We start from the raw sequence: 144,179 nt of genomic DNA on the forward strand, positions 1-144,179 counted from the left end.
GTAACATGTGAACTTCTCAGATGGACAAAAGCACCCTAAAGGACAAACACCCCTGCCTTCACACTCTGTAACTGTTTTCTGTAAGTAAATCACAGTGAGCCAATTGAGCTGAGCAGGTATTAATAATTCCTTAGAAATGCCATGGAGAATAGATAGAAGGATTTTGGACCTCTGATGGTTCTCTAGAACAAAATAACGACACTTTTCCAACCTTTATGTAAGTGCAAAATGAACTCTAAGTGAAATATTTAACTTTGAGTCTGTGTTTTGGGTTCATGACTACAGTGTCTAGTTCTGTGGACAAAGGTATTCCTTCTCCAGATTTTTGTTCATGGGAGTATTATCAGAAGGGGCTTCATTTCAAAACAGAGCAGGCATATCCTGAATATACTAGAGAAAGGCACTAATGATATTCTAAGATGTTAAATGACTTCTTGTGGTACAAATTTCACTATAAACCATTGTAAGAAATGCTATAGACACTATAAATTGAGCTGTTTTTTTTTTTTTTTGGTCTGAAAAAAATAAATTTAATCAAAATATTAAACCAGTATTAAATAATGATCAAATAATGCTTCACATAAGATTATTATAATTATTGCAAATATACTTTGATATCTTTCGATGTATTTGAGAAGAAACAAATGATCAGTTTAATTATAGTGGAACTAGTTTTAAAAACAAAATCTGGTCCTTATAGACTTCTTCGAAAATTATTCCACCTCTTAAAAACCTAGTTTTCTCATGTATAAAAGTGTGTAAAGCCCTTAGCAATGTCTACCTGAGGAGATATCTAACTGCAATACAAAATTATTCATACCACGGAAATTCCTATATTTTTTTGGAGACACTAGAAAATGTTTTAGGAAACACACACACACACACACACACACACACACACACACACACACATTTTTACTGGATGTGGACTATTGGGAATGCTTCTCAGAGGCAGATATTAGAGGCATTATGAACTGGAACCTTGCTAGACATCACAGTGTCAGCAGATGTACAGTGGCCACACCAAATTCAGTAGAATAAAAGGCAAGCTTTCCCCTGCAGCTACCATAGGTTGGCACCCAGTCTTCTAATAACAGCTTTTTGATTCTGCTAAAAATAGTCAGCAGCATAATCAAAAATTATGAAAGTAATTGATTTGTGGAATAAGGCCAATTTGAGAACTTTAACATGCCTTCGTTATCTGCACTCCATGCCTTCTAGGTTCTCCAAGAACTTGGGTGGTCATTAAAGAGTATTAAAAGTAAGAAATAGAATACATAGCTGGGAATGTTAGTCATCGTGGGAAAAAAAGGGAGAAAGTAGCTCACAAATAGTGGCTTCTATCAGTGCAAATTACCTTCATCTCCATGATGTTCAATGACTATCATAGCTTAGTCTCAACAAATAAGTTCTAAATAAGAAACTCAGTTTACAATGAAAACATTTGACAGTTCTTAGTATTGTGTTCCAACTGACATGTGTGATGCTCCCTGTAATCCCACTGAGGGGTTGCAGAAAATGAACAGATAGTTAAACAAAATCAGGAAAGGTGCAGATTCCAGAAGAGCTTGTAAAGTTGAGTCAAACAGACACAAGCCAGGGCATGGACTGTTCAGGCTCAGAGACTAGGATGATTAAGGAACTGTGCCTTTCTGAGGATCCCCACGGAGTGATGAGGGAAAAGATGGAAATTTAAAAATCAACAAAAGTAAAGCTCAGGAAAAGTACGTTTAGCCCTGTGAGGCAACAGGAAGGGATTAAAGGGATAAAACCTGAATTTAGGAACATGGTATAGTAGCTGTAAATTAATACTCATAGTCAACCTGAAAAACACCTTTCCCAGGAAACATAATTATTTTCCAATATTCTTTTAAAGTAACCTATGAGTCTCTGTAATTTTATATTTACCCATCACCCTCCCATTAACTAAACAATATTCAGCCTTTGTTAAATTACCACATAGATTTGAAAATTAGCTATTAAATTAATAATAATCCAGTTAACTAATCTTACCAAATTCTTTAGAAACAAGAAGTGCATGAAAAGTCTTGTGATCAAACATCTTTCTTCAAAATTTTGCTTTGAGAAGATGCCAAATTTATATATATATTTAAGAAGCATATGTTTAGGGTTTTATGTTCAAAAATATAAAAATAATATACAGAGAAAAGTCATAGTTCATTTTATCCTCACTAACATCATATATAATAGTACATTCCTCAGATGTGTGCCATATACATCTCAAGTGTCAGATCTCAAGTACTGCTCATTATTCAGTTGGAATTTCAGAACTGTAGATTCCCATGCTCATACTCTTCTTGTACATCCTACTACTCTACAGTATCTATTACAAATTTACGAATTTGCAGTACTCACCAATGAACTTTCATTTCACCACACTTACTATTCATCTACAGTTTTGCAGCTTAGCAAAAACTGGGAAGTACTAAAGTTTAGATTTTATTTTCACAAGTTTAACAAATCGGTATTCTGAGCACAAGGCTATATAACCTGTTACCAAGCTCTGAATCATGAAGTAATCCTACCAGTTAGGGACTTTGGTTCCTCTATTGTAAGATAGAAAGCTGAGGCTTCTCTCAGTTAAATTAGCTAGTCAGAATCAGATGCAGGGCAGGGGTGGATATAAAACCTATGGGGAGATTCATTGCCTGGCCCTTGAAACTTGTTTCCCTAAATTCATTGTTTATGTGATGTGCCTAAGGCAGTATATATAAACTTGCCTGATATTATTAACAGCATATAATTATGACTACACACTTAAAAGAAGCATGCTGCCTTTGCACACACAGAATCTATTTATTCAGACAAATAGTTCATTAGTGTCACAAGCTGACAATTCACCATTCCTTCACAGTTCCAAGACAGTCTATCAGATAGACTGCCTTCATTTACACTTGCATCCCATTCTTGGAATAATATCCACCCTTCTATTTTAATTGATAGGACCTTGTATCATATCATTGACCTATGTAGTTAGCTCAAATATCTCAAGAGAGAAGTATAATTAACAAAATAGAGTGTATCTTAGTCCTGAAGTATAGTTTATATTGCCTTCATTTTTAAAGATGTATTTGTTTTATTTTATGTGTAGGGATGTTTTGCATGCATGTATGTCTGTCTACTTACTATATGTATGCAAAGGCAAAAAAAAAGAGAGCATCAGATCTCCTAGAATTGGAGTTATAGACAGCTCTAAGCCATTATGTTGGTGCTAGGAATCAAACCCAAGTCTCCTAGAAGAGCAGCCATTGCTCTTTACTGTTGAACCATCTTCCCAGGCCATAGTTTATATTATAAATAATATTTTCCTAACTGTACACACATTTTATGAAATTAGTATTTAGGATCCCTCCTAGGATATACTAACAGACTATTTTCAACCTAGAATACAGTGATAAAGCCAGGATGGCACATTTTTTTACATGGAAGTTTTGTACAGCTGACCTACTGTATGATAATAAAGTTTACCTATACACTTAATAGTAACACATTAATAAATATGCTCAGGTTAGTGTCAATCTTAAGTGTAGAACTTACTGCTAACTGCAACTGTATGCTTTAACATGATTCTCATTCTAAGAATGTCAGCCTGATGGTGCTATCTGCACTGCTCTTTCTTCGGCATTATTCCTGACATTTTAGAGTCGTCACCAACAGTCTCCCAGTACAACAGGCACTAAGGAAACTCTCCCAAGAACAATCCATCCACATTGCTGCCAGTTGAATGAATGTCATGAACATTTTCCCTCTCTCAGAGACTCTTGCTTGCTTCTCTATAAGAATTGTTGTTGCTTTGTAGTAAGTATGGGACTTCAGGTCTGTATGAAATAATATTTTCCACTCAGTAATAGAAGGATACAAGGGACCTGTAGAATATCTGCTCCATAGATAATGAAAGTAGGACCATTTGTACTCAAGGATCTCATGATTCAACTATTAGACTGGACAGTCATGTTTGTGCATCATTTTTTTACATACACAACACACATTATCTCTCCTTTTTCTTTCCTACCATATTTTACTCTATGTAAATATATTCACATCTCCTACAATCTAGTGAGATTTAATCTTCAATTTCCAAACATCTGAAGAAAATCAAGTAAATGTGAGCATCTCAAATTCAAATCTATTCAGAAGCTGATAAGAACATTTTCTTTTGAAAATACAACATTTATAGGTAAGAAAATCAGCCAGTAGCTTGTTCGAAAAAAAAAAAAATGACATGATTTGAGTCATTGGAGCTCCACAAATGGTTAGCTTAGATGAGTAGATTATTTTAAGCAAAACAAGTATTCCAGGCTACTGACATTGATAGTGTCACAAAATTCAGTCTTTAAAGAGATGTTAAAGTCCACCATATTAATGAATGCAGATGCCCACTTTTATTCCCATTCAAGAACTGGATCAAGGTATCAATATAAATAATCAAGCAGATTACCTATACCAGCTGTTCCCAATATTTTTTTTTCTATAGACTCTGGTCAAATTGATATGCTCTCATAACATCTTTGCTAAAATTCAGACACATTCCATGATCCAAGACGACAAAGGATCCAAGTGTTTTTGAGAGTGCTATACAAACAGAGTAGGACCCAAATAACATGAGAATATACATCAGGGATATTTTAAATAACAAAAGTTTTAAAGCTTCACTCACAAGTCTGGTTAGAGAAGGCCTGCCCAATATTTAACACAATATAAAATGGGTCTTTCCAAAGCAGTCAGGAAGTACGCAGCCTAGAGGTCCCTGAGAACAGAAACAGCATTTTCCTTTACTTGATGTTTATTTGCCTCTGCAAGTCAGAACTGACTGCATCCTGACAGACATAGATAGGTGGAGGGTAACTCGATAGGACTATTCACATGGGGAAAGTCTGGTGTTTGAGCAAACTATAAAAGTGAAGCAGAGGATTATGGAAGAACATTACCCACAGTCTATGTAAGTCAGAGACTCTCAATTTTTCTTCATATTGGGTACTGCGAGAGGAGTTAAATCCACCCGTCTGTAAAATTACTGTTCTGATTATTAAACATTTCTAAAGCCTTCTCCCCATCCTGGTCACTGAATGTTGTATGTATAAAGACATTGTATGTACCCTCCAGGAGCATAATGAAGCTTACCACCTACTTCTAGAAAGAGCTTGGGGATTGAAACACTATTTGAAAGTGCCCAAAGCTTCTCAGAAGAAATGTGCTGTATAATTGCAAATATCGTCGACACTGATGTGTATGTTTCATTAAACACTAGGGCTGGTTATCAAGAGCGCTAGTGGACTCATCTTCCCCGGAGAACTTAAGACAGAATGACTAGACAGCATCTATCTGCCTAAAAAGGCTCAGGTGGAATGAAAATGGGAGATATCTGAAGGAAAAATAAAAGAGAGTGAAGCTCAGAATACTACACAGATGAAGACTGCAAGTATATTAACCAGAAGACACTAACAAAATCACCAGTCAAACTGGAAAACAGAAAAAATGTCTGCCTTGAGTTGGGATTCAGGAAGAGGCACAGTTCAGTCTAAACACTGAGTATCTACTAAAATACTAAGTATTTACTTTCTGTATCTCTGAAACAACAGGATATTTTTAAATAATTTATTATCATGTGTGTTGACACAAAGTGTGTTCATGGACACATTTGCATCACAGAGCAATGTGCTGTCACAGGACAACTTTGTGGAACTAGTTTTCTCCCCTTACCTTTACATGGAATTGAGTATTACAGATACTTTCTGAGCCATCTCATTGGATCCTGCCATGAATTTTTTTTAAGACAAAACTTGCTGTGTTCAAAAAAGACATGAAGCTAAGTAACCATCAATAAGAACAAACAGATTAATCAAATAGAAAAGTCACTAATAAGTGTAACTGTAATATTCGTTAAAATATAATTCTGAATGGATATCATTAAAAAATAATTGGATCCTATAAGTGCTTATTCAGCTTTTTTTTTTACCTTAAAAACATCCAACTGGAAAATATTTCTATTGTCTATTGCAGCCTACCCAGTTTAAGTAAACTCAGTAAAAACACATATGACTTATCAAAATAGGTAACTGTAAAATTGATATTACAAATAATGATTGAGAATTTCCAATATTTAGATGTTTCTAAAGACACAGAAGTAGTGGGAAACAGCATTTTGCAAATGCTAGCTATAACCACAAAATCCTTGATATGAGCTGATTCCGGGGTCATTTGTTTCTTTTTCATAAAATCTTAATAAAAGATAAGCAATAGCATGACCTTCAGAGGAGGATAACAAGACTACCTGTTGGCAGAATTAATTATTGACTTGAAGGCTGTGAAATCACCTTCAACAGAGTTATTTTCACAGTCTCCAGAAACTCTTCTTCTTCCCTGGCATTATCACTGTGGAAATTGACAGGAGTGTTTAAAACATTATCTATTATTTGTGCATCACAAGCCCAGTGGACTGGGGCAATTGCCCTGTCAGGTTCAGACCTCTACAGTCTGACTTTATAAAGAGGCAGGCTGAGCTGGCATGAATTCTGTTCTAGGAAGCAAGAAAGCTAGATTCTCAAGCTTTGCTCTGCTGTCTTGATAGAGTGTTTAAGGCAGTAGGACTGGATAAGGCATTCATACACTCTCTTCTTTCCATAAATATTTTTTCTTCTGTGGTACCATATATACTTGTACAACATTAAAAAGAAAACAAAATTATTTGCTATGATTCTTTTGTCTCAGAAGTTCCCATAGCACTTTGGAATCATCATTGTTGAAGCCTATATCATAACTCAAGATACAGATATATCTATCAAGCGCAGTTGATTTGTATATAATTCAGACTATAGATCCTTTTTTCCACTCTCTCTCTATTACAAAGGAACTGGCTTATATATCTACAGAAAACTTGGAGGGCTAACATGAGACTTGGATTCTAGTACAAAAGCAAAAAGCTAAGCATATCACACCCACATCTTACCTTAACAACTTATCTTGTAATTGTTATCTTTCATCATGATGTGTGCTCTGTAATTTACTTACCACTGTGTTTAAGTTTATCTTCTGTCAGCTCATAAGCACATTTGCATTTGTGAATGCTAGCTCACTAAAAAATGAGTGAAATGAAATTTCTCTGTGAAAATATCTTAACACAACCCTCTGTAATGGCCACAGGTAGGTACCCAGTGACTGGGTATTCCATGCTTGCTTTTAGAAAAAAACAAAAACAAAAACACCCTCAATTTTTTGTGACCACCCCTCTTTTCTTGTTTTTGTTAAATATATTTATTTTATTTTATTTTCATATGGATATTTGTGATTTAATTTTACATATCAGCCATGGGTTGCCCTGTCCTCCCCCCTCCTGCCCCCCTCCTGTCTTCCCCCCCAGCCCTCCCTCCAACTCCCATCTCCTCCAGGGCAAAGACTCCCCTGGGGATTCATTTAAACCTGGTGGGTTCAGTACAGGCAGGTCCAGTCCCCTACTTCCAGGCTGAGCAAAGAGTCCCTGTGTAAGCCCAAGGTTCCAAACAGCCAGCTCATGCACTAAGGACAGGTCCAGGTCCCACTGCCTGGATGCCTCCCAAACAATTCAAGCTATTCAATTACTTATCCAGAGGGCCTGATCCAGTTGGGGGCTCCACAGCTTTTGGTTCATAATTCATGTATTTCCATTAGTTTGGCTATTTGTCCCTGTGCTTTTTCCAACAATTCACACTCTTACAATCCCTCCTCTTTCTCGACAACTGGACTCCTGGAGTGCCAACTGGGGCCTGGCCAAGGATCTCTGCATCCACTTCCATCAGTTATTGGATGAGAGTTCCAGCTCAACTGATAGGGTGTTTGGCCATCTGATCACCAGACTAGGTCAGATCAGGCTTTCTCTGGACCATTGCCAGCAGTCTACAGTGGATGTATCATTGTGGATTTAAGGGGACCTCTCCAGCACTCTGCCTATTCCTGTTCTCATGTGGTCATCATTTATCATGGTCTGTTATTCCTTGTACTCCCTTTCTGTTCTTGATCCAGCTGGGATCTCCTGCTCCCCTAAGCTCTCTTTCCCTCGAACCTTGCCCTTCATTACCCCCACTCTCATCCAGGTTGTTCATGTAGATCTCATCCATTTCTCTGTCATTGGATGATCCTTGTGTCTTTCTTAGGGTCCTGTTTTCTAGGTAGCCTCCCTGGAGTTGTGAGTAACAGTCTAGTCATCTTTGTTTTACATCTAGTATCCTCCTATGAATGAGTACATACCATGTTTGTCCTTCTGAGTCTGAGTTACCTCACTCAGGATGATATTTTGTAGATAAGATTTATCTGTGTAACAATTCTGGCTGTCCTGGAACTCACTTTGTAGACCAGGCTGGTTTTCAATTCATAGATCCTCCTGCCTCTGCCTCCCAAGTACTAGGATTAAAGGCATGTTCTACCACAACCTTACAGTATCCATTTTTATGGTGATATAACTTTCTAAGTTTCTGGATGTGATTAAATTATAAAATTCAAACATGTGAGATTATGCCCAGGGATCTCCCACCTCTGTAATATAAATGGCATTCATATAGTTCTGTGGTAAATCAAGAACTTTGTAAGTTATCTTTAATTCCTTGCTTTATCTTTTACCCAGCCAGTGAATAGAACATATCACCCCCAACTGCTTCTTACTTACTCCACCTAAATCAGCCTTAACCAAATAATCAGCATCAATTAGTTTGACACAGCTTCTTAACTATTGTCTCTCCTTGCTATCTGCTTCTATGTATCCTTAATTAATATGAAAGGTCTTGGGTTGGGGATTTAGCTCAGTGGTAGAGCACTTACCTAGCAAGCGCAAGGCCCTGGGTTCGATCCTCAGCTCCAAAAAAGTAAGGTCTTATTAATTCCTTTCTAATTGTTGTGATATCATATCCTGACAAAGCCCCTTAAGGCAGAGTACACTTACTTGACTTGCAGCTTCAGCGGGATACAGCCCATCATAGCAGAGAAGACAGGACAGCTAGGAGAGAGGCTGCTGAGGCGGAATTGGGAAGCTGGCTGGTCACATTCTACCCACACTCATGAAGCAGAGAACAGGGAGCAGGACTGGGCTCTAAACACCCAAGGCTTGCTCCCACTTGCCCACTCTCTGTATTTAGACTCTACCTCCTCAGTTTCCACAACTTTTCCCAACCAGTGCTACCAGCTGAGGACATGTCCAAAAAGTGAGCCACGGAAGGTATTTCACAACAATTATCACACTGAATTCACACGCACAACTGTCTGGGGATTTTCCTTCAAATTTACAGTAGTCCCCACATAGTCTGTAAGGTTCTTCCATATCTGGCTTCTGCTTCATAGTGAATTTATCCACTGCCAGGTATCACTTACCCAGCAAGGCACAACCACACTGAAATTTTTAGCTATCCATTAAATGCTACAATTTTATTTCCTAATCAAACTCTTCTTATCTATATTTTCCTTTCCAGGCCTTCAATTGTTTTATTTATTCTTCAGATATTTCATAGATACTCTTTTAGATATTTTAAATTCAAATCATGTGTCAAGTTAATCATTGTTTTCTTTAAGTCTTTACTAAATAATTGAAGTAGGCTACATGTTCTATCCCCATTCAGTGTGTCCTTATTTTTTGGTATTTCTGACTATCCCAAAGTGATTTTTTTTTTTTTTTTTTTTTTGGTTTTTCGAGACAAGATTTTCTCTGTGTAGCTTTCTGCCTTTCCTGGGACTCACTTGGTAGCCCAGGCTGGCCTCGAACTCACAGAGATCCGCCTGCCTCTGCCTCCCGAGTGCTGGGATTAAAGGCATGCGCCACCACCGCCCGGCCCAAAGTGATTTTTAATGTTTTATTTGTTCATTATTTGAAGCCCACTCTCTAGTAAGTTGCTTGAAGGTTACTTTGGTTACTTTGACTTGTCTGTCTGTGTCTTTTACCTGTAATGATGTGTATATTGTGCTGATTATCTCCAGTCCAGAGGTATTTTGATTCTTTGTTTCTTCAGGATATCTTTCTCTTTTTTTTTTCCAGTCTATCATTATTGCTAAGGAATCATTTGATCCCTTTTAGAGAACCTACACCCCACCTAGCAGGAAGTATTCCAGTATGGGTTAATCTAACCAGAATTTTATCAATATAGTGGTGCACTATGGATATTATACACTTAGACACGTTCAAAGACTAGAGTATCTAAGTCCTACATTGCTCTCTAAATCTTTAAAAGTGTGCAACCTAAGTTCAGCATTTCTTTTAAGCTGAGTATTCTGTGTCTAGCCCCACTGTTTGTCCCAGGAAAACCTACTAACTACACCATTATCCTTCTATAATAAGATACATGGCTGTGTAAGTGACATAGTTCAGATATGCAGGGGTTTTCCAATAAACATAGTCTTGTAGATGCGTGTAATTTCACATAGCGATTTCCACATCTTAATTTGTATGATTTTATGTGGGTTTCTAGATCAAGAGAATATTAAATTAAGTTCCTCTAGGTCACTTCAAGGATTTTGACAGCCCCTCAAAATCCCACTGCAGGACTTGCAATACAGGAGGAATCAAATAAATAATCTTTGATGAAGGAATAGCTTAATAAATTATTAATATTTTATATTCACTAGTATTTTATGAATTAAAATACTATATGCTGTAAGCTAACATATACAGAATTCAATAATTTAATATATTTAGAAATTATTAATTCCAAATTTTACAAAAAATATTACTTGTTCTTTATCAGACTGATGGGGGAAACAATCCATGAAGAGGTGAGAATGAACCCTCAGTTGAGATTGACTTCATCAATCTGGATCAGTACTTCTAGAGAATCTGATGCCAAGCACTTCATTGTCTGCATATTTAAAACAGTGCAATTTTGAAAAAAAAAATGTTTCCTGGAAATAAATCTCCAGTGCACAGGAATAATTACGTTGAAACTCAACTCAGGGTACATGTCATTCTTCCAAGAACATGGGTTCTAGAGATAGGCTACCTATATTAATTTAAGGAAAGATCTGGCCTGGTCTTGGTCATACAAAAAGCATAGAAGTCATTTGGGGTAAAAGCCACCTCTGTCCTTGGTGTGGGAGCCTCAGGGAGCTTCTAACTATATAGATAATGTAAGAGTCATTTAGACTGTTAGGCACCTCTGGTTCTAGTTGTGGGAGCTTGAGGAGCCCCAGACTATAAGAGCCATTTGGATTACTAGCCACCTCCAGTCCTGATTGTAGGAGCTTTTTATAGCCTGGCCCAAAAAATAACACAAATCACCAGGATATTAATCACTTCTAGTTCCTAGCTTTCTAGAAAAGCAGGTTTCTCATCTTTTCCATTGGAAAGACAATCATACTTGCTTAACATTTCTGCTCTCTCTGGAGATCTGTGGGCTTAAGCACCTTTGTGCTGTGCTCCTAACAGCTTGTTGTCCTATAAGTTAATTCTAAAGTCATCTATGTCTCTTTCCCTCTTTAATATTCTTGGACTGCTATTACTTTTCTTCTTAGGAGCATAATAAAATATAAGCCTTATTTGAGGGATTCATGACTATATGGATCAAGCATCCCATTGGACAAATTCAAGACTAGAATTGCCTAATTTGCCTTGTACTAAAATTAAAGTGTAGCTCTCAAGCAGAAAGAAGCTATTGATTAGGTTTCTGTTAAACATGACATAGCTAATAACAGTATCAATACCTTTGGAGTGCCTAGAAAATGGATCTCAACTTGCCATTCCACAAATTGTCCTCCAGGCTATGGTGTTTTTATGCACATACAGAATTACCTTAGATGTTAATATGAAATATTAAATATTCTTTGAAAACTATTTTTACTTTCTACTGTTTTGATGCTTTACAATTTTAACTTTGCTTTATTCCATTTCTATATTTTTCCAATTTTGTTTTATTATTCTTGAATGCTTTCAGTGACTTCCGACATCTACTGCAACTGTGTGTCTATAACCTTTTCCATATAAATAGATACTTGATAGTTTAGATAGATAATAGATATATACATACATACATGCTTAGAAAAATAAATAGACAGAGTTACATTGAACTTGAATCTTTGGCTTCTGTTTCATATTTTTTATTTTAAAGATTTACTTTGTAGTAATTACTAGCAAGAAAGTATTTTCCTTTCCCCTAGTGCATTGGTACATTTAATTAAAAAACATAGTACTATCAAGCAAACATAGTGTCCTAATTCCAGCTTCAGAGCCTTCTTCTTGTTAAGCCTAAGTTACTGACAGATAAATATCCTAACATAGAAAAAGAGGAAAATTGTAATAGAAATATTTTCTAGGTCCTTCTTCTGAACTATGAATAACACAGAGAATGTGGCGTTAACAATTCTTTTTATTCCCCGAAGTTATTTCATTAATTATGTTATACTGATACCTAGGAGAGACATTCATTAATGATATACAATGAATAGTGAATTCTAACTCACTTATAACTATCTGAAACATCTTTTCTTTGTCTTTATTAATACATTGTTTTAAGTTCAAATTAGAACAAACTTCAGAAAAACAGGGAGACACTTATTTCTACCCAAATAACCACTTTGCTCAATGTATTCATTAAGGTGAAATTTCTAGTAATTTTTATAAAAGTTATGAGCATTACTAAAAATTGCTTAAATAACAAATCAAAAACTCACAAGAAATAATCATCTATTATAACTTTATAATAACTTATTTAGTTGGGCAAAAGAAAATATTGGCTAAAAATATTGCTTTACTCTGGTTCACTTAGTTAATGCTACTTTAAAGGACCGAAATGCAAACAGTGAATCACCCACTTCTAGGCTCTGGATTTAGCAAGATGGCACAGTGAAGGGAAGTGGATATGTGGATGAATGAAAACTCAAGAACCCTAGATTGAGGTGGTCACTTCTCTCTTTGGCAAATGTAAAATATCCAAAGTTAACCAATATATTCTATATGAACTAAAAGACACACATCTTCCTATTCATTGGTCCATGTGTTCAAGAATTACAACCTTTAAGGTACAAGAGAAGCAATAGTGAAAATTATATTGACACATTGGTTAAAATAACATCTCAACTTAAAAAGAAGGAAGTCCTGTGTGTATGATACTTTAAAGTCTTTCATAAAAAACTAAAGAAAAGAAGAAAACAACCAATAGAAGAATAATAGATGACATACAAAAAACAATAACAGTGTTCTGATCAAAGTAAGACAGCATACAGGAGTGCTGTCTAATTGAAACAGATTAGATTGGTGAGTTCTAACTCAATACAATTTATGTCCTTGTATTGAGGCTTAGAACATAAACACATACACTTCTAGGTCCATCTTAGGACTCACATTATGATGCACACTGGTCAGTCGCAGAGTAGAACTTGGAAGAAAGCAAACCCCACCACACATTGATTTGAACTTTTGTAATGTTAAATCTAAAACTATAAGAAAATAAAATTAAAATGTGTAAGTGACCCAACCTGTGATATGTTACCACAGCATCCCTATGGAATCAGTACGATCATAGAAATATTTTTAAAAAATGAACAAGAAAATAATGTTACTTGGGTTACTAGCCTGCTGGTATTAGGAAAGTAGCAAGAGTAGCTTAGAAACATCTTCTTGATGCATCATTAGTCACAGCAACTAGCTACCAAGAGGATATAATGATAAACAAATAAGCACTATTAATTAAATGTTAGATATCATTTAACACAGTAAATATAGTTGAAGGTGCATTGTCAACATGGATCACTTCAGTAATGAGTCAAGTAAATCATATGGTAAAATATTAAACCAGAAAGATTACTCAACAAATTCAAGAGAAACACACACCATGTTAACAGGCTTTTTTTCAGCAAGGAAAAAAGCTGCCTGAAGTAATCCAACAGTGTAATAGACAAAAACTGGAAGATTTTGTAAAACACCCTATGATAGCAAGCAAGGCACACATTGATAATAATTTATTGACAGGATCACTTCATCCTCTAACCATTTAATCTTCTAATTCTTTCAAATTTTTGTTAAAATTTACACATGCTTGTTTATTTCCACTCTTTAAATTTAAATTTGAGAAAGTGCTTTCATTGAATAAAATTCATTTTGAAAATAAGTTAAAATAGAGTTTTATTATTCTCAATGTAAAATGCGCAATAATTCAATCAGTATAACATCAGGAAAATAAATCTTAGGCTAGAATTGGTAGTTTCCAGTGTTTCAGTGGATGGTCTCACCCCTATGCACATATGGGTATCACTAAGTATATTCAGTGAGTTACTAAAAACAAACGTTTTAGGAGGGAGGTGTGTTAAGGAGTCTGAAAGTGTTAGAGGGGGTGATAGAGATGATTGGGTATGATCATTATTTTATTGTTTGTATACATGAAATAAAAGGATAAATATGAATACATTTTGTTAAAAAAAGAAAATACTGGGACTGGGTGGTAACTTGGTAGTGGAATATGGATTTAACATGTACAAACTAATTCTTCATTCCTATAAACAAAAACAAAAACAAACAAAGAAATAGTACTCTGTATAGTCTGTTTTCCCCAGAGAGTAAGAAAAAGTGAAAAACTGCCCCCCCCCAAAAAAAGACAGGAAAGAGAAGAGAATTGGACACCAAAGACTACATCAGCAGAGCCAGTAGTTTTAATTGGATTAGCTTATTCTTTTCCTACTATTCTCCGCAGTTTGCTTTTCATTGTTCATGACACTGGGTTACATAAGTATATTTTATTGTTTATAAGTTTCATACACACTATATATATGTATATGTACATATATATATTTGAATTGATTAAATCTATCTGCTCTTGCCCTACCCCAATACTTGCCATAGCCCCCCCACTTCCCCCTCCCATCTTTGTGTGCTAGTTCTTAAAAGCCTGTCGTGCCCTCTTAGTGCTCCCTGCCAGTGTCTGAGTGCATCTAGAGCTATCTGCTAGCTCATGATTAGTGTATCTTCAGCTCTCATCAGAAAGGATTGTTTTTGCAGAAGATGGAAAATAACATAAGGACCCACAACTGGTCAACATGCAGAAAATTAGAGATGTGGAGCACTCAGCTCTAAAAGGGACATTGATATCACACCTCCTACACACAAGGCTCAAGGGTAATCTCAAAAAAGGGGGCAGAAAGATCGTAAACATTGGAGGTAGTTAGTGGATGCTTATAGTGAACAGTCCCTTCAGGACGGGAAAGTGTCATTGCACACATGAACTCACAAAGGACATGACTGCATATACAAAACCTGCACAAGGTCAAGCCAGCCAAAACCCCAGAATGGATGACCAAGGGGTCCTACCCCTAGCTGAAGAGCTATTGGCACTTGATCTTCTAGTTGAGGGAGAGTCACTTTTCTTTGAAGATAGGGCCCCAGAGAGGCTACTCAGTACCAATACTATTATAAAAAGTGAATATTGAGACATGGTAAGATTAACCCAGGAAAAAATCCAAAAACAATGAGGAGTTAAGAGGAGCAAGAAACACATTTTCTCAACATTATTCTGCAAGAGAAGCCCTCAGTTTGCATTTTTGTCATGTATGAATTTTGATTTTATGCATGGTTCACATACAAACATGTGTCATTAATATGCAATGTAAGGGATATTGAAAATAGTACTTACTAAGCCCCCCAAAATAATGTGTCTGAATAGACATTATTCTCATTAAGTAAAACTAGTTAGATATCTGAGTTTAAAATTGTCTTTATTTGGAAAAAATAACATAATGTAAACTATTTTAGATAGCTGAAGAAGACAACTTTACCAAGGAACATTAGGTGACTGTCCAGGCTGCCAGCTGTCTCTGTCTACCCTGCAAGACTCCCGAAAGTTGCTTGCATCCTTCTCCCGGTTCTCAGGTAATATTATATCCTTCTGAGGTCTTTGATGTGGTTGAAGACTAGATAATTTTCTCTGTTATGATAAAAGATAAGTTAGATATAAAACCTTAGATTCACAAATATAAGATAGATAGGATATCTTCTTTAATATTGTAACTGTAATTCTTGCTTGATAATTGCTTTGTTATATGTAATTTTACTATGTAAAAGTTAAAACCTTCCTTTAAAAAAAAAAAAAAGAAAAGGGGAAGTGCTGTGGATATCGCTTATCGCTCTGTATAAATAAAATGCTGTTTGGCCAGTGGCCAGGCAGGAAGTATAGGCGGGACAAGAGAGAAGAGAATTCTGGGAGGTAGAAGGCTGGGGCGGAAAGAGACACTGCCAGCCGCTGCCAGGAAAAGCAACATGTAAAGACATCGGTAAGCCACAAGCCACGTGGCAAAGTATAGACTAACAGAAATGGGTTAATTTAAGATAGAAGAAGTAGATAACAAGAAGCCTGCCATGGCCATACAGTTTGTAAGCAATATAAGTTTCTGTGTGTTTACTTGGTTGGTTCTGAGCATCTATGGGCCTGGCAGGTGAGAGAGATTTGTCCTGACTGTGGACTAGGCAGGAAAACTTTAACTACAAATGCTTATTGCTATCCTGCTATTTCTGAGACATTTGGTGGTCATTATTTGATGCTATTTCATGATATTGGTTTACTTAAAAGGATCACAAAAGTAAAGAGGAATAATTAGGATAACCCCTTGAAAGACTAGGATATTTCCTGTTGGCTTAGATGAATAAATAAATTTCTATTCATTTTAAGATTTATTAAAATCATTTTAAGTATGCATGCATCTGTGTGTGTGTGTGTGTGTGTGTGTGTGTGTGTGTACACGCATGTGTGCATGTGAGCATGTGCAAATAAATTCAGTTGCTAAAGAAAGAAGAGGTTACTAATGTCTTTAAGATGGAATTGCAGGAAGATGTGGGCTGTCTAGAATGGATGCTGAGAAGTGATCCTGGGGTCTCTGGAAGAACAGCAAGTGTTCTTAACCACAGAGTAACCTTTCCAGCTTACAGCTTCTATTCTTAAGAAATACTGGTCTCCCACACCCTTAGGTTCTCATTCCCCCATCCACTATTCTCTATTGTGCCCTCTCACCCCCAGTTTACTCATGAGATCTCATCTATTTCTCCTTCCTAGGGCAAGCCATGCTTCCCTCTTAGGGTCCTCCTTTTTAGCTAGCTTCTCTGGAGCTATGGGTTGTAGTGTGGTTATCCTTTGCTTTACAGCTAGTATCCACTTATGAGTGAGTACATACCATGTTTGACATCATGGTGATAGGGAGAAATCAGGTGCTAGGGAAATTCCAAGGAATCCACAAAGACGACCCCAGCTTAGACTACTAGCAATAGTGGAGAGGGTGCCTGAGCTAGCTTACTGTGGTAACAGTTGAGTGAATACCCTAACTGTCATCATAAAGCTTTCATCCAGTAACTGAGGGAAGGAGATGCAGAGATCCACAGCCAAGCACTAGGCTGAGCTCTAGGAGTCCAGTCAAAGAGAGGGATTAGGTATTCTATGAGCAAGGGGCATCAAGATCATGATGGGGAAACCTATAGAGACAACCAAACCATGAACCTTAGACCAAGAGCTGTGGAGCCTGAATGGAACTGGACCGGGACCTCTGCATAAGCGAGATGGTTATGTAGCTTGGTCTGCTCAAGGGGCCCCTGGCAGTGGCATCAGAATCTATCCCTAGCCCTGGGACATGAGATAGCTTTTTGGAGCCAATTGCATATGGTGGGACACCTTGCACAGCCTTGATGCAGGGGCATGGGCTTGGATCTGCCTCAATTGAATGTACCAGGCTTTGCTGACTCCCCATGGGAGGCCTTACCATTTTGGAGGAGGGAATAGGGGGTGGGTTAGGAGGAGGCAGGGGGAGGGGGAGCAGGAGGAGGGAAGAGAAGGGGATCTGTGGTTTGTATGTAAAATCAATAAAACAATTTCTAATAAAGAAAAAGAAAAATCCTGGAATAGTATTTAAAGAGTGACTTAATTAAAGTATTTCATGAAAGAATAAGGAACAATATAGGCAATGAAATGAAAAGTTGTAATGCATGATATAATTGACTTGACATTCTGTCATTCTGGCTAGTTATGTAAAGGAAGACAAATTTTTTGAAACATAGATTTATGTTTAGATTACATGTGTCTATCTCCTGGAATTTGCTGAAAGGATTAGATTCACACTAAAATTTCCTCCATTAGCACTATAAGCCATTAGGATATAAGTGCATAATCTGTGGCCCCACCAAGGATTTCTTGATTCAGAATCTGACCAAATATCCCAAAGACGGATATGCACAGTGAAACTAGAGAAAGACAGGAAAACATGAAATTTAGGGTTTTGATCAAAATTACTAAATATCTTTTATTTTAATAAAATACTTTGTCAACCACTTTTAAATCTGTTTCCTCCATTAATGCTTATACTACATTCTTCCTTGCTGCTTGAAATGTTCATGGTTTCATGAAAATTTTATTTTCCACAGGTCTCTCTAAACTTGAAAAGTCCTACTGTCCGTATCATGGTCCCTCTTGAATAATACTATTAGCAGTAGTAATAATGATGTCATTTAACTTTGGTTGAGCACATACTATGTGTCAAGGGCTCTTTTAAAAGCTTTATGCTTATCATCTCATTTAACAGCCAGGACATTGAGAATGATGCCATTAGCATCCTCATTTTGCAGACAAGGCACCAAGGCCCAGAGATGTTAAATAACAACCATTCCATTATAAAGCTTGTCCCTAATCCCTTGCTGGGACCCCATCCATTCTTTCTCTAACTACTCTCAGAGCTTTTGCTGGGCTTTGTCTAAAAAATCTCCGCCAGCACTCCTCCCAAAGGGCAGTTTCTCTAAGGAAGCTTCTGCCACAAATTAATCTCATTTAGGACTTTAGGATTTTGTACTCACTGCACACATTCCCATGAAATTATAATAGCATGTGGGTTCAAAAATACTTTTAATATTCATTTATTTTTAATATTTGGTTCTCTTTGGTTCCAGACTTCAAATAGTGGAGCTGTAGAGATCAATTTAAAAAAAAATGTGCACAGCGCGTTTACTCTGTTGTATTGTTTCAACCAATGAGTTAGAGTTTTCTGTACCTTACAATGAGATATCCTCAGTCTGTGTTAACTTGTTGTTTTCTTTCCACTATTACTAAATTATAATTAGTTTTCACCTAATCATTTGATCAAATTCCATCAGCAAAGTATACCATGTCTACCCTGGACAGAGGAAGTTGACCAGGAGATGTGACCCAGTATTGTCAGGAAGAGCTCAAAATCCTAGAGTGGTGATACATTACAGCGACTACAGTGTGCAATGTTAGTGAGAAGGAATGCTGAGCTATAGTGCACACCATTATCAGAAGAGGAGGTAATGGTATAGGGAAGACTTGCTAGGAAAGACATAGAAACACACACACACACAAACACAAACACATACACACAAAAAAACACAAACACACAAACACACACACACACATATACACACAAACACAAACACACACACAAAAACACACACATAAACACACACACACAAACACACTTCAATGTGTTAATTACTCAGTTTCTTGGCTAATAGATATTTAAGAAAATTTTTAATGTTTTTATCTTTTTTCTCTTCTTTTATCTCCTTTTCCTTTTTGGTGTTTTTAGCTTTCAAAATGACAGTTCTACAATTTCATGTTAATGAATTTGGTTTGTTCACTGAGAATGTTTTCAATTTATATCAATTCCAGTAAAAAAATCTAAAGTCACCCTGTAAAACAGAATTTTAGGTTAGCTTGAAGACATTAAATAAATCTTGCTTCCATCAGCATGTCATGGGAGATATATAAAGATATGACACAAATTTGTTTGGGTCTGACTATAAATGACAGATCAGCCATCAAGAAGCCACCTCAAACATCAAAGGAGAATCAACTCTCACTTCCTGTCCAAGCTCACTTTCTATTGCTGTGGTAGATACCATGGCCAAAACCTATTGGAAGAATAAGGTGTTTATAGTTATAGGTGTATCATCATCCACTGAAGCCAAGGCAGGAACTCAGGGTAGAAACACCTGAGGGCAGGAACTGTGACAAAACCATGAAGAACCTTTGCTTACTGTCTTGTTCCTCATGCTTCTTCCCTATCATCTTTTCTTCCTTCCTTCCTTCCTTCCTTCCTTCCTTCCTTCCTTTCTTCCTTCTTTCTTTTTCTTGTACTTTCTTCTTTCTTTTTCTTTCCTTCTTTCTCTCTCTTCTTTCTGTCTCTCTTTCTTTCTTTCTTTTTAATTTTTCATGGAACAGTTACTTTGCCTACCTCTCCTGGCAAGCCACTCCTCCTGAGTTTTTACTATTTTTTTTAATTATATTTATTCTTCTCTCATACATTACACCTCAACTACAGTTTCCTTTCCCTCCACTCCTCACACTTACAACCACTCCTCAGCATCCCTTCTTACAATCCAGGGTTAATAGGCTCGGTCCTCCTACATTAGTCTTTAATCAAGAAAAGGCCCCATAAGCCATTCTAATCTAAGCAGTTCTTCAGTAGAGCGTCTTCCCAGGTGGCACTAATTTATGTCAAGCTCACAGAAACTAACCAGCACACTCACAAAGCCATGGGGGGAGAAATTCCTGGCAATGAAGCAAAGCTAGCCAGCCTTCATGGTGTCAGCTTCCATTTTCCAGTGCAGGATTCTCAGTCTACAGGGCATAGGTAGAACTCTGAAAAACTGTTTCTGTAACTTCTGTGATATAATAAAGGCCCACCTAGATATAAGTCTTTAAATCTTTTCATTATCTGGGCAACTTTTAAATCTTTGACACACTTCCTTCTTTTACCTCCTGATCAGAAAAAGATTATAAAATTATATGAGTAATTAGGTAAAACACATTCCTATAAAAATACTATTATATTTAACAGTTCAATCAATAGCAGAGAAATTATTCAACAATGTCATTATCAGTCTCAAGGAAGATGAAAGTATAAAGTCCATGAACAAACATAAAACATCCAACACTGTAGTAAAAAAAAAAATAATATATGCAAATTAAGTTCAGCGGGAAGCAATGTTTCTGGAACAACACATTCATGCAGCACCAGTTCATGGTAAGCTGTTCATAACTTTATGATATAAATATTTTTATAAGACTAATAAAATGCTAGAAATGTGTGAATATGAATATGTAATACTTTCTGTTTTTACTAGCATGTGGACGTTAAGGTTTACAGCAGGTGTGCCTGTACAGAATTATTATATCCCAAGTTGGTTCACAGGTAGTCACAGAACTGTAAATGAAATAAGCCAAGTGTTAAGGAATCAGAAACATAAAAGTTTACATTGAAAAGCCAATCACATCTCAAGAATGTAGAGCACCATCTAGGTTACCCAGAAAGAACACAAACGTGAAACACAATGTCTAAATTAGTTACAAGTTAAGGAGACTGGAGTACCAAGCTGACCAAGTTTAGAGTGATAAGGATTTAAAAGGAAAACCAAACCAAATATCAAGAAAGCCATATTGCTCTAATTAAAACATTCTACATCTTTATTGTTTTATGTCTTGAAATGTAGGCTTTCACCAACATACATTTCTAAGAATGTTTATAATCTGGATAACTATTTTTTATCTAACTGCTTTTATATAACAATAATTCATGTTAAAATAAATGAAGGTTCCAGCAATCCTGCTTCTGTATGTAGGTCATAAGACAATAAAAGGGATATACTGAGAGATTCCTATATTTTCATGCCTATTTTAGCTCATAATGGCTAGGAAATGGAATCATCCTAGTGGATTAAGAAAATATATTGTATATACACAATGGAATATTAATCAGACATGACAAAAATAGACTTCTAGCAATTACAGTAAAAAAAAAAAAATTAGAACTGCAGGACATCACAATAAGTGCAACAAGCCAGACACAAACAAGTATTCTCACTCATAAACCTCATAGATGGAAGCCAAGAAATAAGGTAGCTGACTGAATAAAGAACTCCTATTACTATAGGCTGGAGTGACAGTATAAAAGTGACTGGATTTCATCAGTCCACATAGCATGAGCAAAACGAAGCATCACTCTGACCTCATTGATATTTATAATGAACACTGGCCCAATTTTTAAAATGTAAAGAGACTTGTTTAAGCCATAAATTATCTAAGTCAAAGGGTGTCATATAATTGAATGTAGCCTCCTCGTCTCTGTATTTGTTGTCTGTCTAGCCCACACTCAGTATTTGTGGCTATAAACATCACATTATTTCCTTTTCTAGAGGTATCTTTTCCAGATTAAAATATATTTTCTTAAACTAGGAATGCTGACATATGTATGTAATCCCAATATTTAGTAAACAGAAACAGCATAATCAAATTCAAAGCCAGCCCGAGCTACACAGTGAGTTTGAGATCAGCCTGCATCGCATGAGACAGTGTCTAAAATAAAAACGAAATTTTCAATTCAATAGAAACTGTGTCTAAATACCAACATTTGGATTTCATCGTCTGTAGTTGTGTTTAGGGGAAATGTTCGATTAAAGTGGAATCTTCAATTAATATGAATTATCATTCAGATACATGTCAAAACTCAACACTTTCTTATAGTCAGCCAATATAGGTTTATTCAGGCTTGTTGAAATTTCCAAAGGATTGACTTGTCAGGCCTATTTTCACTGAAATTTAGTGTAACAATAGGTTTATCTCTCTCCTTCATGTTCTGGGTTTGGTATCATGCATGTTAGTATTTATAGATCTCTCCTTAAAGGTCAAGAGCAGAACCTGAAGCTCTGCTTTCTCAGGAACATCCACTGGGGGCCTAGACATGTGCTTGCTGAGTGTGAAGCTTTGAAGGCTTTGGATTCAAGAGGCTGCCCTCTTCCATATTCCCTGGACTTGTTTTAACAGAGAGGTCTGTGTTTGTAGCTATTGGCAACTTAGGATAAAGCACAGGCAGAGACAGGGCGTTAGAAAAACAAAAATCTAGCTGTAGTCTGGAACAAAGAGAGGAAGAAAGTGTTAATAGAATATATGAGAAACTTCCTCTAATCAAAGATTCTTCCTACATTTACCAGAGAAACGTGCAGGCTTTCAGTAAGGAGCAGACAGAAATGCACTGTACATTCTCTGCATGCCTGGGCATTCTAATGATGTGTGCAAACTAAGGAATCCTCAATTATATATATAAACATACATGCATGTGCTGGCATGTGGACATACATAAAATTCAGGAACACAGAGAGGAGGGGGGAGGGAGATTTTTATCTGTACTGTAAGCATTTTGATAGATGCCGAGGTGAATAAGGATGAAAGAAAGGATTGATTCTCACCAAGCACAATACAAGTACAATATAATTTTTGAACTGTTAGGTGTGACCTCCTCTGCTATCCCAGAGTCTAGTGTTAGCAGGAGGGACGCCAAAGTAGGGCAAAGGAGATTGAGGAAGTGAGAGAGGTCTTTGGCTTAAATTTAGATACTGCTCAGACTCCAAAGATCTCAGAGAGCTTCGCCAAGTGGAGTTGAGTGACTCCAGAAGAAAATCAGCACATTCATGGAACCAGGTTAGCTGTTAAGAGTGTGGGTGCTGGGGTCTTAGATGCCTGGGCTGAAATAACAGCTCTGCTGATGACCTGCAATGCCCTCTGGCTTTCCCAAGCTCCTTTTCTTTACTGGCCAGCTCAGGACGTAGTGGGGTTCTTGGAAATAAAATGCACAGGTAGTAAGAAGCCTCTGAAAGTGTCTGGAGCACAGGAGGTGCTAAATAAATGTCTATAATTATTAATAGCAGTGTTCTTATTGTCATTAACCCTAAGTGTATCAGTTACTTTGTGGGGAAGCTGCATGCTTTCAGATAGTTTCCCATTGTAACTAAAGCTAGATGAAGTAAAAGAATAAACATTTTAAAAAATTGGAGAAACATAACTGCATCTTTCTAGATATTTTAGTTCAAATTAGATATTTAGTCCACCACTATTAGGGAGATGCATATTTTATTTTATGGTTGAAAATTTTATGCTCATGTACTTGTGTCATCAATATTAATTCAAGTATATACAAACAATTCCTTTAGTTTTTGTTTTTGGACATGGCAGGCTATTATTTGTGTGTGTGTGTGTGTGTGTGTGTGTGTGTGTGTGTGTGTGTGTTAATAAGACAGAGTAAGTGAAGGGGGGGAGAGAAGAACAAAGGAAAAGGAGAAGAGAGAGAGAGAGGAAAGTATGGTGAGAGAGAGACAGAGATAGAGACAGACTAGAGAAAAAAATGAGAGATTGAGAACAGATGTGACTTATTCAGACAGTCAAACACAGAACCTTGAATCTCCCTCTACACTCACTGGCACACACACACACACACACACACACACACACACACACACACACACAGCACAGACCTGACAACTGCACTCAGAATAGCACTTTACAAATGTTATTGTAAGAAATGGAAATTTTGCCATTCTAATATAACAGAGGCAGATACGACATGATTGATGTTAATTACAAGAAGCAATGCATGAGTTCTGTGCAAATATATTTATTTTTTGCATCCTTATCATCTATATAGCTTCAAACACATATTATATAGGAATAGTCTCATTACAATTATGAGAAGTAACAATAGTTTAAAATAGCTACTAATAAAATGGTTAGAATTTAAAACTATATTTAAAGTCATAGCTGATAAGTATACATCAAAAATAGTACAAAGATTTCTGTCCAGGTATTTTAATGTTTTAAGAACTCATGCTTCATAAGCGACAGAATATTAAACTTAGCTTTCCCTAAGCACAAATCTCTCTCTTTCTTTCTTTTTTTTTTTTGGCAACTGGCTGTCACCCAGTTTTCCTGACCTAACCATACATAATCTTTTATAACTATTTTGGGAAATGACAGAAAGAAAGTGTGTTCAGATGGAAAGATGTATTTCCACCTGTGATTATCCTCTACTTTGGTCTTCAGGAGATTGGTACCATGTTACTAATATTGACTCTATAATGAACAATCTTTCAGCAAGCGCATGAGAGCCATACATTATCGCCACTAGGGATTCACCTCCAAAAGAATTAGTAAGCATGCAAATGGTTGCAAGAAGCAGGAGAGGGCTGAAAGGAAAACAGGTCATGGTTCCTCTTTCCTTAATATATAGTCCCGTGGGAGTTTTCTCCTTCTGTTAACATATATAAAAGTCAAGGTGATTCTATGATTTAAATATGGTTTTGTAAATATCAGTTACTTAGAGAAATGGTGATTTTATGCATAATTGGGGGAGGTAAAATTAGTTCTAAACAGCATTGCATAATTCTGTAGCAGACACTGATTGCATAAAAACAACTGTCTACATCCCCAAACAAAAACTTACATGACCTTTGTTCCACAACAAGCTTACAATATTTTTAGTCCACATTTTGGATGATCAAGAAACCTAAGGAAAAGGATATAGATAACCAAATGTAAAGAGTAGTCATGGAGTCCAGGATGATAATTATTTACAAAATTGTACAAAATACCTAAAAAAAAAAAAAAAACTCACCCATAGCTAATGTGTGTGTAAATACTTCCAATATATGCCCCACCATTCTAAGACGAGACTCAAAGTGGGAAGTGCACTTTAGCCACTGGAGAAATTACATGAGGTCAAGAGAATAGGTTTATAGTTGTTTCCCATTCTAATCAGGCAAGTTTCAACTATTTCATTGAATCCATACCAAACCATTACAAGTAACACATGAACATCACACCTGCTGATCAGAAACCAGGTCTTCAGTGCTCTAGTTGATCTGTTCTCAGCCCCCAAGGATAGAATAACAGCTAGGTTCCCCAAATCTTGTCCCTTTCTCATTGCTTTTGTTCCTTGGGTGTCAACTCATAGGAAATATACTCAGCTACAATTCCAGTGCCTCAGCAGAGAAACTCAGTTTTATGTGTTCTTATTTAGGAGAAAGTCACTTAGACCTGTCTCTACAGTGATGTATTTTTCCCTTGTTCTTAACCCTAAGAACAGTATAATTCTACAGTTTGTTTATTTTTAACTGCTAAAATAACTGGCATGAATCAAAACACAGTCACATCTTTTGTCTGTTTTGAATTGAGTATCTATGACAGGAAGTGCTTTCTTTATAACACTTGCTCTGCAGAACCTATTTCCCTTCCATGCTCAAATGTCATGAATATTTATGAGCCCATGGATAGAAGCAGTAAAGTAAAATGAATTGGCTTGAGCCAAACACTCTGCTGAGATCTTTTCCAGTTCATTCAACTGACTGCCACTTGACCAAGACCTCACTCAAATGAACTTAAACATTAAACTACTCACTGAAAAATTGATTTCCCAAATGTTTTCCAATTACAAGACCACGTGGCATTTCACACAAGCATTCTGCAAAGCCATCAGTATTGGTAAAATTAAGATTCAACTCAACATTTTTAAATCCAATATTTTTGTCTGCTTGTCCCAAGACTCTGAAGTCCCTTCTCACAATGTACTTTTATAACAGACAGTAAATTTGCTTTGAAATGTTTATGCCTCCTTTTTTAACCAAAATCATCCTATTGGCCACATGATTTCTGGAGACTTCCTGTGGTAGCAATTTCATGAATCCATTGTCATTGGCCATTGGCTTTCTTTGGTCAACAAAATGTGGGGCAGGTGTGGGGCAAGTACATTATATGTAGACATGTAATTTGCTTTTCTGTAATTCTACCAACTCTCGCTCCCACCTGTTGCTAAAAGAATAGCCTGGTTTAAACACAAGCAGTCTTTCAAACTGAGTTCCTGAACAGAGGACACACATAGCTAAGACACACAAAATTCATAGCTAATGACATCTTGTATGAGTGAGAAATAAATAAATGTATGTACAAGCCGTTTAAAATTTCAAGCTATGAACAAAATATAATACAATTGTCATTTGAAATGAGATTCTTTTGTAAGATCAACCTAAAATATGTGGCACTTGATTCTGGGACTTGGCAGGGAGCTCACACTGTCAGGGAATGTTTGAAATATAGCCACATTATGTGTAAAAGATGCAAAGCAGTTTGTATAGGACTTCCTTATGGTTATTTGTAAGGCAGGTAATATGTGCATGAGTTTCTGTTTTTGTAAAAGATGCTAGAACATGTAATACTAGGAAAGACACCTAGTGGGGTTTAATAACTTGATAGAACTCCTTGTCCCCCTCAATTTAGATGTCCTTTAAAGAGCTTTCTTGCTGACCACTTTCCCTTCCTTGTCCTTCAAAGCACTTATTTCAGAAAACTTGCAATTGTACATTTGTTCTCTTCTTCTTTAAATTGTTAAGTCCTTTGTAGTCCCAGGATGTCTTTTGAAAAGAGCAAAAACACACCTTTGAAATGCTATCATCAGCAAAGGCAGAGCTCCCCTGCCTCAATCTCTAGAGGAGGGTTGGTGCCTAACGTTTTGATGAAGCACACTTTAGCAAACATGGATGTTCTAATCCTATTGACTCACCTCTCCCCAGTGTCTTTCAGTAATTTCCATTCTTACACTCCAGCATTTAAAATCTCTCATTTCTTTTCCTTTTTCTCCACAGAGGAGTGAAATTCATCTTTCCCCATGGCCGTAGCCTTGACCCATAGAGAAGCATATCTATGCTTGTTTAACTCCATCTGGTGATTTTTGATGTTTTGTTTGAAATTAGCAACATTTTACAAGATATCATTAGAAATTAATTAGCTAAGAAAACAATTGGCTGCCTTAAAAGAAAAGGAAAAGAGCCTCTAGAAAATTTGAGGCTTACAAGAAGATATAATGGATATCTTCTTGTAAAGACCGCATCCAAGGTGTAGACATCACTGATTTTGTTTAAAAAACTGAGCATCCTTAATTTATCTTCAAAATCCTTATAGATGGATAAAACATATCAAGAAAAAAAAAAAAGGCTATTGGTGCCATGTACTTGTAGCATGAATCTTAAAAGGTCTTATTAATAAAAATATACCCGGGAGCCAGGTATTGGGGTTACTGCTGTAAAATCAGAGAAGCAGAACAAGACACAGCCAGTTCCTCAGCTGATCCTGTTTCCTCAGACTGGAAGCCTCTGTATCCTCATATCCTAATGGATCTCAGCTGAGCTGCTTCTCAAAAGCCTGAAAGCTTAACCAGCTCTAGTTCCTGGTCCTCATGTCTTATATACCTTTCTGCTTTCTGCCATCACTTCCCAGGATTAAAGGCTCACTTCCTGGGATTAAAGGTGTGAGTCACCATGCCTGGATGTTTCCAGTGTGGCTTTAAACTCACAGAGATCCAGATAGATCTTTGCCTCCCAAGTGATAGGATTAACGGCATGTGCTACCACTGCCTAAACTCTATGTTTAATATTGTGGCTGTTCTGTTCTCTGACCCCAGATAAGTTTATTAGAGTACACACTATTTGGGGGAACAAAATATCACCACAATGCACTCATAAAATTAAGTGACTCACATACTGCTTTAACGATTTAAGTATACTTAGAATTGTGGAGAAGCAGAGCTGGATGGGGCAAGAAAACTTAGTAGGGTAGGTAGGGAGGTTAGGATGCAGAAAATTGACATGGGAGTAGTTGGAAGTGAGTATTATCAAAATATATTGTGTGAAATATATTAATTCATAAGGAATTAATACAATTTTTAAAAACTCACTGTCCAAGCTATTAGTGTAATTACACTTACTGGAGTCTAGTGAAGAGTATGCTTACAAAGTTCTTGAGTGTGTTGTACAGTCACAAATTGCTACTTACCTAGGTGTAAAGTAACTAAAGAACTACCCAGATTTTAAGATAGAGTAAAGGTAGAAGATCAATCATATCACCAAATGTCCTTCTTGTACTTGAGGAAGGAAAATAATGAGAAAGAAAGATGTTACCAGAGAGTAGGGTCAAGAGCTAGGAACCCAGGACAAAGACATTCTCACAACATAGAACTATGACCAAGTGGAAAAACCCTCACTACTCCATGGTTTAGTAATAATATCCATAGCAAAATTCTATAATATCTATGGACAATATTTACTTTTTCATATTTCTGAAATGGAATGTATCAATACCACTTTATCAATTTCAGTTATGTAACTTAGATATTTGGAAGATAGATTCTCACTTCTCTTAATGAAAATTTTAGTTTTTAACCAAATATTTCTGAGAGTTTTGAATCCTTTATCTATGATGAGATTGAATGGAATGTTTCTTCTCTTTCCCATAAAAAATGTTCGCATTCATATTTTCATGAACAGGGAAAATTGACTGAATGTTTGTTAACAAGGAATTAACCTATGGTATTCTACATGATTATTTCCAAATATATTTTTGGCCAAAGCCCCAGCTCCCACATTCTCAAAAGACTATGCCAGTCACACATCCCAATATGTCAGTCAATGGGACAAACAGTGAAAAAGGGAAAATAAAAGAGACTTCATCCCCTTGGCCACTTTGGGATGAAAATATACAAAGTTTCATGATCTCAAGTCAATTAGCAGGAGCTTTGGAATTCTCTGGAAAGTGGCAACCAAGAGTGAAGCTGGGATGCACATGATGGCAAACCCAATAATTCTGGTCAAACCTATGCTCTAATCGTTACTTCAGTACTAACTCTGCTGGGGGGTCTGGAGTCACTGCCATCCCTTTTGTCTCTTGAGGCAAACAACTGGATTGCCACAAGTTTCTTAGTGCTCCTTTGGAGTGAAGCCACATCACCATGGGTGATCATCTTAATTTAAGAGGGGATCTGACCTATGAGGCCCTCTGTTGTTTGGAGGTAGTTTCAGTCCTCTGTCACGAAGGTGTATTTCCACTAGTCAGCCTTCTAAGTCTAGGAAGCAGAAACTGACTGATAAGGGAAAAAAATGAGTCAACAACAACAAAAACTATACACAAAAAAATGGGGAGAGTTAGTCCAGTGAACACCACCCTGCTTCATCTTCTCCTCTGTTTAGCTGTGACAGTATCAAAACATTTTGCATTTTATTGGAAAATTCATACTAAACCAGCCAAAAAGGGAGACTAGTACTAGTCCTACTATAGCAGGACTATAGTTTATGAACTGAAATGTCAGAAGTCAGTAAAAGCAGAAATCAAAACTCACCATATGGTCAGGTGGTGGTGGCCCATGCCTTTAATCCCAGCACTCGGGAGGCAGAGGCAGGTGGATCTCTGTGAGTTCAAGGCTAGCCTGATCTACAAAGTGGGTTCCAGGAAAAGGACAATGCTACACAGAGAAACCCTGTCTCAAAAGACAAAACAACAAAACAAAACAAAAAAACTCACCATATGTTTCAACATCTTGCTTTTTATTTCTGTATTAAGACTAATGAATCCCAAATATGTTATTTTGGAAGTTTGAAAAGAACTTGGGGAACAGAACTTTCAACATCAGAATGATCAACATGCAGTCGAAGTGGAAACAGACTATCTCTGTACAACTTCTCATTCCCTGAGGCTGCTTGATGATGTACTATGTACTTGATGTTGATGTACTATAACCTTCACAAGTGACCAGGCAAGTACTACACCTAAAGAGAAAGGTTCTAAAAATTATGTTTTACCTGATCACTTTTCAGATTTCATCTTATGTAAACAGTATCCACAGTAGTGGCTATAGCCCTGAGGTAGAAGAAACATGGTTCTCTTTTTCTAGACTACAACTGTCCCTCATCCATATTACAACCCATAGGCAAAGGCAGCTTCTTGTAGTGAGAGACCCCCAGACACTGGTGCTTTCCCCTATTTATCCTCATGTGTCTAGGGCACAGTTAACAGCTTCTTGCAGTTATTATACTCCATGGGACACTTCCCTTTCTCTCTAATTACTTTTGTTCTCCAGACATTTTTAATTTCTAACATTTCCATAATGTACTTCCAGTATCAAATTTCATTCTGAGCAAAAATATCTAGAGGTTTTCTAGAAGGCACTTGACTGATATAGATACAATATCAAAGAAAAGAAGATTGAAATGCCTGCTCCAGCTGAGGTTAAGAAAAAAGCAACTCCTTAGAAGGAATTAAATCAAGGAGAATGTAAAGAATTAACAAGAAATGGAGGAGCAAGGCAGAAGAAGATGTTACTGCAGTGAGATATAGGTGAGGTTATGTTTTTAATTAACCACAGCGAGCAGACAGCGTACTCTAAATCAGTTCTAGAAGGACACTCGAGTTCAGAGATATTAAGTGAATGTCCCCAAATTACAGAACACTGATGAAAGAAAGAGTATTTGTGTCAGTGTGGCTTCACAGTCCGTTTTTAAATTTCATTTTATTTTTAATTGTGTGTGCCTATATGAGTGTACGTGTGTGTGTGTGTGTGTGTGTGTGTGTGTGTGTGTGTGTGTGTGCCTGCGTGCGCGTGCGTGCATACATGTGCCTGATGCCCCTGAAGGTTAAAGAGGGTATGGGATCCCTTGGAGCTGGAGTTCTCAGATAACTGCTGTGAGTGCTAGAAATTGAATTCTGATTCCCTACAAGCATTCCTTATCACTGGACCATTTTCCAGCCTGAAATTACGCTCTTGAAAGAATCCAGACTAGTTTGACTGCATAAAAATGAGACAGTATAGAAGGTTATAATTTTGTTCTATTCTGTTATGTATAAGTGGTGAAAGAGATAATCTGTAAACTTTACAAATATTTAAAGCCTCCTCTGTATATTGTTTGTTGTAATCTTAAAAATCTAAGTTCAAGGGTTAGAGAGATGGCTTAGGAGGTAAGAGTATTTGCTGTTCATGCAGAGGATGCAAGTTCAGTTCCCAGCACCCACAAAACAGATTATAACCATCTCTAACACAAGTTTCAGGGAATCTGCAGCCCTCTTCTGGCCTCTGCAAATACCAAGTGTGCATGCATTAAACTTACAAAACACCTGCAAACAAAACAATTATGGTATAAAATAAAATTAATATATCTTTAAAAATAATTTTTGAAAATCTGAAGTAAAATTTCAAATCCCTTAAATAATACAGTATTAATTTATTCTTCTCTATATGAAGTTATTTGATGTTACTCAATATTACTAAATATATGTAAAGTCTTAAAATACAGAACATAAAATATTATGCGTTAAGTATTAATTTGTGCCACAGTGTGAAAATATAAAATGAGAGTGAAGGACATGTTTTCCATAGGTAACTACAATAAGAGGGAAGGCCTTTGAAAAGGTGGAGTTTGCACTGTATGGTAATATATAAGTTATTATATCCAATAGAAAACAGGATAAAATGTGGAATAGAAATGAAACACAAATACACACACAAGAAAAAAAAAAAGAAATTAAGTATGATTTTCTGGAGGTACAGTGAAGTTACTGGCTTGATAGTATCTGGCACTGGACTTTTGAATATGAATGGAAAATAATGGAAAAACATGTTGTATGGACAATTAAATTCTGGGTTTATGTTCAGCTACAGCAAGGAAATAATGAGATTCTGGAGTTCCTTAAACACATTAGTTACCTTAATTGCATATGGAGAATTGATTGGATCAGAAGAAACTCCAATATCTCATTAGTTACCATGATAGTTAATCAAGACCACCAACTTGATTAGGCAGAGAGATGCTTAGGAGTTGGGAAAACACACACCTCAGGATTTTCTAGAGATGAATAGATCATGTGGGCTACATTTTAGCAGCTAATGATTTAATCCAATGATAAATCTAAGCTTTGGGTAGATTATTGGGAGATGGTAGAAGGGTGGGAGTTGGTGCCTTTGTAGAGGATATGTATCAGGTATGGTGCAGCTTTGAAAGATTATACATTGACCTTGGCCCCTTGTCATTTGCTCAGCTTCTTGGCTACTGAGGTATAATCAGCTCCACCATGAATTGCTGTTAGTCTTTTGTCTTCAGGTTCAAAGTGACAGAATCAGCCTACCAGGAGACAAAAATCTCTGAAGTCTTTACCTGCCACTCCCCACCCCCCCAAAAAAAATCTTTCCTTCTTGTAAATATATCTCACAAATATTTGTCTCAACTGCAAGGAACTAAATATCAGAATCCATAAAATATCATTTTATAAGTATACAGTGTAGTAACTAAGATAATTACCCATATTTGACCTCAGTCTCATAACTTAGATGCATGGGAAATTGATAAGTTATTTAACCACATTGTGGCTCAATTTTATCCTTTTTAAATTCAATTCAAAATGGTCACCCTATGAGGACACTAGGAGTGTAAGATGTAGTGCTTCTCTATGAAGACAGTCTAAGTACGTGGTTCAGAGTATAATCTATTATACTGGTTGAATAGATAAGTGTGCTTTGTTATACTTCATTTTATTAATAAAAATTTTCTTTCCTCTCCTCATTAAGTTTTGTAACATGCAAACATTTTCCTGTCACATTTGTCTGTGGGAAATATAGCAATATGAAATTAGAGTGCAAAGTTTGAAATTATTTTTAAAGTCACTGATACATTTTATAAGGCTATTAAACTTATTTTAGAGCTTTGCTTCAAATTAACAACTGAAAAGAGGTAACAGTGTAGAAGAGCCACGAAAGTAGAAACTCAGGCTGTATATTGTCTGCACATTGAACAGACACGTGTCTCGGCTTTGACCACATTAAGATTTGAAAAAAGATCTAATCACGTGAAGTCTTCCCATTTCATTGCCTTGTCAATTTCAACACATAAAAATGAATATGTCAATCAGAATGGGGTAATTACAACAGTGTGAGAATTCCTCTGACTCAATCAAAATTTTACCTCCAGAGGTATATCTAGCTACACTCCTCTGTTCCTTTGACTTTCTAATCAATTTGCTATGACTCTTCTGATACACACATTAGCTCTGCTCCTTGGTGAAAACAAGTTTATAAACAAATAAAATGCATCCTTCTTTTTTCCTTTGTAAAGCTTGGAGGGTCCATAAAAATAATCCAGTTCTGGTGTATCAAAGAATTACCAACCTAAGGGAAACCTGAGTTGTAAGGGAACAACTCTTCATTGAAGGAACAAGATTCCCGAAGTACCAAGAGAAAATAGCATTTGGAAATTGCCTGTTATCTTTCAATTTATTCATTTCAGCTTACTGTAACCTCTCTTGTTAAAATCTTCATGATAAATTGCTCTCACTGATGTAGAGGATCCACAATGCGTGTGTGTGTGTGTGTGTGTGTGTGTGTGTGTGTGTGTGTGTGTGTATACACGTGTGTGTGTGTGTGTGTGTATACACGTGTGTGTGTGTGTGTGTGTGTGTATACACGTGTGTGTGTGTGTGTGTGTGTGTGTGTGTGTGTGTAATAAGGCATTTGGAAACACACTAACACGTCCAATTTAGCACATGAAAAAACTTCAACATGGTGGTTTCCATCTTGTCCTGATTTTAAATAGAAGCTAATACATTGAAATAATCTAAGCCCATTCAATATTTTATCCCATGTTCAGTACAAATGCAAAGACATTGAATTAAAACAGATTGCTTAACATTTCAGCATCCATTAAAATGACACAAACTCAGCTCGATCCTATCAAATGTAAAGTAAAAGAGTGAAGAACTTTGAATTTTTGGCTTATAATAATTTAAAAATATCCCCACATAATTAAAAAGTACAAAAATTTTGCACATATTAAGCATCTCTTTGACACAGAGCTTATGACCTTGAAAAGCACATTATTCCAGCTAATGAGTGATCCCAGGGACTGTCTTCTATATTAAGCAGAACAAGATTGCCCTCTCCATGCAGTTCATTGGTCCTAGATCTGTTCTTTAGAGTCACTCAGGAAATATGAAGTCCACTCTTTTACAGAGCAGACCTTTACGCAGTCCTAATTGCACTTCTCTGGGAGGAATGCCGGGCCACTGTTAAAGCACACATACAGGTTTTCATTAATGAGAAAGAATCAGAGAGTGTCAATTTGATGAGCGATTTTTGCCCAATTTAGATCTTTAGGGGAGGTTTCAACTCTGAGCCACTGCGATATAATTAAAATATTCTGAAATACTACCTAAGGAAGCCCCCATTTAAGTCCTTCAAAATACTTTTAAAATCAATTCAGCCCTTCAGAGGTGTTCTTAATGTTCACCTTCTGGCACCTATCCTATAGTTTCTGTTACCTTCTTTTTTTCCCACAAAGATCAATATGAATTGATGGAGGCAGTACATATACTATCCCATAAAATGATCACACTCATGTTTGGACTGCTGGTCAACCAATTCTTTCTCATGAAAGATGAGCAGCAAAATGTTATTTCTCTTATGTGTTTCCATTTTATGGGTTTACTCTGCAACAGGATTCTACAAAGTTCTAGGGACCTTTGGAATTCACCAGGAGTAAATACAGTAGTACAGTAAATACAAGTATCTGTATTATTGTTCTCTTGAAAACTAGGAACACATTTTGAAGTTTAACATTTCAGATTAGATGAGTAAGTAAGTAAGTATAGAGTGAGTGGGCATCATAAATCCAGTGAACTTGTGAAGCTAATACCACTCAGGTATAACTTAGTATTTTGACAAACAATTAAAATTCACAGTGCTCAATGCAGCACTGTGTTCTCAATCTGTCCACTGATTGTGTGTTACATCTTACTGCATAAGCACTGTGAATCCATGTGAAGACAATTGTGTTCCTGAAGGCCTAGGATCTGCTTACAGTCTGCTATTCTGTTAGCATGCTGGCATGGATAATAGAGAATTTCACATCTACCTTTCAACTGGTATAAGTCAAATAACCTTTAAAAGTCATGTTTATTTGGTGTTAATGCCCTGCAATTAGAAGGTTTTGTTGTTGTTGTTGTTGTTGTTGTTGTTGTTGTTGTTCATTTCCAATTGATTTGCAAAGCATTTTCCTAGTTTTAAAACTTCTGTCTTCATCCAGAAGGTCCTTAACTGATTAGTTTTCTCACTTGGTGTCTTTCATAGCATCTTCCTATACTGTGATAGCCAAGCCCCACAGAAGAGGCTTCAAGCTCAGAACCTGCTTTATTCCTCCAAGTGTGACGTCTTCAGCAATAGGTACCTACCCTAAGGTTTTGTGAGGCAACCAATGGCAATGCTGATAGCCTATATTTGTGTGTGTGTGTGTGTGTGTGTGTGTGTGTGTGTGTGTGTGTGCATGTGCGGGGGGGGGGGGGTCTCTTGAACTCCATAACAGACAATTCAGAGGTAGGTGTCCATGCTTTGACACTGGAGGTTTTGCCATGTAATCTGTATATCTGAAGGGGGACATTATTTCTTCATGTGGAGTAATAATGTAGAAGATTTCCTCACATGGGTAACTCTGTGTGTGTGTGTGTGTGTGTGTGTGTGTGTGTGTGTGTGTAAAACATCCTTGCTAATTTAAAATATATATATGTATGTATCAATATCTAGAAGACAGACAGACAGATAGATGTAATGACTTTTTAAGTTAATCTTATAAATGTTTCCCTGTGGATTTTTCAAGCATTTATCTCTCCTCACTCCTTGATTTGTATCACCCCTCATCTCACCACCCCAGATAAGTCTCCCTCTTGCCCCCACCTTCACTGTGTCCAATTAACCACCTCTCTAGAGCTCCTTTTCTACACTTCCCCACATGGTGGCTTTCTACTTTCCTAACTCTGTAGTTACTACAGCTGCATATTTAAGCATAAAGAGCCGGGATCCTTAAGTAATAAAAAAAAAAACACTTAACGTGTCTTTCTGGGTCTAGGTTTCCTTTTTCAGTGTGTTGATTAGTTTTTTTGTAAGCTTGGCACAAGCTGGAATTATCTGTAAACAAGAGGCTCAGTTGAGAAAATGCCTCCATCAGATTGTCTGTAGGCAAGTCTGTAGGGACTTTTCTTGATTAACAATTGATGGAGGAGGGGCTAGCTCACTGTATATGGTGCCACCCCTGGAAAGGAGGGCCTAGGTTGTATAAGAAAGCATACTGAGCAAGTCCTGGAAGCAAGCTTGTAAGCAGTGTTCCTCCATGGCTTCTCTTCAGTGCCTGTTTCCAGATTCCTGCCTTGAGTTGCTGCCCTGATTTCTCTTGATAATGGGCTATAATCGGGGTAGGGGGACAAACCCTTTCCTCCATAGATAGTTTTAGATTGTTGTTTTCTCATAGCAGTAGAAGCATTAACTAAGACACTCAGTATAATATTTTCCAGTTCCATCCACTTACCTGCAGATTTCATGGTCTTGTTTTTTTTTAATCTTAATATAATTGTATTGTGTATATGTACCACATATTCACCATTCTTTCATAATGGATGATGATGAACATCTAGGCTACTTCCATTTCCTAGCTATTGTGAACTACCTACTGGTAATGAATAAGACCATGAACATATTTCTGGATAGGATATTAGAATATAGATTACATTGGGTATATACTGAAGGAGTGGTACAGCAACTCTAGAGTCTGTGAGAATAATTACTGTCCCATCACGACATCCCTAATGTTACACTAACAGTGCCAATATCTTACATTTAAACAACAGCTGTGTAATGGTCTTTAAGGCCCCTCTCAAAAGAAGGAAATTCATACCTACTGTAAACTTAGTCAAATCCCTGTGGCTGGAGAGGTCATAGTACATAAAGGAGATCCTACTACTGACATTTTTCTGAGTGCTTATGGCTTCCAATTGTCTTCTGAATACTTATCTTTATTGCCAGTGCTAAATGTAGTAGCGCTAATCCTTCATCAGTGAAGCTTATTTTTGTATCAGTCTGAGGCCATTGTAGAAAGCCACAACTGATCAGAAAGAAGAGAATAAGTGGCTATGCTGTGTTTATTTCTATCTGGTGCATCTATAATACAACATAACACCTACCTGAGACTCAGACATATTGCAAAGGATAGCCAGAAATATTAAAAGAGCCAAACATTTGGAATATTGGCTATGTGATGGTATTTTCTAGACACAGCATGGACATTGTGCCCATGAAACCACAACAGTATGTTTGCCGGCAGAAACACAGTACAAACATCACACCAGTCACCAAGCAAATATGAGTGAGGGAAACCTTTGCAAGTTTCTACCCTTAGATGAAGAGCTACAGGAAATAAATCACTGCTGGGGGAGGGAGAATTGATTTGCTTCAGACGGAACCCCTAATATTAATTGATACATATGCAGTGTACTCCCAAAGAAAATTCTCAAACAAAAAGGTTTAAAAATAAAAGATTACAAAGTAACACAGAACTTGCCACCCAGACCCAGCCCTTCTTCTTTCTTCCTTGCCCATTGTTACACTCTACAGTATTCAATCTTTGCTCAATTTCTGTGAGTTCACCACACATTGTTCAGACAAATAAGGCCTGGCTTACTTCCTCTGGCCCCATATGTGTTCCAGGTTCTCCCAGAAGTTCCTGTGCTCCCTAGCACATAGTAGGATGATAATGCTGATGTATTGTGTATTTCAAAAAATCAGAGACTGGAAAGAGGGTCTAATGGATAAAATGCTTTTTGAACAAGTATGAGACTAGGGTTTGAATCCTTAGGACATATTTTAAACAATAGATGCTACAACGTACTCCTCCATCACACACAGCACTGAAATGGAAGAGGGAAGGGGGAGACAGGAAGATGCCAGGGACTTGCATAATTATACAGAACCTCCAAATCAAGTTTGAGGTTCAGGGACAGACCCTGTCTCAACATATCATATAGAGATTTATAGAGGGAGTTCTACTGGTCAGCTCAGAAACCATATACAAGCAACAAATATGGACTCAGGATGTTTGACATACACACAGAGAAACACATGCGTGCACAGGCAAGTGAACATATGTGTTACAATAATAATCAAAGAAAAAGTTATTAAAAACTTGAGTTGATAGAGAGAATAAGATAAATTGGATGGAGAGTACCTGGTAGGCTCAGGAGGAAGGAAAGGGAGGGAGGAAAGTGATGTAATTCTATTAAATAAATATTAATTTAAAAAATAAATTATCAAGTATTTAGATGAAATTTTAATTTAGCCTGACACTCTGTATTTTACTTGGCAGGTGCTGCTGTGCACTGAGGAGGCTGTGAAATGATAACATACATCATGGCTTCTCATCACCTGGAACAATTAAAACTGGAAACCTAAACCCTTATTTATTATATCTTTCCAAAACTGGAGCAATATTACAATGCGTTTGTTGGAAGATATATTGTTTCATGTTGCTCATTGTAGGGATGGTTCGGTGTATTTGATAGGGAAGCCTAAGTTTGTATGTGAATCTCAATTTCAATGGCTCCTAGCAACCACAAGCTTTATGTTTTCTGCATTGGCAGACAAAACACACCAACCAGGCAGTTAATAAAAGTAGAGGGAGTATTCAAAAGCAATAGGCAGCTTAACGATTCAGGCACCACAGCCCTCTGTACCTTAGAGTTGGAAATGTGAGTGTACAGCTATTGATCTATTTGATTCCAGGAGATTCAATTAAAATGAAATATTGTAACACAGCAAGTAATTTATATTCAAATAATAATTAAAATGTCATTGCCATTTATCTGACTCTGGAAAATTGTTTGGTGTTTGAGGATTTGTCAATTTTCTCCATGTTGGATTAGGCAATGAAGAAATATTATACCAAATTGCTGAATAAAATTTTCCAATAAAGAACCAATTAAGGCTTTAAATCCACTATTTTCTTACGAATGTTCAAAATCCTTTTCTAACTGGATTTATTTCTCAACTGGGAGATAAATTATACAATTATGGAAACTCTGAGACCCTTCTAATGTCATTTTTCTATAATGCATGAATGATAGCTATATGGATCTTTGCAGGGCAAGACTAGAGGGTTTGGGCAGATGGAGACCCAAGTCACTAGTTCACTGCACAGTGACTACTTTGACATGTTAAACATTCCTCAGGAGTTCATTTTTATAGTGTTTTATGTCCCCAAAAATGTTTTGATCTAAATGGAAGGTGAAATACCTTTAATGATCCTGCAATAAGCATGGATCAAGATGCAATGTGTACAATATTGACCTCATGAAATATTGATCTGTAATTTAGAGATGAAATCAGGCATCCCTAAATAATTTTTTTTTTTGAGTTAAGGACTGAACCCAGGGCCTTGCGGTTGCTAGGCAAGTGCTCTACCACTGACCTAAATCCCCAACCCCCTAAATAATTGTATAGTAAAGAATTTGAAAAGAACCTCAGGGCCCACCTATACCTAAACAGAGAAACTATAACTAAAATTAAGTATTAGAAAATTAGAGAAAAAAGATGGACACTACTATCCTCCCAAAGCTTCCTGTGAAAGCTTCTCAGTGAGGAGGAATATTCGAAGTCAATTCCAGTTTGATTTTTCTCTGTGTTCTCTAACACAATTTTGTAGGCATCTTCAGCAATAGGGGTTTACCATCCAATCCTGGTAAGCATCAGGAGCAATGGCAAACAATTATTTTCTTTTGTTTGTTTGTTTGGTTGGTTGGTTGGTTGGTTGGTTGGTTGGTTGGTTGGTTGGTTTTGAGACAGGATTTCTCTGTGTGACAGCCCTGGCTGCCCTAGAACTCACTTTGCAGACCAGGCTGTCCTGGAACACACAGAGATCTGACTGCCATTGCCTCTGAGTGCTAGGATTAAAGTGTGTGCCACCATGCCTGGCCCTGTTCTGTTTTTTAATTAGCTAATAAACTGGGTTTCCATCTTTATACATCCTTAGTTCATCTGTCTTGCCCATATTCCCACACATGCTTAGAATTTCCCACAGTCAGTACTCTACTTTCATAACATAGATGTTCTACCAACTGCCCTACACAAGGTCACTACTTAATTTCTTTCATTAACATTTGTCCATTTTTCATTGAATAAGTTAATTTCATTGACTAAATTTATCCCTATTTTGATTTAGTTTTTACATTATCATAAAGAAGATAGTTGGCAATGACAGGAAATAAGCAATGGCACAGATGTTAATCATGTCTTCTTGAGCACATAGATCAAGTAGCTTACATATTCAACTTAAGTCAGGTATATGGTCAGCTTATATATAGTTAGTGAATGGAAACACAGTGAAGAAGCATTATGCTCTTTTTCATTACTCTGGGCATTCTCTTTCCATTAGTAAGTACAGTTCATTTTATAATTCAAATCTGGTAAAGTTTTAGCAAATAAAAGGAATTCCTTCTTTTACATGACATCCCTTTGTAGACTTGACGCTGCCCTCTCAGTGAAGGCTTCCTAGTGGCCTTATCTAAGAAAGAGATGAAGAAGATACTTGACAGCATGTCACATTCAAGTCTGATGGATAGTTTTGTAATTGCTTCCCTGGCCCCGATATTTTCAAATAGCAGTTAATGGAAATTTTAAGAGAGCTAGATGATGGAGAGGAAGGTTCCTGCTAGAAATGAGCTTGTTCTGGAAAGGTAAGTGTCTCATCTAAGACCAAAGAACAGATGGGCAGAACAGAGATTCATATTCATTTCTCATGTCAAATCCAGCACATTTTCAAAACTTTTCTTTTGAAATAACTCCCACTCAGGTTAAAAACACTTTTTAAAGTTAACTAAAACATAATGTTGATATTTAACTGTGTGACACATTTTTTTAAAAAATTCTATGTATTGATAATTTGTTGCGTAACATTCATCATTTTTGCAGAATGGTGCAGATTGCTGTTATGTTTAATGGGTAATTGTGATTTTTTTTTTTAAGATATAAATTGGGGAAATACACTCACGAACACAGAACCAAGTAAACATCTGAAGTCGTCCTCTGTTCTGCCCAAGAGGCAATGACCCTGGCCTTCTGGTGTCCAATCACGCCAAGAAGAGCCGAGTGACACCTCCATCTTTCCTTTTTTAATTTTTATTTTAAATTTTTTTCATTTTACATACCAGCCCCTATTCCCCCTCCCTCCCCTTCTCCCATGCCTCCCTACCTCCTCCCCCCATTCCAACCCCATTCCTTCTTTTTTAGAGCCCATTCCCTATGGTGCAATGCTTTACTCAGCGATGATCCAGCAGGGAGGGTCTTGGTCCTGCCCTCACCTCGGTGTGCCAGCCTGTGTTGACTACTCTCTTTTCTTTTAACAGGTCACACACTCAGGCAAGTGGTCACATATGCAGGCAAGAAGTCAAGAAATCCCTTAACCAGGCAAGAAGCAGTGCCTCTTTTGGTCTGGCTAGCCCAGTCATGGGCAGAGCAAATACCACTACAGATTGCACAGTTTCAACACTTTATTTAAATCTTTACAATTGTTATTTTTAAAAATAGAATATTTTCCCATTCTCACATTGCTTTATTCTTGATCCCCAAGTATATAATTCATTTTTATTATGACTTTGCCTTTTCCAGAATAATAAGTAATTGAAATAAAACAGACTCTGAATTCGGATCCTATGATGATAAATTGTTCCATATTTATAAAAAAATTATTATACCAATATTATACATTCTATGAAAGTATAAGTATTTTATAGACTATAACAAGTGTTATGTTAAAATAAACCTGTGTCTTGACTAAAGATGTTTATTCACAGATTAAAATCAAAGTAGCAATCAACGCTAAGTAAACACTTTATAAAAAATACTCATTGTATGAAATTTTTGATAGGTACAAAACCAATTAATAAAAGCCAAGTTTCTTCCATGTCTAAAAGCCCCACCATGCACAATGGGACTGCAAAAGAATGTTTACATCTGAATCAATCTTCCTACCAAAAACCAAAAGCCAAAACACATTCTGGATTTTATGAAATATATCCAAGCCTTTCCACATTTACCTGGAATGCCCAGGCAGTGCAAGCCAGTGGAGAAATTTTTCTTAAAACAGAAATAGGACTTTCATTAATTATAAATAACAAGGTTATCTATGGAGATAGAACACTCTCCTCCCCCCCAAAAAAAATTAACTACTAATCAGTGCATATCAAAACATTACTGCTGTGAGATCAATGTAAAATATTTGGGTCTGCATACAGTGGCTTTTTATGATAATGTGTATACTAATGCCCAAACTTAATAAAACCTAGTGCACATTTTGAAAACAAAAGACACTAGTGAAAGACATTGAATTTGTCCTAAACAGGTCAAGGAACACAACACTGTAATAGAATCTATACTGTTGTAAGGACCTTATCTTCAAAACAAACACTCACATGTAGACATTGTAAACTCTAATTTTGCTCTATATTTTAGAATAGTTACAGACTATGAAAGCAACTTATCCTTGCATATCATATGAATGGACTCATTATTTTGAAGTGTGTACTGAAATTTACAAAGAAATATTACTTGTACTTAGATTCATATGGCCATTTCTGCAAGTGTGTATGTCATATTCTCTTCATATTAACAAATAGATAAGAAAATGTATAACTCAGTCCTTTAAACTACTTATCTACTATATCCCAAAATTACAGGTGACTGCAAATAAAAAATCATTATTAATAAAGTCCCCAATGACATATCCAGGTGATCGTCCATCACTCTTGTTGAAAACAAAAATTAGGAAACAACTGATTTGCAGGAGGATTTTTCACATAGAGAGCTGGATCATTACTTTTCAGCACCTACATCAATATTTTGAATTGTGCCTTTGGAACCTCTGAGATTTTTACATCCCAGAACAATCTACTACAATAAATCACAAGTAGATTAGAGCTTTCCCATTGTTTTTTGAAGTGTGAGAGGGGTGATTTTTAAAAGGCAAAATTGTTTGTGTGTGTGTGGGGGGGGGGAAATCTACATTGCAATGCATACCATCACAACAGATAAAACACGTCCATTAAAAATGAATGTTTGACCATAAAAACCTCTCACAACTTATTTCTGAAATTCTTATAGTGGTGTTATGGTCAGCTACCAGTAAGATCTAGTTTTATGTGCACTGTACTGAGATAAAATGTATTTCCTTCAGCTTTCCTTAGCTACTAAGATTCAGCTCACTAAAATAATGAGAATTTTACAGTAAGCACGGTACTCCTTTCAATCAATGTTTAATCCACCTGAAACCTGAACATATTTTGCCTCAGGGCAATGGAATAGGCATGTTTAGGCTTAAAGATCCTTTTTTTTTTTTCAGATATGAAACTGCTGTCTTACAAGGCCCCTAAGATCAAAGCCAGTTCAATATTCAACACAAACCAAGAGGAACTTGCCTGAAGTTGAGGGTTAAAGAGATGCTGCATGCTTATATTCATAATTACTCTCAGATATGTTGATAATCATTTATCTTAGTAGTTGGATGGTGCAACATGATTGTCACCACAACTGGAAACATTTATAGATGTGTTAAACACCTAGCACCTGGTTTCCAAATATAGTTTTACAAATCAATCACAGAAGGTTTAAAACTAAACAGAAATATATAATTTGTGCTATCACTTCAAACATACTGACCAAAATAATTTCAGATCAAGCCAGGTAATTTAAAAAATTTAAATAATGGCATAAAATTTATTATAAGAAGTTGCAAACAAACAAAAATTCACACACAAAAATTAATCCCAAAGTCTGTACAATACAGTGAGTGTAAAATTTAATGTGAAACTCCACAGCTTCCAACCAGAATGCTTATATTTTAACTACATAGAAGTTCATTGAATTAAGCAGGTAATTCTTTTTTATTCATTTTACTTACCAAACACAGATCCCCCCCTCATCCCTCTTCCTGATCTCCCCCACTTCCCCTCCCCTCCCTCACCCCTGATAAAGTGGAGAGTGGCTTGGCTTGGTCCTGCCTCAACTGAATGTGCCAGGCTTCAACAGCTAATTCTTATACCCATTTGAGAATCTTTTTTAACCAAGTTGCATTCCCTACCAACACAGAAATATTTAAAAGTTATCCTGAAATTTCTAGGGGAATGTTGTTTGGCACATGACACTGGTATGCTGATGTATTTCAACACTGTGTTTCCATTTGTTTAATTCATGTAGGGGTTGTCCACTAGTTTCTCCTATGAATGGATAACTTATGTTTTAGATCCCTATGGATTTACATTTTGTCTTAGAAATCATAAAATTATAATGGTGTTTTGTCAGTAAGATTATTTTTCTCTTTTAGAGATCCATTTCATAACACAACTATGCTAGAAGCTATGAGGAAAACTTCTGCAGGATTTGGCTTTGGAAGTGGATGCTAATAACTGTCATTCTCTTTAAATGGCATCTCAATTACTGTGAATTCAAAACATGTGTCTACATTCAAAGCACACTTACTCCTTTGGTGTTGCCTTGATAAGCATGTACTTCTTCACATACTGTGTATCTTAAGTGTTGTGGAGACTATTTCACATACAAAAAAAAATCATCACTACTTTCCATTCAAATTGGGGTCTGGAAGGCTGTCTATAACAGCATTCTTGATAGTTGGTTCTATCATGAAGCACTGTCAGGACAGAAGTATTAAACAAAATGCTCAAAACTCATTTGGGCGGCAGGGGTGTGAGTGTGCTGCACTGTCGTACTCTGGCAGAAAACAAAACCCCTCATGTCTGATTTCACATAGTAAATCCAATTATGTTTTATGTAATCTAAATACTAAATTAGCATTCATTGTTCTACTTAACTAACTTACCACCCTGTGTTTGGGAGAGAAAAAAATATTTTCTTTCTTTCTTTCTTTTTATTTTTTGAGTAGAGTCTCACTATGCAGTCATGGGTAGCCCAGCACTTACTGCGTTCACTAGGCTGATCTCAAACTAGGAAATTGTTTAAATATGACTTAAACTTAAATAGACTTAAACATTTTATGCAAATTAATTTCTAAATGTCTTTCTAATAAATCACATAATTCAATTAGCTCCTGAGTTAGTACTTTCAAAACTCATATGCATTCCACTCTGAATTTCAGACTTTTAAAATAGTCTTACAAATTCTCAAGAATTATAATTAATGAAATTCTACTGATCAGCTTTCCACCAGCCACTAAAAATAAAAACTTAAATGGAATTTTGTAAGCCTTTATTTATTATTTATGGGTAACTCTCAAATAAATTGAATTGAACACTTTATCCAGTTTCTTTATCTATAGCAAGTAGATAGCATTTCATCTCCCATACGGGGTCTTTAAGGACTTTAATGACATTATATATGTAATGAAATTTAAAAAATTCTGGGGATGTGGCAAACATTCAATAAATAGTAACTACTACCTGATGTCAAATATCCTGTACACTTGAATCCCATCAACAACAAGCATCTTTCATGTTCGTTCACTTAACAATTCATTTTTCAGTGCTTGTGGTGTGTCTCCACTATTTGGTATTTTGACACAAAGATGAATGAAACACAGACTCCACTCGTCTTGGCTATGGTCCTGGAAGCAGAGCCTGAGATGAGGATTTATGAAAGTGATTTATTAAGCAATACTTGCAGGAGAAAATGGCATGAGATGTGGGGCCTAAGCTGGTGAAGGGAAGGAGCTAAGAAACAACAAACTGTTGGGGAATGTCCATCTTTACAGACTCCCCTCCGTCTTTGATGTATGGAGTGGAAATCTACCTCACCCTGTGGTTGGAATACTGGGACAATTTATACTCTTGTGAAATAGTCAGACTGCTTATTTGCTCAATTAAAAAAGAAAGTTTATAGAGAACCTGAAAGGGCAAGCTCTTAACTAAACAGAGATGGGAACCCATAGAGGAAGTATATTCATTTTCCAGGCAAAACAGTGAAAGAGCTTCTGGAGGACAGGTTGACCCCCAGAATCCCTATCAGGTCATACCTAGAATCAGTGCCAAACAAATAAAACAAGCAGTTCCACACAGTAATGTCATGATGTGGATTTATTGTGAAAATGTCCTAACTGAGTTTTATCTCATACCATTTGCTCATTTTTCTCCATCAGGCTATCTAACATCATTTAACTTTTGTTTCTCAGGGCCCTAACGACCCCCATCTTGAATGCAGATAAACTGTACTTTTCTTTCTAGAGTGAACCAAGGGCTTGTTGGTTCCTTCTTATAGAACTTGTTGTGTCTGCCCCAGATCTCATCTGTATCTTCTAATGCTACCTCTGCACTGTTCCTACAAACACTTATCACATGACACTCTAATTCCCAGGAGATAATTTAGTTTCTCTGACTAGACTGAGTCCCCCAAACTGAGAATAACCTTTTCCTTTGTAGACTTAGTGTTACTACTTTCACATTTTAGCTAGATTTACAAAAATTTGCTGAATAACTGAATTGACGAATTAGTGAAAAACTTTCCATGTTCTGTGCATCTATTCTATATGTATGAAAACCTATCATCCCTTCTAGTTACATGTGAAATGTATATTTTTTTATATTTATTCTGCCATATGACTTTTATCTTTTGGTAGTCCCTTAATACCCAACAGGTAAATTTAAGTTTTTAAACATTTTTTTTTGTCATAATATCAATCATAGACTTCCAATGCATTCTAAAGGGGAGGTTATAAAAAATAGGCAGAACTTCTTTTTAATCTAAGATTTATTTGAGCCATAGCCAAAACAAAGAAAAGCTAATTATGGAGATAGAAGAGCCAACATAGGAATAAGTGGGTTTTCTATGTTTTCCTAGTAAGATCTTCTATTTAAGTAACTTGGTAAAAGGAAACACATCCCAGAATGATGCCAAGATGTGTAGCCCTAGATTTCCATGGAAGGAAACTTCAGCTCAACCTCAAGCGTTTGAGTTAAATGATTTTCTAGTAGACTTGGGATGATGAAATGAGTTAATTTTTTTAACTTTTATTTTTTATTCTTTTCTCATACATTGCATCCTGACTGCAGCTCGCCCTCCCTCCACCTCCTCTCTCCCCCAGATCCACTCCTCCCCCATTTTCTTTCAAAGGAAAATATTTTCACCAACTCCACATCAGACAGAAGGCTAAATTCCAAAAATACATAAAGAACTCAAGAAACTAGACATCGACAAAGCAAGCTACCCAACTAAAAATGGGGTACAAGTCCCCGAGAGTTAAAGTTTGTTTACTCAGTGGAAACCTGTATTCCAAGGAATCAGATAAGTTTACAGAAAAAAAACATTTTTGTAAGATCTTAGGAAAGCAAACTCTCCAGTAAAAAATCTCCTAAAGCAGTTTTCACATTGCCTATATTTCACATTGTTTCTTCACATTTTAATAAATTTTACAGTTTCCATCCAGAATTCTGACAGCTCACAGAACTGAGAACACTGCACAATCCACGAGTCCAGGAAATATACATGGTGAGTTGAATTTAAGAAAGAGCCATAATATTTCCAGTTCTACAGGATTCTTGGTCTAGACTGGGAATGACTTGGCAGTGTTTCTTTGCCTTGACAGTGTAATCATCTAGGAAAATGTTCGGAAACCTCAAGAAGCTTCATGGAAACAGATCACATGGGTACTTCTCTGCAAAAATTACCTGGATTTGGATTGTTCATTGCTCAAAATAAAACCGCATTTTAGGGCATGGATTATTTGGCTGAAGACTAATGCAGATTCTGAAGGTGTTTAAGGGTGAGTTGACTCCCTAAGAAGACATTCACTTTGTACAGTCACACAGTCCAATTGCTGCTTATGACCAATCACATCTTATTTTTGAGGAACAATATTTAATTAATGAAAATAGATAGAAATCCTATGGTGTGGCCATTTTGCCAAATAAACTCTGCATACATACCAGTTTAAGGAGTTACATATAGTTGTGAGCACCATATAGAGGCTAGGAATCAAACCTGGGGTCTCTTGCAAGAACAACTACTATTCTCTACCACTGAATCATCTCTCCAGCCCCATTATGTCATTTAAAAATATTTTTAGCATTGTACTTCCATTTCTATAATAGTAAGTAATCATATGTTTTATTTTTTATCTTCTACTAGGCAATCTTAGTTAAATCATCAATTTTCTCAGAAATATTTTTATGTTTCATTTTATTTGTAGAAAATGAGGGATAATTTCTGTCTTTATTATATGGAGCCTGTCATCCATAAATATATTTTCCTTTCCATTTTGGATCTTTGTATAATTTAATAATTATTCATTATTTTGCTAAAAGATGGCACAGTGATGCTAAATCTTATTTTAATTCATTTAAAATTACTCTTTTAATTTTTCAGAAAAGCACGTAAATATACCCTTGATGACATACTTCTATTGTTGTTATTTGTTGTATAAATTTAAGTTATTGAAAGTAGATATATTTTATCCACCAAATTCTCATGTTTTTAATTCCAAAAGGTTTGTTACTATGTCTCTGAAGATTATAATGGAGATTTATTTTCTTCTATATACACTTTCATGGCTTCCTTTTGTTAAATTTCATTTTGTGTGATTTTTTTCACATTGATAATTTCCCTAAGCTTTGAACCTTTCAGAATTATATTAATTTTTTTTTCTGTTTTAGGTGTGGGTTATTGTGGTTTTTTAAAGTTGTTATATAATACAGTTAACAGAATCCAAAATGATGACATCTGTAAAACATTAGGTTTTATTCAGCGTTTTCAAGGGTTCCATGTTGACAAGAAAATACCACATTTTCTCTGGACCATAATTTCATGGTTCGATATGCAGCCATAAAATATATTAGAACTGTTTCAGGAAATCCCTGAAACTGACCAAATTCACTAGGCTTTCTCCCTCATAAGAATATATAAGTAGTAAGGACTACTGACAAATACTCTTTCAGACTATCAAAGCTGCCCAGAAGTGGCTCAAATCAATTAAACTTCCTAGAAAGGACAATCTCCAATGGGTTCAGCTTCCTATAGTCTGTGCAGTGCACTCCAGGTTTTCAGTTTTGTTGCAGTTGTTGTTTAACTTTTATTTATTTTTGTGTCTTTCACATCTTGCATCTGGATCCCATTCATTTCCCAGCCCTCCATATCTGCCCTCTGTCCTTGAAACACTACCCTCCAAAATAAAATAAAATTTAAGAAAAAAAAGGAATAAGAAGAAAAAAATTTGTCATGGAAGCTATAGCCAGGTTTTCAGTTCTTATGAGCTATTCCTTATGTTTGTGTGGGCTTTGGTGATGTGGCACTTTAAGACAATTCTGCTTCTGTAAGTAACTTCTCACCCATATCCATATAATTGACCCCAATATGGTTGGGTTATGAAAGTTGGATTTTAGTAATATCTGTCTTTTGTTTGTCATCAGTTCCCTATATGAAGTAAGTAGATTTCTGTTTCCATCTCACTGTTTCACCATAGCCATCCTTATCTCTGGGATAGTTTCCCTACAGACCAATCATGGGACTAAATTAATTATGAATGTCAGTCTGCTCAACTTAATCCAATTAAACTTCATTCATGGTACCCATTCTCACCAATGGGACATGTTCCCATCATGTTTTCAAACAGATTTTTATCATCAAATTATTTTTACAGAAAAGATCTTTTAGGAATAAGCAAACCAAGGGAAATCAGATTTATTTGATCCATCTACAAAGATATGCCAAACTTCATAATGGCTTTAAGTTTCCTATATAACTTATTTGATTATTGAAACAATTCTACCAGAAGGATGACTTGTAAATAAGCTGTGTAACTGAATAACCAACAAAGCTGAATAGTGTAGATAAATTTTCCATGATGCCAGAGACAGCATATAAGATGCCTGATATGCTGCCAGCAGAGATTGGAGATGAGGTACCAGAGATTGTGGACGATCAACCCTCTGTGCCTTCCCCTCCAGATATCCTGTTTCACATGCCTCTAGGTGGCCAAGGCAGAAATGCCTACATGTCCTGAGGTCATGCTTTATGGCATGAGCATGTCTTGTTCTCCTCCATATAATTACTTCTTATAATGCTAATCTTTTTCTTCTGTCTGATCTTCATGTCCTGATTTCCTAGACCAATGGTACTTTCTGTTAAATGGGATGGGAATGAAACAAATTTCACAGAAAATGATACAGAGATGATCACCCAGGCTGGGGTCAAAGCAGTTATTCAGGTCTTGGGAAATAACCTGCAGCCTGGAGAAGCTTTTCAGGCTTGGTTAAGGTGTACTGAATGTGTTTTCAACTATAGCACATGGTATGATGTGTATCCAGCACACTGGACTCAATTTGGCCATGATGGATAATTCAGTTTCAGAGGATTGTATAAAACTTGAGACCCTGAGGGGTATTGGCTGAAGACTGTGGATTGAGTAACAAATAGATAGGATGACAAACAGAAAGTATGGGAACCTGGTATAGAAGGAAAGTGGTGGCCTCCACTAAGAAAGGGAGTTGGCAACTTTAATCCTGACATTTTGATTCCTCCTGAAGGAGTGTGGAGAAGATGTGGCAATGGTTGGAGTGATTGCTGCAAGTTTCATTGGGTTCCTAGACTGAAAAGAGCTGCCAGGAAAGGTGCACTTCCTTTCATGGAAGCTCTGAAAATTGGATCAGGTTTTCCTTACAAGGTCACGAGCAAAATACTTACCCTTTGATTCCTTTGAGCCCCATGTTGGGTGCCACTTGCTGGGGACCAGCCTCAGCAGTTTTTGGGGTCCAAAGGATGGGATACCTGGAAGGCATCAGAGACAGTGCTTGTACATGCTAACAGGTCATTTCCGGCTTCTGCAGTTGCTATGTAGTTCCTGCTATAGCTTCTGCTTTTGTCTTGGTAACCTCATTCTTTTATTATCATAAGCAAGGGGAAACAGAAAGAAAAGGGGAAATCACCCAATAAGGAGTATTCTCATGATTCCAACAATTATTCTTAGAAAATTGCCGATATATTATTTATCATCTTTAATTAAACCCAGGAACTATCCCAGACTTAACACCAAAGTGAGCATAATCTATTTTTTATTATTAATGATTATACTATCTTCTGAGCCCTTGACCCAGAGGCAAGCAACATGCGGTTTAAAAAAAAAAAAAAAAAAAGGTAAAAATAAGAACAGTGGTTAATGTACCAGACAGTCATTGATGGCCAGAGTTTGGACTGTGCTGAAGGAAGTTCAAGTGAAGACAATCATGTAATTGCTGATAGGCTAATTTCAGTTATTTGTGCATATGTTTCTAACAGAAATGATAATCACAAGTACAGCAAAACGTATGTAATAATAATGAATAATTTAGATGATTCTCAGCAGGGTGATGATGCTGTAGCCCTTCTGAGCCTGTGTTATCCACACAATGTGATGATGATATAAAGCCCACCTCATGAAGTTGTTGTGAAGGTTGTGCTCTCTTGTGAATAAAACCTTCTTGTATATATCTGGTCAGTAGATGAGCACTGTTTGGTTCTTGCTTTTATCATCTACAACACTGAAATAATGGTTAGCATGAGAAGTGTCAGAGCTGGCTCTGCTTCTGACTGTGTTACTAGATAAATATATTACTTCTCCACAAAGACCAAGGTACACCAGAGTATCAGATAAATACTTGAAGCTACAGAGGTGGCTTAGACAAATAGTAAGTTCAATGTGAGTTTTTGAAAGAATGCACATCCAGAGAAATATTGTGCTGTGGATATCGCTCTGTGTAAATAAAGTTCTGATTGGCCAGTGGCCAGGCAGGAAGTATAGGCGGGACAAGAGAGTAGAGAATTCTGGGAAGTAGAAGGCTGGAGGAGACACCGCCAGCCGCCGCCATGAAAAGCAACATGTAAAGACACTGGTAAGCCACAAGCCATGTGGCAAAGTATAGACTAACGAAATGGGTTAATTTAAGATAGAAGAAGTAGATAACAAGAAGCCTGCCACAGCCATACTGTTTGTAAGCAATATAAGTTTTTGTGTGCTTTCTTGGTTGGGTCTGAGCGACTGTGAGACTGGCAGGTAAGAGAGATTTGTCCTGACTGTGGGCCGGGCAGGAAAACTCCAACTACAATATTGCAATCAGAAGAATGTGATACTAGTTCACATTATTAAGCTATTTGAATTTGGAGCTGTCGAAAACCCAATGAATAAACTTTGGAACTTGCTGAAAGTACTTTAGGGTTATTAGCATTATATAATTATATACTTGAAAAATAGTTTTCCCTAGAGAAATTTAAAAATTGCCTTCTACATCTAAGTTATATGACTTTTTATGTTTATATTTAATCAGATACACACAGGATTCTGAGAACAAACATACAGGAAACCAGTAGGGGAAATCTAGGATTACTAAGTTTCTTTGTTTAGTGTGTATTTAAGTTTTGAATATGCCAGCCATCTGAATTTAGACAATGAAATATCAACTCAAATGTCTTCTTTTTGAGATCTTTCATGCAATGGTCTAGGAGAATATTGCTTGCAGTTCCAAAGTATTCTATTAACTATGGTGCTGTCATATAGAACTAGAATTTAAACACAAAACTATCTTATAATTTTTGTAATGTTTTATTTGATTATGCACATAGCTCATTTTATTCTTATTTTGAGAATCATTACTATTTGTCTAATTGTTCTTATTGTTAAAAAAAACTACTTGAATTTAAATGATTTTTCACCAATCTCTCTCTTAGCTTGATGGGTCAGAGAGAAAACTAGAGAAATTACAAAATTCCAACATTTACCAAATTGCCTCTTTATTAGTTTTGGTCATCATTGAAATTTGCTGAAATACAAATGAGAGCACATTCATCTTGTGTCCCCGATACCTTGACAATTATTGGCAAATATTAGGAAGAATGTGAAGACCTGCAGAGTGGCTATAAATTATTCATGGCACAGACAGCTGGAGAAGCTGGTCCCCAGCACATGGACTTTAGGCACGCACTGCCTCTTGTTCTCCATTCGCTTGAACTTCAGTTCTTACAATTATACATGTATTGAGACATGATGCTGCTGACGGTAAGAGACTACAGTGAACTATAAGTGGCATATACAAACTACAGTTTAGATTTTCAAACACCTAAATACTGATCTCACAGCAAACAAGGATAGGCAGGCACAATGAAGTCACAGTTGAACTTCAAATGAAGAGACCATCATGGTCCTTGATAGAATATTCTAAGTCTCTATCATCACTTCAACATGGTTGAACCTGTAATTACTTTTCTACTCCCCCTGAGAATCTAAATTCATCTCATAAGTAAAAATTCTCAAGTAAGACATTAAATATATATTAATATATCCTATAAACATTCTTCACTGGGTTACACTGTGCCATGATATAAACAGGATTTATTAATTGTTTTATTTCTAACTTACACATTCTTGCATAAAATCTAGGCTAGTCCTTAACTAATACATATTGAGGACATTAAAATATTTTGTGATGTTTGTTGTATAATTAAGCAGGATGAAAAATCTAGTATTGTAAATTCAACTACTAAACTAAACGAATTGTAACCAACTGGAGTTTTTAACAACAAATCATAGGCCTTTCAGTTTTCAAATAGATATTTAAAATGTACAGAAGTTACATATTTAAAAGGGGGTACATATGTTTAAAGAGATCCTAAAGATGCTCACTTGAAATATTTTTCTTTAAAATTTGTATCAGATAATATCTACAATTTTTGCAGTTATAGACACGTAGATAACTATAAATGCTTGGAAAGCAATGAATGAAAGTTAATTTACAATATTTTCAGTGAGAACTACATTAATTAAATTAATATTTTTATTTTAAAAGAAACCAAAATTATAACCCATAATATCAGCATATTTAATATAAAATGAAAAGGGTGTGATAAATTTAAAACTGTATATGCAAACTTAATTGTCAGATAAAAGCTGCATCTAATTCATGTAAATGTGAAGTTACCAAACAAAGGACTCTTATCATAATTTCCTGTGGAAGAATAGCATGTATGGAAGGTAAAAGGCTTAATGAAAATCATCGACTGAGGAACAGAACCCAGCCCCAGCACCCAAGCTTACATTTAACTAATCCAGCAGCAAAATGTCAGACATTAACTTAATATTAGTATTTTCTGAAAATCAAAGATTCTTTTGTCTTAGAATGTAAGGCTTTACATTTTCATTATTTAGTCAGTTAAACATGCAGGGCAGATGTAGAATAGCTGTCATGATCTCTAATTGACATGAATATGCCCTTGCTAAACTGGCTTCTATAATATGACATTTACTACCAAACATATAATAATAATGTATTGTCTTCAGTATGCAAAGATGGAAAAAGTCCAAAATGGCATTTTGGATTTGTCTTTATCATATCTTGTACACAAGAAGCACGGTCTCAACTATAAAGTAGCACTGTGTGGGCTCCTGAGGAGTTACTAGCAAGTGCCAAAGTTCCCATTGAAAACAGGTTGATAAAGTGTTTGCAGGAAAAATCTATATAGTATAGAAAGAAAGTATCCTTCAAAATATCCAAATGAAGGGACATAGTTAAAATTAATAAGACATTGCTGGAAGCCTCCCATGAAATATGTGAGCTTTTCCTCCTGCAGTATGAAGTGAAAATGTCCTGTTAAGCAATCACACAAAGATGACATAAATAGTAACTGTTTTATGCTCTTGTTTTGTGGTACACAAACATTTGATGTATGAGAGTAAGATCCAGTAAGATTAATGCAATACTGACAATTACATTGGCAGGTAGACAAAAAAAAAAGAAAGAAAGAAAGAAAGAAAAGAAAAAACAACAACAACAAAAAAGAAACTTGCTATAGCATACATTTTTCACCTTTGACCAGAAGTTCAGTATATTTGCATTTATTTCTTGGCTTTTTTTTTTTTTTTTTTTTGCCAAGGAGCATTAGTACTCAATAAGTTATAAATAAGGTGCTAAGACATAATAAATAAAGGGATGGTGCAGAAGGTTAACCATATGCCATGGAAAAATACCATCACTTTTCACTAATTAGCATCTTTGGAAAGGGAAATGCATAACTACATAACTCAAGGAACTGAATAAACTTAGGTTTGTAGTGTTATGGAAATAAAAAAACAATGTGACCAAAAGTAATTCAGACATGAAAGGGATTATGTTTTCTTATAGCTTACAATCAAGCATTATGAAAAGTCAGGATAAGAACTCAGGGCAGGAATGAAGCAGAGACTCTGGAGGAATGCTCCTTAATGGCTTGCTTCCAAGGTTTGCTCAGCCCACTTTCTTAAACAATGACAATCTACCTGCCCAAGGTTGTCCACTCACTGAGGACTGGGTACTTCCATGCCAATCATTAATTACAAAATGCCCTAGAGACTTGCCTACTAGCAATCCAATGGGGGCATTTTCTCATTTCAGATTCTTCTTCCCAGATGATTCTAGCTGTGTCAAGTTGACCAAATAAATACATAAATAAAACAGGAGAGCTATTATTTAGAATTAGATACTCAGAAAAAAGCAATAATATTTAAAACAGAATTATGTCTCATTTTTGCCACCTTTTATACACATATGAAAGTTGACACGATATACTTTTACACACAAGTTACACTAAACAGATTTTGCTGATTATATTTGTATATTTATGCAAATATAGATGTATTAATAATAATAAAGAGGAAATCAAGGAGGACATGAGAGAGTTTATAGGGAGGACAAGGAAGGAGAAAGTGTGTGATTATTTGTAATTAAAGTTTAAATTAAGAATTTAATGTATATTTATATTATATTACTACTAGACCACATAATTTAACCACTAAACTCTAGCAATGCAAGTTTTTATCATTTTTCCATTTGTTTACATGCAGCCAGCTGGTGAGATAGCCAACTACCTGTCTCCACACATTTGTCTATCTGCTGCCTACCATGTATCCCAAGTCTCTCATCTTTTTATTCAGTTCTCTTATTCATCTGCTATGGATGATGAAAACAATTTTTACTCCTATTTCCATAGATCTGTTCAACAGGTACAGATGACATTCTTCACTTATGTATTTTTTTCTGAACTCGAATTTGGTAGAAAGATTTGTTTGCACTCTTAGCCACAAGACCCAGAAGTCATCATGCTACATTTGACCATGGGCTTCAGGTAAGTCCATGTTTCCCTGGTCTGTTTTTCTTTTTCCTTTCTTTTCTTCACCTCTTCATATTGTAAGTCCACACCAAAACTTGTATTTTAAGAAAATTCTAAGTGAGTTCTGTTCTTATCTATAAGCTTTCCTGAAGGTCCTAGCAAAAAAAAAAAAAAAAAAAAAAAAAAAAAAAGAATGCTATGTGGTAGAATAGACAAATGTCCACGCCACCTAGGTGGACACATCATGTTTGAGGATACTGCTCTTAAACTTTTTGTCCCTTGATACATTTTTCAAACTTCCATCAAAGTATCTTTGTGTGTGTGTGTGTGTGTGTGTGTGTGTGTGTGTGTGTGTGTGTGTGTGTGTAATATTGAGGGGGCATTATGCATGTGTATGCATGTATGTGAGGCACAGAAAAACTTTGTCACTAGAAAAGTCAGACACAAGTGTTATTCCTCAGTTGCCTTGTTTTGTTTGTTTGGGTAGTATTTTGTTGTTGTTGTTGTTGTTTGATTGTTTCAGAGTTTCTTTGGACTGGAGCTCACCAATTAGGCTTGGATGGCTGGTCAGTGTATTCCAGGGATCTACCTGTCTCCACCTCTGTAGTTTGAATTTATAAGTGCATGCCCCTGTGATTGGATTTGTAACATGCATTTTGGAGGATCAAACTCAGGTTCTCATGCTTATATAACAGGTACATTATCAACTAAGCTGTCTGACTAAGGCATCTTTTCTACTTGGGGGAGGGTGAAAGAGTCACACTATTAATGGTCAAGTCTAGCCAGAAACTGTTTTTTAGAAGCAGCAAGTATAGATTTGTTCAAAAACAACTTCCCATGTGAGGCCATAAAAACAAAAAGACAAGGAAATGATTCACATATGCCCTCACAAACAGGATACAGGTATGTGCACACACACACACACACACACACACACACACACACACACACACAAACACACATACAGAGAGAGAACTGACTATATTCATTATCTTTCTCTTTGATTCTGTCCTCTAATTCATTTATACCCTTTCCTGACCACTTCCTTGTCCCAATATGTGAATATGATTTATTTTTTCTCTACAACTTTGTGAGTCTATTTTTCTCTTTATTTTCTAAGTAGAAACTTCAAGAGTCATCTAAGGAGAGTCTCAATCCTCAGTCCTTCAAGTACAGCTTCACATGCCACTAACACAGTATCCTTGAACTATAGACAGAAGCAATGAAAAGACACTGGGAGCAATATAAGTATCATTCATTTGCTAAACTAGCTCAGTGTTTATGCTGCTATTTTTAAGCCACACAGTGAAGTTATTGAAGTTTTCTTCATATGTGATTATTTGTACAAGTTCACACATGCACATATCCACATGGTAACATACATATCTATAATTGTACAGGGAAAGAATTTGCCTTGCATCTGTATTCTTTAATGGGTTAAATTAGAGCTACTCCCACAGTGTACTTAAGAATCTGCCTGCCTTTCTTGGCATGGATAAAGAGTTTGCTAAAATACCTTAATATGAGGGCCATGAAATCTGCCTCAAGAAATAGTCTCAGGAAGATTTCCCACCTGCTTTATGGAAGGCCTTTGTCCTCAAAGAATTTTCAACATCACTGTAACTGGCACATTAATAGTGACATTGAAATGACAATTCTACCTCATATGAGTAGAAGAGATAATATTTAGGAAAACTTTGTTCTACTCAGTAAGGAATCAGAGTGGAATAATTATTATGATCCAACCGAAAACAGAATTCATAACTAAATCCTATGTTAGGGATTCTTACTGTATTTTTATTTTGATTAACCCTATTTTATAATCAAAGTTGACAGAATAACATTTGAAAAATAGTAATGATTGATAAAATGAATTTGGTATAGTGATCCCCATCCTCTGTAACAAATGTTAAATAATTGAAATAAGAAAAGATTGGATATCTTGTTGAAAAAAATCCTGTCTTTATTGTTCCCATTAACCCAATAAATAAGTTTCATTTGGGGTTGAATAGAGAACCCAAATTAATAATTAAAGAGAATTTGAGACACTTATGAATATTTTTGATATGATTCATATATGATACTATTGTTCAAGACCCAGTTAAAGGTAACAGCTGAGCGAGGTAGCTAAAATCATGGTCCCTCTCATTCCCTATTGTTTTAAATCACACAGTAAAAGCATCTGTTGTTCATTCTGGTTTACTTTAATCTGTTACTAAAGGGGAATTCTGCAATTGTGCTTTAATGGACAAATCTTCCCAGCCATCTACTTCTCAGGAACCTAGATGAAGAAAAGATACATTTGTTCATCATCTATCTCTAAAGTTGGCATTTGAAGCTCAGTAAAAATGGAATTCATGTATAAATAAGTACACATTCTAGTAGTTTTTAACTCTAAGATCTTGCTTATTAACTTTCAATCAGTACTGTCATGCATGACTGTGTGATCCTTTTCTGTGGATGTATGAGCAAATGTTTACTTTCATTAGATGGAATGGATGGTGGACAACAGAAACCATTCCACCAAAGACTACCTCAGCAAACTAGTGCTGGAGTTGAAGGAGCATAGGTGATTTGGGAAGTTGCATCACTAAAAAGCCCATCTCTGCATGGGTGATGATCTGGGAAAACATTTTTCACTAGAGTACCCAGCACAACTTGGAGACAGCTCCATCAAAGAGTCTCACCCTTCATTGCAGATATTTACCAGGTATACATCCTACTGAAGGCCTGTGAGACTTTTACAAGTTTCTTGTAAGTTTCATGGGCCTCATGAGCATCTTTTCTCCTCTGAAAGGAATCCTTTCTACCTGACAGAAACAATCACACAATATCCAGATTCTAAACCCCATCACTTTGTTACATGATAAATTGTCATGTTATCCATTCATTACATGTGTGATGAACAACTTACTAGAAAAGTATGGACACTTTCAAAGGCTGTAAACAGACTAGACATGAAAAATACATTTGATATACTCTTTGAATTTTTCCTTAGGGTGTTAATAGACAAATCACACTGTCTGTACAATGACATGGCCTTAGAACCCAAGACATTTCCAATTCATCTGCCTTACCTTCATCCTTCATAAGCCACTAAACCTTTTTACTGTATTTGTACATTGCAGTAAAAAATAGATAAAATTAATTTCACTCACTACTTAACATGATTAAAGGGATTTATAACTAGTAATAATTTTATATATCTTTCTAAATTTAAGTGATTTTAGAGCAGTTTTTTCTTTTTATTTCTTTTTTAAACTTATTTTTTTTATCTTACATGGACTGCAGTTTCCCCTGCTTCCTCTCTTCTCGTTCCCTTCCCCAATCTCCCCTACACACCACACACACACACACACACACACACACACACACACACACACACACACAAACAAACAATTCATTTCTCCTCTGTTTCTGTTCAGAAAGGGATAGGCCTCCCATGGGTATCAGCAAAGCATGGCATATCAAATTACTGTAAGACTAAGTACCTCCTCTTGTATTAAGGTTGTTTAGAACTATTTTTAAAAGGCTCCTTACACTGGTTATTAAATAGTCTGAGTCAGGGACAGACATGTTCATCCACAATACATTAAGTGAAGCACATTTATTACATTTAGCCAAGTAAGAGATGAAAGAAGTCCAGGTCTCATTGTGAGCCTGTCTCCCACAGTTCACACGGGTACCTGATGTGGATGGAGCCTGGAATCTGTACTCCCCTGAAAAATGGTCCTACACTGAGAACAGAGACAGCAGTGTAAAATGTCAGCTTTGGCTTCTATAAAATGTACATGTTCAACCCCTGTTCAACAATATACTTCTGGACAAAGTCCAGAGCTCCAGAAGAAGCTTCATCTATGCAACTGCTATCAGGAAGGAAGCAAAGTGTTCCTCACAATGTCAGTCAGATAGTATCATTACAGAGAAACAGTTGACAGTCCATATATTTTACTCAGAACATAATGTCCTTTCCTAGAAAGTGAAATAACTGTTAGCCTAGGTCAGTATCCAAGGGTAAGTAGGTGGAAAACTTGCTCTTATTTCCCTTCTGAGTGAGTGGATAGTCTCAAAATCTAAACCAATATGTTTTATTGATGTTGGGAGAATAAGGAAAACACAAGATTTATCTCTTTGTAAATATTACTACAGAAATATTGAAATCTTCCTTCCTAGCACTGGTACCAAATATTGATCAATGGTTTATGGAAGATCTTAAAAGTTAGCTCCTATCTAGTCACTGTTCTGTCCTTAAAATAGTGTTCATGCACCAAGGATTCAGCTCAATTGCTATAGCATAAACCAAACCCTGAATTTGATCTCTAGAAATTCACAATATGAGTACAGTGGCACTCACCTGTAATCTCAGCAATTGGAGGAATCAGAAGGACAGTAAGAAATTCAGTGTTGTCCTTGGCTATACATGTTGAATTTGAGACCATTTTAGAATATAAAAAACTCCATCTGAAAAATTAACATTTATTGTTGAATCTGTTTCAGAAATAACTCTACTGGTTCTGTACACTCACCAATGCTGGAAAAGCCTACCAAGAATATGACTCTGATGTATAGCAAAAAGGGACAGATTGTCTTTGGCAACAAGGTTATGGGGTATATACCTGTGCGTTAGTTTAAAATGATATAGGAAATCCAAAGATAAAGAAATTAAATGACACTGCTAAGAGCCCACAGAAAGAAAATCTTGGTAGTTTGTTACAAATATTTACTGGACTAAATCTTTAACTAAAGGCAAAGCCTAGCTGAAGCCACTCAAACTCCGAAGAGCAACATGCAAATCTACACTTTGGAGTTAAAATAAAATGTGGAAATTTAGTTTTTAGGCTCTATTGTGCTGTGGTATTTTGTTAAATTGTATTATTCTAGTAAATATTTTTACTACCATATACTTTACCTACCTTGCAGTGTTACTTTGATTGTCAAAGTCTAACTGAAATCCAGTATTCAGATACCATAAGAGGAAGAAAGTCTGATGTATATAAGAATGACATTTATTAATATCATTCATTGTTAGATGACAGAGAGTATAGCAACATTGCAGGAAAATGTTATTTTCAATATCCTATTGAACTTGAGCATGGATGTAGAACTCACCAGCTGATGTAGGAAAATAGCAAATCGTCAACTAAAAGTCAAAACAGTGAACACTGATTAATAATAGATATCAGTAAATAATTATGGGAAGAAAGAAGGAGGAAACAGGAGAGGGTTTTGGAAGAAAATATGCAGTTCTTTAAAAGTGTCTGAATGGAGAAATCAATGATTCTTCAATATAAACCTAAAAGAATATATTAAGCATGTTTCATTTCAATAATTACATAATATATTTAAGAATAAAAATAAATGCAAAAATATGAGAAAGAAGTTTTTCAAACTTATTTAATTCTTAAGTGCATAACATGAAGCATGTTTTTCAATGTATCATGCTTAAAATGATCGAAGTCATTGGCCATTATCAGAATACAAATCAGAAACATAGCAATTTATCATCTTAGCCCAATTAAAATGGTTACTATCAAATAAGCAAAATAACAGCTGAAGGAGAAACTACCAATGAAAAGGAAATACTCAAACACTGTTGAAGGAATTGCATATTAGGACAGGGATTCTATATCGAGGTGGAGAAAACTACAGAGACTGTGGACCAGTTGGAATTGGCAGCTATGGTGCCTCCATGGTACTAGACTAGGCCCTCTACATAAACCAGACAGTTGTGTGGCTTAGTCTGCTTAAGGGGCCCCCTGGCAGTAGGATCAGGATCCATCTCTGGTGCATGAACAGGCCATTTGGAGCCCATTGCCTAGGATGGGACAACTTGCACAGACTTGATGCAGGGTGAAGCGTTTGGATTTGCCTCACCTGAATGTACCAGGCTTTGCTGAATCCCTATGGGAGACCTTAACTTTTCAGAGGAGGGGATGGGGGATGAGTAGGGGGGGAATACTGGGGGAGGAGCAGGAGGAGGGAAGAGAGGGGATCTGTAGTTGGTGTGTGAAATGAATAAAAAAAAATAATAAAGAAAAAATAAAAAATAGGTGCATGGAAAATGAAAACTTACTCTGTTTACACAATTAGTATTATTAACCTACAGAGAAGCAGGAACTCCTATTATTTCCAGCACCATGGAGAACACCATGTCAAATGAAATAATCCATATACACAAGAATAATGGCAAGTAGAATCTGCGAGGAATGAGGTGAAAAGGAGAAGAAAGAGTGTCTATTCTTGATTAGCAAGTTATCAGTATAATCTGAAGTCTAACATGAAACCCAATTATTTTACACAATTTATGCATAATAATAAAATAAGATGCAAGAAAACTTACTTTATCTTCAAGTAATAAAACAAACTCTAATTTGAAAATTAAATGATAATTCAATCTGCTATTTTAAAAAAAATTCTGACTACACGATCTCATCTCCATTGAAGGTCCTAATTCAAAATCAAAGTGTAAATGCTCCCTCTGCTGATTTGTATTACTGCTGGAAAGATATTGGGCCTTTATGCTTCTCCTTCATAGTACTCCAAGCAGACAGTAACATCTAGACAACTAAGCCTTAGAACGTAGCCGTTTTTATTGCAAAGGGAATGAAAATGCACGTGTCTGTTTTGGAGAATAAGGAGACAATCCAAGGTGTGTACTGAGAAAGCACTTAATAGGGTTTAAGTCACTTCTCAGTTGTGTTTGTTGTATCTTTCAGTACTACTTTTTGTCTCTAATTTAGATTTTGAGTGTTCTAAATTAACACAGTGTGGACAGAATTCAGACCTAAAGTGAAGAAAATCCTATTCTTGCAAAGGAAGAAAATGGAATTTGCTACCAAATGGTCACACATTTGGATCCAATTATTTTCCCTTGTAACGTGTTAGAGAATCCTTCATTATTAACTAGAACTACCATTTCAACAGTTCGTGGTAGTAGAGTTCATGTTCAGTGCTCAGATGCTGACATCGCAGAGGAAAGTCAGTGCAGAGAGCTCCATCCCACAGGAGCATTATTTTCAAGACACATAGTTTGTTACTTCTTCCCAGTAAAAGCTAAAGTAGGCTCATTCAGAGAAGAAAATGTTATCTAACCTTGTTTTCTCTAAGTGTGTTCACCCCTTTGCTGTTTACAGTAATTTTCAATAATTTTGACTTTCTCTTAACCCCCAGGCCTGGTTTAATGCTCAAAAGTCACCCTATGTGAGAGGATAAAATCCCAGTCATTTGAACATAGGACAGTTAACCTGCTTTTGTGAAAATTTCAGCTTCAGAGTCAGATAAATGTCTCCTAGTACATTTGTGCAGGGCACGGCCAAATAATGCAAAACGAGTTAAGAGATTATACTTATATGTTCTTTTCAAGTAGATAAAGTTATCCTGGGACCTATATCCTCTTCATTTCTCAGCAGGAGAAGAGGAATTAAGACTTCTTGCCTAGTAGAATGCAGAGCAAAGCAATTTCATGGTTAAGACAAAGACTGAGCTTGGGGGAAAAAATAGCACCACATCTGTCTGTCAGAATTAGTATAAGGAGGCTGTTGGACACCAGTAGCATAGTACTTCCTTAAGAACCATTTCTTAAGATGTAGGAATTTTCAACAGCTACATGACTGGAGCTAGGTAGAAAATTGAGATCCTAAATTATTCTGATAGAGGGAAGAGACTTAAATAGGAAATGGGAAGATGTTAAAGCTGAAGACTGCAAGCAAACTACATGTCTATTAATCAGTGCTAAGTGCTATATAAATCAAACTGAAAAACTAATATACAATAATAAAAATGATTGGTAAAAATAACCTACTCATTGTTTTGTACCAGAGTCTCAATGTACTTTGGACCTTGTCAATAGAAGAAGAAAGAAGCATGTGACCATATGATAATGAATTCTACTGAACTGAAACGTACAAGTGTAGAAAATGATGATTTTAAAATTATTTTTCTACTGTATGGTCATTCTCATAAATAGAACCTATGTTTTTATTTCCCCAAAGTAGATGGTAGAATGGTGATTTCACAAGTTGGGTCACTAGAAAAATAAAGCACAAGAAATTATTTATGAAAGAATATGTGATTATAGTTAGTGTCAATGTCAATGATTTCAACAGGCAATACTGAACAGGCAAAACAGAAAGTAGATAAGCTATTGTGGTCAAAAGATTTTGGGGAAACATGATACAGAGAGAAATGTATAGACTATGTACTACAGTTATGAGGCTTCAATTCTTAGTGCTGGAATGTTAAAAAAATGAATTGATGTTATAAAACACCCATTTTATATGTTTTGAATGGGTGAGTATGTAGGATAAGCAAAATATACTTCAATAAATATTTTTAAATAAGATTATTTTCTGTTCAAGTGTATTTATATTTTATTTGGAGTTTCAATCTATAGCAAATAAAGAAATGGTTCCCTAAAAATTGAAATATATGGGTTCTGGGTTTCAGAACCAACATAAATGCCTTAGACAAAAGCTTTTTTCCTCTTCAGTTTCTATTTAAAAAACAACAACTACAACAAAAAGGTTTAAGCATATGGGTGTTTTACCTCATGTATGTCTATGTACCATATGCATCATGTACCCTTGGAGGCCAAATGAGGGCATCAGATCCCCTGGGACTATAGTTACATGCTGCTGCTAGATGCCATGAGGGTACTGGGAATTGAATCAAAGGTTCTGTGGAAGAGCAGCTTGTGCTCTTTTTTTTTGGGGGGGGGAGTTATTGTGTTTCATGATAGAGAGTGTACATTTCATCATGATGGAGAAGGCAGAGATGTAGAAGTGGGAGCTCAGTTGGTCACATGGCATCCACAGCCAGGAAGTAGGTCTGGGCTATAAAAACCTCAAGGCCAGCCACCAGTCTCCAAGTTTCTGGTGAGACTCTCCACTTCCTGACAGTCCCACAACCTTCCTGAACAGTGTTCATGAGTGCATTTCACATCCAAATCACATGCTCTCTATGCACCATTCTCTAACCTAAAACATGCCATTGTCACAGTCCTTCAAAGGAGCAGTTCCTAAGCTGTTTGAAGTTGCAAGGCACTAATACAATTTGATTTGATTGCATCCTATTCTCCCTGAAAACAAATTGTATATCTGTAAATTACAATTGATAGTCTCATTTCTTCTCAAGCTAATTGGAGGCAATCTGAAGGATTAAAAAGCTAAGGAAGCAATCACAGAAGTTGACCAAACTAAATTCTAGGAAGGTATTTGTTAGCAAGAAGAGTATACAGTTGAACACCTGATTTCTTATCTCCTGGAGATACTAGTAGGATGAGCAGTAATAAACTTCCCCCAGGAGAGCCCCTTCTAATAGAACTAGAAACCTGAAGGCTGAGAACTGTGCTAAGTCAGGAGGCTTACATGAGAAAACAGGCTGGACCATGAATGATGTCCACAAATTGTTTTCTTCTTCTATCTTTCTACATGGTGTTGATCCGCAGGAGTGTGTGAGAACAGGGAAGACAAAAGAAGTGTCTAGATAGCGATCTATTTGGAGGAAACGTGACACAAAGTTTAACATATCTTCTGTCACTTTCATTCTGATACTGTGCATAGGTACAGTATCAATCACCATGGAAATCATTTAGTTTCCAGGTGCCTTAGTTTTACATCTATAAAATTTGAAAACAATAAATTTGTTGTTGCTTGATCTAGTTCATGTTTGTGGTGTGTGTGTGTGTGTGTGTGTGTGTGTGTGTGTGTGTGTGTCTGTAACATGAATCTTAAAAGGTTTTATTAATAATACCAGAGCTAGGTATTGGGATGAATTCTGAAAGATCAGAGAAGCAGAACAAGCTACAGCCAACCCCACCTCACCAACTCCTCAGCTGATCCCTGTTTCCTCAGACTGGAAGCCTCTGAGTCCTCATCCTCATGCAGAAAGGATTTCAGCTGAACTGCTGCTAAATGACTAAAAGCTTAAAAAGCCTCTAGTTCCTCATCCTCATACCTTATATACCTTTCTGCTTCCTACCATCACTTCCTGGGATTAAAGATATATGTCACCATACCTGGTTGTTTCCAGTGTGGCCTTGAACTCACAGAGATCCTGATGGATCTCTGCCTACAAAGTTATGGCATTAAAGGTGCATGTGTCACCATTTGCTATGTCTATCTAGTGGCTGTTCTGTTCTCTGACCCCAGATAAGTTTATTAGGGTGCTCAATATATTGGGGAATACAATATCACCGTGTATATGTGTGTGTGTATGTGTGTGTGTGTGTGTGTGTATGTGTGTGTGTGTGTGTGTGTGTGTGTGTGTGAATTCTGAGAACTCATTCAATCATTTGCTGTGATGGTATTACCAGCTGGGATCTTTTTTGAACAAGAATTAGTGATGAGCCTCTATACACCTGAATGAAATTTTAGAGACTGTAGACAGTTGTCCGGGTTGCTGTCTCTTTTGCCACACTCATTCCACATAGCATGCAGTACTTGCATCATAGAAACAGAGAATGAGCTATTAACTGATACCACATCTTCTAACATCGTGATGAAGGACTTCTTTGACTATAGAACTGTGTATCTACTCTATGGTATTTTGTTACAGAAACACAAACAAATTTAGACACACATGTATACAAATAAATAAAATATGTGAAAGCACCTGGATTCTTGTCAAATTTTAGAAAATTAGCTATTAATATAATCCTAGGATATACCTTGGGGATATGATTGACTCCCAAAGAGTTTAGAAAGAATATGTATCTATGAACATGCATCTGGTGAAATAAAACTTTGCAATTAAAACAGATAGTGGTGGCACATGCCTTTAATCACAGCACTCAGGACACAAAGGCAAGAGGATCTCTCAGTTCAAGGCCATTCTGGTCTTCAGAGTAAGTTCCAGGATAGGCAGTGTTACTCAGAAAATCCTTGTCTTGAAACAAACAGAAAACAAAACAATGCACACAAAAAAATCCCAAACAAACAAAAAACACTTTGCAGTCATCCACAGAGGATGTTCAGGCATAGAACTAGGCACTGAAGTGTGCTGCAGATGTCAAGACTGCAGAATTCTAACATATGAGCGTCAACCACAATGACATTAGTGTATAAGGAGACCATGGAGGAAAATGAACACAACTCAGTAACAAAACAACAGTCTGATGGCATCTAACTTGTTTGGAGAAAAACTAAACATACGATTATCAGGCTTGATCAAATTGCATCTGAGACATTTTAAAGAGTCCACTAAATGGTAATAAAATTGAAGATATCTGAAAATTTGTAATTCTTCATATGGGCATGTGAAGAAAAGAAGATTGTGTGGCACATACACACACATGTATGCTCATTCATATAGCATAGTACTCCAGGCATTTTTATTTCTGGTTTGACCAATGGTCGTGAATCTTCAACTATTTTTTTTTTTTTGCTTTCTTTTTTTTCTTTTTTTTTCACATAACAACCACAGTTTCCCCTCCATCCTCTTCTCTCATTCTGTCTTCCCACCTCCTTTCTACCACCACCACCCATCCACTCCTCCTCTGTCTCCATTCAGATGGGATAAGGTCTCCTTTGGGAATCAATAAAGTCTGGCATACCAACTTGCACAGCCCATGCTCTTAACCACTGAGTCATTTATCAAAATTTAGACCTTACCAAAAATTTTAGAAAATACCTTTAAATCCTTTCTAAGAGACTGGCTTACTCATGTACCAACCAGATAACAGCCAGAAATGGGGTTCTTAGTCATGTGGCTTAGCTTGTTTAGAATACTGTTTTCATTGAACAAATAAACGTCTTGCCAAGTACACAATTTTCTACCATGTGTGAATCCAAGGTAATGACTCCCCAATAAAAATCTAGAGAATTTGTAGACATTGGTATTTTCAGGTAACTAATATAAGATATACTATAATAGACATCCCACCACCTAAATGCATATCCATTTCCTATTTGGGGACTGAGACCACAATGCAACATTGGAAGATTTAAAAAATAAACCTCACCTTACAGAATACACTCCATTGTACAGCACTGTTGATATTCTCCATCTTTCTTAAAGACAATGCCTCCTACAGACACTAAGACTGGCCTGAGACTGCTTCTTGATTCCACAGTCTCCATCACTGATTACGGAAAATGAAGACGGTAATACTCTTGCAATCCATTACCAAGTCCATCAAACACCACAGTATCATCAATTCATTACCACATCAATCATTATCACAGTCAATCAATTCACCACTGAATTGTATTTAGCAGCAGTATCGGCACTGCAAAAATTTTCACATGTGTAATGTTTGACAAGCAAAATATAAAACTAGGCTTTTTCCCTGTTTTAGGATCCTGATTCTATGCACCCTACTTTTGGTTTTTGTACTTCTGTAGCTTCATCAGCACCCATAGGGAGAGCTTCTTTGAGTATCATGTTGTTGAGTAAGTGCCATCTGCAGGTAATCAAAGAACAATGATTGAGTGTTTGCTTACACAGCTATGGAATGCCCTGGTTAAATTTAAAGGAGAAAAATGGACACTGTGGTGGCTTAGTCTCCAAAAAAGTCTACACTGTGGTCCTCAAAAATAACGAAGTGTTTGCAAAGTGCTCTATATACTGCTAGAACGGAATAAAAAAATGTTTGACTGTCACTAATGAATAGAATATATATCAATTCTGTCCTGTTAGAGCCAGGCCCTTGCTGAAGAGTCATACACTGGACAGTCTGTTTCTTTCTTTCACCAAGAAGCATTTAAATGAGAAGGAAAATAGATGCCCTCTGTGCTTACCTCCAGGTGTCTGCTCAGAAGAATTTTATAGGATTCATCACATGTGAGGGAGAACTCAGGATGTTGCTCTGGGATTAAGCCAGTCCTTATGCATGCTTTTTAAGTTCAGAGTGAAGATCATGCAGTTTACCTCTGTCTAATCAGAGAGATAGCATTTTTTTTTTCTGAAAACTCTGTGGACAAGCCTCACTTCTTCACTGGCGTTGGTGATTCAATTTGTAAGAATTAAAACTGCTGCAGCCCAGGATCCAGGGCTTATAAACTCAAAGGATTGTTAGTCTTTTTAAACAGAGGCATAGTCAGAGAAAATAGCTAAAAAATGGTCCTGCTGGCATGGATGACCCTTTGATCAAGGCATCTTTGGAACTACAGATTCCTTTAAGATGTGGTGTCTTCTATTCCATTATTTGCTGCACTGCCTTGTTGTAGTTTTTTTTTTTTCAAGCTTAAAAACTGAAATATTCTAATATAGAGGCTCTCTGAAACTATTGTCTTTTAGATCTTATTGAAATTATTTATTCTAGTATTTCAAGTATGAGAGTATCACTTTTCTTCCTAAGAGTCAAAGCTTAGTCATCATGGAACTTGCCAGTACAATAACAGGAGTGTGAATGTGTGATGTGTGTGTGTGTGTGTGTGTGTGTGTGTGTGTGTGTGTGTGAGAGAGAGAGAGAGAGAGAGAGAGAGAGAGAGAGAGAGAGAGAGAGAGAGAGATACTAGTTATGAATCACCTAAGAACTAGCTACTCGATTTATCCTTATGTGGCTCTTGGCTATACTTACCTGCCAGATCTGCTCCGGGAGAGGAGAATTTAAAACAGATTTTGATTCTGTGAGTTGATTCAAGTTTATTCCATGTCCCTTTCTCTCTTGCTAGGAATTGGGCTGAAGCGAAAATTTTGCATGACAAACTTTTTGGTCACATAGACTTACAAAAGAAAAAGAGTAATGGCCTAAGCCTGTCTCTGGACCCTGCTTGCGCCTCAACCTGTCCTCCAGTGTAGGTGGAATGTGGGTATTCTTCACGGGGAATGTATGCAGAAGAATGTCTTAATAGGGTTAGATCTTTGGAAATCAGAACAGATCAAATCTTAATATCCAAGCTCTTACTTCCAGATTAACCTCCTAATATATGGCCTAGTACAAGTCACTTCACTTCTCCAGGGCTTTATCTCCTTCTGAAATTGAATTAGCAAACTGCCTTAATCAGAAGGTTGTTGTGAAGAAAAAAATAAAAAAAAGATTTTAGGAAGAATTGACTCAGAAGGGAATAATGTATCCCAACTGCTCTGAAAAAAAAAAAGGCATGAATAGCTCTAAATAGCTGGAGCAGAGCAGAAATTGGGCTTGCTTTTACTAGAAAATAAAGACAGAAAAAATTCACATTTTTTTTTCTACAAAGAAAATACAGAAAGTGATGGGGTTAAAAGAAGGACTGTCACTGATTGTCATTTTTTTTATGGTTCCAGACTTTCTGCTACCATAATATGATCTATCTCACATGGACTTCATCTATTCCATAGAGGGCAGAGAAAAAAAGAATAAGATATATTGTCTTCTTTTTAAAGCTTTTATATTTTTAAATTTCTAATACTATAATTACACATCATTTTCCCCCTTCCTTTCTTTCTCCCTCTAATCCCCTTCATACAAACCCTCTAACTCCCTCTCAATACCATGGCTACATTTTCTTTGTTGTCATTATACACACACACACACACACACACACACACACACACACACACACACACCTAAATCTATAAATACAGCCTGCAACATGCTCAATCCATTTACTGTTACTTGTATATATGAATTCAGAACATAGATCTGAGAGGATAACCTACAGATACCTCACTAATCCAGCATATTTATCCTTATACCCACAGATAATTGTATCTCTTTGCAACAGATGGAGACCATTACAGAAAAGCACAATGTGTCAAAATGCAGATAACAAGTAATCATGGATTTCCTAGTCCTGATTAATTTTCTCCAATACAACTTCTGGACTTAAGGTACAGGGAACATTGTAGAAGAGGATGCACAATAGCTGTAAGAGACAGAGGGACAGGATATTTGCTGTGAGATTCTAACTCTTGGAAATGATAGGGAAGCTTTACCCATGGTACCACAATAATATGGCCTCCTGAACCAGATCTGAGCAAGACATACTACCAGGTAGGGAGAAATCTCATCTGGCTTCACCGGTTGATTAAGAACCACAGGCAACTAGTGAATGCCAAGAGAGTGAGAAATGGTCTTCTCAAGGCATGAGGCCTCTAACTGGTTATCCAGGAATAGAAGTTTTACTGAAGTATGACATTAACAAAATTCTCTAGAGGTTGGCATAATGAAAATCAGTGAATAAGAAAAAAGAGGATTGGAGATTTTTTTAAAACATTGTTTATTGCTTTCTTGAACTTAATTTGTATATCTGACAGCAATTATCTCTGTAGTTCTTGAGAAGCCAATCAGCTTCCCTGGGTTTCTGAATAGAAATGATACCAATGACACATTTGCAACATTTTGTAATAATTATATAATTAGAGTAAGCAGCATTGATATGTGTCACAGAGTCCATACTTCATAAGTTAGAGTCCCCTTCTTACTTTACTAGACCTTTTTCTGAATAATCAAGGTCTAAACATGAATTTGAGTTTCTTCTTCTCATGTCATCTTTCTGAAAGTCCCCACATAGTGTCAAAAAGGTTTAGTGCAGTGTCTGAAGGAAAAAAGTTGTGTAAAGTATGCAAATGTCAGAACCTAGTTTTTACACTCAAAGAACACATCAGAAGGGATGAGTGGAAATGGGTCATGGACCTCAATGAGGACCCTACATTGACCAAACCCAGGACAGAAGGAGAATGTTTACACAGGTGGATATCCTCTTTTATTATTCATCTACTGATCATTAAAGAGCACTTTAGAATGGAGAATTCCAAAGTCTCGACATAGCCAGTGGTCTCTGCTACCTGACACATTTTTTCTTTTTGAAGAATACAAATAATATTTTCAGGAGTTTCATAGGGACAATCACTAACACAATCAGGAGTCTATTTAACTCTGCCCACAACACTGAACAATAGAGGCCAGCTGCAATTATACACCTAAGACTCCAACCTATGTCTTCTTGATAAGAGAGGAAAGGACACAATAAGGTTTGTGACCTGGAATAGATTTTTAAGTGAAACTTGACAATAGCAAGAAAAATATACTTAGTGCTCTATTAAGCCCCAAAGGTTTGAAGCCATCTGATATGTTTGATGAAGCAAAAGCACTGGTGGGTCACCAGTCACTTCTCCAATGATGCTGATATTTATTTGAAAGTTCCATTTGATTATGGTGCTGTTGTCATCTGCCATCTAGACAAAGTGTTGATATTGTAAAGTCCTTCCAGATCCCAGTCACAGTATAGCCAAGATAGTCTTGCCTTTTTTGAAGGAAATATTCTGCCAGAACTAAGGAAAATAAAAAAAATAGTTGTGGAAATTATTGTAAAAGTATGTATGTATCTATGTTTTTCATTTTTAGCCATGCTTTTCATTCATTTGCTTATTAATTTAGTTTTACTTATTTAATTTATTAAAAAATACCCAACAAATTCTGAAACCATTGAAGACAAATGTGGTTTGGACCAAAGCTGTGGTGAAATATTGTGTATCCCAATAAAGCTTGCCTGAGGATCAGAGGACAGAGCTAACCACTAAATTAGACATAGAAATCAGGCAGTGGTGGCACACACCTTTAATCTATCACTCAGGAGGAAGATATCTGTGTGGATTTCTGTGAGTTCAAGGCCACCTGGGAACAGAGCCAGGCATGGTGGCATAGACCTTTAATCCAAACACTTGATATCTCATGCCTTTGCTTGGGAAACGTGCACTCCTTTAATCCCAGGAAGTAATATGGCAGGACACAGAAAGGTATATAATTTGTGAGGAGACAAAAACTCACTCTCTTTATCCATTCTTCAATTGAAGGGCATCTAGGTTGTTTCCAGGTTCTGGCTATTACAAACAATGCTGATATGAACATAGCTGAGCAAATGCCCTTGTGGTATGATTGAGCATTCCTTGGGTATATGCCCAAGAGTGCTATAGCTGGGTAAATATGGTACATATACACAATGGAGTACTACTCAGCAGAGAAAAACAATGACATCATGAGGTTTGCAGGCAAATGGATGGATCTAGAAAAAAATCATCCTGAGTGAGGTAACCCAGACTCAAAAGGAAAAACATGGTATGTACTCAATCATAGTAGGATACTAGATGTAAAACAAAGATGACTAGACTGCTATACAACTCCAGGGAGGCTACCTAGAAAACGGGACCCTAGGAAAAACACAGAGATCACCCAATGGCAGAGAAATGGATGAGATCTACATGAACAACCTGGACGACAGTGGGAGTAATGAAGGGCAAGATTTGAGGGAAAGAAAGCTTAGGGGAGCAGGAGATCCCAGCTGGATCAAGAACAGAAAGCGAGAACAAGGAATAACAGACCATAATAAATGAAGACCACATGAGAACAGGAATAGGCAGAGTGCTGGAGAGGTCCCCAGAAATCCACAATGAGACATCTTCTGTAGACTGTTGGCAATGGTCAAGAGAAAGCCTGATCTGACCTAGTCTGGTGATTAGATGGCCAAACACCCTAACAGTCATGCTGGAACTCTCATCTAATAACTGATGGAAGTGGATGCAGAGATCCTCAGCCAGGACCCAGGTGGAGCTCCAGGTGTCCAACTGTCAAGAAAGAGGAGGGACTGTAAGAGTGTGAATTGTTGAGACCAAGATTGGAAAAAGCACAGGGACAAATAGCCAATCGAATGGAAGCACATGAATTATGAACCAAAGGCTGTGGAGCCCCCAGCTGGATCAGGCCCTCTGGATAAGTGATACAATTGAATAGCTTGAATTGTTTGGGAGGCACCCAGACTGTGGGACCCAGACCTGTCCTTAGTGCATGAGCTGGCTGTTTGGAACCTTGGGCTTACACAGGGACACTGCTCAGCCTGAAAGGAGGGGACTGGACCTGCCTGTACTGAATCTACCAAGTTTAAAACAAAAATATAATAAATAACAAAAAAAAATTAAAAAAGAACAAAAATAATAAAAAAAAAAACCCTCACTCTCTTGAGGCTGAAGATTGCATAGCTGTAAGAATGTGGTTGGTTTGTTCTGTTTCTCTGATCTTCCAGCTTTCACATATCTGGCTCTGTTTGTTTATTTGTTTGTTTTTTAGGTTTTGTTCTTTATTAATATGACCTTTTAATATTTGTGTTACATAAAGTGATCTTTTTTCTTAAAATATAACAATAACAATAATAATAATAATAATAATAGTATCTAAATGTTCAAAAACAAGAATAAGTAAACAAAAGAAAATCAAGCTAAAATACTGTGTAGAGAGGCTAGAGAGATGGCTTAGTAATTAAGAGTACTTGCTACTCTTTCAAAGGACCCAGGAACCTAGTACTATCTGGTGTCTCATAACCATACATAACTCCAGTTCCAAGAACCTGAGGCCATCTTCTGGTCTCTTTGGTCACTGCACACACATGGTACACATACATACAGGCAGGCAAACATTTACAAACATAAAATAGAAATAAATAAATTTTTAAAAAATACATTATTTAGGAACTTAACAGAAGACTGAAAGCAAAATATGTTTTGCTTTCAATCAACATCAGCCGAGGGTGGTTGATTAAATGTGTGAAGAATATTTCTGAGGAAATGGCATTAAAGTAAGGGCTGATATATTCTTTTTAAAAGTTTGCTAAGTTTTTCTTCAGTATTAGGATTATTTTATTTCTAAGAAGCAGATTTTCCAATGTTCGTTAGTAGATAATGGACCTGGACTGTACAGGTGAGGGAGAGAGTTAACATAGTTGTGGTACTGAGGCAAAGAAACACTATTGCAGCCATGATGGCTGAATGTTTTGTGCAGGTTCAGCAGAAAACTGAAGGCCACATAAAATCATCTGAATTTTATTCCAAGTTCATGGATAAGTGTAAGCCACAAAATAGCATAATACAATTTATATTTTAACTGATCACCAGAGCTTCTGTGAGAGTGAGTGTTAATGAGGGGTCATGGTCTAAGCAAGGAAAGCAGGCAGGAGGTTCCTGGAAGCATCCAGAGAAGAAATGGTGTTGACCTGCATGGTGTGGCTTAGGCTAGGGTTACAGACAGCCATATTTAAAACTTATGTGGAATAATTTAAATTAGCAGTATAATTAATAATAGCTATAATTCATAACACAGATATGGTTTGGTTACTTCATGGTCCAGTTCAATCCTAATTTCAGGTGAACACAATTAAACCAGATTCATTTCTGCTCTTTGAAACTTACTAAGGTACTTTGAATCAGAGACAAAACAAAACTGATTATTTAAATAAGCTGATTATGGCAAGATGCTTTTATGCCAGTCATCACAGGCCAGGATCATTGTTAATCTACTGCAGGCAGCCTTCTCTGATACAGTGATACTAACCTTTCATGTAAATGAGGTAACAGAGACAGAGATTTAAGGACTGGCTCAAAATTGACAATGTTAGTTAGCTCAAACACACATATTTTTCTTGATAAAGAATCATTTTAGCTGGGTGGTGGTGGCACACACCTTTAATCCCAGGACTTGGGAGGCAGAGGCAGGCAGAACTCTATGAGGTTGAGGCTATCCTTGTCTACAGAGTGAGTTCCAGGAAAGGCACCAAAACTACGTGGAGAAACCCTGTCTTGAACCCCCCCAATAAAAGAATTATTTTATCTTAAACAAAATATCTGGTTTTTATTATATGTGTTCAGTCTTTCACATCTGACAAAGAATATTTCTCTATAAAAGATCACAAAAGAAATGTTCTAAAATTCCAAAACCCTCAAACAATACAATAGCCCTCAAATATTTTATAGCTTCTTTCATGCTTTCCCTTATGCATTTAAAAATATGAGAGGAATTTAAATAAGTAAATAATATCAAATTCTCTGTTAATATTCCATAATTAATTAGTAATTTGTCTTTTGGGTAGTTTTCATTAACTCACCTTACTTCCCTTATAGTAAACTCAAATTAAGAAACTGTTTGTTTTCAGAGAGGCAACTGCGCCTGGGTCCCACCACTGGACACAGGACATCCCGGGAGGACCTGACCAACTTGACCCCAGTTTCCGGCCAATCAGCAAGCACTGCAGGAAGGCTCCCCTTTTCCAAGACTGCAGGCAGACACTGCAGTGTCCACACCCAGCCCCCACAACCAGTTGCCTAAGACCCCAGCCACTTCCTGAGACTCAGAGACAAACCCCCAGCTCCTGTCCACCCCGGAACCCCCATCTAGACCAGAGGAGACCCCAGCCACTTCCTGAGAATCAGAGACCAGCCCCAAGCTTTCATCCTGCCCTGGAACTCCCATCTAGACCAGAGACCAGAGGAACTCCCATCTGGACAAGAGGAGCTGCCATCTGGACAAAATAAGGAGACCCCAGGGACTTCCCGAGACTCAGAGTCCAGCCCCCCAGCTCCTATCAGGCCAGCACTCTCATCTGGACCAGTGCTCCCATATGGCCCAGAGCTTCCATCTGGACCAGAGAGAGGCTCCCAAAATCTGTCAGCTCTATCTGGACCAAGTACACTGAAAAGACCAAGAACGAACCCAAGAGGAGATGGGCAGATGTCAAGGCAGAAGTACATACAACAAAATAAAGAGCAATACAGCATCACCAGAACCTAGCCCTTCTCCAACAGCTAGACCTGAACATCACGGAATGGAAGAAGAAGAAGAAGAAGAAGAAGAAGGAGGAGGAGGAGGAGGAGGAGGAGGAGGAGGAGGAAGAAGAAGAAGAAGAAGAAGAAGAAGAAGAAGAAGAAGAAGAAGAAGAAGAAGAAGAAGAAATCAAAAATAAAGTAGAGGAACAGACAAACAAAAAATGGGAACAACGCTACAAAAAACTAGAGGAAAGGACAATTAAAGCAGAAGAAAACAATAAGTCCTTGAAAGAAAATCATGAAAAAACAAGGGAGACAATGCAAGACCTGAAGAGGGAAATAGAAAAAATGAAGAAGACACTAGCAGAAGGAATGTTGGAAATAGAAAATCTGAGTAAACAAACAGGAACTTCAGAGGCAAGTATAACCAACGGAATGCAAGAGATGGAAGAGAGGATCTCTAGTGTTGAAGATACGATAGAAGAAATAGATTCAACAGTCAAAGAAAACACTAAAACCAACAAAGTCATGACCCAAAATGTCCAAGAAATTTGGGACACCATGAAAAGACCAAACCTACAAATAATAGGGATAGAGGAAGGAGAAGAATACCAACTCAAAGGCACAGAAAATATATTTAACAAGATCATAGAAGAAAACTTTCCCAACTTAAAGAACGAAATGCCTATGAAGATACAAGAAGCCTATAGAACACCAAACAGACTAGACCCCCTAAAAAAGTCCCCTCACCACATAATAATTAAACAACTAAATGTACAGAATAAAGAAAGAATATTAAGGGCAGAAAAGGAAAAAGGCCAAGTGACTTATAAAGGCAAACCCATCAGAATAACACCCGATTTCTCCATAGAGACTTTGAAAGCCAGAAGGACCTGGACAGATATAATGAAGACACTAAGAGACCGTGGAAGCCAGCCTAGACTAATATAACCAGCAAAACTTTCAATCATCATAGATGGAGTGAACAAGACCTTCCGAGACAAAACCAGATTTAAACAATACTTATCCACAAACCCAGCCCTACAGGAAGCACTAGAAGGAAAATTCCAACCTAAGGAAGGCAGATATACCCATGAAAACACAGGCAATAGATAACATCACAGCAGTAAACCCCAAAGAAGAGAAGTACACACACACTACCACCAAAAAAATAAAAATAACAACACGAACAAACAATCACTGGTCATTAATATCCCTTAATATCAATGGACTTAATTCACCTATAAAAAGACACAGACTAACAGAATGAATACGAAAACAGGACCCATCTTTCTGCTGCATACAAGAAACAGACCTCAAATTCAAAGACAGACACCTCCTAAGAATAAAAGGCTGGGAAAAGACTTTCCAACCAAATGGTCTTAAAGAAGCAAGCTGGTGTAGCCATCCTATTATCCAGCAAAATAGAATTGAAACTAAAATCAATCAAAAGAGATGATGAAGGACATTACATACTCATCGCAGGAAAGATCCACCAAGATGAAGTCTCAATTCTGAACATAAATGCCCCAAACACAAGAGCATCCACATATGTAAAAGAAACATTACTAAAGTTTAAATCACATATAAAACCCCACACATTAATAGTGGGAGACTTCAAAACCCCACTTTCACATCTGGACAGATCGGCCAAATTGAAACAACAGAGACATAATGGACTTAACTGATTATATGGCACAAATGGACTTAATCGATATCTACAGAACATTCCACCCAAACAAAAAAGAATATACTGTCTTCTCAGCACCCTATGGAACCTTCTCTAAAATCGACCACATACTTGATCACAAAGCAAATCTCAACAGATACAAAACAATTGGAATAACCTCCTGTGTTCTATCAGACCACCATGGTTTAAAGTTAGATTTCAAGAAAAGAAAAAACTACAGAAATCCTACAATCTCATGGAAACTGAATAATACTCAACTGAATCACCAATGGATTAAGGAAGAAATAAAGAAAGAAATTAAAGACTTCCTAGAGATCAATGAAAATGAATACACCACATACCCAAACTTATGGGATACTATGAAAGCAGTGCTAAGAGGGAAATTCATAGCACTGAATGACCACATAAAGAAGCTGGAGAAATCTCACACTAGTGACTTGACAGCACACCTGAAAGCCCTTGAATAGGAAGAAGCAAAGTCTCCCAGGAGGAACAGACACCAGGAAATTATCAAAATGAGAGCTGAAATCAATAAAATAGAAATAAAGAGAACAGTACAAAGGATTAATGAAACAAAGAGTTGGTTCTTTGAGAAGATCAACAAGATAGACAAGCACACTAACCAAAAGACAGAGAAATAGCATCCAAATTAACAAAATCAGAAATGAAAAGGGGGACATAACAATACACAATGAGGAAATCCAGAGAATCATCAGGTCATATTTCAAAAACCTCTGCTCCACAAAAACTGGAAAATCTAAAAGAAATGGATAATTTTCTGGATAAGTACCACATATCTAAGTTAAATCAAGACCAGATAAACCATTTAAATAGTCCAACAACCCCTAAGGAAATAGAATCAGTCATTAAAATCTTTCATCCAAAAAAAGCCCTGGACCTGATGGTTTCACTGCAGAATTCTACCAGATCTACAAAGAAGACTTAATACCAATACTCTTTAAATTGTTCCACACAATAGAAGCAGAAGATATATTACCAAACTCCTTCTATGAGGCTATAATTAGCCTGAATCCTAAACCAAACAAAGATGCAACAAAGAAAGAGAACTACAGACAAATCTCCCTTGTGAACATTGATGCAAAAATACTCAATAAAATTCTGGCAAACAGACTCCAAGAACACATCAAAACAATTACCCACCATGATTAAGTAGGCTTTATCCCAGGGATGCAAGGGTGGTTCAACATATGGAAGTCCTTCAATGTAATACACCATATAAACAAACTCAAAGAAAAAAAACACATGATCATCTCACTAGATGCAGAAAAGGCATTTGACAAAATCCAACACCCCTTCATGATAAAGGTTTTGGAGTGATCAGGAATACTGGGAACATACCTAAACATAAAAAAAGGCAATCTAGAGCAAGCCAACAGCCAACATCAAATTAAATGGAGAGAAACTCAAAGCAATACCATGAAAATAAGGAACAAGGCAAGGCTGTCCCCTGTCCCCATACTTATTCAATATAGTACCTGATGTTCTAGCCAGAGTTATAAGACAACATAAGGAGATTAAGGGGATACAAATTGGAAAGGAAGAAGTCAAGCTTTCCCTATTTGCAGGTGACATGGTAGTATGCATGAGTGACCCCAAAAATTCAACCAAGGAACTGATACAGCTAATAAAAACCTTCAGCAACATAGCAGGATACAAGATCAACTCAAAAAAATCAGTAGCCCTCCTATATACAATAGACAAACAGGCTGAGAAGGAAATCAGAGATACATCACCCTTTACAATAGCCACAAATGATATAAAATACCTTGGGTTACTCTAACTAAGCATGTGAAGGACCTATATGACAAGAACTGTGAGTCCCTGAAAAAAGAAATTGAAGAAGATGTCAGAAAATGGAAAGACCTCTCATGTTCATGGATAGGCAGGACTAACATAGTAAAAATGGTGATCTTACCAAAAGCAAACTACAGATTCACCACAATTCCCATCAAATTACCAACACAATTCTTCACAGATCTGGAGAGAATAATACTCAACTTCATATGAAAAACAAAAAACCCAGGATAGCCAAAAGAATTCTGTACAATGAAACAACCTCTGAAGGCATCACAATCCCCGACCTCAAACTCTACTATAGAGCTACAGTAATAAAAACAGCTTGGTACTGGCATAAAAACCAACATGTGGACCAATGGAATCGAATTGAAGACCCTGACATTAACCCGCACACCTATGAACATATAATTTTTGACAAAGAAGCCAAAAATGTACAATGGAAAAAAGAAAGCATCTTCAACAAATGCTGCTGGCATAACTGGATGTCAATGTGTAGAAGGCTGCAAATAGATCCATATCTATCACTGTGCACAAAATTTCACTCCAAGTGGATCAAAGACCTCAAATAAACCCAGCTACTCTGAACCTGATAGAAGGGAAAGTAGGAAGTAGTCTTGAACACATTGGCACCACAGATAACTTTCTAAATATAACACCAGTAGCACAGACACTGAGAGAAACAATCAATCAATGGGACCTGTTGAAACTGAGAAGCTTTTATAGAGCAAAGGACGAGGTCAACAAGACAAAGGGACAGCCTACAGAATGGGAAAAGGTCTTCACCAACCCCACATCTGACAGAGGACTGATATCCAGAATATATAAAGAACTCAAGATATTAGACATCAAAATGCCCAACAGACCAATTAAGAAATGGGCTATAGAACTAAACAGAGAATTCTCCACAGGGGAAGTTCAAATGGCTGAAAGACATTGAAGGAATTGCTCAACATCCCTAATTATCCAGGAAATGCAAATCAAAACGACTCTGAGATACCACCTTACACCTGTCAGAGTGGCTAAGATTAAAAACACAGAAGACAGCTTATGCTGGAGAGGATGTGGAGCAAGGGGAACTCTCCTCCACTGCTGGTGGGAATGCAACCTTGTACAGACACTTTGGAAATCAATATGGTGCTTCCTTAGAAAATTCGGAGTCCATCTCCCCCAAGACCTACCTGCAGCACTCTTGGGCATATACCCAAGGAATGCTCAATCGTACCACAAGGGCATTTGCTCAGCTATGTTCGTATCAGCTTTGTTTGTAATAGCCAGAACCTGGAAACAACCTAGATGCCCTTCAACTGAAGAATGGATAAAGAAAATATGGTACATATACACAATGGAGTACTACTCAGCAGAGAAAAACAATGACATCATGAGGTTTGCAGGCAAATGGATGGATCTAGTAAAAAATCATCCTGAGTGAGGTAACCCAGACTCAGAAGGACAAACATGGTATGTACTCACTCATAGGAGGATACTAGATGTAAAACAAAGATGACTAGACTGCTATACAACTCCAGGGAGGCTACCTAGAAAATGGGACCCTACGAAAGACACAGGGATCACCCAATGACAGAGAAATGGATGAGATCTACATGAACAACATGGATGACAATGGGAGTAATGAAGGGCAAGGTTTGAGAGAAAGAAAGCTTAGGGGAGCAGGAGATCCCAGCTGGATCAAGAACAGAAAGCGAGAACAAGGAATAACAGACCATAATAAATGAAGACCACATGAGAACAGGAATAGGCAGAGTGCTGGAGAGGTCCCCAGTAATCCACAATGATATATCCTCTGTAGCTGTTGGCAATGGTCAAGAGAAAGCCTGATCTGACCTAGTCTGGTGATCAGATGACTAAACACCCTAACAGTGGTCTTGGAGCTCTCATCTAATAACTGATGGAAGTGGATGCAGAGATCCTCAACCAGGCCCCAGGTGGAGCTCCAGGTGTCCAACTGTCGAGAAAGAAGAGGTACTGCAAGAGCATGAATTGTTGAATCCAAGATTGCAAAAACACAGGGACAAATAGCCAATTGGATGGAAGCACATGAATTATGAATCAATGGCTGAGGAGACCCCAGCTAGATCAGTCCCTCTGGATAAGTGGCACAATTGAATAGCTTGATCTGTTTGGGAGGCACCCAGTCTGTGGGACCAGGACATGTCCTTAGTGCATGAGCTGGCTGTTTGGAACCTTGGCCTTACACAGGGACACTTTGCTCAGCCTGGAAGGAGGGGACTTGACCTGTCTGTACTGAATCCACCAGGTTTAAGTGAATCCCCAGGGGTGTCTTGGTCCTGGAGGACATGGGAATGGAGGGGAGGGGCTGCGGGGAAGATGGGGGTGGGAGCGGGAGGGAGGAGGACAGGGGAACCCTTGGCCGATGTATAAAATTGAAACACATAATAAAAATATAAATAAATAAATAAATACATAAATAAATAACTGTCTTTTCCTTTCTCATAATGATACAATGCCCCTCTCTCTCTGTCTCTCTCTCTGTCTCTGTCTCTGTCTCTCTCTCTGTCTCTCTCTCTCTCTCTCTCTCTCTGTCTCTCTCTCTCACACACACACACACACACACACACACACACACAGGCCCATAAACACTCATCTTTCCCAGCACCTACTCCTTGTACTATCAATATACACACTCCCAAGTCCTGAGTAGGCGTTAACCTTGACTATTATTAACACAACATATGTTTGAGTGCCTCCTTGTAATAAAGTATTACACTATGTCTGGGGGATGCTAAGTGTGCCAGAATCTGAGGGGCAACTCTCTTTAGGCTATTTTTTTCCAAATAACCCTAAAAGAATATAAGAAACCCAAATACATGTCAGAAAAATACAAGATTATTCGATGTAGGTTTCTTAATGGAAGAAGAAAATATTTTCTATCTGCATGCTTTTCAAACATGAATTACAACTCAATTTTTAAAAAACTGGGACGTGGATATTTGCCCTCACATTCACTGTATAATCAAGGATGAACTTGAACTTTTGATTCTCCCACCTCTACCACCCAAGTGCTGGGATTACAGGCACTCACACCATATTTGGTTTATATAGTGCTGGAGATCAAATCCAAAGATTTATGAATACTAAGCAAGCATGCAAACAACACAGCTAAATCACAAGCACCCTTAAATATTTATAATATTTTTATTCTTGCCTTGTTCCTACCAATCAAATATTATATATGAGCCTAATTATGAAATCTTTTGGAGACTATACATATTGTCAGCATACAAAGAAGAATTATAATGTACAGCCATTAAAAGCATATATTAATTCTTATTAGTATTTTATAAGTTCAGGAATTAGTAGAGTGCCTGACTCACAGAAGATCAAAAATATGCTTTGAATTATTCAAATAATGGTATTACCATTGACATAAATTATTAGCAGGTCATTATTTCATTATAGCAACATAAACCACTAGCCTTTTTATTATTTCATTATGTTTTCTAAGCTATGCTTTTTTGAAAGCAGTCAAATTTATGCTTACCTTCTAAAAGAGTGGTGGAGGAGAGGACTTAATACGGGGAGAGAGGGGTAGGAAAATTCAAAGGGAGATAGAGGGTTTGAAAAGCTCATTGGGAAATGCATCATTTTATGTTTACTTTAAAATACATCTATACTATAAATGAATAAGTGTATATTAATATATAAACAATTTTGATAAAGTTACACCACTTAGAATAATAATGGTCTTCCCAAGAACAATAGACCATAGTGTCAGGCATGGGAAATCTTTTGAGTTGTTGGTCCAAGGAGTCTAAGATATTCCCAAAACAAGATAGGTGAATTGCTCTTGGTTTCTTCCTAGAAGTTGAAGGTAGAGCACTTGAAGACATAAAAAACACCTCAAAGGACTTGGAGAAATCAATCTGTAGCTGACCAGGAAGCCTCCTTCCTAAGGACTATCTCTCACAGTACTCAAAGGTGATTTGTAAGCTGTCAGGGGACAAAAGTAATTAATAGTCCCACTCAGCTGCAAACCCTATGAAGCATAACAATGGCCAGGAAGACAAGATCTGCCCAAGGGCACAGTAGTGGCACTCATCTACTGTGAGCATTCAACATCTACATAATTGGACTTCAGCCTACTCAATAGGTGGGAAAGCATGCCTAGTACATGAAGAGCTGACTGTATGTGGCTGGTCAGGAACCCTAGAAGGAAAACTGCTGTTACTGCTTTTCTAAACCAGTATCACTTTCCAATGGCATTCTAAGTACTTATCCTTATACCCACAGACCAGTGTATCGCTCATCCTCCATGAAAGCTGATATTGCAGCAGACAGAGAGAGAGAGACTTTGACACAGAGCCACAGTGGATCAAAATGCAGAAAACAAGTGACGTTGGCTGCTCCCTAATTAATCCGTACAAACACAACACAACTTCTACACCTCAGGTTTGCGGAACATCACAGAAAAGGAGGGAGAAAGAATGCAAGGGCTAGAGGACCAGGGCATCTCCTAGGAGATAATGTCTTCTATTTATAACCCAGAAATTGTTCTTTGGACAATATGCTTGTTTGACTAAGATCTGCACAAAGATACCACCCAACACAGATGGGTGAAATCTCGTGGGCTCTAGCCATAGATAATGAACTCCAGGCAACTAATAGTTACTAGGAGGGAAAATTGTTTTTCTCCAGGATGAACACCCTAATAAGTTATTCATTCCTAAGTACTCAGCCAAAAATACATACACAAGAGCAATGCTAAATGCGTATAAAACAATAATAATCAAAGAAGTCATGGATTTGAGAGGGGGCATGGGAAAAATTTGAAGGCAATGAGCTTGGAATGAAAATTATGTAAACAAGGTACTCATGTATGAAATTCTCAAAAATGAAGAAATAAAAGTAAAACAAAAAATAAAAAGACGTTACAGGTTTACATGGGCATTTCAAAATAGCGATCCATTTGGAAGGAAAAGTAGTAATAAAGCCATTTCTTTGGACTTTTTCATTCAGTTCTTGTGATATGTGCATATTGATTGTAACACCAAAACTGTAAATACCTCTTGAAAACTAATTCTACTCCAGGGTTATAACAGACAAAATTTCCAACAATAGAATCAGTATATATTGAAGGCATTTTACAAGATTCTAACCAATTTTATTTCAGTATGCTTTAAAATCTGAAACATTGGGCTAGAAGGTTGGCTTCAAGTGACTGTTCTTACAGAGGACTCATGCTTTTCCTCTAGTACCCATGTACCCAACAGCCACTTACAGCACCAGCTCCAAGGTAGATCAATACCTCTAGCCTCCCATGCACCCTCACTCACAGCCACATACCCAGACAAACATGCACACAAGCATAATTTAAAAATAAATCTAAAATAAATTAAAAACTAATCACTAATACAAGAGCTTGGCATGGATTCAATTTTTCTCATGTTAAATTTGGTCCACAAATTGGCATACAAGAACAGTGTCAAATATTTTATGTAAAGTCTCCAATTAGGAAATATATTTATAATTTGAGGGGAGTTAATAGACTAGAAATAGTAGTGTTCAGTAGTATTTTCCTTTTATTATTGTATTCTCTGTGTATTCAAATATTGGTGTCAGAATCCCTTGAATTATTTAGTCTTATTCTTTTTCCAGATTTCCTCACTGTGATTAACAATCTTAGATTATGAAAGATTTAAAGCCTATTCATTATACAAAGCTAAGTTCATGCTTAATGATATTATCAACATTGATGTGAAAATAAATTTAGAGTCATTTGTTTAAAGTGACTTCTGGTGGATCACTTACCTCAAGTGTTGACAAATATAGTAGGCCTGATGTATGGCTCCAGAAGCTTCTTCCTGCACAATTATCTCAAGGACCTTCATATCAATCATTTTTATGGTGTCATTTTGTCAGACAAAAAAGGAGTCAAGGTGGTCTGAGAAATTTCACTGCTCCAAACAAATAGAAAAGCAGCTAAAAATTTTCTGAAGCTGTTATTCAGGTTTGTGACATGATGTCTTCTCAAATCACTGAATGAGTTCATCAGAAGGCAGCAGATGATGGCTGAGAAGAGTAATGGTCCCACAACAAATGGTACAGAAGTCAGGAAAGTGTGGCTGGCAGGAAGTTCTGTGCACTTTGTCTGTGCATTATGTTCCCATTAAGAGAAAGCAATTTTGTTCTTCTCTCTCTCTTCCTTGGCCCTTCTTAAATAGTAAAATAAGACTGACATGCATCATGTGAATTTTGGGATGTGTGCTCCAGTGCATCTAGGACATCATTACACAGAGAGTTTTATAAAAATATTAATTCCCAGAAACCACTTTTCGTTATTTTGAGTCAGTCAATTTTGTGTGTGGTCCAAAGGCTCCCTATCTTTAATAAATAAACCAGAAGATATTTGGGCATTTAGCTTGAAGGCTGGCTTTTGAGAAGTAGGAGTCTAGATGACCCAGTAAATAGCCCCTGGAAAAGTACAGAGACACTATACACATGGTTTAGCTCCATTGCCCATAATAGGAATTCAATACTTTAAGTCTGAATTGGTCATTTGCTCAAACTGCTCAAATTGTGAAAAATCTGTAAAACCTAGCATGTTTGAAAATTGTAGCACCAATTGCAGTTTCTCTGTCTTTAAACTCTAAATCTTTGTGAAAGTTCACCCTAAAACATCTTCAGATTTTGACTTCATTGGTGGTTTTTTCTTTTTTTCATATCATGGTGACTTTCATGAGCCTTATCCCACCATATCTGAATTAGTTTCTTGAAAGCCTAAATGTGATTATGAAATGAGAAAGTATGAATCAATGCAGACAAAAGTCATTTTCGCCTCTCTTTGGTATCTAGTAATATACTTTCAGTATGCATGAGAGCCTCATGAATAAATTAAAGGGCATTTCCAAATTATCTATTGATTTTTATACAGCATAAAACAAGACCATGTATCTGATGGAGACTATTATAAAAGGTCATAAATCTCAAATGTTGAAAAACGATGAAACTTGAAATACAATAGTTGGTAGTAAAATATGCTACTGCTCATTTTCTCTGAAACATAAAAACACAAATTATTGTAGGTTGTTAAAATAATTTCTAAGTAATTGCTAACAAAGATGCATAAATCTTAAAAGCTTTAGTCATTTTTCTAACACAGTCTGTCACAATTCTAAGAAAAAAAAATATCCAGCAAGTATATATTTCATCATGTAGTATATTCTATTTAGAAAACCACAGAATCGTAATCGATGGTATTAGATCATTAGAAATTAGATCTAATTTTAGCCATTTTCAGTATCTTTCTCCAAGATAAGGTGCTATGGATGAAGCTAGCTGAATCAACATATGGCCCTATGAAACAGAGTAGTGGAGAGAAATAATCTAATTTCAAACAAGTATCTATGTGATGAAACCTGAAAACAAAAGACATGGATGTCTAGCAAAAGCATAGAATCTACTCTGTAAATATAAAGACAATGTTTCTAGCATTTTATAAAGATTATTCATGCAAATAAGAATACATAGGTATGTGTAAACTCCCATTAGGATTAATATCCAGTCAGCTGGCATAAATGTCACCAAATAGCATGCTTGTGAGTAGAGTTTGGTATGAATTAGATTTCCAGATCTTTGGTCTAATTTGTGCCCCTTTGTTTATTTGTACATTTGAAGATGTTCATTTGTAAACAGTGGTAGAGGAATGTGGCTGCATGTTTCCTGCCTCTGTTGCTTATGGTGGTATCTAAGGACAACTGCTTTAGAATACATTTATTTTAAGATATACATGCATGGCATAAAGAGCTATTTCAGTGAAAACTACAAACCCAAAGCTGTTTGTTTCTTCTTTTGCTTTTCTTGTAACAAAGCAAAGTATATGTGAATGAAAGCACTACATGATGTAGCACTTGATACAGTCGCCCAGAGAATGAAGAGTCTTCTAGCCAGAAAAAGGATCATTGAGTTAACTTCTTCATTACAGGAATGAGGAATCAGACAAGAGGAAATGACTGGCACTTAAGAATCCTACAGTCAGCTACTTCATTCCAAATTTAAGGTCATAGTGTCTTCCATGCAAATATTACATAATTGTGTGATCAACTTGCATAATAGCTAAAGGAATAAGCAAGTTCTGAAACTGAAGGGGGTATTCCAGCTACACAAGGGTTGGCATGCTTACTTTCACTTAACAAGACATGCTTCAGATGGCATATTGGCTCTGCTATGTACTTACTACTGTATCTCTGTACTGTCAACCATTCTACAAAATTATCAAGAGACACAACTACAAGCATTCTTCATTGATTCTTCAACTTACAGTAGTAACTTAATGTAATTGGGAACTATACATGTTAATAAAGTAATAAACTAACTGAAAGTTAGGTGCCTTAAGAAGTGACTTTTATAAAATGGATAAATACATTGTAGTCAAAAGTAGAGTTCATTTTGGCTTGCCAAAAACTGTTTCTAAAACTATTTCAACTGAATTTCACAAAATAGCTCATTAATGATAAAGAATGCCTGAATCTGCTATTTATCTTTAGATCTTATGTAACAAAATGGTTTTAAGCTATTATCATTAGAAAATGGGCTATGAATAAATATATAAATAATAGCTTGTTTTCTTCCATATAATTTGTTAATGACACTTGAAGTGTTGGTTTTTTATCAAGGAGAATAACTTTAATAAATATAAAAATAAAAGATCACCTCTTACTAAGGCTCTTTTGGAAATGAATAAATTCCTGAGGAGAGAGAATCATTCTTTACTTTGAGAATGTGTCCTCTGACAGGTTTCTGATGCTTCAGTGGATATACTTAGGGGGTCACCGAACATCAGAAAGACATTAAATTAATAGAGAGTGCACTGGACAAGATAGAAGCAGGTAGATGGAGAAAATAGGAGTACATTTGATTACATCTCAATACATGTGTATGTAAAACTCAAAAAATTCTTTAAAAACAAAATATAAAAGTAGATATTCAGTAATGCATTACCCCTGGATTAAAGGAAAAAATATTTAGGGGGCTGGAGAGATTGCTCAGTGGTTAAGAGCACTGGCTGCTCTTCCAGAGGACCTGAATTCAATTCCCAGCACTCACATGACAGCTCACAACTATCTGTAACTCCAATTCCAGGTGATCCAACACCCTTACACAGACATATATGCTGGCAAACCACCAATACACATAAAAGTAGAAATAAAATATACCTGGAAATGACTCTACATTCAAAGTTAATGGTTGGTTTCCTATATAAATTGTGAATGCAGATCTAAGGAATTTCTAAATTCTCATTATGTGTTTAAGTTACCACTGCCCAACTGCAAATATCAGTAATTGATAGATTGTTCTAAAATAACAAATTAATCTTACATAAAATTGACCATAAATGTAAAAAGTTAGGGGCAAATAAAATGGCATGTACGTTGTGTGTATTTACATGTGTACCTAATCAATCTGCACATTTAAAAACAGTTCCGTGTTGCTTATGTCAGAAACATAAAGAGAGCATGTCACCATCCTGTCTTAATCCTGTCTCATTTACATTAGCTGTTGATGTTTAGAAAACAAGTGATGCTTTTACATGCAAACCATCAGGTAGAACTGAACTCAAAGAAATATTACTTCTGACTTTAACAGCGAAACCCAGGACCTATAGTAGAAGAAAAAGATGGACATAACTCCATTCATAGTTTATTAAACCCCTGAACGTTGATAATACTCATGGACTTGCACTTTAGAAAAATGTTTAAAGTAAAACTTGGATAATTATGTTAATATCTGCCACCTGTACCACTGTAATATGTCATGGATGCCTTGAAAGCAAGGTCAGTTCTAATTATTTTCTACTTCTCCTACAAGACTTGCTTCTTTGCTGACATTAAAAGGCACATGAGCTCCTTGATGTGAAATTGTATAGTGAAAGATTACATAAACAAATGTTAAGTCACCATGAAAATCAGTTTATTATACTTTTTACTGCACGTGGTTACATGCTTCTAAATATCTAAAACCTTCACAATGTGCAGCCTATGACCTTACTAGCTACAAGAGGATTTGACATTATTATATTTTACACTCAAACATAAATGATGCCCACGCATTTTATGACCCACCTTAGGTTATCATCAGCATCCAAATTTACACAAGAACAAAGAATTTTGATAACCACAGTGAAACAGAAAGAAAAATTTTCCTTCAAAAGCAAGTCAAGGATTTAGTGTGTGATGACACAAAATTATCTGTAGAGACAAAACACGCTGAAATATGCAAGGTTACGATATTCTCCAGTATATTTTACAAATGAACAGCATGATAAAGAATTTCAGACATATATTCAGTCACTGAATAAATATGATGATGCTTGTCAACTGATTTTTTTAAATGAAATGAAAGCAAATCCTGGGAAATTTCTACAAGTAAGTATGGCACAAGTAACTACAAGTAACCTTGTAGAGTTCTTTTAGTATTTTATAGTTGTTCTCTCTCTACATCCCTATGTCTTATAAAAATAGTGCTAAGCTATTAATGTTTACATATGAACACTATGCTTGTATCCAAAATTGCATCCAATATTTATGGTGAACCCTCAAGTTATAATCAAAATATCACTGTGTCATAAGGCACAGTGACATCTAGAGATTTTGAAAAGGTCACTGAGTACCAAAAAAGAAAAAAAAAAGATATGTGCTGCCTGAATATCAGTGAGTACTAAGTCTCATGGTTTCATAATCAGTGTGAACAATTCTCAGTCATTGTGAACATCCTGAGTGTGGGGAAGGCAATGTCCCCTTCCAGCTTTGCTTTGGGCTAGTGTTTTAGCTGCCTTGATGAGTGTTCTGCTTTGCTTTTGGCTACTGCTTTTATGACCTTAACGAGCTGAGGAAAATAATGCAGAAGGAAGTGAAGAGAGCAAGGAGAAAAGAGAACTTAAAATATTTATTGGTGATATAAAATTGCTTATATATTACTCACAGTATAACTTCAATTTGTTAAAATTTTGGTAATTAATTAAAAGTAAATTCAAGTAAAATTCAATAACAATTGCATTCTTTGTATTCTCTTGGATGATACTGAAAGAGCAATAGACTGTCTACTACTTTTGAAACTTATGCAAGTAGATAGAGAAATTTAATTTACAGCTTGAATAAAACTTGTTAAAAAGCTTTTATTTCCAACATAAAACCCATATAAAAAGATATGTTATGATAAAACTTCAACATTCAATGTATTTCTTTCAATTTCATTGACTAGGTATGTGGCGTTATGGCCAGAAATTATGATGATATCAAATATGGGGAATAACATCATCATGTAAAACAATGAAACAAAGAAATTCACACATCAAAATCCCAAGACCTCAACTGCACCACTTCCTAGCAGTAAGGCTAGGTAAGATACATTAGTTGTTATTCTCTTCATGTGAGAAATGGTTGAGAGATTATTAGGATTGTTTGAGTTGAATATATTGAACAGTTCATGCAATAGAGGTTATCTGTGATTCAAAGGTATGCTGTACAGTAAATTTGTATAAGATCTTATTTTTAGCACAATTTTATTTGTGCAATGAAAGGCTTAAATATGTAAAATAGGTAAACACTTATATTTTGGATCAAAGAAAATCCTTAGTAGATACATGATCCTGTTTTCTTATTACCATTATAGAAATCTGATATAGTGTGTTTTGCATTGACATACATATAGTGATATTTTATTTGTATTGAAATGTGATTTTATTTGTATGTCAATAAAGTTGCCTTGAGGTCAGAGCAAGCCAGAGCAGAAGCCGAGCAGTAGTGGGGCACGCCTTTAATCCCAGCACTTGGGAGGCAGAGCTAGGCAGATCTCTGTGTGTTCAAGGACACAGCCAGCAGGGCAGACACACGCCTTTAATCTCAATACCAACCATAGACGACCTGGAGGTCTGTACAAACAGGCAGTGACAAGGAGGTCATGTGGCTGGGTTTACAACCAATGAGAAAACAGAACAGAAAGTCTTTAAATAGACAGGACGCACAGAAGTAGGTCTCTTGCGGAGAGGAGGAACCGCAGAAGCAGTGAAGGGTAAGGTTTTACGCTTTTGCTCTGACCTCGTGGTTTTTAACTCTGCAATTGGTTCTGTGTTTCTTATTTAACAAGCAGGATACATCTACACATACAAATTGAAAAGACCTTTCTACAACAATTTCAACTAAGAAATGCGTCAAAGATGGTTTTTGGTATGTGAAAACAAACTATGCCTAGAGTCAGGTTCTGACACAGAAATGTCACTGTGAATTTTTTCAAAACTACAAACCACCATAAGCTACACAGCATGGAAAGGCTTTTTAAAGATAAGCCAAGCCACTTAAATAAGCAAACACAAATATAACAACAACAAAAAAAAACTTGTAGGTAGCTATCCTCGTAAACTTTAAGAATGTCACTATTTTTAGTCTCTATCCAACTTTCTGTCTAAATGTTTATCTCCAAATACTACTGTTCTGTTCTTGCCTCAAGAAAATTATACACCTCATTTACCTAAAAGCTTCATTTTGAGCCAGGACATGGGTATTTCTTCAAGCTACATTTTCCAAAATGAGCATCAGAAGGAGTCATTACTTCTACTCTTGATATAAACTCATATTTTCTTTACATATTTAGTATTAATAATTTTAGTGAGATGTTGTGGGATGCAAGATTACAAAATTAAATCCTAGCTTCACTTAGTGTTCTAACTTTAAACAGCATCAAATAAAAACATATTTTATGAAAGCCTAACCTCAGATGACATAGGCTTTGAAATATGGTTTGTAAAACACTTTAGGTTGTAAATATTTATAATTACTAACTACACCTGGTATTTAACTATTAGTATAAAATACAGAATGTGGTAAGTTGAGCTATTGCAATACATGTTTTACAAAAGTTGGAACATTAGTCTCAAACCTACTTTTAATTTTCAGTGCAACCTTGGCTATATCATCTTCTCTTTGCTTATTATTTCTAAAAATAATCACTCTACTATAAAAGTAAGTAATATGGATTGATGAATAATGATATCTTTTCTAACTCCAGCATTTTGTGGTAAGGCAAAGGTAAACATGCCAAAATATTCAGCATGATCTGTAGCTTCAACAGGTATTTGAATATAACTATACATGTGTAATGCTCAAAGATGGAAATACAATCCAAAGAAAAATATATAAAATAATTAAAAATGCTGAGATTTGCATGTTCTGAGAGAAGTAACCAGGTATTTCTCAAGCCATTTACCAGTTCTATAGAATCACTTGATGACTACAAAATCCATATTTGATAAATGAATGGCTGGAGGAATGAACACGCTCCTAATCTTTTGACATTATTAGAAAATTCTACAAATTACCCCTTCTACTTGAAGAAATTATAACCAGGATTAACCTAAGTGATGCAACAGGTGAAGGTAAATTGGGTCTGAGAATGGGTGTGATAAATTGGGTCAATATCCTAGTATTCAGAAGTCAGAGTCATGGTCATTTCCACAAGTTCAAGCCTACGTTGGTCTACATAGCTAGTTCCAGGCAATCCTGGACTACATATTTGGAGGTTGTCTTAGTTACTTTTCCAATACTGTGATAAGACACCATGACTAAGGCAACTTGTAGAAAAAATATGGTTGGAGGCGGAGGGGTTTGCTGTTGCAAAGGTTTAGACTCCATGATCATTATGACAGGAAGAATGGCAGCCAGCAAAAGACATGGTGCTGAAACAGTAGCTGAGAGCTAATAGCTTAACACACAACCACAAAACAGCAAGAGACCAATCGGAATGACAGGGTCCTTTTTTAAAGGCCACCCACAATGACACAACTCTCTTACAACATATTTCCTATTCCTTCATAGACAGTTCCACCAAATGGTAACCAAGTATTCCAGCACACAAGCCTATGGGTCCATTCACTTCAAACCACCACAGACACTGTCACTAAAACAAATAAACAAATAAATTTTAACAAAGAACTTGACTAGACTAAATATAAAGTAATAGCACATTGATTATACCAACAGTAATGTTTGGAACTATAGGCTGATGTCAGGAGTAAGAGTGTCATTTTTATGAGAATATTGCAAAGAAATTGGAAAAGAATTCCATGACTGCAACTATGAGAACAATTAGTCCAATAGCATTTTTCCTGTGTTTTATGGAGACACATAACTTATTTCTGATGAAAGAATGTTTAAATTTTTTGTTAAATGTTGTGATGCATTTTCCATTTATGATATTCAAAGTTGGTTGTCAATGTTTTTATTCATTAGCTATGATGTATCTGTAATATACAGTGATGCAGATATATCTTTTGAAGCTTGTACCTGCATCTTGGAAAAAATAATAAATAACATCATTTATGAAAGTTCTGACTCATAGTAAGTGTTAAGAATGATTAAACATAAACCTTTGACAATCAGAGTTTTAAAGAGAAGTAGTTGAAGTTAGTCAGATGTGCCAGAAAGTTTCCTTACTGCTATATTATCTAAATGTTAAGGATCAATAAATAAAAAATTCCCACCTTAGAAGGCTTCCTTCTAAAATATCTCTACTGTAGCAATAATTATCATAAAGTATATGAAAAGAAACAATTTACGGAAGCTAGTAAATACGATACTCTTTGGTGTCTTCAGAATGTCCTTGTTAATTTTGAGTCTACTGAAAACTAATTATGCTTCTTCAATTTATGTCTTTGATAGGCATCTTCAAGAATCTGATTTCTAACTCAATTACAAATTAGGCAAGAGAAAAATACTGTCTTCTGGATAAAACAGGAACATCATACTCATGATCTCACAAAAATTCTGGTTGCCAACACAAGATGAACCACTCAATATCCTAGCATGGGCCAGTGAGGGACGTGTGAGGCTTCACCCTAACTAAAGAGCTATGTTTAAAGTTGATGACTTCTGAGGGAGAAAAATCACTTTTCCCTAAGATTTGTCCCCTGGAAGGTGGATTACGTTCCAGTGACTAGCCTGTCGTAAGTATATAGACAACACAAATGAAACTCTGTGGGTTATTAAACAAAGAAGGAGGGGCACAAAGTTGAGGAGTATGGAGACAGAGTGGGTCTGGAACACTGGAGATAAGTGTGATCAAAATACTGTGTGAATTATAGAATAATTAGTACAAATACAAGGTTATTTAAAAGAATATTCCTAATATTGATGAGGTTATTGCTTGCTAGTTGGTCTTAGACCTTTAAATCTTTCATCCAAGTTTTGAAGAAGTACTTCAGTGAAACAGCAGTTTTCTAGCCTAGACAAGGCCCTCAGCTTCTTCCCCAGCACCTTGGATTGAAAAAAAAAAAAAAAACTGCTATCAAATCATTTGTGTGGATTTCTGTTGTGTGAATTTTGCTTCAAGCTATTATTTTAACACAGGAACACCAGTTGTCACCAAGAAAGGTGACTGGGACAGACTTCCTGCCTATCACACAAGTCAATGTTGTCACTTGTGCTTTGAGATTGCCACATGATTCATGAGAAATGCTGTCAGAGAAGCAGACAGACCAAGTTTTAAACCCTTAGGCAATGATTTGCTTGGTTCAGCAGGCCAGATACAGACCATGTGCTTTGGGCTCTTCTTATGGCACAGGGGCACTCTAAGAGATTTTTAAAGTGTTCAGAATTTTATAGCCTGTAGAGAAATAATTATATATCCAACTCTCTTATACTCAAAAGAAAAATCTTGAAGCTATAAGTTACTCAGTATTAGTTCAAGGTCAACATGGCTGATGATTGCAAGAAGATCAATCTCATTTCTTGATGCCCCACCTCAAAATATCTTCCAAAAATTTACAAAGAAAACTTTTATGCAGATGGGTAAGGTGTGTAGACATAATGTATAGGCAGAGTACATATTTTAAAAAAAGAAATCATAAGCATTATTTAACTCTGGCTTATTCTTTTCAATTTCCAAAGATCTTTCTAAAATATTCAGGAGCACCATAAACCTACTCTTGCTAAAACTAGATGTGAAATACTAGAAAGTGTGCCTGTGGACCAGGAAACAATTACATTACCTATAAAATCCAGAAGAGAATCAAATCAATTAGTAACAGATATCAAACCATGCACTTAAAGATTCAGTTCAGGATAATACTCAGAGGCCATTGGCAAAGGATAAGGAGATACAGCCAGGAAATGTGTTGAAAGATGGAACCAGTGTCTTCCCAACACACCTACTACTGGCAACCAGTGAATGATCTGGGACATAATTCTGGTAAAACAAAGTCAAATATAAATTTAAATTAGTATAAAATTAACATAAGCAAAATAATAAATATTTAACAAAGACTTCCAGGATTGTACAAGAGGAAGAAATAAGGACTAGAATTGCCTTAGAATTTAAACATAACTGTCCATAGCACATACTGTTCAGAATGGCACTCCACTCACATTGAGCTTCTGATCATTAAAAACTGTTCAACACTCTATTAAGATACTTGGCTTCCTCTTCTGGTACATTCTTCCCAGCATTGCAAATGGCATCTCTATGGTAAGATATAAACCAATTCTCAACTGAGTGAACTATTACATGAGGAAACATACCTAAAAGACTAAGCAGGGTCTATCATTGACTCAATTTTGCTCAGAGATATTTCTCAATGAATAAGGTCTTATTAATCAGTTTTACCATTTTCTTCTGGTTTGAGTCATATACGTTAATACAAGTCCATTTATTTGCATTTCATAAAGTGTAGATTTTCATTTGTAAAGAAAAAAGTATCTATACAAAGAATGTTTATATATTCTTCAAAACTTGGGCAATCTTCAGCAAAAACAATGCAAGTTTTCTGCATAAGGAAAACAATCATGTGACTGGTAATGTCTTTGAAAAATAAAATATCAGACAAAAACAAATATAACTTCTTCTGAATTTTCTTTATTAACAATCCTAGATTGTTAATCCCAGATACTTGATTATAACTTCATATACTTTCAATTAATTTATATTTGAAACTTACAAAACCAGTCTATACCATTCTTAGCTAAAGGGAACTGCAGCATGGTGACATTGTATAAAGTAGCCATTTGTGAATAAGTCAAGCATTAAGCACCAACAAATCAAATTCCTCCCAAAACAGTGAAGGTTATGTTTGCTTTATCTTTCTGCATATTAATCTGAAAAATAATCTGTTTAAAGTCCCCTGACAACAGTGATAAGTGAAATTTAAAGGCTCCCTCTGGAGTTGGTACTTTTGTTTTGAAAATAGTGACAAGTAACATGATCATTATAACAAATGAAGGGAAACATTTATTTTCCCATCCATAGACAAAGATGTGTTCACTTCATACTACAGCAATATGACTGGCTGACAGAGAACAATAATTACATCTCTTCCATCACCAGACCCTTTTAACTGATGGATATATTTCCACTGAGATGACTGAAAGAAAGTAGCTTTTTGTATGGTGTTTGTTACTCACTAAACCATCAAAGTTATATGTAAAACCAACAATGTGAAAATAATTATAGCCATTAGCTATCAAATGCTATTGTTAGATCTATTTGTCTTTAAAAGAAAAATACTTTCAAGATATAATAACCTACTCTGAGTTTTCCAAATGAAGAGATTAGGGCATAGAGGGATTAAGTAAGAATCAAATGTGTACATTATTGGTAAGTAAAATAAATGAAAAGTATTTTGAAATAATAAATTATTATGACAATGAAACAAATAAGTAGTATGTAACCATCTATTTATGATGATATATTGTATATCAAATAAAGCTTGCCTGAGGATCAGAAGAGAGAGCCAGCCACTAGATTAAACATATAGGCCAGGCAGTGATGGCACATATCCTTTAATGCTAGCACTCAAGAGGCAGAGATCCTGTGGATTTCTGTGAGTTCAAAGCCAACCTGGACTACATAAGATTGATTCAGTCTAGGAGAGAAACAGAGCCAGGCAGTGGTGGCACACACCTTTTATTCCAGTACTTGGGAATCACACACCTTTAATTCCAGCATATGAGATCTCATGCCTTTGCTACCAGTATTTGGGAAGCACACATGCTATTAATCTCAGCACTAGGAAGGAAGTGAAATGGCTGGGTGGAGAAAAGCATATAAGGAACTCAGCCCTTTCAGCTGAGGACTCAGAGGCTTTCAGTCAGAGGATTCATGGAGCTAGGATCTTGCCATCCATTGGCAAGGTGGTGAGAGGTTTCTGTAGTGGCTTGTTCCTTGGTTTCTCTGATTCTCAGGCAAGCTTTATTTGATACACAATATATCACCACTTCTATCTGAGCCAGATGATAGGTGGACAGAAGATTCCTGTGATGTCTGCATTCAAATGAAAGATCTCACTTCCTCAGTTGCTGATAGAACATAATACTGTAAGGCTTGAGCTGTTTTCCCTTGTTCCATGACATAAGAAACAAAGCATAAAGTGGCCTCAGACTTCATATCTTCCTCAGTGTTGTAAGAATTATTGCATAGCTTCAAACTTATAAAATGCCAGGAAATAGAGATTTCAACTGTCAGGGAGGGAAAGGAAAGAGTTCCCCTTCCATATGATCTGTGACATGAGGAATAACAGTGAGAAGCACAGACCTTACAGTTCAAGTAATGAAACGCCAGGTCTGGATGTCAGACTCCCACCATAGATAAGAATATTTGAAGAGTTCCGTCTCTCGTTCCTTCTCCCTGCTTTCTTCTCCATCTCCCTTTGGTTGGAACACGGTCCAAGACTGGAGTCCTGAGAGGGGAATTCTGAGTGCTTGTGAGACAAGTAGACAAGATTCTTGTGACCTCAGTTTCTTCAAAAACATGGAATTATTTTTGGAATGTATTTTCATGCTCCTCCCAGATGTAGTGAATAGGAGAGAGTTTATTTCAGCTGTAGTTATTCATAGGCCTCCATGAGGAAAAAAAAAAAAAACCATGTAGCTTGTCCTTGTGATTACACAATCTACCCAGATGACCCTCACTCTTCTTAACCTTCAAAGTATAAATTGTCTGAGGCTCTGACTATAGTTGGCATTTTTAAGTCTTCTCTCCAAGGTTCATCTAGAGTGGTAAACACCCTTTTACTTTTGTCAATTACATTTTAAATTTTAACTCAAGATCCTTAAATTTAAGACATACACATCTTTCAGGAACTTTGAAAATTCCAGTCACCTATAATCCAAACTACTGGTTAGACTGAGTCAGGAATATTGCTAACTTAAATCTTAGCTGAGTCACAGAGAACATTCAAGGCCAATTTAGGGAACTTAGTGAGACTTTATCCCAAAACAAAGACTTAAAATGGGGCGCTTAGGGGCTGGAGATTCATAATCAGCAAAGTGCTTTTTCACAAAAGCATGAGGGCCAGAGTTTCAGCCACTTTAAGAACAAAAGCACACGCAGAGACGGCTGAAAATACAACTAAACAATGGAGTGCTTGCCTACAAACAATGAGGCCCAATATTAAAAGAGACGAGTTATAATGGAAGCTGCTATTTTTTTATTTTATATTCTGTCTTCTATTTCACTACAGCTCACAACTGTTCTTATGATACAGTTAGCAAGGCCTGGGTCTCTCTTTGTGATTTCAGTGTGGAAGAAAGATGGTTGGGGGCTGGGGATTTAATCTCAGTGGTAGAGTGTTTGCCTTAGCAAGCATCAAGCCCTGGATTCGGTCCCGAGCTCAGAGGGGGAAAAAAAGATGATTTGTCAAAATGAGCTAGGGATACTGGATATAGGGGCTCTGTATCTGATAACACAGTTTTCACGTTGTATTTATCCATGTAGCACAGAAGTTGTTCATTTCCCATTCTGTTATATTTATCTTAAAGAAAATCACTTAGGATGATACTTGGCTAATTATTTCAACAAATGCTGAACTCGTTTCAAGGCAAAAAAAAAAAAAAGAGGCTTCTACTTAGTTGTAGATAGAGGAATCAGCAAAAGTGTTAAACATTTTCTGAACTCAAATGACTTAGGAAACTACATGAGTTATAAAAAGAATACAATGGAATACTATGAAAATTAGAATATTAGACTTTTTAATGAGATGAGAATGATGACATGAAAGTTCATATGAGGAGAAAAATTGCAGAATTTTCCTAACTTGGTCTTTAAACTTTAAAATAGTCATATCTATCCACTGGCTCATTATTTTCCTCTTTTCTAATTGTTGGTCTGCCTCTGCAAACCTGGATCAATGAGCAGGGTTCCTCTAGTCCACTACTTAGAGATAAAACTGAGCAGACCATAAGGTGCATTTGGACCGGCCTCAGACAAGACATATTGACCCACCTCTACATATTTTGCTTTTCACTATCATGCTACCTTAGAAATCATATTGTGCTCTTTGAAATTTAAGCCAAGGTAAGATATTTTCAACAGAGAAAGCACAATATTATATAACAGTAATTCATGCTACATTGTCAGCCATTGGAAGAGGATGACATTTCAAGAGTGATGCTTATGAACAAATGATATGCAAAGTAATTAAATAAACCTGACTTTCTTTTTGAAAAAATAGGTTTTTATTTCATAATTAACTTAATTTCACGTATCAGCTATGGGTTACCCTGTCCACCCTCCACCCACCCCCCAGTCCTCCCCCCAATTCACCCCCCATTCCCACCTCCTCTAAGGCAAGGTCTCCCCTGGGGAGTCAGCCCAACCTGGTAGACTCAGCCGAGGCAGGTCCAGTCTTCTCCTACCTACACCAAGGCTGAGCAGTGTCCCAGCATAGGCCCCAGGCTCCAAAAAGACAGCCCATGCACCAGTGACCTCCCAAACAGTTCAAGCTAATCAACTGTCTCACTTATCCAGAGAGATTACTCCAGTTCCATGGGGGCTCCTCAGCCATTAGTTCACAGTTCATGTGTTTCCACTAGTTTGGCTATTTGACCCTGTGCTTTTTCCAATCATGGTCCCAATATCTCTCGCTCATACAATCCCTCCTCTCTCTTGCCAATTGGACTCCCAGAGCTCCACCTAGGGCTCAGCCATGGATCTCTGCATCTGCTTCCATCAGACACTGGATGAGAGTTCTATCATGACAGCCAAGGTGTTTGGCCATCCAATCACCAGACTAGGTCAGGCACTCTCTTAACCATTGGCAGTAGTCTACAGTGGAGGTATCTGTGGATTTCTGGGGACCTCTCGAGCACTCTGCTTCTTCCTATTCCCATGGGGTCTTCATTCATCATGGTATCTCCCTCCCTGTTCTCCCACTATGCTCCTGATCTAGCTGGGACCTCCTACTCCCCTAAGTTCTCTTTCCCCTGACCCTTGCCCTCCATTACTCCCCCATGCCCAGTTTGCTCATATAGATCTCATCCATTTCTGTCATTGGGTGATCCCTGTGTCTTTCTTAGAGTCCTGTTTTCTAGGTAGCCTCCCTGGAGTTGTGAGTTGCAGTCTGGTTATCCTTTGCTTTACATCTAGTATCCACTTATGAGTGAGTACATACCATGTTTGTCTTTCTGAGTCTGGGTTACCTCACTCAGGATGATTTTTTTCTAGTTCCATCCATTTGCCTACAAACCTCATGATGTCATTGTTTTTCTCTGCTAAGTAGTACTCCATTGTGTATATATGCCACATTTTCTTTATCCATTCTTCAGTTGAAGGGCATCTAGGTTGTTTCCAGGTTCTGGCTATTACAAATAATGCTACTATGAACATAGTTGAGCATATGTCCTTGTGGTAGGTATATGCCAAAGAGTGCTATAGCTAGGTCTTGAGGGAGATTGATTCCTAATTTTCTAGGCTGGAGAGATTGCTCAGAGGTTAAGAGCACTAGCTGTTCTTCCAGAGGTCCTGAGTTCAATTCCCAGCAAACACATGGTGGCTCACAATCATTTGTAATGAGATTCCTAATTTTCTAAGAAAGCACCATATTGATTTCCTAAGTGGCTGTACAAGTTTGCATTCCCACCAACAGTGGAGAAGAGTTCCCCTTGCTCCACATCCTCTCCAATGTAGGCTGTCTTCAGTGGTTTTGATATTAGCCATTCTAACAGGTGTAAGATGGTATCTCAGAGTCGTTTTGCTTTGCATTTCCCTGATGCCTAAGGATGTTGAGAAATTCCTTAAATGTCTTTCAGCCATTTGAGCTCCTTCTGTTGAGAATTCTCTGTTTAGCTCTATAGCCCATCTTTTAATTGGACTGTTGGGCATTTTGATGTCTAATTTCTGGAGTTCTTTATATGTTCTGTATATCAGCCCTCTGTCAGATGTGGGGTTGGTGAAGATCTTTTCCCATTCTGTAAGCTGTAGGCTGTTGTATTGTCTTGTTGTCCATGTCCTTTGCCCTACAAAAGCTTCTCAGTTTCAAGAGGTCCCATTTATTAATTGTTTCTCTCAGTGTCTGTGCTACAGGTGTTATATTTAGAAAGTGATCTCCATGCCAATGCATTCAAGACTACTTCCTACTTTCTCTTCTATCAGTTTCAGAGTAACTGGATTTATGTTGAGGTCTTTGATCCACTTGGACTTAAGTTTATTGCATGGTGACAGATATGGATCTATTTGCAGCCTTCTACATCCAGTTATGCCAGCACCATTTGTTGAAGATGCTTTCCTTTTTCCTTTGTATAGTTTTAGCTTCTTCGTTAAAAAAAAAAAAATCATATGTTCATAGGTGTGCAGATTAATGTCAGGGTCTTCAGTTCGGCTCCATTGGTCTACATGTTGGTTTTTATGCCAGTACCAAGCTGTTTTTTTATTACGTAGCTGTAAATGATTACTTTCGCTCAGGTAGCAGCCTTGTTGGCAGGCGGCTTATTGTATTCTCTGCTATTGGATAACAAAGTCAAGCCAAAGAAGCACAATGGACACAGAAACCTTTTCTCATGTTGACAGAAGTTTATGTCCCACCTGCCATCTCCCAAAAAACCACACAGAGATATATTCTTAATTATAAATGATTGTACAATAGCTTAGGCTTGTTACTAACTAGCTCTTACAACTTAAATTAACCCATATTTATTAATTTACATGCTACCACGTGGCTCATGGCTTGTTGACTATCTACATGCCTTCCTTCCCCACTGCATCTAGGTGGTGACTCTGTGTTCCTTCTTCCCAGTGTTCTCTCACTCTGGCTCTCTAGCCTAACCTATTTGTACCTACTGTTGGCCAGTTGACTCTATTTGACCAATGAGAGCAATATGTCTTCACAGTGTACAAAAGGATTATTCCACAGCAGTCTCAAAAACCAAAAATTAAAAAAAAATCAAAAACTAAAAAAAAAAAAAAGAAAGAAAGAGAAAAAGAAAGAAAGAAAGAAAGGCTTTCACCCATGCCAGTAACCAAGGAATGGAACAACCATTTCCCAGGGAATTGAGAGACAGAGAACTGCTACTTCTTCATCTCTGCTGCCAGGGGAGGACTAATTGTAAGAAATGACAGGCCAATATGGCCATTTCTTGCAAGAGTGAAATGTTTCATCCCTTATTTATCTCTTTCTGGAGGGTCGTAAAGGACTCTCTTTGAGGAAGGCTCCATGATGCTCTCAACTCAGTTTTCCAGAAATCCAGCTCTGCTTTCTGCTGTTAGCCTGGGGAATCATAAAGCTGATATTTTAAGTTTCACAAAATGGATACTTAATTATTTCTGAAATAAAAAATACAGCTGAGAGATGTAACTTTATAGCCTCTAGCTAGATCTAGACAACTATTGAATCAAAGTTTATATTCTTTATACTTGATTCAGTCAAGAATTCAATCCTGGAGCTGAAGAGATGGCTCAGAGGATAAAAAACCTTGAACCACAAGCCCACCCACCTGAGTCTGATGCCCAGAATCCACAGTGGAGAGAAAATTATTTCAGAAAAGTTGTGTTCTGACCACACACATCATGCACTCACACACATTCATATTCTCTCTCTCTCTCTCTCTCTCTCTCTCTCTCTCTCTCTCTTTCACACACACACACACACACACACACACACACACACACACACACACACGAAATAACAAGTAATCTAATTTTGGAATATTATAAAGAGATTACAATCTTAGAATATTAAAAAGGTTTGTGGGGTGATAGTATTTTCTCCCAAGAAGAACTGCCTATACCTCACTGCCTATATTTCTTTGTTATCTATGTACCCCAAGTTCTCATGAAGAAACTCTGGGGACTCAGGTGTTAGAATACTTATAATGGCATTGAGTGGTGCAGCCAATGAATTTTCTATGCTGACTTAATGGTGTCTATTTTATTACTTACTCTTCAAAGTTTCTGATGACTAGATGTCTCCCTAACTGTGCTCTCAATCCTACCCAGTGACTGTTGTAAATCTCAAACCACCATCTGTTCATGACTGATAGTTCATACTAAAAGCAGACTAACATTTTGTCTCCAAGAATCACACCATCTGCCCCCCATAACTGGACATCCTGGAGAACATAAAAGATACCATAGTATCTATTTAATCATTTCAAAATCAGCACATTAGTTAAATATCATCGGACTTGTAAGAACGACCACAGGAGAATAGAGTTCTCCTAACAAGGCCCACATAAGCTAATCTATCCATTCTTGCCTTTCAACTTTTATATGTTATAACTGAGTTTTCAATGGGTTTAAAGGTCAGGAATGACTTTCACATGATATTTAAGAGCCAAAATCATGGGTCATAGCACCTTCCTTCTAGTTCCATTTCTACAATTGCTGGTTCAGGTTATTTATATGGTTAAGCTTTTCTAGCTATAGTAAGAAAAGAAGCAAAATCTCCTACTACATAGAGTTCTGCTAAGGACCAACTGAAACTGTGTATCTAATATGTCTCGGCACATGATGTGAAACCAGGAAATGTTTATTCTTAATAACAGTATTTTTGTGGGCTTGGGTCAATTTTTATTTCCAGAACTATAGCCACTTAATGATTTGAATTTAACATTTCATTTAACCTATTTTCAGACAAACAGAGAATAATAGAGCAAAAATTATTTTGACCATATCGCAGAATGCATTTAAGTGATTGTTTCACATTTACTTGAAATGTTTTTAAAGGAAATAAGCCATTCCATGTTTATTTGAAAACTTTCATCTTTTTATTCTTCATCTCATTTCCCTGTACCCCAGAGGCAATTGCTTTTAGCCAGTATGTATCTTCACATCTATGGTATTTTACTGTTACAAGTACATGCTCCAAGCAAAAACAGTGGCATTTGTAAGGTTTTAACATTTATATAAATATGACCATAAGTTAAATATCACAGTCAACCTTGCATTGTTAAATTGTTTGTTTGTTGTTTGTTTCTTTGAGACAGGATCTGTCTACATCAACCTGGTTATCCTGGAACTCACTATATAGAGCAGCAAGGCTCAAACTCACAGACCCACCTTCCTCTTTCTCTTTAATCCTAAATGCTAGCATTAAAAGTGTGTACCATGTCCAGCCTGACCTTGCTCTTTTAATTCAGCAATAGGATTTAAAATATAGCAGAACCTGAAATATTTCATATATCCCTACCCTTTGCCTTCAGTGTGTCAATAATTATTAAAGAAAAACATAAATACAAATAAAGATACTGAAATGTTTTTCACTTTAGGAAAATAAGTTTTAATAGTGAATTTATTTAATCATGTTTCAACATAAAACCTGGTAATAAATTATTAATGATACATGATATATCAAGTTGTTTCTTCATGTAATCTAATTATTTTCATGTTTGAGATAATATTCAACTTCTGTAAACATATGTTAACAACTGATACATCTACATGGAACACATAGTCAACTTTACATTATCTCCCTAGAATTGTCATCAAGTATTTTCTATTTTGCAACTCAGATGGGTAAAAATGAAAGCTATATTGGTTTGTTCTCATTTGATGTCCAGGGTTTGAGCTTCTATATATTAATAGATGATAGTTTTCTTTAATGTTAATTGTGTTTTATATCCTATTCCCACATATACTTGATTCTTTTTCTTTTTTTTTTATTACTTAGTGGCATTACCATTTTCATCCTGTGTTAATACATGTACAAGTTTGACACTTATGTATCATTCTTTATTAATCAAATAATTTATTAAACTACTTGAACTATTTACCTTATAATAAATTGAATTTATTGTCTGTTTTATCTACATTATTCTTCATTATACCAGTGTAGATACATCTGAAATATTCTTTAGAACTTTTTGAAGATTAACTTGTCCACTCTCATTTGAAATTTTATTCTAATTAATATAATCACATTGGCTATACAGGGTGATTTGGACAGAGAACTTTAAAGATCATTTCTTGTAAAATATACACCACATTAAATACACAACATTTGAAAAATATTGTGAATTCTAAAGTAAGTCTTCAATTTCTGTCTCAGGAAACTGATGAAGTCTAACATCAATTTATTTGTATATATCATTTAAGAGTTCTTTCTCATGTAGTTTGTGCTGTAAGTCACCTTCACATTTCAAAAGTGAGTTCATATCTTGCTAATGTATCTTTTCACATCAGCATCAAATACTGAATCTATTTCCCCACTCCTCCTTGCTGTATTTCCCTACCACTTATCCATTGTGATTGATTAGTTTGCCAAGACAACTAAGGACATCCCAGACTACATTGTGCAGGAGTTCTTGAAATGTGACTTTGCTGTTCCTTATTTTAATTAGAGAAAAACCCATTTCTCCATCCCAGGAATAGACACTTGTTGTAGAATATTATTTTAAGATGTGTTACATTTGTTTATGCTGTGAAACATTTGTTTAATGATGCAAAGATATATTGCATTCTTTTATGTTTCATTTGTTTAATTCTGTGAAGCTGTGTTACTCTGCCTGTCTAAAACACCTGATGGTCTAGTAAAGAGCTGAACAGCCAATAGCAAGGCAGGAGAAGGATACACAGGGCTGGCATGCAAAGAGAATAAATTGAAGGAGAAATCTGGGAGAAGAAGAAGAAAGAGCAAGAGATAAGGAGAGGAGGATGCTAGGAGCCAGCCACCTAGCCATATAGCCAGCAATGGAATAAGAGTGAAAGTAAAGTATACAGAAGTAAGAAAAGGAAAAAAAACATAGGTAAAAGGTAGATATGATAATTTAAAGTTAAGGAAAGCTGGCAAGAAATAAGCCAAGAGAAGGCCAGACATTTATAATTAAGAATAAGCCTCTGTGTGTGTGATTTATTTGGGAGCTAGATGCTGAGCCCCCAAAAGTGGAAAGAGTAAAGAGCAAAAACTTCCCATAACAGACACAGCATTTAGATTTGCTTTGACCAGAAATGATGCTCTGTATCCTCCAGAAGTAGAGTTTCTAAGAACCTACACCTTCCAATTCTCATCTTCTTTGAATCTTGAATGCTAGATGAGGAAACTCCCAGGAAAAAATGTAGTGCTGAGACAAGAAACTCCAGTTTATTCTAGTAATCAAATGGGCTACAAATAGTCTGATGACTTAAGTACATGACTGAAATCAGATAAGAAAGAACTGTACAGCTGTGCATGCCTGTACAGGTTGTGATCTCACAAACTCAAATGATACATCAATGCCTTTTGACTTGCACACTGAACCACCCATATTCCCTCAGACTCTACCATATGAACTAAGTAATATCCACCATTGCACACAATTCCCTTTGCCAATGGAATCACACATGAAACCATTGCATTCTTTACTTTTGCTTTTAAAATACAATATTATATTAAGCAGCTCTAAACACTTCTTGCTTTCATGTTCTCCTTTACATGAAATCATCCACACCAATGTCATACAGATCTAATTATTTCTTTATTATAATTGTGTAAAATCCAGTGCAATGTGTGTGTCATGATCTCTATAACCATTCTCATTCCCCCAGAAACACCTTTTGCTATTCGCTATTTTATGCACTGTGGTTATGAATATTTCCATGCACCTTCCCTGTGTGAGGCATGTTTATTTCAAGAAAAAAAATTGTAATAGTGTCACAGCAGCAAGTCATATATGTCAAGCTCACTCCCAGTTTCCTTCTTTGTGCTTTACTTCTTATTTTGAGATCCTCATTTTATTTTGTGAAATGGTCAATAATCAACCTTTAGGAACATATTTGTATTAGACATTTGATTGAGATATCCTATGAAATCTTACAAACCGCACTTTCCCCTATGAGAAATGACAGGAATAGTATCTTTGTTGTCTGTTTAATTTAGGGCTTTATTCTTTTAATCCAGCTAACCTATAAATATCATTTCATTGTTTCTCTCTTTGCTCAGTTACAGGTTGCAAGGTGACTCATAGCCACATTTTCAGTCTTTGAAAGCATATGGTCATTCAAGTTCAGAAGCACAGTAGGTTTGCACTTTCTTGTTTATTTATTCAACTCTAAAACAGAGGGATACCTCCCTTCGTCTCCTTTTAAAAAAACTACTTTTATTAATTAAATAATTAACAATAACTTAGTTCATTCATGGAATGCATTCTTATTGGACTCTTAACCACTCAGTCTCCCTTCCACCCTTGGCATTCCCAAGCCCCGCCAAGCCCCTTTCTCATATTCATGTCTCTTTGCCTTTTTTTGTGGCCTGATCTAGTGAGTTTATCCAGGGCAATTTGAGTGACATAGGTTTGTAACTGCCCACTAGGGCATCTTTATTCTTTGCTTTTTTCTCTTTGCAGATTTTTTTATTCTTTTATTTTTGTCAACAATGTTTTAATACTTTGGTAACATCTCTAATATCATTAATCAGTGATATACTTATTTTAGTTATATTTGAACAAAATTTATTATATTTCATAATAAAAATTTTAGAGTTTGGAGGATTATTTGAAGTGATGCTTTTAATATTTCGTCTCCCAAATGTGTGCTAAACACCTACAAATGCAATGTATTTATCTGTGAAGCTTCCACCCCATGTCACACTAATACATATATACTTAATTAACTCCAATTATCTGTTAGTAAATTTGTTACAGTTTTCTATGAAAACTGATATGTCCTATGACAATGGAGATTTTCATTACTTCACTGGTTATCACTATGGTCTTTATTTTTATGCCTTATTATAATATAAGATGTTCTATTAGGACTATACTAAGCATCCTTGCTTCGTTCAATATGAGATTGTCAGTGTTAAATGTCATGATAGCTGTAGATTTTCAAAAGAATAGTCACCATCATTGAATTGTTTTCAGTTTAGTTTGGAGGGACATTTTGGTTGCATTTAACTGTGACTTTTGTCAGGATGCTTGCTCTTGCATTTGTCAGCAATATCTACATTTGAAAACTTTCAATGACTGCAGGAAGGTATGTTATACTGGTACATTTTGGCCTAGAAGTGCTGGAATAACCCCTATTTTAACTTGTGTACTCACTTCATAGATGGTTGAATTCATTTTTACTTTATTTATTTAATATTTACAGTTATTCTGCCTGCACTTATGTCTGTGCACCATATGTGCAATAGTGCCTTTGGAAGCTGTAAGAGGGCATCACATCTTCCAGGACTGGAGTTTCAGGTAGTTGTAAGTGGCTATGTAGTTGCTGGGAACTAAGCCCAGGCCCTTTGGAAGAAAAGTCATTGTCTTCACCACTGATTCATCTCTTCAGGGGATGATTTAAATTATTTGGACAATATCTGGTTAGTGTTTTACACTGATGTTCATAAGGAAGAGTGGTTTATAACACAATATTATTTTTCAGAGTTTAGTGTTAAGTTACGGTAGAAAGATGAAGTTATTTCTATAGTGATTCTCTGTTTTCTGAAAACGTTCATATGAACTCAGCATTAAGTAGTTTTGGATATGCAACAGTGAAAATACCAAATCATAAGGGTTTATTTGAAGAAAATACTATTGTTACAACACAAATATGTTTAATAAATATGAGGGTATTAAATTTTTTTCTACTAGTTAATCAAAGTTGAAAAATTGTGTTCTACAAAGATTTGTAAAAATTTGGTTAATCCCATATTGGGAGATTCTAGGTGATAATAATATTTTTTATTCATTTAAAGTTCATAGGGTCTACAATAAAAAATTATACAAATCCATTATAAATGTTCATAGTTCTGATTCTGCTCAATCTTTTTAATTAGTCAAGGTAGGAATAAAACAATCCTACTGAGCAATGAAGAGATTCCACAGTGGTTAAGAGCACTGACTATTTTTGCAGAGGACCCAGATTCTATTCCCAACATCCACAACTAGATTCACGAACCATCTCTAAATCCAGTTCCTGGGGATCCATGGGCATGAGACACACATGTGGTACAGACTTAAATGAAGGCATACACAAATCTGTGCAATAAGTATGGGGATATTTATTTTATTAAAAGACAGTCCTATTGACCTTTTAATGTATAGATTTTGATGTTTTAAAATTTAAAATATAATTTTTTCTTACTCAGATGCATTGTTTATATTATTTATATTACAGATATTAATTTGCTTTTCTTATATGCCTTCACAGACTAATATTCTGATGTTAGAACTCTCTTTTACATCATAAACTAAAGCCACAGGTTTCTCTTTAGGAACTGCTTTCACTGTGTTCAGCTGTTCTAATTTGCTTTATTTTCCTGATTCCTTTTTGGATCATTAGTTATTTAGAAGATTTCTCTATTATTTCTAGAAAATCAGAATTCTTTTAGACAGCACATTATGATTGTTACCTAATTTTGTTCTATTATAATAGGAAACAGATCATGTAAAATCTCTATTGTTTAAAATCTATTGAGATTTGTGGGATAGACTAATATATTGTCTATTCCAGTGAATATATCACAAGGAACAAAAAGAATATATATTTTGAAATTACTGCACATATTATATTAATGTCAAGATCCACCTGTGCATATTCTGTCTCATACACTATTGAATTACCCAAAAGTACATAAGCCTATCCTACTACAATTATGGCATTTTTCCAACCACTTCACAAAATTTTCCTTAATGATATTTGAAGCTTTATAAAAGATGAAAATACTTTTGTAATATTAGGTTTTTTTCTTCATTGAATTTCCCTCTAGCATTACAGAATAGCTTCTAGAGAAAGTATGATTTGTAGCAGTCTAGTCATCTTTGTTTTACATCTAGTATCCTCCTATGAGTGAGTACATACCATGTTTGTCTTTCTGAGTCTGGGTTACCTCACTCAGGATGATTTTTTCTAGATCCATCCATTTGCCTGCAAACCTCATGATGTCATTGTTTTTCTCTGCTGAGTAGTACTCCATTGTGTATATGTACCATATTCTCTTTATTCATTCTTCAGTTGAAGGGCATCTAGGTTGTTTCCAGGTTCTGGCTATTACAAACAATGCTGATATGAACATAGTTGAGCAAATGCCCTTATGGTATGATTGAGCATTCCTTGTGTATATGCCCAAGAGTGCTACAGCTGGGTCTTGGGGGAGATGGATTCCCAATTTTCTAAGGAAGCGCCATATTGATTTCCAAAGTGGCTGTACAAGCTTGCATTCCCACTAGCAGTGGAGGAGAGTTCCCCTTGTTCCACATCCTCTCCAGCATAAGCTGTCTTCTGTGTTTTTGATCTTAGCCATTCTGACAGGTGTAAGGTGGTATCTCAGGGAGGCTACATAGAAAACAGGACCTTAGGAATGACACAGGGATCACTCAATGACAGAGAAATGGATGAGATCTACATGAACAACCTGGACAACAGTGGGAGTAATGAAGGGCAAGGTTCAAGGGAAAGAGAGCTTAGGGGAGCAGGAGATCCCAGCTGGATCAAGAACAGAAAGGGAGAACAAGGAATAACAGACCATGATAAATGATGACCACGTGAGAACAGGAAGAAGCAAAGTGCTAGAGAGGTCCCCAGAAATCCACAATGATACATCCACTGTAGACTACTGGCAATGGTCCAGAGAAGGCCTGATCTGGCCTAGTCTGGTGATCAGATGGCCATACACCCTAATGGTCGTGCTGGAACTTTCATCCAATAACTGATGGAAGTGGATGCAGAGATCCTCGGCAAGGCCCCAGGTGGAGCTTCAGGAGTCCAATTGTCGAGAAAGAGGAGGGACTGTAAGAGTGTGAATTGTTGAGACCAAGATTGGAAAAGCACAGGGACAAATAGCCAAACAAATGGAAACACATGAATTATGAACCAAAAGCTGTGGAGACCCCAACTGGATCAGGCCCTCTGGATAAGTGAGGCAATTGAATAGTTTGAACTTTTTGGGAGGCATCCAGGCAGTGGGTCTGGGACCTGTCCTTAGTGCATGAGCTGGCTGTTTGGAACCTTGGGCTTATGTTGGGACACTTTGCTCAGCCTGGAAGAAGGGGACTGGACCTGCCTGTACTGAATCCACCAGATTTAAATGAATCCCCAGGGGAGTCTTGGCCCTGGAGGAGATGGGAATGGAGGGGAGGGGGTGGGGGAAGGTGGGGGTAGGTTGGGAGGGGGAAGGACAAGGGAACCCATGGCTGATGTGTAAAATTAAAACACAAATATAATAATAAAAATAATAATGCTGAAAAAAGAAAGTGTGATTCGTCTAATTTACATAGCCAGCCCATGCTTACTGTTTGCATGGTATTTTTATAGTCAGCATTTACTGCTCACCTATGAGCATTCCTATGCGTTAAACATGTCTCTTTCTTGGACAGATCTTAGTAACTCTAAATTCTGATATACATATTTCTAGTTTTCTTTTTAATTCCTTGCATTTGCCTGCTGAATATCATTTTAATCCACCTATTGTTCCCTCGGCTTTTACATACATATCAAATATTATTATTAAATAAGTATATTGGAGAGAGACTGACAGACAAACAGACACAAAACATAATGAGACCAAGAGAAGACATTGGTTGCTAAATTATTATAATAAGGATTTCTGTACAGAGTTTAGTTTTTCTATATGTATTCATATTCAATATTATAACATTACATAGAAATTGTAGACATTTTGCCATTAATTTATAGAGTAGTTATATGTTTACTATACATATATGGAAAAACTGTAAGTACAATAATATTTACTTTATGTTATTTTTTTATCTGTTTAATTACTGAACTGGGCATTTCTTTTACAAAAACTCTATTAGTCCAACAAACAAAATCAAAGCATATTAATTAATATTAATTACACAACAAATGATAAAATGGGTCTGCACAGTTAAATGCAGTGATTTTCTTTTCTCTATTAGCCCTTAGATAATGACATAGGGAAAGGCAATGTAAACCTTTTCTTGCTGAGAATTTGCTTATTTACCTCCAGCATGGTCTCCCTGCTTGAATTAACATTGATTTACAGTAATGACCAAATCTGTGTAGGATTTCTTATAGATTATATAGGAAATGTTTATATTCAGCACATACAATATTTTAAAGAAATAGCCACTACATAAATTTAGCACCATTATTACTTTTAATTGATGGTTTGTTCTAAGGGTAAATCCATATCATGGTACAGATGTTGTGATTTCTTCTTCACCCCTCTCTAGTAAAGAATGAATTCCTGCCCAAGCACAATAAATTCAATCCCACGTAGCACCTTGGAAGAGAAAATACAGGACGGTAATTTGGCATGCAAATGTAGCACGAATCTTAAAGGGTCTTATTAATAAAAAATAAAAAAAAACTTGGTGCCAGGTATCAGGGTGAATGCTGAAAGATCAGAGAATCATAACAAGCCACAGCTAACCTCACCTCACCAACTTCTCATCTGATCCGGTGTCCTCAAACTGGAAGCCTCTGAGTCCTTATCCGGTGTGGATCTCAGCTGAACTGCTGCTAAAAACCTCAAAGCTTAAAAAGCCTTTAGGGTCTGGTCCTCATGCTTTATATACCTTTCTGCTATCACTTCCTGGGATTAAAGGCGTGTGTCTTTTCCAAGCAAGACCTGAGATCTTAAGTGCTGGAATTAAAGGTGTGAGCCACCATGCCTGACTTCTATATCCATCCAGTGGCTGTTTTGTTCTCTGACCCCAGAAAGGTTTATTAGAGTACACAATATCTTGAGGGCCACAATATCACCACATGCAAATGTGGAGGACATGAGTACATTGGATAAAGGGAGCCCCTGGTAAAAGAAACCCAAAGCAGAATCAGAAATTTGCAGCAGGGTCAGAGAACGGCTCAGCTTTAAGTGGTAAAATGCCTGCTAAAAGAGAAAAGGGTTAAAGTACAAATGCTTGAGTTAGAAAAGTTTTGGTCCGAATTTCTACAGATAAATCCTTGGTTTTCTATAGACGGGATGTTAGATACAGAACCTTGGCAGATGGCCTTGAATATTGCACGGAAAGAGGAAGTTAGGACTGGATGTTCCTTGTCTGACTCATTCTATCCCATTATTATGGCTGTAATCTGGTGTCTGCCTACTGATGCAGGGAAGGGCAGTAAGTACAGCACTGCAGGCTTTTTAGAGACAGAGATAAGAACAGTTAGGGAGGAAAAGGAAAAAGAACTAGGGGAAATCAAGATGGTGTGGATAGAAATTCTTGCTGTGCCAAAGAGCATAGTTCTACAAAAGAAGGAAGTCCCAGTAAGGGATCTGAAGGGTGGTCCAAGTGAAGGGCTCTTGGTGCATCGCTTTTATTCCTTTCTTTGAATGCATTGTTTGAGCACTGTAGCTTAGAAAGTGAAGAATCTCAGCTGCCACCACATACAGATCCTTTTTCATGGCTTTGTGCTTGTTGTGATGATGGCTGGCCAAAAGAGCAACCCAGTGTGTCTGCTTCTCCAGTGAAGATTAAATTCTGGGGATGATTGGATCCTGGCATGCCAAGAAATGGTGACTCAGACATGTGCCACCAATGTCTTTGCACCTTTTACAGTAGCAGCCCCTACCATCCAATGTCCCATGTCCCACTAAAACAACCATTATTTATAAAAAGAAAAGAGGGGGGACTGAGGGGTATTCTTGCACTTTCCTTATTTACTCTTAATTTTTAAAAATTTGCCTCGAGGTGACATTTGTTTAAGAGCTCAAAAACATACCGCTACAGAAGATTATGAACTGCCTTTAAAAAATGTTGTCTCCAATGGAAAATGCAGCTTGTTACAGGCATCCCTTACAATCCCCACGAGCAACTCTAAGAACAAATTGATGAGTACAGAGTGGGGAACATGGGTCTGAATGAGGCTCATCCTCAACATCTCAGTAATATGGCATTATCTATTTTAAATTTATTTTGAAAACAGATGACAAGAGAAATACCACAGCTCATACACATTGGGTACTTATGTCAAGGCCCACGAGGTTACCTCTGGAGACCTGGAAAGACGTAATAACAGGTAAATGGCAATCAGTACCCCATGACTTGCCACTGGGAGAGGTTTGCCTTGTGTCTTTCCAGAAAATGAACCAAAGCCTACCTGGATTCCTGCCTGACTCATCAGACTCTAGACAGCTGATATCTACAAGAAACTGATGCAATTGAGCAGCTTCAAGAGACTCGAGCACCTCTCCCGTTCATGTGTTTGCTTACTGCACTGACTCTAAACCTCGCCAGTGCTGAAAATTGTTGGGCTTTGGTACCTCACCCTCCTTTGTTATCAGGGGGTAAGGTCAGAGGACCTTGTCCACAGCTGTTTACTGATGCCTCCAGCATATTTTCTGATGTGACTACTATAAAGGAAGATTCTAAATTTTGAAATGACATCATTCCCATGCCTATATACCCTCTTTGCTTTTATGTCCCTTATAATCTGTTTACCTATGCTATTATCCTTTTGGTTGTAATATATTGGTTGGCATATTCTGCTCATTGCTCAAGAGGCTCTGCTCTCAGGAAAGGAAAATGTTGTAGAGGGGGGAAGTGTAGAAAATGCAGGCAAGACCTGGCAGCTAGCCTACCTGGCATACTGTGTTTCTAAGTAGAAGCATGGCACAGCATGCTCCTGTGTGTTCCCAGAAGTCACAACACTGAATTCTTAAGTAGAATGAGTAGTTCTTAGCAGACCTGCTGCTGAGTCTGCATGCTCCGTGTCTCCTTAAACACTATTCTTGTGCAGATAGACTCTGGTGGTATGAGCTCTCACTGTCCAATCCAAGGTAATGTGCTAGCCAATCCCAGTCAATAGGCTTCCACTATTATAAGTGGTTGTTCCTGTACACTAAAGCAGATGTTGTTCCCTGAAACAGCCTCTGGAGTGGTTCATCTCCATGCCCTTTATGGACCCACAGGGACATCCCAGTAATGATGACAGCACCTATCATTTGGCAGATGATACTGACAGAAGATTTTCATATATATATATGTCTTCACAGCCCTCTGGAAGAATGTCCCATACAACACTCAGAGTTACATAGAGGTTCTACTCAGGAATGGTGGGTATGACATTAGCAACAGTAAGAAGCAGATTTTATACTATAGAGAACAAGATATCATCTGATTTCCATGGAAGAGTGTATGGATTTTCAAATATGACACATGCTGTTTACCAATAAGCAAGAACTGTGTTTGCTCCCTTGGGTAAAGATGACCGTTTGGCAAAACTGTTATCTACAGACGCATAATACCAGATGGAATTGGGATCTTTATTTCACCACAAGACAGCAAACAACTATTCATTTAAATTTCAGAATTTTACCATATGTGAGTCAGCAACTGTACAACCCTGTGAATGATGAACATGTTATAGAATACCCCATTTTGGGCACTGAGACAGGATAATCAGCATCTATTCCTGGTGCATGGGCAGGCTTTTGGGATCCTGGTGCCTGCTGTGTGATGCCTTGCACAGCCTTGGTGCAGTGGGGAAGGGCTTGGACCTGCCAATGCTCAGTGTGCTGGGTTCTGCTGACTCCCCATGGAAGACCTTGATTTGGGGGATGTGGGGTGGCTTGGGAGGGAAGGCTGGAGGGTGGGAGGAGGGACGGAGTGGGATCTGTGAGTGGTATGTAGAATAAGAAGAAAATGTCTTAATAAAGAAAAAATAAGAATATCTCCTCCTACTCATTCCTTGGGCATATGTGCTATTTATAATATTTCATAATTTCAAACAATGCTGCAGAAACAACTTTCTTTATGGTTAGGTGTGCATATTTCTGTTCATGTTCTTGAAGAAATAATCTTATATTCATGTTGCTCAATTCTTTTTTATTTTTCTTTTATTAAAAATAGGTAGTTTTCATACAATATATTCTGTTTACACTTTTTCCTCCCTGAATGTTCTGGGATCCTCTCCATGTCCCCTTTCATACTCATCCATACCTGTTCTCTCATTAGAAAAATAAAACAGGCATCTAAAGAATAATATAAATAAATTAAAAACATAAGAAAAAGAGCCAAAGAAAATAGTAAGAAACAATTACAGATACAAAGACACACATGGAAATCCTATAATACAAATCTGGAAGCCATAGTATATATTCAAAGAACATACAAGGTTTAAAAAGATGCCCTAACAAAGCATTATGAGACAAAGGACTTCCAAAGATTCTATTGAGTTCAGTTTGTATTAGCCATCTACTGCTCAGTATGAGGCCTGCCCTTAAAAATTGGTCCATATTCTCAGTAAGATTCTTTTGGAGAAAACTGATTTTTCCATTTGCAAGAGATTATCTATTGAAGACAGCATCTGGGTTAGGGATGAGGGCTTGTATCCTCTTCTCTTTTCAGTGCTGGGAATTCATCTGGCCCTGACCTCTGTATGCTCAGTGTAGGCTCAGTCCATGCCACCACAGTCTCTGTGAGTTCATGTTTGTCTGTCCTGCTGTGCTTAGAAGATCTTTTTCCTTGGTGTCTGCCATCCTCCTCTGGCTCTTACTATCTTTCAGCCTCTTCTTACACAGGGTTCCCTGAACCCTCAGAGGAAGTATTTGATGGAGACATCTCATTTAAGACTTTTTATTCCAAGGTCTCTCACAATCTGCACATTATCTCTCTGTAGGCCTCTGTATGTGTTCCCATCTACTACAGAAGGAAACTTTTCCTAATGATGGCTGAGCCAGGCACTAATCTACAAGCATAGTAAAAAGTCATTAGGAGTCATTTTATTGTTTTGTTACTTTAGAAGAACAGTGGTATTTTGTTTTCCCCTAGGTGCTTGGACTAATCTAGTCTCAAGTTCTTGGTCACCCAAGTAGTGTCAGGGATGGGTTCTATCTCATGGAGTGGGTCTTAAATTCAACCAGATATTGGTTGATTACTCCTACAAGCTTTGTGTCACCATGCACTAGTGCATCTTGAGGACAGGTCATTTTTGTAGATTGAATGGCTTATAGCTGGGTTAGTATTTACTGTTTTCCTTTGGCAGCATGCAAAGTACCTTCGAAAACCATGAACATTAGTCAATGAGGGTAAAGGCTCTACATAGGCACCAGCTCAACTTCATGTTCAATGAGTTGTGAACATGATGTCTTCAGCAAAAGGACCTTACCATCAGTTTGTGGAGAGCAACCAATAGCCTTAACAATATCCTATGTGTTTAGGGTTCTGAAGAAACTCTCTTAGCCAATAATTGATTAGATGTAAACCATTACTAGACTGGAAGTTTAATTTGAGGATGAGCGATACACAGTTGGAGATCTATCTGCTCTGATATTTAGAGATTTGATGGGTGGTGTTGCTCTATATGCTGTGAATGTGTTGCTCTGATTGGTTGATAAATGAAATGCTGATTGGCCAGCAGTCAGGCAGGAAGTATAGTTGGGATAAGCAGAGAAGGAGCATTCTGGGAGAGTAAGGCTGAGTCAGCAGACACCAGCCCACCATCCAGAGATCAGCATGTAATGGCCCATAGGTAAACCCATGGAACACATGGCAACATATAGATTAAGAGAAATGGGCTGAGTTTAGTTGTAAGAGCTATTCAGTGGTGGCCAAGCTAATGGCCGAGCAGTTTTAAGTAAGTAAGCCTCTGTGTGTTTACTTGGTTATGAGCGGCTGTGGACCAGGTGGGACACAGGAAAACTTCTAGCTACAGAGATTTCATTTAGATCACTTTCATATTTTAGGAAACTTCTACTGTCAGGGGTTTCCATACTAGCTTTCAAATGGCCTTTTATTTCTGCTGTTCTCCCTCATGTTTGTATTCTGTCCTTCACTATCCTCTTCCCTCTCACTCCCCATTGATCTTCCTCTTCTATCTGCCCACCCTCATCCTGCCTCCATCATAGTTTCTATTCGAATTTCACTTTCCACAGTAATCCAACCCTTTCTCCTAGCTCCTTACTCTTTGCATAACCCCTACAGTTGTATGGATTGTAGCTTGCTTACTGAAGACTTATATAGTGCTATTTCATTAAAAATTGATTAATTTCTTTGTAGTTCAAATGCACATGTAGTTTTGTCAAGTATCTGCCTAACTCTTTATGACATTTTATTTTCAACTTCAATGAGGAACACATGAATGTTTGTTGGAGCACTGATTTGCCAAATATCAAGGACTTGAATTATTTCTGTTTTACTAGTTAAAAATGCTGCTCCACTTTCAGTCCAATATGTTCTGATATTATGAATGAAGCTGAGAATACCTCTGATTTATGTGTGGCAGGGTTATTGATCTTAATTGTTTCTCTTTTACAGAATTTTATTATGCATGCAACTGTGGTTATTTTTCTGTATTAACTTTAAAATTATTCATCTATTATTAGGGATAAAAAGGTTGATAAAAACACCATTTTAATCAGGGAAATAACTCTATGCAGTAAAGTGATTTCCTCACAAGCATTAAGACATGAATTTGATCCACAATACCTACCAAAATGAGTAAATAAAGAAAAATTAGATACAATTGCCTATGATATAAAAGCTAGGGCTGCATGGACAAGAAAATCAGGAGGGCTTGGATGTTGGCCTTTCTACTTGAATCAGTGAGCTCCAAATTTAGTGAGAGACTATATCTAAGACAACCAAGTTGCAAGCAATTAAGGAAGAAACCAAATATGAACCTCTGTCTTCTATATGTATGTCCATCAAATTAATGTTTATTTGTACACACAGGATCACACATGTGCACAAAAGCAGTATCATATTAAACTTATAAATTATCAAGAATATGTATATTAATGGTATTTTGTTATCCCAAAACAAGAAATGTCTACATGTTCAATTATACCTATATATCTTTTTATTGTTTTATATATTTTGATGAAAACAATGCATCATATTTTTTGTCAAGAGGGCTTACTATTTTCTCTCTCTAAATTTTTCTATTAAAATGCTTTCTCTTTACATTTTATAATTAAATATAAATATTATTGTTTGTTTCTATATTTTATAGTGAAATAACCTTAGAGTTATGAGTTATTTTCAATCACATCACACAAAAATCTCATTTTATTCCATTAATATAGATTCTGCAAAAGCAAGTATCTTCCACATTTGATTATATTTAATTTCATGAAAGTTCCTGTATTTCCTTTATGTGAGTAATATTTTCCAACAAGAAAGCATATTACACACTAATATGAAACTTCATTGTCTGTAATTATGTGTGTGTGTGTGTGTGTGTGATAGTCACCTTTCCTTCATTGTGACAACATTGTCAGGGGAACAAATTAAGATAAAGTTAGGTGCTTCAGACAGTTTTTGACATTTCAGTCCGTGGTAAGTCAGATTGATTACTGTTAGTATAAATCAAGGCAGGAGAAACTGGATATACTGAATATATAGAATATACTTTGAGACTAAAACAAGGCAGGAGACACTGGATATACTGAATATACAGGATAAACTTTGAGACTAAAGCAAGACAGGAGACACTGGATATACTGAATATACAGGATAAACTCTGAGACTAAAGCAAGGCAGGAGACACTGGATATACTGAATATACAGGATAAACTTTGAGACTAAAGCAAGGCAGGAGACACTGGATATACTGAATATACAGGATAAACTTTGAGACTAAAACAAGGCAGGAGAAACTGGATATACTGAATACACAGAATATACTTTGAGACTAAAACAAGGCAGGAGACACTGGATATACTGAATATACAGGATAAACTTTGAGACTAAAGCAAGGCAGGAGACACTGGATATACTGAATATACAGGATAAACTTTGAGACTAAAGCAAGGCAGGAGACACTGGATATACTGAATATACAGGATAAACTTTGAGACTAAAGCGAGGCAGGAGACACTGGATATACTGAATACACAGAATATACTTTGAGACTAAAGCGAGGCAGGAGACACTGGATATACTGAATATACAGGATAAACTTTGAGACTAAAGCGAGGCAGGAGACACTAATGGCAAGCAAATGTAGTAAAAGATGCCGTTCACCTTGATTCGGTTAGGAAGCAGAGAAAGTGAGAAAGGAAGAGGTAAAAGTGATATAATTCCTCTAGGGCCTAAATCCTAATAACCCATTGAGCTATGAAGTCATTGATGAGTTAATTCATTAATGAAATTAGCATTCTCATGACCCAATCACCTCTCAGTAGTGCTACCAACTGAGGACCGTGCCTTACACACTAGGAGACACTCAGATCAAAGGTGTAATTGTATATATTTACTGAAGGAAAACTTTCATTCACATAAAACAGTAAAAAATACTAGGAATTTCCTATTGGTAGAGGTTTATTACCTAATGCGGGAGTCAAAATTCGTCAGTTTCTCCTCTACAGTATATGCACCAAAATAACTTCTCTATTTCATAACTTAGTTCATGGTTGGGTATTCACTTGTCATTTGTCTTTCATCTCCACTATCTGGAGAAATTATTCAGTCTTGCCTCCTCTTTCTTGAAGTCTGAGAGATGATGAGTTCATTATTTTATATAATATCTCTTGGATTATGCTTGCATAATAGTTCCTATGGTTAGACTAGAGTTTGAATAAAGGAGGACAGCACAGAAACGCTGGTGTTGTCTTTCTTGGGATGTTCTAACAAAAGGAACTTGAGGAGAATTTGTTCTTTTCCAGTTGAGATTAATTTTAATCACTGGGATAATGGGTTATTTCCCGGGTTTCTCCACTGTAAAACTATTTTTGCTTTATAATTAATAGGTATATTCTGAGATGATTAATTAAGATCCAATTTCAGTATTGTGGGTCTTATCATGCCTTTTTAAAAAAGCTATTAGTGTATGTTCATTGTGCAAAGTAAAGGCTTTATGATACTTTTGTTCAAGTATGTCATGGACTTCTGCCATGTGGGCTCCTCATCACCCTCTCTTGTTACTCCCACTTCTCCCTTCTCTGCAAACACAGTTCTCTATTTTTAGGAGATGCATATAGGATAGTGCACATACATTTTACAACTATATGAAGATATAGATAGATAGATAGATAGAGAGAGATAGAGAGAGAGAGAGAGAGAGATGTAACATGACTCTTAAATGATTCTATTAATAAAAACTTCAGTGCCAGCTATGGGTGTAAATTGTGAAAGATCAGAGAAACAGAGCAAGCCACAGCCAACCTAACCTTGCCAACTTCTCCGCCAATTTTGTTTCCTCAAACTAGAAGCCTGAGTCCTCATCTGAATGGATATCAGCTGAACTGAACTGCTGCTGAAAGCCTAAAAGCTAAGAAGCCTCAAGTTCCTGGCCCTCACACCTTATATACCTTTCTGCTTCCTGCCATCACTTCCTGGGATTAAAAGTGTATGTCACCATAACTGGCTGTTTCCAGTGTGGCCTGGATCGCTGCCCCCCAAGTATAGGATTAAAGGTATGTGTGCCTCCATTTTCTTTCCTCTGCATTTAGTGGCTGTTCTGTTCTCTGACCCCAGATAAGTTTATTAGGGTGCACAATATATTGAGGAACACAATAGCACCACGTATATACATTTATCTATCTATCTATCTATCTATCTATCTATCTATCTATCTATTTATTTATAGCTCATATCTATGTCATACACCCAAGCAAAAATATGACATACTTCTCAGGTACCATTACATTCCTTCTCAGGTCTTTAATGGAATTGAAGACTCGCAGTTATCGTGACAACTTAGTATATATATAAAATATTTTGGATAGGACATTTTAAGTATTAGATTCAGGTTCTTTAGGATAGGATACCTTTTGGAATGATCTTTGTAACACACCATTTACCTATGCTCTAGACTTCTCTGGATTTTAGAATGTGTTTCTTGCTTGATATTGTTCGCGTTGGTTGTAGTTCCATCTTATCTAGGTCATTGTCCCTCATTACTACTTGACAATTTTTGATAACCATTCCTTTGTATATAGTCTTGTATTAGTTAGAACATTCTTATTTAGACAATAGGGGGAGATGTAGTGGGTAGCCATTCCAGCTTTGATCTGGAAGTTCCAACCCCCCATTGAGGCTTTGGTAACTGTCACACCTACAAGGCAGGGCCAAGAGAGGACCCTGAAGAACCAAGATCTAGATGTGCCAGCTCTCTTGGTTCCTGGACCCTGGACGCTGTAGGTAGACTGAGCAGAGTTCTCCAGAGAACACCGTCCGACCGTGCTACAACTTTCTCAGACCCTGTAAACCATCCCTTCACTTGTAAGTTACCCCACAAAATAAATCTCCTTTTTAACTGTGGAGTGGTCTTAATAATTTCACCAATATATCTTTCTAAGTTTAATGAACTTAAGACATTTTTATATTTTCACCACCTAGTTTTCAAATCCTCCATTGACGATTCTTCTCTTAATCATTTATGATTTCAGTGATCCAATGCTCAATCATAATCTCATTTATTTTTTTTTACTTTTTAAAACTGGAATTGTTACAAAAGCAAGAGATTTCTCTCCTCCATTTATATCATCATTGAACATTCATTCACACATTAATATATAGAGTACAGAATATTCTTTTAGTTAATGGCTGTTGTCTGTTTCTTTTATTTTTATTGAAAATAGAATTTTTTCATATAATATATTCTAGTTATGGGTTTTCCTCCCTCCCTCAACTTCTCCCAGGTCCAACTGACATTCCCTTTTACTTAGATTTGGTTATTATTGTTTTTACAATTCTGGGTTTTCTTCCCATACATTGTTTTCACTATAGACATTTACAGTCCATCTTTTCCTTGCTTAAATATTAAAATAATTATTAGTCCAAAGTAATACTTATTTTTAATTGAGGAGTAGAATATAGAAACAAATATCAATTATTTAGGCATTCAAATTGTTAGAATTGCTAGATACTACCAGTGTACCTGTATCTGAGGTACTTAAGAGGCACACAAAGACATGTTTGTTTCATTGTTTAATTATACACATGTATACTGTGTATTTGTTTTATCTATGTGTATTAAGATTTCTGAGTGCACACTGATTTCCCAAATTTAAACATAAATTAAAAGTAAGTTTCCATAAATGAAAAAAATTAATTAGTAGAAGAACATAGATCTATACATATTGACTTTAGATTTCATCTAAGCCCCTCAGGGCTTATCAGCAGAAAAATAGATTCATGCTAATCTACATGCTGTCATAATAAAAGAATATTATAAAATGTAAGTTTTTTTACCTGTTTCAAACTATGTTCATTTAGTCAACCAATTTTAAAATATGGGTTTTATGATTCTAGCCTCAGAGCTTGAACATTTGGTTATAAATATTTAGCTTACAGAAATATATGTTCAATACATTGTGTTCAAAGTTACTTAAATTAACTGAAATTGTTCCAATTTTTCCAACTTATTATTTTTAATATGTAAAGCGTGAATAGAAACATTAATTCTACTGTATGGTCACTGTATTTTCCTAAGAAGTAAAGCATTTTAAACCTCTTACTTGTATGTTGCCCTTAACTTTTCCTTGGATGTAATAGTTTCCTTATTTTGAAGCAAAGAATCTTTTCCTCGTTTATCATAATGGATATGTTTCTGTTTCATATACTGAAGATAAAGTGCCTTCTGTCAGAGAATACTACCTTCTGCCCATACACCTAGGATGGGAAACACATTATAAAACTATTCATGTTTATGGTTTGTAGAATTATATCTGAATATCATATATATGTATACACATTTAATGTTCAAGATAGTAAGATTCTGCAGTATGTTGATAAAATGTGATTAAAGTTACCAGCTTACTCTCATGACATCTACTTATAGACCACTTATATATTTTTGGATTTGCATTTTTTCCTAAAGGTAGAACATATTTTAAAATGTATATCTGCTTGACTTGAATTTTAATGTTACAAAGTACATGCAAGTGTAACAAAAAGATGCTTCTCCAAATTGCTTCCTTATCTTAAACTAAGGTTTTCATATTTAAACTAAACATGCTTTGATGTCATCCATACATTTCAGGCTTACTAAGACAGAACCTCCTTGATTTTAGTGAAGTCAAAATATAGGTCTTATGAATCTGAATGTTTCATTTAATCTAGATTCATCAAATGCTAGTAAAGCTATATCCAAGGGGCGGGAGAAATGGTTGTTTTTAAGAGCTCATACTTCCCTTGCAGAGGACCCATATTTGCTTCCCAGCACCCATGTTAAGCAGTTGACAATCATCTATAACTCAAGTTCCAGATAATCCAATGCCTCTTGCCTCCACTGACACCTACACTCATGTTATAGCCAGCATAAAATTGTAGACAAAATTCTAAACAGCCTTAGTAAATAAGAAACAAGGAGCCAAATACAGAGGAAATAGCCAAAGAGATCAAAGCAATAGCCACAACTAACTTTAGCTTACCACCAGCAGTAGCTTCCCCAGAGAGAGAGAGAGACCTCTTGCTGCCTAACCTGTACTTTCGTTGCTTTCCTGTTCTGCCTTCTCATTGGCTCTAAGCCCAGCCACATGACTTCCTCATCACTGCCTATCTATATAGACCTCCTGGTCTCTATGGTTGGTACTGGGATTATTGGCTCCTGTTGCAACATTTGGCTGTGTCTTAACCACACCAAGACTCTGCCTGCCATGTGATCAGATTAAAGGCCTGTGCTACTACCACCTGACTTCTGTTCCTGGCTTGCTATGATCTCTTATCTCCAGGCAACTTAATTTATTAACATACAAATAAAATCACATTTCAGCACAAATAAAATATCACCATATAAAATGATTATGTTCACCAATGAAATATCTATCTGCTAAACAGAAATGCATTCAGTAGAAACAATATCTTGAATGTACAGTCAAAATCGCCAATGTTGGTATTATTTTACCATTTTTGCATAGTTAGGTATGATTATAATTTGACTTTATCATGTTAAGAAGTTACTGAACTTCTTAAATTCTCATTCTCCACATTTTTGGTTCTAAGTGTGTTTTGCTTTGATGCAAATATATTCTAGGGGGAAAATGCTTCATTTCACTGATTATTTCAATTATTTCCATAAATATTTATTAAATGCCTAGCATATGTTGCATGTTTAAATGGTATAAAACCAAACTGTGTGAGACACTTGTTTTCCAGTTGAAAGAATAACATTGTATAAATTGTGTTATTTGCTAAAGTGAAGAAAACTGGAATAGTATTGAGTTCTATTAATTCAATGGATTGAACAACCTGCTACTACTGGCAAAATACACAGAAAACATAAGATGATAGTGAACAAATGTCCTTTTGTGTTCTAACTAGGAAAAAAAAGCAGAATGTTTTAAGTTCTGAAACAAAAAGCAATGAAAGGCCGGATACAATTTTGGCTATTGCTGGTGCCACTCTGCCCCAATGAGTGTTGGCTTTGTCTTCAAACAGGCAAATATTTAAGGTTCATAAAGAAAGATGAGCTGTTACCTCTGTTTGAGGTAGACATGATAGAACTGTATGCAGACATGGTTACATCAAAGTGCTACAACCTTTATGAAATACTGGAGGAATGAAGAGAAACCCAACTATTGGCACAGAAAAGCGATAAATAATTTGAATATGGAGTGGGCTGTAAATGTTAAGGACAAAGGACATCTATTTGGCATAAGCTCATATTGAACAATTGCCCTCTGAGTTTATAGCTAAATCTATGCATTTTCCAGAAATAAAGAGCTTGAATTTATACCACTTAACTTTTCCAATGGTCTGTATACAAAAGGGTTAGAATTGCAAATGCCTTAAGCAGGAAATAATAGCCATTTAGTCTGTAACAAGCGATTGTAAACAACCCTGAACACTGCCATGTCTTCAAAGTAAGCTGGATATTGTACCATAAGAAAATTGACATTGAAGTGAAACGTAAAAGGACTTTTCAAATGTTTAAAACACAAAGTTACAGCATGCCACAACTAAAAGTAATTGAAGCAATCATAAAATAAATGGCATGTTCCTCAGGGACATGGAGGAACTGATATCTCATACTGACATTTGAATAGCTAGCTGAAGCTGACTTTGTTTACCAAGAAATGGATTTGCTAAGGTATACACTGTATGTACATGAGATGGCATCTTAGGAAAGGGAGAGTATTGAAAAGTAAATAAGGATAAAATAACTTAAAACAAGTGTTCAGAAGGTTAATAATCTTTAAACAATACCAGAATTTTAAACCAAATTTTTAAAATGCATCAAGGAAATGAGCACCCCAATCTTATTCCATGACCTCACTCCACTTGTTCAGTGAAACACAGTGGTGAGATTTAACCAGAAACCGGGAGGACAAAGGGTACTCTTCTGTGTAATTCCTTCCAACCAGTCTAAAGACATAGAAAGCATGACAAAACCAAACCAAACAGGACAGACGTGAAAGCCATGTATATGATCTTGATATCCAAAACCATTTATATAGTAGAATCAATTTATATAATCTGAAACTTTGAATATATTTAAAATCGTTATCACAAAGCATATGTGTTTGACAATATCAACAATGAAAGTTCAAATATAAAAATATATATTCTATAGCATTAAAAACTTAGCAAGCATTTACAGCAAGAAGAAGTGGAAAGCTTGCAAACTATAGTGAGGATCTAGACGTACAGAGAAGCTTCTGGGATGCCATGGAAGAGAAAATCCAGGGCAACGCCTGCATTCCAAGCTTTACCCAAGTAAGGAAGTGGAATCCTGAGGAATAGGAAGGCCAGAGAAAGAACACTAAAGCAAAGGAGGAAAAGTAATTCCAACTAAGTACCTGAGAAAGTCAGCTGCATCACAGTGATGGCAGAGAGAATAGTGTAGGCATCACTGCAAAGGATGATAGAAGGCCTGTGTGCTTCAGAGCCACATTTAAGGATGGCAATTTTCTGCATGATCGAGTTCATCCACCAAAAATGACCCCCGCAAACATTAGTATCTCTAACGCTTCCCATAGACATATTGAGAAAGTATGGGGAAATTATGCTGAGAACGTGAATAAAATATTCAATGTATTCCAAAGAAACACAAAAATCTCTGGGGTTATATATTCCTGTGTTGTCTCAAGGGTTTATAATCTGAAGAAACAAAATGAGCAGCGTTCAGTAGAAAGAATACAATGAAGATCACTGTTTCCACGGGAAAGATGGAAGACAGCATGTAAATAATACACATACTACTGAAAATAATTAAAACATTCATCAAATAGCTTACAATAGAAATGTGAAATTACGACTAACATGGATGTATTTGAAACTTCAACTGTACTAATGCACTGTGAAAAATTCCACACTAATAAATTAAAATTTTGTATCAAATGGGCATATTTCCAATAAACCTAACCAGTCTATGACATACTAACATTATTTTCCTTCAATTTTTAGCATTAATTTCAAGAAAAGTCAGAAAATATCAAATGAGTTAAAGTTATAAATGTTTGGGAAGGGAAATTAAAACAAACCATATATAGAATGCCAATATAAATGTAAAAAAAAATCAATACAGTACATAAACAGCAGTAATGAATTTTTGGAAATATTATTATAAATATAGCAGAGCATTGGCAAATACATTGGGAATCCAAAAATAATACTTCAATGTTTAACAGAAGAAAATGAAAGACTGCATGGAGAACTTAATTACATTCATAGATAGCAAGAGTGTATCTTAAAAATATCAATTCTTGGGCTGGAGAGATGGCTCAGAGGTTAAGGGCACTGACTGCTCTTCCAGAGGTCCTGAGTTCAGTTCCCAACAATCACATGGTGGCTCACGACCATCTATAATGAGATCTGGTGCCCTCTTCTGGTTTGCAGACATACATACAAACAAAATACTGTATACATAATAAATAAATAAATCTTTTTTATAAATCAATTCTTTTTTCTTAATTTTGCTTTGTTTTTTGTTTTTTCTAGACACGGTTTCTCTGTGTAACAGCCCTAGCTGTCCTGGAGCTTGCTTTGTAGACCACACTGGACTTGAACTCACAGAATGGCCTGCCCCTGCCTCCTGAGTGCTTGGATTAAAGGTGTGCACCACCATGCCTGGAAAAAATATTAATTATTTACTCAGCTTTTATTCACATACATCTTTAAATTCAATGTCTGGACTTGACAGTTAGGAGGAATTTTTATTTTAAAATGAGGATTCTTTCAAAATAGCCATATGTATATCATGGAAAAAGGTATTTCCATTTATCTAACTCTACATGATAATAACAATCACATTGCTTCCTTGCTTAGCATAAAACACTGTTCACAAAATTCTTTTGGAAATCTATAGGCCATATGAGGTTAAGATGATTACAAAAGAGAGAAGTAAAACATGTGGTTACAGATTGGTATCAATTCAATGAATACAAACATGTAGAAGAGTCTAGCAAATGTATTTAGATATATGAAAAAGTGTGAGAAATTATAAAAAAAAAATCCAGACAGAGAAGCAAATCCAGAATGAGAAGCATGTACAACCATACCTACATATCAAACCAGAAAGGAAAGGCAGTAAAATGGTTTAATGCCAGCCTGAGTTCTTTCCCCAGAGTCCATGTGATGGTAGAAGAGTGAATTAAACCCACAAATAAGAAACAATAATCAAAATGACTCAGAAATATGCACAATGGAAGAATCACATACTATTGGAAAATAAGGATAACCCAACTTCATTTTTCACACACCTCTCAATTTAGACATTATATTTTCCATCCCTCCCGGAATCTCACCCACATTCCACTCTTTAATTGCTGACAGTTTCATCTGTGGTGATATAGTCTTCTGTCTCTCTGATCTTTCAGAATTTACCCCAATATCTGGCTTCAGGTTTTTTATTTAGTAAGACCATTTAAGATTCGTGTTACATTTGGCATCCAACTTGTGGGGCATAGATTAAAAAAAGAAAAAAAAAAAAAAAGCTGCTTGCCTGTGGCCTTGCACTCCCAAGCTGAGGACTGAGCTGCACTCAGCCAGTTGTGGTGGCACATGCTTAGTAGAATTTGCTGAAGGAGGCAGACGCAGGAGAATCCAAAGCTTCAGGCCAACCTGGGAGGCTTGCTGAGAAGATGCTGCAGCCAAACCAGGGCCGGGCCATAAATGGTGGCAATGGGATTATGGAGGTGGCAGATGCTGCTCCACATTGCAGGCTGTTCCTCATCATGTTGCTGGTGACAACGACTCTGCTACCAGGGATGAAGAGTTTACTGCTGCTTGTTCAGAGAACAATTGCTAGGACCATTGTGTTACAAGAAGCGTTGGCAAATGTCAGTTTGGAGAAGTTTGGCAAGGCAAGTGGCGGGGAGAAGAAGGTGCTGCGAAGATATTCTCTTCTAGGTTAGAGTGCTCATGGTTCTGAGAGACAGAGATTTATCAGATTGTGATTTTGTGCCATGAAAACATCCTAGGATTTATAGCAGCAGACAACAAAGATGTGGATTCAGCTGTGACTGGTGTCTCATTACCATGAGCATGAATCCCTTTTTGATTGTATGAATAGATACACTGTTACAGCAGAAGGGATGATCAAATTCACTCTGTCCATGGCAAGCAGTCTTGTCCATCTTCACATGGAGATTGTTGGTACCCGAGGTAAGCCATCTATTGCTCACAGAGACTTGAAATCAAAGAATATCTTGGTGAGGAATAATGGAACCTGTTCTATTGCAAACTTAGGACTGGCTGTGAGACAGGATTCTGCCACAAATACAATTGATATTGCTCCAAACCACAGTATAGACACACACACACACACACACACACACAAATTTCTGCGGGGAACCATCACCACTCCTAACAGCGACATTGAAGTCTCCAAAAAGAGTATGAGACCCCACAACAACAGTTTCAGTAGAACAATAATAACACGATTAAGCTTACAAACACCACCCAAAGATAGGCTTTGGACTACAAACTGCTCAGGACAATTTCTAGATAGCTATCTGAGATGATGCAGCTTCACAGACTATTCGAGCAAGAACTTGAGATAAGCCCTGCATTTTCCCATTATGCAGAGACTGGACAAATGACTCAGCTAACTTTCCTAGAACTTAACAATTAACCCAAAAATTTTCTTTACAGGATCCCCTAAAGATGCCTTCACCCACAGACAGCAGGAAATAATTTTAAGAACATGATGCCCATATTTCCAAGAGGTGGGGTGGGTGAGTTTTGGTTGTTTAATGAATTATGGATATTGTCATTGTTTATGATGGTTGGTACAAGTTGTTAGTTGTTAATGGTCAAAAAAGTTAAACAAAGGAGATTAGATTCAAAGTTCTTGTTTAAAAAAAAAGAAAAGGAAAAAAATGAGGATACAGAAAAAAGGTAAATTATTGAATCTACACTAAAAAAATGTAGAAATAATAGGATGGAAAGGTAGATTTTTGAATTTACTCTGAAAAGAAGAGGAAAGATAATGAAATGATAAGATAAAAGGTAGATTATTACTATGAAAGGAAAAAAGAGATAATATGTATATGATGGGATAAAAAGGTAGATTGTTGAATCTACTTTTAAAAAAGAACTACTTGTTTTAAATAGTTTACAATGGATTGGATTTTTATATACCATTTACAAATTTTGCATTGGACTCACCAAAATAGGATAATGAATTTTTGTCTGAATTTGTCTAATGTTAATGAACTAGACATTATTTATGTAATTCTTGATTGTATATATTATGTGCACTTATTGTACTTATTGTATTTTAGTTTTTCTTATATTAGTTATAACTGTTTTATTTTAGACAAAAAAGGGGAAATGTGATATATTGCGTCCCCCCCCCCGATATATTGTACACCCTAATAAACTTACCTGGGGATCAGAGAACAGAGCCAGGCACTAAATTAGACATAGAGGCCAGGCAGTGGTGGCACAGACCTTTAATCCTATCACTAAAAAGCAGAGATCTGAGTTCAAGGCCACACTGGGAACAGAGCCAGGTGTGGTGGCACATGCCTTTAATCCCAGCACTAAAAATCTCATATCTTTGCTTGGGAAGGACACATGCCTTTCATCCCAGGAAACGATGGCAGGAAGCAGAAAGGTATATAAGGTGTGAGGACCAGGAACTAGGGCTTTTAAGCTTTTAGGCTTTTAAGAAGTTCAGCTGAGATCACTTCTGGGTGAGGACTCAGAGCCATTCAGTCTGAGGAAACAGAATCGGTTGAGGGGTTGGCCAGATGAGGTTGGCTGTAGCTTATTCTGTTTCTCTGATCTTTCAGCTTATACCCCAATATCTGGCACCAAGTTTTTTTTATTAATAATACCATTTAGAAATTTGTGTCACATTCATCCCTCTGTTTACTCAGATCTGCAACAATGAGTCAGCTTTGACATCTTATTTTGCAGATTGAGCATGCATTCAACCTAGCAATACATCCAATTAATTTTACCTTCTAAAGCATAAGGCATTAGATTCCTCGACACTTTTTCTGCTTTTATGTGGTGTCAAGTGACTGTCCTCATATGTCATCAAGTCTTGTCATCTACCCTTGATGTTCTTGAAGTCTTTGATTTTTTCCTTTCAGTCTTTTCTCAGCATACCATCCATGTATTCTCTTCTAGAAAATGTTATCTAGAACTTGTGTCTTTTCTGCTCAGACCTCACTATTGGCTTCTTATTTCCTCCGGAGTAAGCACAAACATTTTTCTAGTCTCTCTCTCTCTCTCTCTCTCTCTCTCTCTCTCTCTCTCTCTCTCACTCTCTCGCTCTCTCTCCCCCCTCTCTCTCTCTCATACACACACACACACACACACACACACACACACACAGAGAGTGAGAGAGAGAGAGACAGAGGTGTGTGTGTGCATGTGTATGTGTGTATGTTTAGATGTTTCCATTAACACAGTATTTCTAACCCTACTATTATTATGATTTGAATGTAACATATCCTCAAGCCATGGACTGGGAGATCTACTGGGATTTTGATCCTGAGGGCTACAATATAACAATAGATGAATCTATTCATAAATTCATAATACAATGGCAGGATTGAGATATTCTTCAATAAGAAATATAAAAAGAATAATTTGTGAAACCACCTCTTGGTTTAAACCTCTTGGCTTAAAGCTTAATTACTCTCTTTCTCTAGATACAATTAAAGAAAGTACATGAGAGTTTCAATGAAGAATATTCACTTATTTCAAGGGAATTGTTATTCTAGTACAGAGTTGTGTCTCAGGAAAATAACCAGACAGAACATGGTGGAAGTTTGATAGGCCATGACTGCCGCCAACATATACATGTTGGAAATACATGGAGGTAATTCAGAAGTAAGCCTAGTAGAGTGTGCTGCCACTGAAGGGGGATGCATACAAAGTAAAGATAAGAGAATCTAGAAAGAAAAAAATGACTGTCAAAAATTCACAGTTTTACACACACACACACACACACACACACACACACACACACACATACACACACAGGAGGTAGGATCAATTACTGTAAATATTAAAGAAAGTAATTTACTTGATGTATTTGAAATATTTTTGATGCTCAATAAATGTCACTATTGGTATTATTTAATTAGATCCTGACATTATTTAATAGTAATAGACATGACTTTGTTTAGTTAGACAATATTTTGTTGGTCCATTTTCATTACTGGAACTGACTGCAAATCATGAAAGTACATTTATGTCATTCCCAATTTTGGAGACTAAGAGTTCAAATAGCATAGGCCAGCTGAGAAGCATCCTCCTTGGTACGCTACACAGTCTTAATGGTACCAGAGTGGAAAGAGTGTGGGGGAGGAGGAGCCTTCCAACCACCAAAAGGTACATGGGAGACAGAAGAACGCTCTTTTATGACAAACTTTTGTAAAAATTAGCTTTGCTTTAGAGGAAAACCAACTTAGTTCTTTCCATGGGCCTGCCACAAAAGAACAAAAAGTCCTCACAGTGCCATACCACAAACCAAACTTCTTACATTTGAATCCTGAAGAGACAAACTACATATGAACTACAGTAAGTATTAATAATAACTAATAATGATAACAAGTGTTATTTAAAAAGCTGATATCCTTGGTACACTATTAGAAATTCCAATGAAAGCCTATATTAAAATCTATCTCAATCCTGGTTAGTTTTTGTTAATTTGATGGACGCTAGTGTCACTGGGGAAGAGAAAACTTCAACTGAGAAAATGCCTCCAACCAGATTGGCCTGTGGGCTATTTTCTTGATCAATTATTGATATGTCAGGATCCAGACCATTGTGGGTGGTGCCCCCCCCCAGTGTTGGGGAGGACTCTAGATGGTATAATGTAAGAAAGCCAGCTGAGCAAACCATAGAGAACATACCAGTAAGCAGTATTCCACTGTGGAATCTCCTTCAGTTCCTGCCTCCAGGTTTCTGGACTGACTTTCTTCAGTGATGGAAGTGTGGCCTCCAAATTGTAGGATTTAGTAAATTTACTAAATTTCCTCCCCAAATTGCCTTTGATCTTACTATCTTATCACAGCAATAGTAACCTTAACTAGGACAATCACTTTTGTATTATTTAGACAATCCACAAGTCAGGTTTAACTACTGGGTACATAGTTTTGCATTGGAAACATGTAGCCAGAAGTTTCTCTGGTCCCACCCAGCCCCACAGTCCCACAGACCCTTACAAAATAATTACTCAGATGCTTATTTCTATTACAAACTGAATGGTCAAAGGCTTAAGTTTCTTGCTAGCTAGCTGTTTCATCTTAAATTAACCCATTTTTCTGTTCATCTATGTTTGACACATGGCTGTGGCATTGCCAGTCTGCTGGCATATTGCTCCTTTGGTGGCAGGCTGGCATCTCTCCCACCTCTGCCTTTCTTCATCTTGTCTCTCTCTTGGATTTTCCACCTAGCTATAACTTGACTTGCCATAGGCCAGAGCAGCTTCTTTATTAACTAGTCATAGCAACATATATTCATAGCCTACACAAAGACCATCCCACAACAGAAACTCTCCATTTTCCATCTACTGAAGACCAAGTCTATGCTGCATTTAAAAATGGGCATTGAATTTAGGTACAAGCTAGAGGCCTAAACTTTTGCTGTATCCTTAACTACCTAGGTTATCAGAATGCATTCAGTAAGGTGTCTGTTAGTTCATTCTCTAAGTTCTCTGAAGGGGAAAGCCAGTCCAACAGCCCAGAGTTTTGAAAGGGTGAAGTCTAAGGAGAAAGAAGGGATTCTCCACTGCCTGAATTCTTTTCCACGTAGAAGACATTTTGAATGAAATTTTATGTTCTTATCAAATTATTAAGTACAAAATTTACATGTTAAAAATACATGGGCCTAATTAGGAAACGATGGGCTGAATTTGACAGAGGGGATGGTTTTTCTGCACATTTGATTCTTTCCTTAGAATCAGCCTGCACCTCTTCAACCCATATTTTCATGCATTTATACCTGAAGTCAAAATCATTTCAAATTCTTGGTCTTTTCTTTTTTCTGATACTTTCAGGAAGTTTTTTTTTTTTCTTTTTTTCTTTCTTGGGGGTATAAAGGCCAAAACGGCATGAAGAATTCAAGAGCAAAGGAGAAGGCTCATTTTGTTTTCAACTTACATTTTTGCTAAGGATGTTCAAGAGAGAATTGTTCTTTTATCTAGAAATAATATCCTGGGCTAATCATTATTCAAAGATTTTTTTGCTGGGTCATACCACCACTTAGAGGTCTTAATTTCTTCTGTTTGGTCTGAATTAATTTGTCTAAAAGTAAAACTTCGTGCATGCCTGCTCATCAGTCTACCCTTGCTCTCAGTGTACACGTGGCCTCCTGAGCGGTAGCTGAAGTTTCTTCCCATTAGCTTGGCATTTCTCAACCCAGGAGGCCACGCTTTCATCTGTAAACTTGATCATCTCATTAAGTGCCCCTTCTTGCAGAGCTTTTATAATAAAATATTGTTAAATAAGTCTACAGAGCCCTAGGACTGGTCTCTGGAGAATGCTGTTCTTAATAACTCATCAAGTTAGAAAAGACAAAAATTTTTCCTAAACTTTTTTAATCTCTTAAAGCTAGTTGAAGATAAAAGGCCAAATGTTGTGTTTTTTTCTCTGAATTCACAACCTTTGCATTCATTCCAGCCATCTACACTGACCACTGAAATGCTAACTAAAACAGATTGGTATCTAAAACAAGTAAGTACTCAGATATCAGACGCCACACTCTAGAAACACTGCCAATATAAGAAATAGATATATCATATGCTTGATCAGAAGAACATCTATATAGAATCATGGTAAGCACAAGTTACATTATTCTGACTCTCTATCTTTAAAATACATTGCACAGTACCTTCTGCTGTAATTGGCATATATCGTTTCCAAAATTCAGGTACCAAACCCAATACTGAGTGTGATAATGTTACATGGGGATTTCTCCCTTGTCAATAGATTAAGGCCCTCATAAAAGTCACTTAACATAGTGTTAGGCACCTCTGCTCTTCCACCTTCTGCCTTGTAGTACACTCTTCATCTCTGGAGAGTACAGTCCTTACCAGACAGTTAAATCTGACAGTGGCTTTGTCTTGGACTCATAGTCTCCAGAACTGTGAGATACATTTGTGTTGTCTATAAAATGACCCAAAATCATATATTTTATAGCACTACTGAAAGCATAAGATACCTATATCAAAAAACTATAAATATGCAAATATATGCTCCATTTATAGTAGACTCTCAGTAATTATATAGTGAATTAATAAATGAGTAAAGTCTCCGGGCGGTGGTGGCACAGTCAGGCAGTGGTGGCACACGCCTTTAATCCCAGCACTTGGGAGGCAGAGGAAAGTGGATCTCTGTGAGTTCAAGGCCAGCCTGGGCTACAGAGTGAGTTCCAGGACAGGCTCCAAATCTACACCGAGAAACCCTGTATCAAAAAACCAAATAAATAAATAAGAGTAAAGTCATGGTGCACAAGTGACATGAGAGTGGGAGTGTAGTGAATAAAAATGACAAATTCATCTTTCTTGCTCATTAATCAATACAGCTAAATAAATAGTTTCATTTATAGCAAATGTACTCTCACAGGAAAGAAAAGAGATGGATGGAACTTTAGCCAGGAAGCCTACATTAACATGCTTTTCTTAGCAAAAATCCATTGCTGCTAAGGTGCCAACCTACAGTCCTATGAGCACTAGTTGAGTGATTCCAATGTCAGTGTTCATTTTGAAATGCATTTGTTACTATGGAAACAATACAATCTTTGGAAAGGAAAAGGTTTAATGGTACCTACAATTGTGCTGAACATTGCAAATGTGCATAATGTCTCCAAACACCTTACATGTGTACAAAATAATATAGAGAAGTCCTTGGATAGTGCATCATGAAAATATGCATTTACAAGTATTAAAAGTTAATAAATAACTGGAAACTAGAGAATTTAAATCAAACATAATATTCTCATTAAAGTTCTCTGTGGTATCTTCAATATAAAGGATGTCATTTATGGTGGTAGCTGTCGTAACAAGCACAGAATAATTCAAATTTAGCATGTGTTGTGAACATGAATGAATATATCTTTTAATGGATTTATCCAAAGCAAGGACTCTAATTTATATGTGTCTTAACTGTGTTCTAGTGCCCATGAAAAGGTTTAGGGAAAATTATGTATTCAATACATTTACCTATTTTTAATTAATTTCTACTTTATATTAATGTATAGGTGATGATATCAATGATGTGCCTGTGTGTGAGTTTGTGCACGTGTGTATGTGTGTGTGTGCATGTATGTGTGCATGTATGTGTGTGTGTGTGTATTCATATGTGAATGTGGGTGCAAACATGTTCTGAGTCACACATTGAAGTCAGAGGCAACCTCTAATGTCTGTGCTTTCCTTCCACCTTGTGGAATATAGGCTCTCCTATCACTTGCCACTTCAAATGCCAGGCTAGCAGGCCCATGAGTATCAGAGAAACCTATCTCTATCTCTCATCTGGTTATAGAGTATTTCATCCATCTTTACATAGGTCTGAAGATCAAAATCATAGGTCCTCACATTTTCATTGTAAGTGCTTTTTTACTAAACTATCTTCTCAGGCCTCAGCAGACAATTTTATTATTACAATATTATTTTTGTTAAGCTTTTCCTTCATTTTGTATGCCAGACTTCACCTAACAGTCTTCATCCCATTTTTCTCTACAGTTTTCCTCTTTTGCAAATATCAATTTTAATAAAGAATAATTTACATCTAACAGACTCATTTTTTCCATTTTTACTGGCCTGTATTCATGGTATATAGTGATCATTTTCAACCCATCCTTATACTTCTCCTTAGTCCTGCTACACTTGGCCCTCTCCAGCTACTCTTCTTCCTTTCTGTATTCTCTGTAAGACGCTTAATTCATTCAGAAGTAAAAAAAGAAAAGGTCAGTAAGTATATGGAACATATCCAATACTGATAGCCATTAGGGAGATGTAAATTAAAACTACATCAGAATTCTGTCTTATCTCTCTCACAATGATTATAGTAAAGAAAATAAACAATGAATGCTGGTGTGAATGTGGGCACAAGGGAGCTAGTACACAGTCACTCTAACCTCAGCCACTAGAAAAATTATTGTGATGATTTCCTATGTTTCAGCCTTTTTATATATAGTCTTAAGTATTTTGAAACATGGTTAAGCTCAAAATCTTACCACCATTCACCACACACACACACACACACACACACACACACACACAGAGAGAGAGAGAGAGAGAGAGAGAGAGAGAGAGAGAGAGAGAGAGAGAGAACCATGTGTCTCTTTGTTAATCTCCTGTATTTCTGTATCTGTTGCTTTTCATTTTAAGCTTGTCATAGACACAGAGCATATTATAGGCTTTTCTACCAGTCTGATAAAACATGGATTCATGTTTTAGATCATTTGGGTTATTGCATGATATCAGTGGCTTAAAAAGTTTTAAATTGTTCAACTGTAGTATGTTCACAGCATAACAGTTTTTGATTCACCAGCTAATGGTCTGTTTTGTAATATCAGTAGTATCAGCAGCACCACCACCACCAGCAGCAGCAGCAACAACAACAGCAGCAGCAGCAGCAGCGGCAGTAGTAGTAGTAGTAGCAGCAGCAGCAGCGGCAGTAGTAGTAGTAATGTGTGGTTGTTTTCTTTGGTTATTCAAACTGAACTTTGCATTTTTTTCTTTGCTAGTGACTAAATACCTAGGTATGGGATGGCATATCATCATGTGTACATTAGACACTCAAACTATGTTCTGAAGGGTCTCACCAGCTCACACAACCAACCAAAGAACATACTGTGAGTCCAAGCTGTTTCACATCCTGGAAAAGGATTTTCTCCTTATCTATGCTTCCCACCTTCATAGTTGTACACTAGTAATATTCCTTTCCCCAATGGACACTGATGTTAACTCTTTTCCAAGTTCCCTTATGCCACTTTGACCTATTTTAGGAAATGTATATTCACATCTTCAAAACATGTTATTAGTGTTGTGCCTATTTCTTTAACTGTTAATTTCTGACACCTCTATACTCTGGTAATAGCTATGTGTATTTGCCAATGTCAGTGGCTTGCTCGTTTGTACTGTAGATTTATTCTTCAATGAACAAAAGATTTATCTTTCTACTAAAGTTTTATTTCTCCTTTTGTCTTGTTGCTTACAGTTTGATGACACATAAAGTAAGCATTCACTTAGTAAACTCATTAAGGGGATTTTCAAGTATCTTTCTGACTTCTGGCTTCATTGTTTTATCTTCAGAAGACAAACTTGATGTCATTTCAATTCTTTGATATTTTGATGGGAGTTTCCTGAATACCCTACCATAGAATCTATAAAGAGAACGTTAGCTGTGAACTTGAGCACTGTAATAATTATAGTTTCCACTACTGTGATAAAATACCATGAACACAACTTGGTAAGGAAAATATTGATGTCATCTTACAGCTTGCAGTGAATCAACAAGGAAGTCAGGTCAGGAACTGAAGGCAGAAATCTGGAAAGAGATGATGATTCTGAGAGGCCATAAGGGAGTACTGTTTATTTGCTTGCTCTCCATGATTTGCTCAGCTTGCTTTCTTATACAACCTAGGACCACCTGTGCAAGTGTAGTACTATCTGCTGTAAGCTGGCCCACTCAGATGAAGCTTCTTTCTTCCTCCTCCAAAAGTAAGGGACCTTTGCCCAAATCTTGTAGGTTGGACTACATGCAATTCTTCCCCACAGTGGTCCATAGCTTTTATCTACATGATTACAGAAGAGATGTGGATGTAGCTAGACCCATTTATAATCCTCTCCATAATGATTGTTCCTGCTTCATGGAGGAGAGCTTCCTATGATTATTCTCCAATGTATAATACCTATCCTTACATAGATGTCTGAGTAAGATTATGAAAGTGATTATGACCTCTGTCCCCTTCTGCTCTTCTAAACCATCCTAATCTGCCCTTAGCTTTGGGGAATCAATGAAAATTTTAGTTGATACCTGGTTAACCATGGGTATGGTGGCCACATCATTCTGCTTTTTTTGATAAACATAAGACCCTTTATGGTACCATCATTCATGAGAGTCATTATCTATACTTCAGGTTCTGTTCTTTTTGGGCTCCAAGGAACTGATTTTGTAGGGTCTCCATATTTCCCCATGGTTGCATGAACATGTTTTTGCAGCATTCTGTATTCTGACTTGTATGTCTCCATCAAAACATTTAATAAATTAAAAAGTTGTTGAAAATAAACCAGAAATAACAATAAAAAATTCTCTGGAATTTTTTAATAAAAAAGAAAATGGGGTGAAGTAAAATATAACTGAAAGATATTTTTAAAACATGCTGACATTCCAACTGTCTGGCAAACAGCCATCAATAAAATAAATAAAACATTAGGTAGAAGGGAGGCATAAAATACACAACCTACTAATTTGCTGTTCTTGATAATGAATTGATCTTTAGCTATGACAAAAATTCACAACACTCTAATAAAACACAACAATGTAATTTCTCTCAGCAGCCCATGATGACATGTGAGCCAAAGCCAGAAATAAACATCTCTCTCCATTGACAAATCTGTATTATAATATTTAATAAATCCTAGGCTTCAGATTTAAAGTTCTTAAAGTATAAGAACAGAAAAGACAAAGTAACCAAAAGTCTGAACCAAAATAAAATGAAGGCTTATTTCTAAAAATGGACAAGTTATTTCTTAGCTACTTTGGCCCATGATGCATATATTATTGTTGAATTTTTAAAAAATGAAATAGCTTTGCTGAGTTATAATAAGGAAACAACCTGAATCAGCATATTTATTAAAAACGGTTAAGATATCTGACTCTAGAAAAACCATAACTTATTTGTGAAGAAGCAAATTCTATTTCTGAGTACTAGATAAATGACAGTCCATGCCGCTGCAGAGTTTGCCCAAATAATTTTACATTAAAAAGAAACAAATATACATTAGGTATCAAGTCTAATAAGATTTGGGTACTATTTTACAATCTCAGGAGAATATTCTCTTAAAAGTATCTTAAACTTCTTTTCTAAATTTATTACAATGTGCCTGTGTCCCTTAAATCAACGTATTTGGCTTGATTTATATTTGCTTATACAGTTTTTCAGCAGATTATATCAATATAGATCACTTGCTTCAGCATCAAGGCGTCTGATTTGTTTTAAAAGTTGAAATTTAATGACCAATGGAAGATGTTAAGAGATAGTAAGAAGGGTAGCCATGCCCTTGTGAATGAATTTAGATTTATTGAAGAGTCCTAGACAAGTGGCTATTCCCTACTGGGTTTTTAAATTAATTATCACTTGCTTTTAACATAGAGTCTCTCAGTGAACCAGGATCTTATAGTTTCAGCTAGAGGAACTGGCCAGCAAGCTTCTGGCATCACTGTGGTCTCTACTAACTGCCCACTGATCTCTAGGGTCACAGGTGCACATCACCAAGCTCCAGTTTTCTTTCCTTTTCTTTTTTTTTTTCCTGAGCTGAGGACCGAACCCGGGGCCCTGTGCTTGCTAGGCAAGTGCTCTACCACTGAGCTAAATCCCCAACCCCAAGCTCCAGTTTTCTGTAGGTTATTCGGATCCCAACTCAGGTCCTCATGCTTGAGCAAGCACTTCTCCACTGAGCCTTCTCCCCATTCCCATGACTTCATATTTGGATGTGATATTCTAGTGATTTCCCTTTAGTCTCTATTTGAGTTCTTCACTCCTTATCCTATCTGCACTTTTCCCTAAGAAAATAGAAGTGATATTTAGAAAATGTCCCAATTTTAGGGCAGCAAACTGACTAAGGCTGGTAAGTATCTATGTATTCTTCCTCATCCTGCTAACATGGACCCATTTGTCCTGAGTCATAGCTAAATCTAAGCCTTCCATTTTTAACTTGGATATTTCCACTTGACCATGTCCATCATCAAAACACACTTCAAAAGTTCCCATAGTAAAAGTATAAAAGAGACTAACTTCTCCAAATACCACTTAATTTAGAACTATTATACCATTTCCTTGCTTGCTCAGATAAAACTATCTCTAAGACCCAAATCCCAAAGCCCTAGACCTTATTTAAACATGCTATGCTTAAGGCCTTTCAGACTCAGTTCCTTGCTGACTATTTTAGTAACGGTGCTTTTATTAAGTATCGCATCTTTGATCCTTAATGTTTCTTTGATACTGTGTGATACTCTTTCTCTTTTTTCTCCCACTAATATCTGACTTGAATTTGGACTTTTCCTGTGACCTACACTGTTCAATCTCTAGATAAAGCTATCATGATATACTCTCTACATCAACATGTGTCCTTCAGACTTGTCTTGCTACCCTCATAGTTGCCTCTGATTTGTTCAGAAGCCACATGTTTGGAAACCATGAGATAAACTATCTATACCCATCACCCCGTTCAAATATATGTGAATAATCTCTGCAGTTCCTAATCATAGAAATAGGAAATAGCTGACAAGGTATAAAAGAACATCTTTGATATTGAAATGTTATTTACCCCATTTTACTCATCACACAGTTGTCTTATTGTTGTTTTCAACATAAACAAACAACCAATTTCAAATGCCAGTATTTTCACATAAGTCAGTGTTTTTACCTGCACCTTTTTGACCTCAAACACATGGTATAGTGGATAGCCAACCCAGCATTGGCCTGGAAGTTCCAACCCCCATTGAGGCTTCAGTAATGATCACGCCCACAAGGCGGGACAGAGGAGGGAGCCGAAGACCGAGGATCAGGAGGAGGTCACTCTCTTGGTTCGGGGCTCTGGACGCTGGAGGTAGACTGAGCAGAGTTCTCCAGAGAACACCGCCGGACTGTGCTATACCTTTGCCAGACCCTGCAACCTATCCCTTCATTTGTAAAGTTACCCCACAAAATAAACCTCCCTTTTAACTACATGGAGTGGCCTTAATAATTTCACCAATATCTGGCGCCCAACGTGGGGCAAATTCCAAAGGCCCAGGTGGCTCCCTCCCTCAGCCTCCTCCCTGGCTGGCAGCTGGCGGGTACCTAAACCTGCCTGCAAAGTTCCATTTAACCAGGGGACACCTACACGGTTCCATTCCCAAAAAAGGGAACAGCTAGTCCGGTCTCAGTTCCCTAGCTTAGCCCCTAGACCAGCAAAAACCGCTGTGAGTGAGGCATTCCCACTCCTCCCTGAGTGTTGGCTCCCTGCCACCTTGGCTCCTGCCTTCAGCTGCCACCAGCCAAGGTCGCTAGCAGGCCATGCTTTGGAGCTA

General features: G+C 36.6%; 1 pseudogene; it reads left to right on the plus strand.

Moving 5' to 3' along the window:
- Window positions 1-130,559: 130,559 nt before the first annotated feature.
- LOC118591893 lies at window positions 130,560-131,228 on the plus strand (annotated as a pseudogene).
- Window positions 131,229-144,179: the final 12,951 nt, after the last annotated feature.

The sequence above is a fragment of the Onychomys torridus genome, chromosome 10, assembly GCF_903995425.1.
Source record: "Onychomys torridus chromosome 10, mOncTor1.1, whole genome shotgun sequence".
NCBI lineage: Eukaryota > Metazoa > Chordata > Mammalia > Rodentia > Cricetidae > Onychomys > Onychomys torridus.